The 144,179-nt window shown below is 40.6% G+C and overlaps 2 protein-coding genes across 2 annotated transcripts; one reads left to right on the forward strand and one right to left on the reverse strand.

Annotated features, from left to right (window-relative positions):
- Positions 1-11,146: 11,146 nt before the first annotated feature.
- On the forward strand, positions 11,147-101,389 carry RHOJ (ras homolog family member J). The gene is made up of 5 exons (XM_030811859.1): positions 11,147-11,864; positions 77,920-77,978; positions 90,045-90,209; positions 92,158-92,253; positions 100,153-101,389. Exons 1-5 carry the CDS (start codon positions 11,687-11,689, stop codon positions 100,297-100,299), a joined length of 645 nt encoding a protein of 214 aa, XP_030667719.1. The 5' UTR covers positions 11,147-11,686; the 3' UTR covers positions 100,300-101,389.
- A 26,073-nt stretch (positions 101,390-127,462) lies between these two features.
- GPHB5 (glycoprotein hormone subunit beta 5) lies at positions 127,463-134,947 on the reverse strand. The gene is made up of 3 exons (XM_003267788.4): positions 134,539-134,947; positions 133,362-133,566; positions 127,463-128,871 (listed from the first exon to the last, which is right to left on the reverse strand). The coding sequence occupies exons 2-3, from the start codon at positions 133,563-133,565 to the stop codon at positions 128,683-128,685; spliced, it is 393 nt and encodes a 130-aa protein (XP_003267836.2). The 5' UTR covers position 133,566; positions 134,539-134,947; the 3' UTR covers positions 127,463-128,682.
- Positions 134,948-144,179: the final 9,232 nt, after the last annotated feature.

Genomic DNA, 144,179 nt, shown 5'->3' on the forward strand with positions numbered 1-144,179 from the left:
GAGCTGCCCAAGGCTGGTGGGAGCCCACATCTTGTATCAGTGTGACCTGGATGTGAGACATGGAATCAAAGGACATCATTTTGGAGCTTTATGATCTGACTGCCCTGCTGGATTTCAGACTTGCATGGGGCCTGTAACCCCTCTGTTTTGGCCAATTTCTGCCATTTGGAATGAGTATATTTACCCAATGCCTGTACTCCCATTGTATCTAGGAAGTAACTAACTTGCTTTTGATTTTACAGGCTCATAGGTGGAAGGTACTTGCCTTGTCTCAGATGAGACTTTGGACTTGGACTTTTGGGTTAATGCTGGAATGAGTTAAGATTTTGGGGGACTGTTGGGATGGCATGATTGTGTTTTGAAATGTGAGGATTTGAGATTTGGGAGGGGCCAGGGGCAGAATGATATGGTTTGGCTGTGTCCCCACCCAAATCTCATCTTGAATTGTAGTTCCCATAATCCCCACATGTCATGGGAAGGACCCAGTGGGAGGTAATTAAATCATGGGGGTGGTTACCCCCATGCTGTTGTTCTTATGATAGTGAGTTCTCACAAGAACTTATGGTATTTAAAGAGGCTTTTCCCCCTTTGCTCAGCAATTCTCCTTGCTGCTGCCATGTGAAGGATGTGTTTGCTTCCCCTTCCACCATGATTGTAAGTATCCTGAGGCCTCCCCAGCCAGGCTGAACTGTGAGTCAATTAAATCTCTTTCCTCTATAAATTATCCAGTTTCAGGTATGTCTTTATTAACAGCGTTAAGAGGGGACCAATACACCAAGTAAATAATATGGATTCTATAGCCAGAGGGCCTGTGTGAATCCTGGCTCTGCCACTTCCTAGCTGTATGAATTTAATATCTGTGTCTTGGTTACCTCATCTGTAAAATGACACCTTAATTATACCTATCTCACAGAGTTTTGGTAAGGATTAAATATGTTAATATATGCTAACACATAGTACTAGAATGTTAGCCATTATTATCATGATCATCATTATTACTACCACTACTATTATTACTTTTCACTCTCCTCCTAACGTCAATATCTGGAGTCTCCTCTGTCACCCACATCCCTCATTTTTAGCATAGGGGAGATATGCTGATGGTTCAGTCAATCAGGCCCCACCTCGGGTGCCCTTTCTGTGGTTCAGTGGGCACTACAGGTGGGGCCTGATTGACTGAAACCCATCAACACATTTCCCCTAACCCAAGCAAGGCAGAGAGAAACCTAGCACTTGTGCAGGAAATGCAAAGATGCTCATTCTCCTCCTTACAGGGCTGGGTTGCTGAAGATGGGAAGCTTACCTTCATTGTGTGAGGAGTGACTGGTATGCCAAAGACCCACTTGTAGAGCTTGAGGATGGAGCCAACCCAGAAGTGAGAGCCAAGAAAAAATCCTAGTGGCAAAACTGAATCCTAGATCAGCCAAACCCAAAAGCCAGCTTCCCTGGAATGTTCAGTTACAGGACTGTAAATCACTGCTATGGTCTGAATGTTATGTCCCCCAAAAATTCATATGTTGTAACCTTATCACCAGTGCAACTGTATTAAGTGGTGGGGACGTTTGAAGGTGATTAAGTCATGAGAGCATCCCCGTGAAGTCATATCCTTATGAATGGGTTAAGTGCCCTTATAAAGATGTCTAAGGGAGCTTGTTCATTCCTTCTGCCATGTGAAGGCATCATCTAATAAAAACAGGCACTCAGCCAGGCATGGTGGCTCACACCTGTAATCCCAACATTTGGGAGGCCAAGGCAGGTGAATCACCTGAGGTCAGGATTTCGAGACCAGCCTGGTCAGGATGGCAAAACCCCATCTCTACTAAAAAAATACAAAAATTAGCTGGGTGTAGTAGCACATGCCTATAGTCCCAACTACTAGAGAGGCTGAGGCCAGAGAATCACTTGAACCCAGGAGGCAGAGGTTGCAGTGAGCCAAGATGGTGCCATTGCACTCCAGCCTGGGTGACAGAGCAAGACTCCGTCTCAAAAAAAAAAAAAAAAAAAAAAAACAGGCCCTCACCTACTTCTGTCTATGGCTACTGGGGTTATAAACATGGAAGAATTTAATTCCTTTCTTTCTTTTGTCCTAGGGGTTTTCATAGACTTGTTTGAAGGTGTTTTTCATATCCGCCCCCAGCCCCGACTGTTTCTTCCACTTATCCCATTGAGGGTTGGTCCCCAGATCTTTCCTCCCAGTGTCTCCCAGTTCACCTCACTCTGAATCTGCTGGTGTCGTGTTCTTGGATTTCCCAGCATCAAAGTGAGCAATAAATTTCTATCGTTTGTAAATTGCTCAATCTAAGGCATTTTGTTGTAGCAGCCCAAGTGTACTACATCAATCTCTTTTAGCTAAAGCTAGTTGGGGTCCAATTTTGTTCCTTAAATCTATTATGTATTCATAACTATGTTTTATGAGATGTGGGATTAGTATATTTTTAATTTAAAAGACAAAAAGTCATTATTTGATAAAGATCTCTCAAAAGTCTACCCAACTGAGGGCTTAAGTGACTTGGATCTAGGTCTTAATCATGTAAATATAAAATAGTAGATTTGAAGAGAAAATAAACTCAAATTATAGTCACATGTGCCCAGAACATTCCTCCAGCCTTTCATAGTTTTGATAAGCAAGCATCGAGTTGTTAAGCAAATCATCTCTATATGCATTGTGTCAAATAGCACATGACCAAACACAGTTCCCAGGACTTCTCCATTTTTCTTTCATGTATCAGTCAGGGCTCTTTCAAGTGCATGTAATGAATATCTAACCTAAATGAATTTAAACCAAAAAAGGAATGAATTGCCTCATTCAAAAGGGAAATTCAAGTCCCAGGGCTCAAATTGTGTGATCAAGTATCTTTTTTCTCTGTCTTTCAGCTGTTTTTCTGTGCTGTAGCAGTAAAAAGCATGAGCTCTAGCAGTAGGCTGCCAGATTTCGAATCCTGGGTCCAGAACTTGTTAGCTGTTTTACACTAACCTTATCAATTGTCTTCACTTTGCCTTCAGGTTTTTTAATTATAAAAATGAGAATAATAATAATGTTTACATCCCAGGTTTTGGATAAAATGAGTTCAAAAATATAAACTCTTTTATCATCATCATTATCAGCATCAGACAATCTCTTTCTACCTAGTGGCAAAGATAGCCCCGACAACAGCTTATGTGATCCTTAGTGAGAGGAATTCCAGGGGAAAAGAGCACCTTTTTCCAGACAGCTTCAGGAAGAGCTCCGGCAATAATTCGCATTTGTCAGACCTGAATTGCATGTCCACCCCTGGATCAGAGAGTGGGGTCAGCCCCCACTGAGCAACTTGGACTAAAGGTAGAAGAGAGGGGTTCCTCAAAGGGAAATTGGAGTGCTATTACCAAAAAAGGAAAGAGATCGTAGGCACAAACAACTATGTTCACTACAGAGCCAACTACATCCTGATTAGTAAAATGGTAAATAATAGTTGTTGCTGTTTTACACAGTGAACAATAGTATTCATGAGAAGGACACAGCCTGTAAGCCATGTTTTAAGAAAATTTTCTTTATTATTTGGGAAATTAGATTTCATAATTGTAGAAGTCCTCTCCAGATTCAATGAAATTGAGGTTTAGAAAGATCTTGAGACATAATTAAAAAAAGAAAATACAACAGAAATAAGCCTTTGGGTATCTGCAGAGTGGGCAGGTATTACTGTGACGGCTCCTCATTCAAGATAACAAACAAACGGCAGTACTCTAGTTTTGCTGTCATTGGAATTAGCCATGAATGCTTTATGGATATGGATAGCTTTGAAGGAAGGATCATCTTCCCCTTGATATGGAAGGGTGACCTAAAGACTGGATCAAAGGGCATATGTGAAATTTACAAAGGCCAAATCATTTTAACCGTATTGCCTATTTTCCCATTAAAGTCAGTAAATATGATATTTTATCATATAAAATTAAAGTGAAAAGAAGTTACCTTTCCACTTCCAGAGTAGACAAAAGAAATACACATTTCATGAAATCAGTTATAATTTTTCAAATTTTCTGAAAAGTGAGAAAAGATACAAAATAATCTCCATGTATAATATGGTCAAAACCAATAGAAGCAAATTAAAAGTCACTATTTAACCTTGTTGAAGTGCCACAGTGCTTTTTGTAAATCAGTACAATCATGAAGTGGAAAACAATAAAAGGAGATTTTATAAAATGTGTGTCTGGAAAATAAACACTTCGCAAGAATTTTGCATGGTAATAATAGGGTAGGAGATGACATGATTGTATATCTAGAAAACCCCATTGTCTCAGCCCAAAATCTCCTTAAGCTGATTAGCAACTTCAGCAAAGTCTCAGGATACAAAATCAACCTACAAAAATCACAAGCATTCTTGTACACCAATCACAGACAAACAAAGAGCCAAATCATGAGTGAACTCCCATTCACAATTGCTTCAAAGAGAATAAAATACCTAGGAATCCAACTTACAAGGGATGTGAAGGACCTCTTCAAGGAGAACTACAAACCACTGCTCAATGAAATAAAAGAGAATACAAACAAATGGAAGAACATTCCATGCTCATGGGTTGGAAGAATCAATATCGTGAAAATGGCCATACTGCCCAAGGTAATTTATAGATTCAATGCCATCCCCATCAAGCTGCCAATGACTTTCTTCACAGAATTGGAAAAAACTACTTTAAAGTTCATATGGAACCAAAAAAGAGCCCGCATCGCCAAGTCAATCCTAAGCCAAAAGAACAAAGCTGGAGGCATCACGCTGCCTGACTTCAAACTATACTACAAGGCTACAGTAACCAAAACAGCATGGTACTAGTACCACAACAGAGACATAGATCAATGGAACAGAACAGAGCCCTCAGAAATAATGCCGCATATCTACAACTATCTGATCTTTGACAAACCTGACAAAAACAAGAAATGGGGAAAGGATTCCCTATTTAATAAATGGTGCTGGGAAAACTGGCTAGCCATATGTAGAAAGCTGAAACTGGATCCCTTCCTTACACCTTATACAAAAATTAATTCAAGATGGATTAAAGACTTACATGTTAGACCTAAAACCATAAAAACCCTAGAAGAAAACCTAGGCAATACCATTCAGGACATAGGCATGGGCGAGGATTTCATGTCTAAAACACCAAAAGCAATGGCAACAAAAGCCAAAATTGACAAATGGGATCTAATTAAACTAAAGAGCTTCTGCACAGCAAAAGAAAATACCATCAGAGTGAACAGGCAACCTACAAAATGGGAGAAAATTTTCACAACCTACTCATCTGACAAAGGGCTAATATCCAGAATCTACAATGAACTCAAACAAATTGACAAGAAAAAAACAAACAACTCCATCAAAAAGTGGGCAAAGGACATGAACAGACACTTCTCAAAAGAAGACATTTATGCAGCCAAAAAACACATGAAAAAATGCTCATCATCACTGGCCATCAGAGAAATGCAAATCAAAACCACAATGAGATACCATCTCACACCAGTTAGAATGGCCATCATTAAAAAATCAGGAAACAACAGGTGCTGGAGAGGATGTGGAGAAATAGGAACACTTTTACACTGTTGGTGGGACTGTAAACTAGTTCAACCATTGTGGAAGTCAGTGTGGTGATTCCTCAGGGATCTAGAACTAGAAATACCATTTGACCCAGCCATCCCATCACTGGGTATATACCCAAAGGACTATAAATCATGCTGCTATAAAGACACATGTACACATATGTTTATTGCGGCACTATTCACAATAGCAAAGAGTTGGAACCAACCCAAACATCCAACAACGATAGACTGGATTAAGAAAATGTGGCACATATACACCATAGAATACTATGCAGCCATAAAAAATGATGAGTTCATGTCCTTTGTAGGGACATGGATGAAACTGGAAATCATCATTCTCAGTAAACTATCACAAGGACAAAAAACCAAACACCGCATGTTCTCACTCATAGTTGGGAATTGAACAATGAGAACTCATGGACACAGGAAGGGGAACATCACACTCCGGGGACTGTTGTGGGGTGGGGGGAGGGGGGAGGGACAGCATTAGGAGATATACCTAATGCTAAATGACGAGTTAATGGGTGCAGCACACCAACATGGCACATGGATACATATGTAACAAACCTGCACATTGTGCACATGTACCCTAAAACCTAAAGTATAAAAATAAAAAAAAAGGACTACAAAGATCATGATAAAATTAAGACTTTAAAAAATTTTAAAAAATAAATAAATAAATAAATAAGGTAGGAGTCTTTTCTAGGGCACTTAACCTGAAGGCCATGTGTGGCTCCATCCACCTTCTGTCCATGGCTACTGGGGTTATAAACATGGAAGAATTTAATTCCCTTTTTTCTTTTGTCCTGGGGGTTTTCATAGTTTTGTTTGAAGGTGTTTTTCACCACCCCCCTCCTCGCCAGCCAAAGACTGTTTCTTCCACTTATCCCATTGAGGGTTGGTCCCTAAATCTTTCCTCCCAGTCTCTATCAAATCTGAGATTTGAGCGGTGGTCTCATTCAAGCCCTAGTAGCTTTCATGACTCTCTTTTTTCTGATACAGATGATTTCTAGATACAAAGTAATTAGCAAATGAACTGTTAATGAAATCTGAGCAAACATATTCAGTCCACAGAGCAGAATTACATTTCTTTCCACATTTAGTGCTTCACCAACAAGGGGTTGGTCAGAAACAAGCAGGCTCTCAGGGAAACTTGTATTTGTGTAATCCAGTCCAGTAACCAAAATGCCTCCTTGAATACAACAGAGCACAATGTCTCCAGCTACTGTTGAGGGGCCTTCAAGTCCTCCATCTATATATTAATTTTTTATGACATTGATGCTACCAGATCATCGTAAGTAGAAGGCACATTTTTAGTTGTTTTCCTAGAAGAAGTGGAAAATTTCCACCAATCTTTCTTACTCTCCCAAGAGATCCTTCATACAAAAAAGGAAACGAGGATGTGACTTGGCCCCAATCCAGGGAAGTTCAGCCTGTGGCAGAGACATGATGCTTGCCCACCCAGACGATGACCAACCCTATGACTTCAGCCTTTTTGGACCCATATCACTAACTAGAGGAAGTCATCACCAAAGATCTTTGTCTGACTATAAGATGGCTATGGCTATTTCTGCAAGCTATTCCCTGCTCTGTGGCCTTGGTGGAGGAACAACCCAGACTACCTCAACACTAAACTCTTCTCCCTTCTAAAGCACACCCCTCCAATCGGAAGAACAGGAATCAATAGGAAAGTTCTTTCTAAACTGTTACCTAGCTTCAGATTTTCTGCATTAAGGGAACTTAAAAGTCTCTAATTTCTTGGTTCCCATAGAAAGAGACAAAAAAAGTCAGATAAACCACAGGACTGTCTTCCTCAGAGACAGGACTTTGTATTCAGAGTTAAGGGATGCAATAATGAAATGCAGAAGAAACACACACACACCTTTATTATTAGCGGCCAAATCAGCCTCTTCCTTCCTAGGAAAGAAAAAGATGTCCCATCTGCCTGTGGCTTGCAAGTCACCTATACCTCTCAGAATTAAGAGATTTGGGGAAAAAAACAGAAGTCTTCCAAGTAAGAAAAAGAAAGCCATTTCTGGAATTATAAAAAGATCATGTCCAAGAAAATGTAGCTGATGTGATATGATGTGATGTAATGTGATGTGATGTGACATGATGTGTGATATATGGCATGATATGACATGGACAATAGCCAGAGGCTGGGTGCAGGTGGCCTCACAGAAGAAAAATGCAGATACATGAGCATCCCTGACAGCAATGACTCACGCCCCTTGGGGAGGGGTGGTTCCAGTTCAGACTAGTCCTAGGATGGCCTGTCCAGTTTTAGCAGTGCCCCTACTAATCTTGAGGTTTAGGTCAGTGGGAGATTTAGGTCAGAACCCCTAGAACTACATAGCCCCTCCTGATTCATAACCATCACCAGTAAAGGCCAGACTCTCACATTAGTCCCAGAAAGGGCTTTCTCTGGAGTGGAAACTCATGACGAGGCGGGGCATCCTGGAATTATCAGAATCACAGCACATCTCATGTTCCTAAGACTGAAGTCAAAACAATATCCTCCACAGAGGCTAATCCAGAATCAAAGTATCTGATCTCATTGCATTACTTCCCTATGTAACTTCTAGTTTCAAGCACCAAAAAAAAAAAAAAAAGAGGGGAGTGAAGACTTGGCTCTCTTATTAAGGTCATAATAAAACTGAAAGCAGTAAGAAGAGTCAGAATTTTACACAAAAAATGCCCTGTTGGCATTTGGGGAAATTTGTGTGAAGCCAAAGCTCAGAGGACAAGAAAGAGCTAAAGAATTAAGATCTCTTGGAAAAAGCAGAAAATATCACCCAAAAAGATTTCACCACATTCTGGTAAGTTTGTGTAAACTTGGTGCTTGAGGTAAACCAAATAATTAATGGCTACATAACCACCACTCAACCATTTTCATGGCCCAAGATCCAAAAGCACAGGCATCTGGTAAAGAATATTTTAGCAAATGGTCTTCATGCCACTTCCAAATGCATACCTGTCAACCTTTGGAATTGAAGGATATTCTTGACCATGCTACCTGGGCAAGCAATCAGAATTCTGCGGACTCATGGACCTATAAAAACAATGATGAATTGTCTTTATTTTTTTTTAAGATTCTGTTATTCTGGTTCAGATTCATTTTTTAATATTTAAAAAGATTTAGTTTCACATGGACAACATGATCCACATAATCACCAGGCTGAGATGTTAAGAATTTTAACTTTTTTGCCACTTTTAATAGGATGTCTCAAAATCTTTTCTCCATAAATATTCAGTTTGGTGTGGGGGTAGTAAACAGTGATAAACCATGTTTGTTTTGAGAAATATAGCCAACATTCTCAATGGTCATAACCCATCTTTTCATATAACCCAATCTGGCAGATGTACCAATCCTTTCGGTTAGAGGTAAAGGATCTATAACTAGATACTTCACGTCTCCCAGATGTCTTAATTCAAAGTTCACATAGAAATCAGAATGGACTTAAATGTCTGTGTCTGATGGCATAAGATTTAGGCTATACATAGATATAGCAAAATTTCACCTCAATCCAATTTCTCAATTTTTTCCTAGGCCAAGTACTCACTGGGCTGGGGCATGTTTGTAGTGTTGGGATAAAAGCTTTTAGTTGACCAGGGTGGGCGGGCATGTTTTATAACTCCATGAATGGAGTACCATGCCACATTCACTGCCCAATCTCAGGGACAAAGTCAAAGGAAGAACCTTCTCAACGTTCTGCCAAATACATATCATCATTGTGCTCATTAGGCTCAAAGTGATTGTGCTCATCTTCAGGATGAAGTCTTGTCACTGCCAATCACTCTTTTATCTGCACAGATTTGTTTGGCTGCCACCTTCAGACTCAAGCCTCTTTTCTAGAAGCAAAATATAAGTTTTCACATAGTAATTTTGTTATCACATATTCTAGGTGTTCCAGATAGGCTAAATGAGAATAAAATTGTATAAATCACATGAAGTTGTAGGTGTCTTCAAATGCCTCAGAATGGCACTAAACATAAACAATTCAACTTCCATATTGCAAATAAAACCTCAGCTAAATGGTCTGTGGCTGCCACACAGGCTGTTCACCGATATTTGGTCCTCTCCTTTCTGATACATGGTAGGATTATACTTCTGACCCCCTGTTGAACCCAGCATGGGCATGTAATTTGCTTTGACCAACAACTATGAGCACAAGTGTCACTTCCAGGAGGAAGCCTTAAGAGTCAATAGGATGTCTCAAAATTTTTTCTCCATAAATATTCAATTTGGCACGGGGGTAGTACCTCTTCATCATATTCATTTCTTCCTCTGCCATGATGATCGTCAATATTGTCAATATGACTGCTCTATCAGCCTAGATCCCTGAATAAAGATGATAACAATATACAATAGAGATACAATGTGAGCAATAAATATATACATATACTCATTTAGCTTCAGGGATTGTTTCTTACTGCAACATAACCTGACTGATACACCATAACTTGACTGAAACACCATCCCTTTATAGGAAAGAAAGGCTTGGACACTAAGCACTGTGATAAATGTTACTATAATCCAAAACAGAAGAAACTCCAGACTATACCTATTATACGGCAGCATATAGATGATATGTGGGTATATCTATTACAGACTTTTCTCCCATCTCACCCCTCACCAAAAAAAAAAAAAAAAAAAAATTCTCAAACATTTGAATAATCTGAATTCTTCAAAATCAATGTTCAAAAAATGAAAGTGAAAAAAACAGAGTTCCTTCATTTTGACCCATTTGTCAAAAGTCATTTGCAGAGTTCCACTTCTTTTCTAAGACCAAGCACATTAATCAAATACAGAGCTTCAAAGGGACTTCATTTTGAGTGACCAAACAGACAAATAAATTAGCTGCCCATGGCTCCTTTGTAATTGAAGAGGACCAGTCTGACCCAAGTGGAGAAGACTAAATCAAAAAGCAAAACATCCAAGTAAAAACAGCATCGAGGGCCTTAAACAAACCAAAAAGCCATCCTATACCCTCTCCTGTCCAAGGGTGTTACGTATGAGCCAAGCACATGTGTGTTTATCTACTAATAAGAGAATGCAAACATTCCACATGTGATTGATTTCTTATGTGCTACCATCATAAAAAAAAGTTTGTGTCTGGAATACATATTTCAGACGTGTGGCAGTTTATAAACCTGATCATACATATTATACCTACAACTTACAAAACTTTTTCTCTTTGAAATGATGTGACTCTAGAAGGTTTTCTTCTTTATTTCTGGGAAGAATCGCTTAAAGTTTCTCATTTAAGTAAGTAAAGAACTGCTCGTTTTTAGTTTGCAGAGCTTCTAACTAGTGACTCAGTGAAGAGTGATGTCATATGTTATCCTAGGACTGCTGGTGTGGTTCTCTCTGCTCACTCTAACCATTCCCCCTGTTTCTGTGGCAGGCAGTTAATCCCCGGTTTCCATCCTCTAGTCAGCTTCTTCCCAGCCAGCCACAAGCGAACAGCCTCACAAGCAGGGGAAGAAACAGGAAGTCTGACAGCTTGAGTCTGCAGTGGGACCCCTAGTGTTTTCCCACTCCATGTCCTGGCATCGTTCCCCAGAAGTACAAACACACACACACAGAGCTCCCATTGTTGCAGCCTTCCTCAGCCCACTGATCCTAATATGGAATGCAGCAGGAAACCCATGATTTCCTGACACTCGGCAAGCTGGAGGAAGCAAGGGGAAAAAACTCCATTAAAAAGCCCAGCTCTCCTCCATGTTAGATGTGACTTAGAAAATGAGAAAGATTTAGCAAAATTCCACTGTGTCTTTTGCCAGGCTAGAGACGGGGAGAGCAGAGTAAAACCCTCAGGCTGCTGAAATTTCTAGGCTGTTAGGAAGCCCCTCGAATTCTGTGAAAATGAGGGTTTCTTAAGTCACACTGAGAGCGGAAAGGGGCAGACCCTTTTCATAACTCCCTCAAGTGTGTGTTACCTTTCTTTACCAGCATGGTAAGCAACAGGGCATATCCCAGCCTCGGACATGTCTGTATGATCCAAGGTACCCAAAGTCAGACAGAGTAAACTCAAGCCTGGCACTGGCTTTCCGCCGCTTCATGTGCTTTGGAAGAAGCAGGAGAAGCAATAGCAGCAGGAGTCCCCAGCAGCTGGAGCCGCAAGAATGAACTGCAAAGAGGGAACTGACAGCAGCTGCGGCTGCAGGGGCAACGACGAGAAGAAGATGTTGAAGTGTGTGGTGGTGGGGGACGGTGCTGTGGGGAAAACCTGCCTGCTCATGAGCTACGCCAACGACGCCTTCCCAGAGGAATACGTGCCCACTGTGTTTGACCACTATGCAGGTAAGAAAAAGTGGGAAACTCTCTGCATCCAGACAAACGATGCAGGGGGCGATACCTTAAGTTCAGAGGGGCCTGGCTCATTTCTAATGTCAGTATCGGGTGCGGGCCTTGCAGTAACCAGGGAGCTTAGCGTAGCGTACAACCCAGGACTTGACTGTTGGTAGAACAATTTGTGCATCAATTTGTATGGTAACACTTTTCCCCCTTAAAGCGAATGGGTAACGCCAGGAAAATACTCTGACGTGCCCTCTAGATTTGGGGGCCAGAGCTTTTACTCAACATTTGCCTCAACATTCATTAAAATTTTACTGTGAACGTTTTTAAATGCAGTGGAATTGCATCACAATTCTTTTCTGCCAAAAAAAAAAGAATCACCACTAGACACACAAATGGTGAAAGGATTGTTCTTGCCGCTCTTTGCGTATTCACCTCATGCCATTTATAAATGAAAATGCTAAGATTAATAAAACACTCGTTTTTTCTATAACAATTGGTGCTATAATACTATAGTTTTGTTTTCCTGGGGTCATAGATTGGGGGAGAGTTTTTAAAAGGTTTTAAATATCCTTTAAGCAATCTGTATCTTAAAAGAAAAATGTTTAACATGTTTTTAAAAGTAAAAATACAAATAAAATCTGAATCATTTTAAAGTATGTCCTGAAAGGACAAAATGCACATAAAATATTTTAAAGCATGGCAGTTAAGACATTGTAGTCACAACTTGCAGGGGACCTTTCATTTTTTGAGTGTGCTAAAATTTGTAGGTGTACTTGTCTCGGTGATAGCATTATCTAAATTTTTCCATTTTGATTCTTACTTTTTTTCTTAATTTCCAAAACAAATTTTATTAAGTTTATCAAAAGCAAGTTGATGAAATTCTTCAAGCTTATAGTAGCCTACATTTTATAACTTTTTATCACAGTGATCTTTATCAGAGATCTGAGACCTCGTGAATGGAAAATTTCTCCTCCTTCATTTTGGCTTTGGGTCAGGTTCAACGAAGGGGAAATGGCCCACAGGAAACCAGCATGAGTGTCTGCTTGGCAATGTGGCCATTTGAAATCCTCCTTCTATAGAAAGTAGCTTCTTTTCCAGAACTAAGCCATCACCTAAGTCACTGCTTCCCCCTACACTTACATGATGTACAAAAATGTTACACAGCAGACAGGGAGAGAACCGCAGTGAATACAGTATCCATTTCCCAGCAGGTTTTTCTATATTTGTAGAAATTAAGAGCAAATTTTAATGCTGGCTCACTTAAGCCTTTCTGAAAATACAATAACTATGCCCAGAGAAGAACATTTTAATGAGAACAGAATAAAGAGAAGAACAGGTTGACTTTCATCTTGAGAAAAAAACTAATTATAAAATTTGAGGGTCTGCGCCTTGAGAAAGTTCCTCAGATTCTTCTCCTGAAAGCATCTTAGCAAAAGTTATTTATTCTACACCTTCTTTCTGCCAAGAAAGGGAAAGTGGCTACTTTATTTCGAAAACTTTTAAATCAAAGGTGGAACTGAAAATCTAAAGGGAGGGGCTTCAAATGCCTATGAAAATTATGTATCCAAATCCCCATGTATTCAGGGAGCCAGTTACACTATGGTATCCAGGAAAAAAGAGAATCAAGTCAGCCTATAAAAAATCTACACTAGAAATCAAACAAAGGCTGAACCACAGCTAGATTCCACTAGGCTCCAATAATTTTATATTTTAGTTATGTACACACTTACTATTGTTGAGCATTAAAGCATCTTAAAGATTTTGGCTAGTCTATTATTTTAGCTCCCAAGAAATCACAGCCACTATACTCAGAGCAATACTTTGCACATAGTAAGCATTCCTAAACATGGTTACTTTGATGTACACTTTGTACCTCTTTAAGTATATAATCATCTCATGTGGTTTCAGTAAGGTTAAAAAGAGAATGGACACATGAGCCACATATCTAGGACTGTAATGAAGTGGTCATTTCTCTTTTTTTCTTTTTTTTTTTTTTGAGACAGAGTCTTGCTCTGTCGCCCAGGCTGGAGTGCAGTGGCATGATCTCAGCTCACTGCAACTTCCACCTCCTGGGTTCAAGCGATTCTCCTGCCTCAGCCTCCTGAGTAGCTGGGACTACAAGCACACGCCACCATGCCTGGCTAATTTTTGTATTTTTAGTAGAGACAGGGTTTCACCATGCTGGCCAGGCTGGTCTTGAACTCCTTACCTCGTGTTCCGCCTGCCTCAGGCTCCTAACGTGCTGGGATTACAGGCGTGAGCCACCACGCCCAACCAGAAGTGGTCATTTCTATAAGCAGGGGGATCTTCTCCACCACAAAGACTTGAGTTCCTTTTACCAGCACTCTCCTGATATATGATCTGGTTGAACATAAATCCTTAGGCAGTCACATGAGAATCTACAATCAATTGTAAAAGAACTAAATGCCCTCTTCTCCATTTGGATCCAGTATCTAGTTCCTGGGTCCTACTGGCCTACTTTAAAATGACAACCTGCAGTTGAGTGCTGAGACTTTAGAAGCTATAGTTTAAGTCATAGAGAGCCTATCCATTGAAGACTTTTTACTAATAACTGCCCAACCCAGAAAAGTAGAGATAAAATAATAAGGATGGAAATACAACCTACTGTGCAAGATGGTGATCTCTGAAGTCAGATAGCCCGGTTCTAATACTGGCTCTGTCATTTACTCTGTGGCCTTGAGCAATTTACTTAACCTCTCTGTGCCTCAGTTATCACAAATGAGAAACAGGGACAATTAATGTATTAGAATTGTGTGTGAGAACAAAGTGATTAACATATGTAAAGTTCTTAGAACAGTGCCTCATGTAAGAGTTAGGTACATGGTAGCTATTAAGAATACAGTCTCGATACTTCCATACAGCCAGGAAAAGGAATGAAAATGTAATTAAAAGATAAAGACTACATGAAGGAAAAATGTAATTACAAGAGTATCCTTTAGAAGAGTGAGGTAGGATGGAGTGTATGTATTTTCTTCATAAAATAGTTACCGTGTTTATTGATAATTAACAAATATGTCTATATGAGGTAATAGTAATGGGATATTAAATTGGGAGGGGAAATATCAGTTTTGCATGAGTAAAAACTATGCAAAATTTTTTTGAATGAGTTTATTTTTGCAGGAAAAATCAACAACCAGCTACAAAAAACAATTTTTAAAGTTCTATGAATTCTGATGTATCCCTACCTCCTACCTACCAAAATCCAAAAGCACATCTGCTCCGTGTAGCTTTCCTTGACTCCCCAAGAATAATTCCCTGTTCCATCTCCAATCCAGTTTCACAAATTTGTTTACATCTCTAGGATCTTCCACTATTGTATAACAATTTATATGCTTCCTTATTTTCCCATCTCTGCTGTGCTGGAAACCCCTTAAGGGAAAGGAGCTGTGTCTTTCACGTCCTGTGAAATCCAATAGTCAATTCTAGTCCTCCTCTTGATCTCTTGGAAGCTTTTTTTATGGTTCATTACCCTCCTTCCTAAAACATTTTCTTGGCTTGGTTTCTGGGATGCCACATTCTCCTGGTTTTGTTTCCACTCAACAGCAAATCTTTCTCCATCTCCAATGCCATCTCCCCTCTCTCTTCCCAACCACCAAACGTTGGGAAACACTGAAACCTCGGTGTTCAGTCCCTGGGTCCTCTTCTTTATTTACACTTAGGGTATGCTTGATTGTATCTAGTTTTGTAACTTTAAACATCATTCATATCCTGATAATGCCAAAACTTGTAGCTACACCATCAAAACCCTCTGAGACTCAGATTCATATATCCAACTATTTGAATATCTAATGGGCATCTCATTCTTAACTTGTCCAAACTGAATTTTTTAACTTCTCCAATCTACTCTTCCCCTAGGCTTCCCCATGTAAGTACATGACCACTCTTTTCCACCCAGTTTCTGAAAACAAAAACTTTGGTATTGACTCCTTTCTTCCTTTGACAACATTCCCCTCCCTTTCCATTCAAACCATTAGTTATCATCCCTTCCTCCTACCAATCAGCTCAACATTCAAAATGCATCCCAAACCTGATCACTTATCACCATCTTCGTTGCCTTCACTCTTGTCCAAGCCACCATCATCTCTCATCCAAACTACTATAATCAATTCCCAACTCCCTACTTCCAATCTTGCCCCCTATCATCAATTCTCCACATAGCTGGCAGAGGGACTGTCCAAAACCCCAACTTCTCCAATCACTTCCCTAAACACTCAGACCCAACCCTATATTATGTTGTATATGATGCACTCCATGACTCAGTCACTGTTATCTCTCCAATCTCATCTCTTAACACTCTCCTCGTCAGTGTTTTTGCTGTAGCCACACTCACCATCTTGCTATTCCTCAAGCACACCCAACTCCTTCCCTTGAAGAGTTTGTACTTGCTTTTTCCCCAGTCTCATACTATTCCGCTAGATCCCCCATAGCTTCAATTGACCACATTATTTAATGCATGTGTGCTTGCACACACACACACCACACACACACTCTCTCTTTAACCTATCTTGCCACATCTTTCATTATAATAGTTAATACTACCTGATATTATATATGTATTTGCTATCTCCAGCTTCAAAAAACAAAGTCCCACATGTTATAGACTCTCAACAGACTCTCAACTCAGATTATTCTCAACTGAATAAATGAATTACTATGTCTTCGCAATCTTAGTCCTTCCAACACTTAGATAGTTTCTGGTCCATTAAAACTTTGATGAATAAATGAACAAATTGCTTGTCCAATAGATATCTCTTTAGGAATGAACATACAAAAATGTTTATCACATTTATTCATTTCTGAACTATTTTATTCAAATTTTAAATAATCATTTTATCCCCACTGTAATTGTAAATAGCATTGAATTTTCTTTTTTTTCTTTTTTTTTTTTTTTTTTTTGTGAGATGGGGTCTCGCTCTGTCGCCAGGCTGGCGTGCAGTCAGCTCACTGTAACCTCTGCCTCCCAGGTTCAAGCGATTCTCCTGCCTTAGCCTCCCAAGTAGCTGGGACTATAGGCATGTGCCACCACGCCCAGCTAATTTTTTTCTATTTTTAGTAGAGACGGGATTTCACCGTGTTGGCCAGGATGGTCTTGATCTCTTGACCTCGTGATCTGCCCACCTCAGCCTCCTAAAGTGCTGGGATTACAGGTGTGAGCCACCACACCCAGCCAGCACTGAATTTTCTTGACCTAAGTGGCCAGTGTCACATCTACTGAATAGCTTAACTATATAATGTGTAAATATCACTTGGGATTCCTTCATTTACATTATATTCAAAAGCTGACATACATTTTGGGTGCCTCACTCAAACTCCTCTGGTTCTAACATACAGAGCATATTTCAGAGTAACCCTAAGTTTGGCTGACGGCTAGGTCTAAAGGGTAGGAGCAGTAGGATGAAGGTGGGAAAAGTCACTCTTGTTTATTACAAGTGTGCCTAAGAAACAACCCTGGGCTCTGCTCCTTACTCCCTTCCAGGGATGAATCAATGTGTCCTAACAATCTTTAGAGCTTTCACAGCTTACCGTGGAAGAACTGCATTTCTTTCCCCATCCTATCTTTAGTTTTGAGTTTTGTAGCAGACCCCTCACTGGTAAAATATTCTTACTGATTAATGTTTCACTTGACATATAGCCTAAGGATAAGAGCTCCATTTTGAATTTAGATTGTATGTTGAGTTAGATTGAGTACATGGTTTATATGTCGGGGTACATAGGTGTGTAAAATAAGCTCATTCCAGCTGAAACCTCTTTATGATGTTCACCATTTCCACCATCCTCTGTATTATTTTGTCTGTGAATATTTCTTCTATCACCCACCCTCCTAGAGCTTCTTTGTTGAAAGCCATCAAATTTGGAAAACCACATGAAGCCACTATTTGCAAACCCAGGCTGCCTATGCAGGAAATTAACACAATTCATGGAAAGAAGAGAAATCCAGTTATTCTATCAGCTGATTGAGATGTAAAAGGAAGTTGTTTTTACAGAAAGCTGAAGGTCAGTTCTAACTTTTTCCACTTAGTTAAATGGTGATCAGCCCGAAGTAGACAGTCATAACCTTAATGGCCAGAGCAGGGGGTGGGAAACAGGTCCAACCCACAGGGGAAAAAAATAACATAATTATAATAAATAGTGAATAAAAATAAAGTCCCAGGTTTATAAAAGGTTGTGACATAGTTCTGCTCATTTGGGAAAATTTATTCAGAAGTTTCTCTTTTGCTCTTTCTGAAGACACCTGAGAGTCTCTCATATCTGTAATCCCAGTGCTTTGGGAAGCCAATGCACAAGGATCCCTTGAGCCTAGAAGTTTAAAGTTATAAGGAGCCATGATCTTGCAACTGCACTATGACCAGGGCAACAGAGCAAGACTTCATCTCTAAAAAAAAATTATGGATACATTAATGGTTGTTCTTATTTACTTATAGAGTATACATGATGTTTTGACATAGGCATATAATGGGTAATGATTAAATCTGGGTAACTGGTATATCCATAACCTCAAACATCTATCATTACTTTGTGTTGGGAACATTCTAAATCTACTCTTCTAGTTATTTTGAAATATACAATAAATTATTGTTAACTATAGTCACTCTGTTGTTCTACTGAATACTAGATTTTATTCCATCTAACTGTATTTTTGTACCTTGTACCAAATAGCCAACCCTTCTTTATCATAAGATGCTATCATTTTCTCAACTTTCCTGACGAACAATTCCTGGCACAAAGATACTACTCTATTTCCCTCAAGGCTAAATTTCTTGTAATGGGGTAAGTGGAGGCCATGGAATAGTAAACAATATAAGCAGTATATAGCTAATAACAATAAAAGAGCCACTGTTAGTTAGGACCTGCTATTAACAAGTAAACCCAAACATGTAAGGGATTAACTCAATGGCAAGGTATTCCTTGCTCATGTGATGCTCTTGAGCAGGTATTCAAGTCAGTAGGGCTGCTTTCTTCTATGTGGTCATTTAAGGTCTCAGGCTTCTCACATCTGGTAACTCTGACATCCCCTAGGATTTCAGTTATCTGCATCCACACAGCCTAATGAGAAAGAGCATGGAGAAACTTGAATGGAAAGTTTTATGGGCTAGGCCTGGAAGTGACAAACTTCATTTTCAATCACACTGCATAGGAGTTTATTTAGTCACAAGGCCACGCCTCACTGTAAAGGAGGCTGGGGGGAAAGCCCCTCTATGTGCCCAAAAGAGGGAAGAATGGATTTTGATGGAAGCTAGCAATCTCTGCCTGTATCAGACTCTGTGGCCACCAAATATCCTTGCACATTTTTTCCCACATGTAAAAAAAACTCACTCTTTTCCCCAGAAGGACCACCTAGAGTTGCATTCTGGCACTGCAACTGTGTCAAAGACCAGCATCTGTTAAGTGATGCATGATTCTGTTCATTTGATCTAAATGTGACTCCTTGTGATCCAATAAAAGACAAATTATCTACCCATATACACCATTTGCCCTGTGCAATGGTGGAACAGGAATGGGATAATCAAAACATTCAAACTCCCTTTAAGAAAGGGAAGAATGGGAGACACATTGCAATAATAGAATTCTGATGACAATCCTGATAGTGTCATCTATTAATGGAATCCAGAAACAATCATTTTCTAACTCTTTGAACCCATGAAAATCTGTGTTCTATCAATCTCAGCTTTAAAAACAACCAATTCATCTCCTCCCTTTCTTATAACACCTTGCTAAATACGTAAAATAACAATTAATACATACAAACATTCTGTCATTTTCCGGTCTCTTCATAGAGTACTATGGACTCAGTGGGAAGTAGCTTTACCTTCCAGGTTTCACAGACAATAGTTTTACAAAATGTTTTGCCACAGTATAACACAGATCATCTTTCCAACCTGCTCTGTTTTGTCACCATCTGCCACCTAACAGCTAAGCCAACAGCACATGTATTTTCAGGTTTTTGTAATGATGGCACCATACTACTAGGTAAGCTAAGATGTGTAACAAATAGGCCAAAATATATAAGGGTTCAAACTATTACAATCCTATTTTCTTACATAATTACAACATGTATTTTAGATTTAGAGGGTACATGTGCAGGTTTGTTAGCTGGGTATATTGCATGATGCTGACATTTAGGATATGAATGATCTTGTCACCCAGGTGGTGAGTACAATACCCAATAGTTAGTTTTCTGACCCTCGCCCTCTTCCTTCCCTTCCCAACTAGTGGTCCCCAGTATCTATTGGTGCCATCTTCCTGTCCATGTGTACCCAGTGTTTACCTCCCACTTATAAGTGAGAACTAATGTAGTATTTGGTTTTCTGTTTCTATGTTACTTTGCTTAGGATAATGGCCTCCAGCTGCATCCATGTTGCTGCAAAAGACATGATTTCATTCTTTTTTCTGGCTACATAGGATTCCGTATTGTATATGTACCACATTTTCTTTATCCAATCCACCAATGATGGGCATCTATGTTGATTCCATGTCTTTGCCGTTGTGAATAATACTGCAATGAACATGTAAGTTCATGTGTCTTTTTGGCATAATGATTTATTTTCTTTTGGATATATACCCAGTAATAGGATTGCTGGGTAGAATCCTGCTTTTGGTCAGATAAGAGACCTTGGCAGGTCTTCAGGTTGGTGAGATAGTTCTGTTCCATGTTGTCATTCAGGGATCTACATTTTTCCATCTTGTTACCCTGCCATCATCTAGGGCTTTGTGGTGCTCTGTATCTAGACATTAGAAGATGAAAGACTATGGAGGAGTAAGGGTAGGGAGTGGTGGTATGGGCCAGGCTGACAGGTGGCATGCATCACTTCTGTTCACATTTCACTGGAGAGAACTTAAACTGTAGGCCACACATTATCACAAGAAAGGCCAGCTATGTGCCCAAAGAAGGGACAAACAGACTTTAATAGACACTTAGTCATCTTCACCATAGTCATTAAGTTGAAATTGCTTATACCAAATACAATACGCACAGATAAACATATCAACTGCCTTAGCACCATATTTAACTCCCTATTTATTCCACTACATATGACGTACCTATATTTCCCAAACTTGCCTGGGAAATATAAGCTTTTCTTCTTGTCATAAGAAAAGCTTACTTGTTAAAAATGCAGATTCTTTGGTCCATATAAGGGCTTCTACACCAGACCCATTTAGAGACAGAGCTGTGAATATGAACGTCAATAAGCTTCGTAGACATTTCTAATTAAGTAGAACTTGTGACACTGCTGTTTTAGAGTTCAAACCCATTTAGATATCACAAATGTATATAGTTTCAGCTAATGTGACTTAGTAGGTTCAGAAAACCCTTCTTTATGCTGTAATGGTGCCTATGAATCAAGCCAAAAGGAGCAATTCTATAGTCAACCATCCATCAGTAAAAAGCAATTTAAAAACAGATATGCATGTAAAATTTCTTGACTTGGGAGTTTCCAGCAGATTGTGCCAAACAGAAAAGGCCTTTAGTGCCTCTTGGAAACAGCTAGCAAATTCCTAAGTGAGGAACCAGGGTGCTCTCAAAAAAGATCTGTACCTGTGGTGGGGACATAGAGAGCTCCTGGAAGAAGGAGAATACAGAAGGCTAAGAACAGAAAGTATTGGGAGAGGGCTGGTGCAGGGTGGGAGGAGAAGCCTCAGGGAGTCAGACTAGAGGCAAGTGGGAATTCTGATGCATAGCAGTAAGGAGACTAACCTTACTTACCCAAGGGCAGCCACGGGTAGACAAGTACCAGCTGCTGGAGGAAAAGCCTTGAGCTTGGGCATAATCTGTAAAGCTACATATGTGTGAATCACTCTGCCAGTGAAATAAATAATCAACATGACTGTAAGACCTTCAGAGGGGTCACTGAGGGAAATTAGAGAGCACCTGCCCTCATGGGAAGAGGCAAAGGAGTCTTTAAAAAACAGGAAAGAGCCTGGGATCTTTGGGGTGGTTTTGATGCAGTTGTGTTTTGGAAGCTATGATTTGTTGTTCCACATTCATCCAGCCTTGTGATTATGAAATGAACAGTAAACATCTGTTTCCTCTCTGCAAATCCTTCTGTTCTTCTTCATGCTTTGACCTAACATTTGGGGAAAAGGGAAGAAAACAAAAACAGAAAACCTCTTACAGTACAAGTTCCCTGAGTCCAAAAAGACCTCTACTTAGGTCTTCCTGAAGGAGAGATGCATAAATGTGGGGAGAGGCAGATATTTTGTAACCGGAACTCAGCCACCCTTATCTGGACAGCCAGTTTACAATCACTCTTACTAAACGGGGACCAAGCCTTCCTTTAGTCTCTCCAGCTGTTTTAATACAAACTGGTAAATCAACTGGATCCAGATTGCCAACAAGAGAGAAACAACACTCTGCATGGCCTGAGCAGAATGCACCACAATGAACAGAATGATTCCTGATCTTTTTGCAGCAAGTTACTTAATTATCTAACATTAAGTAGCTGAGTATTTACTGTATGTCCAGCCCTGTGTTGCCTTTGTTATCTTGCTTGAGCTTCACGTTATCTCTAGGTAGTAAGTATCCTCATTCCACAGATAAGAAAACCGAAGCTCAGAGAAGTGACATGTCCAACGTCACTCAGCAAAGAAATAGCAGAATTGGGATTCAAAACTATCAGCTCCGCAAAGGGGGCCCACTCTGATTAAGTTGGTCCACCTTTCAAAACCTATTTATCTCCTCTGTCATTATAATTTTCTTTGTTTATTTAATTTTCCATGGCTTGTCTCCCCCTAGAATATACAATTCCTGAAGGCAGGGCCCTTTCTGTCTTGTTTACTTTTATGTCCTCCATACCCGGGAATGAGCCTACAATATAATATAGCCACCCAGAACTGTTTGTTGAATGAATGAATGAATGAATGAATGACATCCAAGAGTCTCAGTCTTAACCAGTGCACTACACTGAAGTTAGCATCTTATGTGGACACTCAGGATAATTTTCTATGTTGAAATTATTTTATCCTCCCACATGCTGAAAGGCTATATTGCAAGCACCATGAGCATACGTTAAAATAGATTATATTCACCTTATTTAAAACTTGTAAAAAAATTGTTTTCTGTGGAAAAGAAAACACCAAAAGGTTTTGCTTCCAGTCAAATTTTAAGCTTATGAGTTCTGAGTGATTTAGCTAGGCATAAAGTTGTTTTCCTAATTATATTGAGGATTTCTGTTCTACCTCTGTTATATTCTGATGCTATATCCTAGAGGCAAAGGGAAAAACTTAATTACTTGAAGTATGTGCTGCATACATTTTTTCAAATAATGAGATTAATTAAGAGGAAAAATAATAAGCAAGTAGTCTCCTTAATATATGCCAGGTACAAACCTCCTAAGAATTGTGAAGAATGTTCATAAAATCTAACTGTTCATCTCTTAGAAAGTACACCAATTTTCAACTGGTATGCTTGCAAGAGATGCAATGACTGTGTTCACATTCATTCATAATGGGGCACTTTATACTTGTCAAAGTAAGAATTATTAGGAGGAAAACAAGGCTATGCTCTCTCTCCTCAGGAGTCTTCCTCTCTGCTCATATTGAATTAGCTTGCACTGGAAGCACTAAATGCTTTTTTTTCTAAACTAAAATGAATTTCATATGACATTTGCAATAGTTCAAGCTGCTAAATAAGAGCTTTAAGAGTTTTCCATAGTAAACACACTTTTAACCAAACTTTTCAAAAGAGACAAAGAGTTGATGCTACATCTTAAGTGTCAATATTAGGCATAAACTTTGCTGTAGAGATTCTACTCTATTCATTTCATTCATTTAGCCTCTTAATAAGTCTCCATATCATGTTCTTTCTTTTGGATAAACTAAATCTGTCAGGCTGGTCAGAGCCATTTTCTTTCCCTCAAGCTGAGCAAAGATGAAGAACACCTCATTATTATCCTCAGAATAATTACTCTTCATGTATTTCAAGACCTAGAAAATTCTCATCTCTGTCATCCTCGGATGATACACCCAGATCCTTCTCACTCCCCCATAGCTACTTGACCTATTCTTTCCCCCTTTTTTAATGGACAGCTTTTCATGTATTCACTGCAAGTCAATCACAAACAACTTGCATTTCCAATCTACAGCAAGCACACAGTCACTCTTGCACTTTTTGGCAGGAATAGGCATCTTGTCAACATGGTTAGGTGCAGTCCTAACAGGATGTAAACTCTAAATAGTCTTTTAGATTACCTCTTTTTCTTTTTTCCCCTTTTTCTTTTTTCCCCTAGGTATGCAAGTTAATTTAGGTCAACCTAATTAAATGTAGACAACCGAAGTCACCAATATGAGAGTACTACATTTCTCTTCTGGCATTTTAATAAATCTCCATTCAATTATCCCAGGTTTATCTACATTATAATATCATGTTAAGGCTTTCAAAAGACAGGATCTCTTTAGATCTAAGAATTAGTATCATTGTGGGATCTTCATATAAGTTCAAGGGACCACATGACACCTAATTAGAAATGCCTATGAAGCTTATGAAATTCATATTCATAGCTCTGTCTTTAAATGGGTCTGGTTTAGAAGCCCTTTTATGGACCCAAAAATCTGCATTTTTAACAAGTAAGCTTTTCTTATGACCAGGCAAGTTTGGGAAATATAGGTATGTCATGGCACTTGAAGAGCATACTTAATCTTGGCTCAACAGTTTTTGGTATCATAGGAGGCATTTTCGTCCTTGTGATTACATAGATCACTGTGTTTTATAGTAATGAATATGGTATCATTTTAATAGACAGTCTAGTTTTACTAAGATTTAGTATGCAGTACATTACACTTCATCTTGAGTTATTCTTTTGCTTCATTCATTTCCTACCGGTTAACACATTAAAAGCTTCTTAAGGTTAGTGCACATCAGCCAAACATCCTATTTAGCAACCTCACCAACTGCTACAGATCCAATTCCAGTTTCACAAAAGATACTCTATACCAGGGTAATCTAGAACTCATCAGATTTTCTGGACACAGAAAGAAATCTTAGGCTCTAAGCTGTAAACAATCCCTGAGACAACTACAATTGACCACAAGTTATCTTGGAGCCTACTATTTCATCAACTAACCTTAAGTATAGCATATACAAAGCAGAAGAAATGGATTTGTGTCATCATAAAAGTTGTTATATGTGGTTCCTCAAGTAATTTCCAAGACTCTAACTGATGTCCGAGTGTTGCACTTATGGTAGGAGAGGAAGAGTAGAAGACGGTTGGGATATAGATAAATAGATATATAGCTTCAATGTCACAAGGAGCTAGTAAATTTACCATAGTTTTCATTTGTGATGTCCTTACTGCCTCAGCTTTCCTATCTTTCACCATCTCTTGAGCAATTTAGAAGCCTGTTCCCTGTGAAATGAGGAAGAGAATTATATTTTATTGGCAGACACTTAGCTCCACTTTTACAGCCAGTATCTAGTTATTCCCATAAACCCTGCAATTAACTCAGAGCCCAGAAAAGAGCACCACTCAGAGCATTCTGAGGGTGAAAAAGGTCAGCCACAGAAGGATCCATTTGTTCAGTAAAAAAATGTTAGCATTTTTCCACTTCTTTGAAAATGGGGACCAGTACCTTTAAACAAAGTATCTGATAATGGTGACTTCAGAGGATTTAATGCACTTTTTTTTTTTCATTTCATGGTTGTTAAAATCAGGAATCTACTAATCAAGAAAAATTGTTGTTTCTTATTTAGGCTTTTTGCCTTCTTCTACTTCTTTTTTAAAGGTTTCTAAACTTTCTTTGGTATGTGCATTAAGAGTTCTCTTTTCTGGCTGGGCATGGTGGCTCACACCTATAATCCCAGCACTTTGGGAGGCTGAGGCGGAAGGATCACAAGGTCAGGAGATCAAGACCATCCTGGTCAACATGGTGAAACCCTGTCTCTACTAAAAATACAAAACTTAGCTGTGTGTGCTGGCGCACGCCTGTAGTCCCAGCTACTTGGGAGGCTGAGGCACGAGAATCACTTGAACCCAGGAGGCGGAGGTTGCAGTGAGCCAAGGTCGCACCACTGCACTCCAGCCTGGCAACAGAGCAAGACTGCGTCTCAAAAAAAAAAGTTCTCTTTTCCTCCCCCTCTGTAGTATCTCTGTCTGGTGAATTTCTACATGAAGGGGAACACACATCTCTCTAAGAGAAAGGCAGCAGTACATTAACTTAACGAGCAGCTCCTGATAAGCCATATTTCAGGGTAGTACTATTTAAATTTCATCTTTTATTAAGGAATAAAAATACTTAAAATATTCTAATGGTATATATGAGAATCATAGAAATTCAGTTATGGAAATTATGCTGCGATGCAAGGGGAATGAAGAAGGACTGCATATTTCTTCTTTGGTAAATTAATCAGAGATTCTGAAGAAATAGTGCAAGTCTATCTCCAAGCAATGTCTATCAAATCTACAGAAAGATAAAATTAAGTAATATCTTTCTCTGTGATTCTTCAAGGACAAGGTTTTTTTAATCCCCATTATTTGTTCTGCTAGGATTCATTAGTGTCCTCTCTTTGGTGCAGACAGTGATCCTCTTCTATTACTCCCCAAACTTCTGCCCTTTTCTCATTATAATATCAAGTCTCTTAATACCTGGGTGATAAAAAAAAATCTGTACGATAAACCCCCATGACACAAATTTACCTATGTAACAAACCTGCACATGTACCCCTGAACTTAAAAGTTAAAAAAAAAAATCTAGTTGGTTACATTAAATAGAAAAAATAACAAAAACCAACCAACCAAACAAAATTCAGGTCTCAGAAACAAGAAGATTCCATGTAATCTAGGGAGGAAGACAAGCCAAGGAACCACCCAGTGCCCAGAAATCCTGGCTGGGCAGCTCCATCTCATTGGCCAGGAGGTGTGCTTTCAAAAGAAAGCTCTGCCTGGAATCCTGTTCCGTTACATCAGAGTAGGCACCTAACTTAAGGGAGCTGGATATCCTTAGAAAAGATCGAAGTGTTCCCTGGAATACCAAAGACTGCACTTTTAACTTGACTTCCCAAACTCCTTCCTCCCTCATATACACTATCCTTCAATGGCTAATGATACAGAAATTCAAAAAGCAAAACAGAATTTTTTACTAAAGAATCTGACACTCTGTTCTATTTCTAAATATCTATACTGTGTTTGGTCTCTTGAGGCAATAAGACCCCACAAACTTTCCTACTTCGCCTCTATTGTCTCTCAGCTACAGAGACACCCTCTAAAAGAGCTGCTCAGGCTGGGCACAGTGGCTCACACCTGTAATCCCAGCACTTTGGGAGTCCAAGGCAGGGAGATTGCATGAGTCCAGGAGTTCGAGACCAGCCTGGGCAACATGAGGAGACCCTGTCTCTACAAAAAAAATTTTAAATGAGCCAGACGTGGTGGTGCACAGTTGTGGTCCTAGCTACATAGGAGGCTGAGGTGGGAGGATCGCTTGAGCCCAGGAGATCGAGGCTGCAATGAGCCATGATCGAGCCACTGAACTGAGCTTGGGCAAAAGAGTGAGACTCTGTCTCAAAATATATATATATATATATATATATATATATATATATATATATACATATATACATATATCTGCTCCTAATCCCTCTGCCAGGCTCTTCCTTCTAACAAGGCAAGCCTCTTTCTTCCTGTCACACATGAGCTTAGAGTAGGTACTTGGTAATAAATGCTGATTCTATTTCTAGCACTGGAGAATGGTGATAGCATTCTCTGACATTAGAAATAAAATCAGCATTATATATGAAAGGATACAGCAATTTTCCAGTGTCAGAAACAAAACGGAATCCCCAGTGATGAGAACTGTGTTACGCATCTCCCATGGATGTGCCCAAGGAGTTCATTTTAAACTCCAAAATGAGAAATTTAAACTAGACAGTTTGAATATGACATTATCATGCAATTTCCAAAGTAGTCGTGGCATCCCCCTTCAGAGGCTCTGGGAAGATTTCGGTGTGAGTGGATTCACTACATAATGGGCGCAGCCTAGTGTTGTGGTGGATCTGAATGTCAAGAGAACAAAGGCAGAAGAATGTCATTTTTTTTTAATACTTTAAGTTCTAGGGTACACGTGCACAATGTGCAGGTTTGTTACACATGTATACATGTGCCATGATGGGGTGCTGCACCCATTAACTTGTCATTTACATTAGGTATATCTCCTAATGCTATCCCTCCCCCCTCCCCCCACCCCACAACAGGCCCCAGTGTGTGATGTTCCCCTTCCTGTGTCCATGAGTTCTCATTGTTCAATTCCCACCTATGAGTGAGAACATGCGGTGTTTGGTTTTTTGTCCTTGCGATAGTTTGCTGAGAATGATGGTTTCCAGTTTCATCCATGTTCCTACAAAGGACATGAACTCATCCTTTTTTATGGCTGCATAGTATTCCATGGTGTATATGTGCCACATTTTCTTAATCTAGTCTATCATTGATGGACATTTGGGTTGGTTCCAAGTCTTTGCTATTGTGAATAGTGCCACAATAAACATACGTGTGCATGTGTCTTTGGGTACATACCCAGTAATGGGATGGCTGGGTCAAATGGTGTTTCTAGTTCTAGATCCCTGAGGAATCACCACACTGACTTCCACAATGGTTGAACTAGTTTACAGTCCCACCAACAGTATAAAAGTGTTTCTATTTCTCCACATCCTCTCCAGCACCTGTTGTTTCCTGACTTTTAAATGATCGCCATTCTAACTGGTGTGAGATGGTATCTCATTGTGATTTTGATTTGCATTTCTCTGATGGCCAGTGATGATGAGCATTTTTTCATGTGTCTGTTGGCTGTGTAAATGTCTTCTTTTGAGAAGTGTCTGTTCATATCCTTTGCCTACTTTTTGATGGGGTTGTTTTTTTCTTGTAAATTTGTTTGAGTTCATTGTAGATTCTGGATATTAGCCCTTTGCCAGATGAGTAGATTGCAAAAATTTTCTCCCATTTTGTAGGTTGCCTGTTCACTCTGATGGTATTTTCTTTTGCTGTGCAGAAGCCCTTTAGTTTAATTAGATCCCATTTGTCAATTTTGGCTTTTGTTGCCATTGCTTTCTTTTGGTGTTTTAGACATGAAGTCCTTGCCCATAAGAATGCAACTTTTTAAAAAGCATTTTATTTATTGCCCTCTTCACCTCTGTGTTTCTGGAGAACACAAAGGAGCTAGGGAAGGAAGGACACAGCTCCTCCTGCTCTCAACTCACCTATCATTGATGAATGACAAAGGGCAAGAAGGAGTCAGAGCAGGGTCTGGGCTCATGAGCAAATCAGTGGACCCTGAGTTTGTTTTTCACAGAATTCAGAGATGCCAGTCGCGTGTGAAGATGCTCCATCTTGGAGAAACTTTCTCCAAGTTTTATCCACACTGCTGGGTAGAGTTGAGAAGCAGTGGTCAGCCATCTGGACTATTGGTTCTGGTGGGACCTATTGGTCTAGCAAAGAGGTCCTATTATCCTCTGTCTCCAAGGCCCCACCCAGCTTCTCTGTGTTGAACCCCCACCCTTGACAGATGACTCTTCCTTAGTGTTACAGATCACTTTTCTCTCCTCTTCATCCAAGTTTATATTTACACATGGCATGTTTAACAATTACCCTACTCTCCCATCATCTCAGGATCTACAAGTTGAGTATTGCCCAAAACTCCATTCTCACATCCCCCTATATCAGTGTTTCTCTTACCAGGAGGTAATTATTATCTTCAGAGTTTCATGGGAAAGTTATGAAATATTCATAGAGGCTAACTTTCATACCTATCCCATTAGTTCAGTGCTGGGAAGGATGTTTTAAATGTGAATATCCCAACCTTGAATTTCAAGGACAGCCCTGGAAGAAAAGACAGAGAAAGGCAGAGACAGAGATACAAAGACTTCATCTCTCTTGGTGGTACAAGAAAGAGGGAGATATATTAATATATTCCTCGAGTATTGTCCTCCAATACCCCTACACAAACTCTGCTTTTTCAGATTAGGGTTCAACGTCATCGTTAAAAGATGACGTCAACATGTTTTAATTTTTTCCATGAAAGCTCTTTAAAAGTTTTTATAGTCTGATTTCATAGTCCAACTTCACTCAATCCTGAGAGCCTCTAAAAATAGCTTGTTGAGCAAATTTATTACCACAACCCGCAATCTCTCTCCAATATTTAATTTTACATTGAAACCAGGTATTTAGGAAATAACCTGTCTTCTTGATAACACAGTGCTCCAGGGGTCCCCAGGTAACTAACTAATCCTTTGCTAGCCAAACACTCCCAAGAAATCACAAATTATATAATGCACATGAAAGTGTTTGTGTGCTGGAAAGCACTATAAAATGTTATTGTTTCTTATTAGTAATAAATCACTTAATTTATTAAATGTGCCAGGAGTGCAGAATGACATAAGGTGTAATTAGCCACAAGGCACAGCAAAATCATAAAACCAAAGACATCCTCTTTCCCCAACACTGCATCTCTAAGAATGTAGTTAATCTTTATTTGTTCCTTCACACATGCATAAGCAATATGAATACATGAGTGCAGAAATAGGGCTCAGAACTGGACGTCTCTGCTTCATGTACTGTAACTCATGCACACGGTCTTGTTCCTTTTATGGGTCTAAATGCCTCCAAGCTGTTTGCATTATCTCAGCAGCAGTTGGGGGGAGGGGGACTGGCACAGCCCACATCCCTCAGCCTCAGTACCAGAAGAATCATTTCTAATCAAGCATGTAAATCCATTTGTATGACCTTAGAAAGACTCCCAATAAGAACATTTGGATATTAAAACACTCTATTCTAAAAGATATCATTGTAATTGTACTGTTTACTGTTGATACTATAGTTAAAACAGTGTATTGTCTAGTGAAAAATGCAGGCCTGCTTTATACAGAATAGTTAATAAGCACAATGAGTCCCTACTAGGATAGATCCAGAATTTAGTTATTTGGAAGATTTTGTTTGTTTCTTTCCTGATTCCCCTAGCATTCTGACTTTGGAAGTTAATGCCCACTCTTATCCCACACTCCCAGTTTGGGAGCCCTGAGCTAACCCCCAGCCCCTTGACCCCATCTGAATTTTGGAAGTGTTTGAGGTCAATCTTCAAGGAAAGCCAGTTTCCTCAGATGTATCCAACTATCACTTAAATAAACGATCATTTATACATTTTTTTTTGAGATGGGGTCTCGCTCTGTGGCCCAGGCTGGAGTGCAGTGGCGTGATCTTGGCTCACTGCAAGCTCCGCCTCCCTGTTCACGCCATTCTCCTGCCTCAGCCTCCCGAGTAGCTGGGACTACAGGCGCCTGCCACTACACCCGTCAATTTTCTGTATTTTTAGTAGAGACGGGGTCTCACCATGGTAGCCAGAATGGTCTCGATCTCCTGACCTCATGATCTGTCCACCTCGGCCTGCCAGTGCTGAGATCACAGGCGCGAGCCACCATGCCCGGCCTTATTCATACATTTTTAAACAATAAAGGTTAGAAGTTGATGGGGGAAAAAAATTTTCCCTTGGAGAAACATGAATTGCCTCCAGCTTTCCAGGAGAGGGTTATATTTGCCATCGAAGAAAAAAGAAAAGAAAGCCATTTATAAGCAGTCTCATCCCTATTCCCATAAACATTGAAAATCTTTCATTTTTCAAGCAATTTCAACTCTCAAATGTGCACTGAGAGTTTCTGAAAACCCATTTGATGTTTTCATTTTTACTTCTGTAAAATAATATCTCATTGAGACTTCTGATACGACCATGATTGTATACATCCAGTGTTCTTCTCTTCTGTTCCTGAAAAGTATCCAAAAGAAAAATGGGAAACAAAAACACAAATTGTATTTTCAGTAAAACTAGGACACAGATTCTAAAGTATTTTGAAAAGGACGCTGAAAAAACAACAGAATTCACAGAAGAGACAACAGTGGGAAGTAGAAAGAAAGACCAGTGGTGTCAGGTCTTACAAATGTCCCATAAAAATATACTTTTTTTTGAAGGTGAGGGACAGGCCTGGAGGGGAAAAGGACTACAACCCATGTATATAAAAGAAGTTCAGAAAAGAGATTAATCTTGCAGGTATCAGAAGCCTTCAACAGACCCGGTTCACATCACAGAAGCTAAGGGCTTCAGGAAGAATCATGCAGATGGAGCCATATTTTTCTGAAGACATAGTCGCTGTAACAATTGAAAGTATCAGCCTTTTCATGTAAAAACAACTGCCCAACCTGGAATACCCCTTTGACCCCTTCTCGTGACCATTCACAATAGCTTATACAGAAAAATTCACCTCTTTATATAAAAATCAATTTTTGAAAGAAACTAGTATTGCACTTACAGGTGCCAGAAGAAATAAAGGAGGAAAAAATCAGCAACATTTATTAGCAGCTGAGACTTGCTCTCAGGAAAAATAATGCCATATGATAGGTAAATATTGTGAACAAATATTTTGCTATGACTGAGAAAAACATAATGAAACAATTACCTCTATTAAGAAAGAACACAAGGCAAAAATGCAAGAAATCAAGGAGAGGTGGCAAGACACCTGGAGAAAGGGGAATGTGGGCTAGCAAAACTCAGGAAAGAATTAGAAGGAAAAATAAAGCCATCAGAGAAATGTAGATAAAATTGGAAACATCACAGAAACAGACCCTGTAGAAAACACATTAAGGGGTATGAGAATAGAGATATGAAAAGTAAGCCAGATGTAACATAAATGGTTTAAAAGAATTAGAGAGAAAATTATATATAAAACAATATATAAATAAAATAATAAAATATGGATATAATATATAAATAAAATTATATATAAAAGAATAAACAAGGGAAACTCAGCATATGTATAACTGGAGTTCCCAAAGAATAAAAGAATAAAAGCATAGTAATGTCATAAACCAGATTTGAATATTGCTCAAGAAAAAAAAATATCCTGGAGTGAAAGACATGAATCTACACCTTGGAAAAATTTTGCTAGGATAATTAAACTGGCACAGTCAATGCAAATGCAACTCCTAGAAAAGTTAATGAATACTAGCTTTAAAGAGACAGGCAAAAAGATCTGGTCACTTAATGAGATGAAGGGAGCATATTATATAGTGTTAAGACCTATTCCTAATACTAGAAGATGATGGGGCAATACCTAAAGATAATCCAAAAAAGGAAATATGAGCTAAGTATTTTTTTTTTTAAGACAGAGTTTCATTCTTGTTGCCCAAGTTGGAGTGCAATGGTGCAATCTCGGCTCACTGCAACCTCTGCCTCCTGGTTCAAGCGATTCTCCCGCCTCAACCTGCCAAGTGGCTGGGATTACAGGCACCTGCCACCATGTCCAGCTGATTTTTGTATTTTCAGTAGGGACAGGGTTTCACCATGTTGGCCAGGCTGGTCTTGAACTCCCGGCCTCTGGTGATCCACCCGCCTCGGCCTCCCAAAGTACTGGGATTACAGGCGTGAGCCACTGCACCCAGCCGAGCTAAGTATTCTTATATTCAGCAAATAATACTTCAAGTAATGGCTATAAATAAACTGTTTTGAATATGCAAGGACTCTAGGAATATTGGTCTCATGAGACTTTCTTGGGGAAATAAACTAATATAAGACAAATTTCAAGCAACAAAGACTGGGGAACGTATAGTAACAGCACTAGCAGTTAACAGTAAATGTATTTAGCAGTAGAACTAAGACACAACAAATGTAGGCATTAAACTGACAGAACAAAATGTAAGTATAATAAGCCTTTCCAGTATAAAAATAATACCGACTGGGTGCGGTGGCTCACCCATGTAATCCCAGCACTTTGAGAGGCCTAGGCGGGTGGATCACTTGAGGTCAGGAGTTCGAGACCAGCCTGGCCAACATGGCAAAACCTCGTCTCTACTAAAAATACAAAAAAAACTAGCCAGGCACAATGGCAGATACCTGTAGTTCCAGCTACCAGGGAGGCTGAGGCAGGAGAATCACTTGAAACCAGGAGGCAGAGGTTGTAGTGAGCCGAGATCCTGCCGTTGCATTCCAGCTTGGGCAACAGAGTGAGACCCTGTCTCAAACAATAATAATAATACCATCAACAACAATTTGGAACAGAAACAAAAAGGGGTGGGGACAAATGGATACATACACCAATCGCTTTCTCTGTAGAAACTTGGAAATCAAAAGAACACTTAAATCTAACAAGTTTAATAATAGAGGTATACTTGTGATAAATCCTAAGAAAGATAATACTATTCACTAAAATTGGATAATGGCAAAAAAGGAGTGAAGAGGAGAGAAAGAAAATATGTATTTATTTTATCATTGTTCATAGTAAGGAAATAATAAATACTGTTTAAAAAAATGGAAGAAAAAAGGCCATTATATGAAATTAACAATGATGAATTAATATCTAGTACAAAAATGTGAGCATCCCTAAATATCAGTGCTACACATGCTAGAATATTTATTCTAAATATAGAATATATAATATGAAAGTATTAAGACCAATCATAACTGTCATATCAATAAATGTAAATGGCCAAAATTAACCTTTATTAAAAAAAGTATTTCTGAATGAATTGCAAAGCAAAACCCAGTTTTATGCTGTATACAGAAGACATACTCAAAACTAAATGATTCAGAAAAACATTTGTTAAAAGATAGGTAAAAGTCCATAAGATAAATGCATAAAAGGAAGCAAGGTCTTGACCATATTATCAAGCACAGTAAAATTCAGATCAAACTGTACCAAAAGAGAAGAGGGCACTTTATAATGAATGCTAAAGAGTTCAAAACATGGTTAGAATATAACTTATAACTATCAATGCATGACATAACATACTATCAATAGTCTGAAAGTAAAACCTAGAAAATATAAAAGAGAAATAGGAACACATTGGTAAAAGTAATCTTTTGTCCACTTCTCTCAGTCTATGGTAGATCAAGTGGAAGGAGACAAAAAATCTCAAAAGAAATATTTCAGGAGAAGAAATAGAGAAAGTTGTTAAAGGGTTAACCTCCCCAACCAAAAAAAAAAGTACCAATCTCCAAGGGTTCTGTAGGACAAGCTGCAAATGAAAGTACCAGAACCTGATGATTTTGTAGGAAAATCCTACCAAACCATTTGCATGCTATTATCTCTATTCGAGAGCATCATAAAAGAAGGAAAAGTTACAAATTACTTTTGTGAAATAAGTATAACACTAATACCAAAGCCCAACAAAGATTTAACTAAAGAAACCTATAGAATAATCTCACTTTAGAAATATCAATATATGACTACCATATGGCTAATAAAGAAAATAAAATATTAAGAAGTAGAAATATCAATACAAAAGTCATATATAAAATACTGTGAATTCAGCAGCCAGGTGCAGGAGTTATCCAAAGCATTTAAGGACGGTGCAACGTCAGAAAATCTATTAATAAAATTTATCATTTTAGTAGGCCTGAGGAGAAAGACGATATGATCATCTTCATGGAAGATTTTTAAGGCATTAGAAAAATGAATTATTAAAATTTAATTTAAACAACAAAACAGGGAAATGATGGTATGATAGCCTCAAAGTTGACCACTGTCAGTTCCTTCCCTCCCTCCATACACAACATGTCCCTCCCTCTATACATCAAGGCATCTACACATCTAAATACCAGACACTTCCTTCCACTTAGAATCCAGCTATCAACTCCGTGAAAACCAAACCATGTAGAAAGACCAAAATGAGAACTAATGCACTGTGGTGAGCAGTTTCAGCTGAGCTACCAGATAATGGTCAACACCAATTACCACACATATGAGTGAGCTATCTTGGATGTTTCAACTCAGCCAAACCCTCAGACAACTTCATTCCATGCTGATATATTCTGAAGCAGAATAACTGCCCAGCTGAACCCAGTCAACCCACAGAAATGTGAGAGATAATAAAATAATTATTGATTTAAGTCACTAAATTTTGGTGTGGCATGTTATGCAGCAATAGACAACTTAACCACATAGATATTTTCTCAATACATTTATCATTTCAGGCCAGCCATGGTAGCTCGCACCTGTAATACCAGCACCTTGGTGGGCCGAGGCAGGAGGATTGCTTGAAGCCAGGAGTTCAAGACCAGTCTGGGCAACATGAGATCTCGTCTCTACAAAAAAAAAAAAAAAAAATTTAATTAGCAAGGTGTAATGGCATGCGCCTGTAGTCCTAGTTACTCAGGAGGCTGAGGCAGGAGTATCACTTGAGCCCAGGAGGTCAAGGCTGCAGTGAGCTACAATTGCACCACTGTACTACAGCCTGGACAACGGAACGAGACACTGTCACTAAAAAAAAAATTTTAAATAAAAAAGTATCAATCTAAAAATTAGGATTATGCTTAATAGAGTAGAAGTATTTCCACTAAAGTTAAGGAATAAGGCATGGGTTCCCATATTATCATTATTATTTAACATGTTATGGGAGATACAAGATGATGTAATTGGATAAGAGGTATTATAGGTATAAAAAAGCTTAAGGAAGCGTGAAAACTATCACTCTGCAGATAGTATAGCTGGAAAAATCAACTACAATGCTACTATAAAAATATGTTTAAAATTAGAGACTTATGAAACTAAATTTATAAATAGAAGTCAATAGGCTTTATACGTACATAAACCAGTTAGAAAATATAATAAAAGAAATTATTCCACTTACAATAGCAACAAAAAGGATTAATTATCTTAAATAAATATATGATCTTTATTTTTAAATTTTTTAAATATTTCTTAAGGACACCAAACAATGTGAACAAATGGTAATACATATGAATATAACAAAGATCCATTCTTCCCTATGTAATTTATATATTTAGCACAATCTTAATAAAAAGTCTAGTGAAAGTTTATATAGAAAAACAAAACAAACTGGAATAGCCAAGAAAAATCTAAAGAACACAAAAAGGAAAAATACCTATGAGTCATTAAAACAGATTATAAAATCTCTAATTACGACAGTGTGAGACTGACAAATAAATGTACCAACAGTCCAAAACAGTATTTTATAGAAAGTCGAAACATAGAAAATACAAAGGGGACTTTCGCAGAAGAAAAACAAATTATTCAACAAATACTTTGAGACTGCTGGATCTGACAATGATTCTAGCTTAATAACACACTTGACTGGCAAGGATGTAGAAAAATAAACACCAAAGACAGATTTACATGAAGTAATGAAGATTACGTTTCAGAGCCCCTCATTTTCAGGAGCACCTTCCAAGTTTCTGGAATGGCTCTAAAAATGTGCTCACATGGTCATAGATTTATTAATTTGAATTTAGTCACATTGGTATAGTGTTTTGCTGCTTTTATGCCCAGTTAAGTTATTGCTAGCCTTCCTGGGATAAGAACGACTTCCAAGAATATTCCTGTGACCCACCTACCAACTCCCCTAGGACTGCAGGACAGAGGTGAAGGTCTATAGATTCTATTGTCCTATGAGCATTGTCCAAGCACCCGGCACTGGAAGAATAAGTTGCGGAGGTGATACAAGGCTTCCTATGTTTCTCATTCTAAATAAAATATATGTGTACTTTTATACTAACTTTGTATTTCTACTGTTAGATTATCTTTCTTAAAGAAAACTCATCCATTGATTGATGGTGGGAATGTAAACTGGAGAGCAAATTTATCAGAATTTCAAACACACACCCTTTTGACCCAACAATCCCTCCTTCTGAAGTTTTATCTTACAGCTGTTCTCATACATGTGCAGAATGACTTACAGGCTCATTCTTGGCAGCACTGCTTGTAATAGCAAACAATTGGAAATAAGCCAACTATGTAAGAACAGGGGACTGATTCAATAAAGGATGACACACTCATAAAATGGAATACCATGCAATTGTTAAGAATAATGAAGTGCTTAAAGAATTGATCTATAAATATCTTATGATAAAGTTGTATGTGAAAAAAGTCAAACTACAGAAAAATGTGTATGGTGTGCTGGTATCTGTGGTAAAAAAGACTAAAACAGAATAGAAACACAATTGCAATACACACACACTTTAAAAATCTGAAGAATAAACAAAACACTAAGACACCAGTCATCTACTGGAGGTTGTAAACTGGATAAATGAGAAACATGAGTGGGAATTAGACTATTCACTGCATGCATTTATACATTTTTTATGTTTTAACTCATGATACAATTTTTATGTTTAACTCATGAATGTTATTATGCATTCACAATTAAGTAATTTTTGAAGGACCTCATGGCAGCATTACCTTCCGAGTTTCTTCCAGAAGACTTCCAGAGCCCTTGGTGAGGATTGCCTGCTTTTCCTACATGCTCTCATAGCTCCTTCTTCTCACCTGTCATAGCACCTATCACACTGTATTATAATGGCCTATTTACTGAGGTGTCTCTTCCACTAAAATAGAAGTTTCATAAGAGGAACCAAATCTCTAAGCATCTGGCACGGTGCCTGCTTCATACAAGGTGTACAAAATGCTTGTCAAGAAAAAGTCAATAGGAAATAAGCTGTTTCCTTTTAGAAGTAAAATGCTCAACACTGTTTGCTTAGATAGTATATCTACAAAGTGAGTCCAAATTATTTGGGTCCAAATAACTGCTTTAAAGCAAAAAAGAGAAGGAGGAACATTAGTTTGAATTTAACTATGTTAGTATTATGTATTCATTTTCTATTGCTGTATGGCAAACTATCACAATCTTAGTGACTTGAAACAATGCTCATTTATTAGTTCACAGTTCTGTAGGTCAGAAGTCCAGCAGGCATGAATAGATTCTCTGCTTAAGGTATCATAAGGTCAAAATCAAATTGGTGGCCAGGCTGGTCTTGTCAGGAGTCTCTGGAGAAGAATCTGCTTCGAAGCTTATTCTTTTTTGCAGAATTCATTTCGTTGGGATTGTAGAACTGAGGTTCCTGTTTCCTTGCTGGCCATCAGCCAAGCACTGTTCTCAGTTTCTAGAGGTCACTCGCAGTCTTTGACACATGGCCCCCTCCATCTGCAAAGCTCTCAGTGAAGCACTGCCTTCACAACAGACTCTTCTCCCATTTTAAATCTCTAATTTTCCCTTCTGCTACCAGCTAGAGAAGACTCTCTGCTTTTAAAGGGAACGTGTGACTAGGTCAGGTTCATCCAGATAATCTCCTTATCTTAAGGGCAGCTGATTGGTAACTTCACTGCATCTGCAAAATCTCCTTTGCCGGGTAACAGTAACATAAACATGGGAGTAATACTACGGGTCAAGGATCACTGGGGTTATTTTAGAACTATTTCCACCATACCGTGTTGGCTCTTAACATGTCAACACTAATTATCCCTAAGGAATAGTTACCCAAATTTAGGCAGCAAAGAATTTTCTCCCTTCTCCACATATTTCTCTCTCCTTTCAATTTCTGGGATTTAATGACCTGAGAACACCAGCTGGTGTGTCTAAAGATTGCCTCAACCACCCTTACAGAAAAACAGTGTGTGGGAGGGCAGAGTGGGGTGGCGGTGGTGATGCAAGCAAAGGTATGTGCATGGACAATCCTAAAAATAGTCACAGGAAACTGAACAACAAAAAACGTTACAAAAAAAAAAACTAGGAAGTCCAATTTCTATAGGTATCTAAGACTGACCAAGATATAGAAGGAAATTCCCCAGACCTAAGTGGAGTCCTACTGAAAACAGAAACGTTGTCCCTCACATAAGGCCTTTGAAGTTACCATCAACTCAACTGACTTTGGTGTTTTCTAGTTTTTCTCCCTATAACTATGTTTAAGTTCTTTCCTTCCTTTCTTATTATATGGTATTATTTGGCGCGTCTATTCTCTATTTCCCTTTGATTTGACATTGCTCTTCTATACAACACTACCATCAAAACTAGCAGTAGTTCCCACTGCCCAGCATTTGTGACCCCAGTACTCACGTGACTGTCCTTCACACCTTCAGAACCCTGCTCAAATGTCACGTTAGCAGCAAGGTCTTCCCTAATCATGCTGTATAAAAACAAGCTACTCTCCACTCATCTTGCCTTATTTTTCAGTAGAATTTATCACTATCTAATACATTGCACACACATATGTACATACACACACACACACTTCTTTATTATCTCTCTATTAAGAAAAGGGGGCCATATCTCTGGCATTTAGAAGAATTCCTGCACCCAATAAATATTTTTTGAGTGAATGAATGGAAGTTTACAAGGGTACAAGGCTTTTTTTTTTTTTTTAGATGGAGTCTCACTCTGTTGCCCAGGCTGGAGTGCAGTGGCATGATCTCGGCTCACTGCAACCTCCACCTCCTGGGTTCAAGCAATTCTGTGATCTTGGCTCAGTGCAACCTCCGCCTCCTGGGTTCAAGCAATTCTCCTGCCTTAGCCTCCCAGGTAGCTGGGACTACAGGTGCCCACCACCATGCCCAGCTAATTTTTGTACTTTTAATAGAGATGAGGTTTCACCATGCTGGCCAGGCTGATCTCAAACGCCTGACCTCAGGTGATCTGCCTGCCTCAGCATCCCAAAGTGCTGGGATTACAGGTGTCAGCCACTGCGCCTGGCCAACACTTTCACTTTTAATTATTTTTATGTTAGTTCTTCCACAATTCCAACAATGATTTGTATCTATCCCTACCTTTTTCCTCTGATTTTATAAGCCCTTTATCATGGATATAAGACAGTACTTATGAATAAGCACAGAAACATTTACCAGTTCCATAATTCACTAGTGAACACAACTACCTTGCTGGGTGATATTAACAACTACTCAAATAAAGTAAAATCACTTTCTTTATAACATGCTCTGCTTCAACCATTGTTTTTCATGGTTCCATGGGCAAAGAACTAGTCATGCTTTTGCAAAACTTCACATTACAATAACATTGTATAGCCATGTTAGGAATGGACACACACACATGTACAGTGGTCAAAAGATGTGATTTTAAATCAAATATGCACAAATTAAACACTCAGCTTGGTATTGCAGTGGTGACTTGATTTTAGACAAGTCACTTAAACTCTAAGCTATTGTTTCTTCATGTATGAAATGAGGATCATAATGGGACTTATTTCACCTAAAACTTATGAGGATTAATTAAGCCAATGCATCAATATATGTAGCAGTGTTGAACAAATATCAGTCGCTTCTGCTATTGTTGTTTCTGTTAATGTGGGAAAGATACTTGATACAACTTTTTTGTCCTTTTGTAATATCTCATTTCATAGACTATATTTTCTTTGGCTATGGTCAGTTTCTTATATCCAGGGAAGAGTAAATAATACAAAATGCCCACAAACAAAACCAGTGTGGATTAACGTCAGTTGGTTTGGCTCCTAAAACACTGAAATGAGGTGGGAAGTTATGGTGCACACATGTGTGACGGTCTCTTCATAAGGAGAACAGACAGTCATGACAGTTGAGTGCTTAGGACACTGGCATGCCTGATGCAGGGAATGATGCGACATGACTTCCTGGGGTCTCTTCCAGGCCTACATTTGATTTTTCTTGGTAAAAGCTCCATACACTATGAGTTTCATCAAATCATTTTCAACTGGAGAATCACAGCTGCCACCCTCCAGTGAAGTCTTACATTCTTGGGAATTCAGGCATACTTTTCTGATACTTCAAAAGATTACTTTTTCACAAGTCCTTCTTAAATTTAAATTTAGAATAAGAAAGCTGTCTTATTTCCCTAAAAACTACATTTTGCTGATCCAATATAATCCAAAAGAGGATTTAGATGGTAGCAGAAGGGAGAAAGGTAGGTTAAGGTACCTGGGAAGTGGGCAACAAGGAAAACAAGCACAGTCTGTGTCTCAGAGCCACTACCCTGAATAGCTGTTTAGCAAGTTTGCCGGAATCTAAAGCCAATGCACACCGGTTCCTTGCAAGAAGCTCTTCACCACACAGTCTATATCAAAACTCAATAAGCCATAGTTGGTTTAAATTAAGTCACATTATCACATTTCTCATGTAAGATCAAGAGGCAATAATAAATATGATTTATGCAAGCATAATAATTATACCATACAATTCATCCATTTAAAGTCTTTTTTTTTTTTGCCTTTTTTTTTTTTTTTTTTTTTTTTTGACAGGGTCTCACTCTGTCACCCAGGCTGCGGTGCAGTGGCGCGATCTCGGCTCACCACAACCTCCATCTCCCAGGTTCAAGCCATTCTCCCAACTCAGCCTCCCGAGTAGCTGGGACCATAGGCACGCACCACCATGCTGGGCTAATTTTTGTGTTTTTGCAGAGATGGGGTTTCACCATGTCGTCCAGGCTGGTATCAAACTCCTGGACTCAAGCAATCCACCTGTCTCGGCCTCCCAAAGTGCTGAAATTACAGGCATGAGCCACCGCACCCAGCCTCCATCACTCAATAAAGACATATTTTCATGAGTATTCTTAATTCTTCAAAGTTGAGGTGAGTAGCCAAAAGATAGGTGAGGCAATATTAATTGAGGAGAATGTAAGGATCATGGGAAGCGGTATGTAAAAAGAAATGGAAAAGTTATTTGGGAATGAAAAAAAAAGAGAGGGCTTTGTATTCTGAAACAAGGCTGAAGAGCATGGCCTTTGAGCTCACGAAGTAAGTAACTTCCTGCCAAATCCTGACAGACAAAAAGTATATTAGTAGTTTTCAGGGACTGTGAAAGGGCTGAATGGGGAGTAACTGCTCATGGGTACAAGGTTTCTTTTTAGAGTGATTAAAATATTCTGAAATTTATTATGGTGGCAGTTGTACAACTCTGTGATTCTACCGAAAACTACTGAATTGCACTTTAAATGGATGAATTGTGTGGTATGCAAATTATATCCCAATGAAAATTCTGAAAAAAAAATTGGAAGGGGGAAAAGTAAAGATAGTAATATGATGCCTTTGCTTATGAAAGTGAACCTCAAACTAGACAGTAGCTAACAACTGAAATAACAGGAGAGAAAATTTTATTTCAAATTATTAGATAAATTCATCAAAGCCCTTAGTTCCTGAAATCACAAACTAGATTTTTATTTAATAGCTACAATAAAACCTGGCTACCAGGACAAATAACTCTTGAATCTGTCATCTCCATTCCTACTGTCACTGATTTAGTCATCTTCTCCTCCCTGGACCATTATACAGTAACAGCCCTTTAACCAGCCTGGCTTCTCCCTTGGGACTCATTCTAAATATTACCACTAGAGAGGTCTTCCAAACAGCAACAACAACAAATCCAAGCACATCAATCCTCTGACCAATATCATTCAGCAGCTCCCAACCATTCCCAGAATAGAGTTAGGAATCTCTAGACAGGCTTAAAATGCCTTCATTTTCTATGCTCTGACTCCTCTTTTCAACCATATCTCCAGCTACCACCCAAGTGAGCCCTGGGATTGTACCACACTGCACTACATGTCAGTCCCACACTCCCATTTCCACATTTGTGCAAGCCACCTGCTATGTACAACCGTTATTGTCCCTGGAAAGCTCTTGTACATCTTTTAATACACAGCTCAAACTTTACCTCTTTCTTGCAAGCTTCTCTATTCCCCCAGATGTTCTACTGGGTGATTCCCGTACTATGATTCCTTAATTCATCCATGTATTCTACAAATATTTATTGAGTGGGTCAAGCATATAGCGGGTCAAGCATATAGTACCTTATCTGTGCCTTTATTACAGCAGGGCTCACACTGATAGAACTTTGTACATCTCTGCTCCTCCGACTAAACTATGATCCCTCAAGGACAGATATCATGTTCTATTGTTCATCTTTGCATCCCTGCTCCTAATATACTGCCTGATATATTACAGGTACATAACAATGCCTTGGGTAAGTGAAAAAAGGGCACTGAAGAGATTATTTGAATATGCTCAACATTACCTACGAATCATCCTTTCGCTTCAATATAAAAGACCTGATATAAAAGAGATATGTTTTCTTGGTACTAGTAATAGTAATGCCATTTTGTGGTTGTTCAGATCTAAAGCCTTTGGATATATAACCTACACATGTACACACACATATATGCATATAGACAAATGTAATTATATAGTTTTTCATATTTGATCATGAAAGAGTTTAAAACAGATAAAATAAACCATTAACATAATTTTTCTCACTTTTGACTTTTCACATATATTTTTTCCAAAAAATATATATGAATTTGTACTTAAGAAAGGTGAAATTACCTGTCCCCAGAAGCTCCATCTACACTGTTACGCAGATAACTGTTTTCTTTAACCACAATTTCTCTGGTAAGCCCCAAACCAACATTCCAATCATTTGCTAAACATATCCACTGAGGCATGGTGCCCTGTTAAAGAAATTAGTTCCCTTCCTTTTAATTTTAAAATATCTAAGAACCAGTAAACTCAGAAACGTTGTGATCCTGAAATACTGTTATGTTTCCTGCCAAGTTTCTTCTGTCTCATCTAAATCTCCTCGGGTTTCTGTGCTAAGACAAAAGCACTTTGGTGACTATCTCTTTACTAATATGCCAAACTAAGTTCTCGGGGTTCTTCCTTTGGGACTCTAAATTATCAAAAGGCATATCAAAACTATTACTGGTTCCGGGATGTGATACATTCCACAAGAAAACTTTCCTGGACTCCAAAAAAAAAAGAGGCACTATCACAGGGAGGAAAAAAAGGTGAAGAGACAGCTATAGATTAAATGCTCTGTTTTAAGCTGATTGGATCCTGATTTTAAAAAGAAAAAAGGCTATTAAAGTCATTTTGTAGGCAATTAAGGACATTTTAATATGCAGTGATTTAGATTACATTAAGAAATTAATGTTAATTTTCTTGGTTACAATAATGCTACTGTGGTTATCTAAGACAGTGCTCTTATTCTCAGGAGATGCTGCTAAAGTATTTATAGGTAAAATGTCACCATGTCTAAAGTACTTATAGGTAAAATTTACTTTTAAGTGGCTCATCGGGCAAAATATGTGCATACATATACAAAGAGAAAGTATTTGTGGTAAATTGTTAACATTGTTGAATGTAGATGGGGGTCATAAGGTGTTCCTATAATTCTTTCAACTTTTCAGTATGTTTCAAAATTTTCAAAACAAAAAATTGGAATAAAATCCTCTTTGAAGAAAAATTTTTTTAAAATAATAACTGTCCCTTCTGCTGCAACACACACTATTTCAAATTGATAAGGTCATTTAGTATTAGAGATAAGTCTGTAGGTCACTCATTATTAACTCCAGAACTGTGTTTAAATCAGAAAATTGAATTCGCTACTCTTACCATAGAACTTATCAAAAGACTTGAGGTTATAATTATTTTCTCCTAGAGAAGAAATTTCAAAATGTAAGTTTATGGCTTTCTGTAATAAATGCTTTTTTGCTTGAACAAGTATTCCCCAGGAGAAAAATGTGCGCATGGAAACACATGGAAGAAATTCTCCTTCCTTAAATACATTTCTTAATTATTTCAATGTTTTAAAAGCAATCATGAACAGGTTTTATTGTTTTAGATTTTTCCACATATAACAAACCTTCCTTTCTACATCCTCTCTTCTTATTCTGACCCTACAGAATTCTCTTTTAAGGCCAACAAGTTCCAATAGAGGCTACAGGCTCTGTTTCATGCATCACCTGACATAGTACGTTTTCTTGGAACAAGGTCTCTTCAGTAAAGCCTGCTGTGTAAGCCAGCTATGGTGGTAGATTACCCAGCTGAATGCCTTCTGGAATATTTTTTTCAATGTCTGTGTATTAGTCCATTTTCACGCTGCTGATAAAGACATACTCGAGACCAGGCAATTTACAAAAGAAAGAGGTTTAATAGACTCACAGTTCCACATGGCTGGGGAGGCCTCACAATCATGGCCAAAGGGGAGGAGGAGCAAGTCACGTCCTACATGGATGGTGTTAGGCAAAGAGAGAGCTTGTTCAGGGGAAAGTCCCCTTTTTAAAACCATCAGATTTCATGAGACTCATTTAACACCACAAGAATGGCATGGGAAAAACCTGCCCCCATGATTCAACCACCTCCCACTGGGTCCCTCCCACAACACATGGAAATTCAAAATGAGATTTAGGTGGGGACATAGTTAAACCATACCAGTCTGTATGTGGCATGAAATGTTTTCTAGTTACCAACAAGTAGTGAAGTGTCCCAAATTCTCTCTTCATGGGAAGAGGCTTGAAACACACACACACACACACACACACACACACACACACACACACACACACAGTTATCTCTCAATCTTCGTAGGAGGATTGGTTCCAGGACCCTCCACAGATACCAAAATTCACAGATGCTCAAGTCTTTGATATCCAATGGTGTAATATTTGCATATAACCTAAACACATCCTCCTGTATACTTTAAATCATCTCTAGATTGATTACTTATAATACTTCATACAGTGTAAATTCTACGCAAATAGTTGTTATACTGTATTGTTTAGGGAATGATGACAAGAAAAAAATGTGTTCAGTACAAATGCAATTGTCCCTTTTTTTCCTGAATATTTTTGATCCTTGGTTGGTTGAATCCATGGATGCAGAACCCAAAGATATGGAGGGCTGACCTACTGTGCAGAAGTTTAATTCAAAGGAACTTGAATAGACAAAAGAAGACGTTTCATCATACACAGCTTCCCTACAGAAATAAGAGAAAATATGAGCAAGAGAATAAAAAACAAAGTTTTCTTATTTTTTGAGAAGGAGCTTGGACCCATATGAAATAAGATGACATAACCTAGAAAGCATGATCTGACAAAATATTAACCAGCTCAGTTTATTTCATGGAAAAAAAAAAACTTTAAAATTTAAAAAGAATAATTTTCTTTAGTTTCCAAAGTACTCTGCACAACACTTGAAACAGTATAAATGTCAGATCAATTGCAGTCCCCAGAAAATTTTTAATTTTAAACATTAAAAAGTGTCTGCTCTTGAAAGTCTTTATCATTTCTAAAATCTTCCTAGCTTCCCTCTTAGGCCAAAGCAGGAGACTAGTATGTGGCATGCATCCTGTTAGCCATGACTCAAAAACTCCAATACACACTTGTTAAGTTTCAGTTTAACTTAAAATTTCATGGTTTCAAAGGGCAATTTCTTCTTCTGGCTTTCCAAATAGTATCCAAATATGGCAGAAACAACAGAAATAACTGAGAAATGCTGATGAAAATTTAGCTATACATTTGTTTAAAGTTTGATTTTTTATGAATTTCTACTGGATTCAAAGGTTAGACTGAATTAATTGGTGTGGATCGTCAGACTGTCTCCATCACACCTGGTCTTGTTATCACAGCACAGTGAGACAAAGGGATTTTTCACATGCTTCTCATTCTTTAACAAGTACAACTTAGGTGTGAAATAAATTTTTCTTGCCACTTAAGCCTGGCTGTTCTCCCACCCTGCTCTGTCCTGCTAGTCCTTCTGCTGCCAAGCATTGGCAAGCTTCGGACCATATTCACCACACTCTAGATTTACTCTAATGAGTTCATCTCTTGGCCTTGATTTCCACCAGCAGTAGATCATGGCTCAACATAGCAAATCTTTCACGTACGGAAAAAAATCTTCCTTGATAATTCGTGAGAGATGAGAACAAAAAATTGTACAGTTCAGGTATATTTAGAAAGCTGAAATCAAATTCATTTTAGAAGTACTCTTAGCGGTAGCTCCTGTGTTTTGTTTGCTTGTTTATTTGTTTGCTTGCTTGCTTGCTTTCCTGGGCCAAAGTGAAAAATGTAGTTCAGACCAGACCACTTTTAGGAAGCCGTTAAACTGTTGAAGCAACAGTCATCATCAGCATGGTATAAAACTAGCTTTTCAAAGATCAGGGTCAGAAGAAAGGGGGTTTCGCCATGTTGGCCAGGCTGGTCTCGAACTCCTGACCTCAAGTGATCCGCCCGCCTCAGCCTCCCAAAGTGCATTACAGGCATGAGCCACGGCGCCAGGCCAACAACTCATTTTAAAGTAGGAATTGAAATGAGCATTCAGGCAACAAATTTGGCCCATGTTACAGAGAAACTCTGGGGAGCCCATAGATTTTCTGTAATTCTCCTGTCATTCTAAGAACACTTGAAGACAAGAATCCACATACTCGCATGGACTCCTTTGAAAAAATTACAATGGATTCAAATTGTTTCTGAAAGTTGCTTTGACTAGAACCACTAACTTAGTTATCAGAGGCTGACTTGACTGACCTACTGCACTGACCAGGGCTTCTTCTCTGCATCAGGGGCTAAGACAATCATGTCAGTGTGACTTGGCTGCCATTTTTGTGATGGCCACTGCTATCCACTTGCAGGACAGACACACAAGGAAGGAGACTTCTCTTAAGCTGATTAGAGAAAGGGAAAGAGAAGTCTCTTTACCAATCTATGTGTGATATTTTCTGGAATTAGGGGTAGAGAAAAGGGAAGCTTATGAAGAAAGTCAGGGCCAGGCTAAAAGACTAGAGATGAAATTCTGAAGAACTGAAATAAAAACTTGTGTGGATGTCTGAATCTCACTATTTCTAATCCTCAGGAGTAAAGGCCCTGACTTGCATTGCCTTTATGAAGTGCCATAGAATTTTTATATTTTATTTCGCATGGTAAGTACTCTGTAAATATGGTAGAATGAGAAAATAAATAATTTAAAACATTGAAAATAGAGTCTTCGAGAAAACCCTTAAAAGGTTGGATTTGTTTAACAGGAAGAAGCAAAGGCTGAGAGGTAATTCGTGGTGAAACAAAAATATTAAAAGTTTTAATAATAAGAGTATGTAAATATACTTTCTTTCTGGAATAGCCTAAGTGTAGTTGTATCTACAAGAAAGAGAGTAAAAAATCTCATCCTTTTCAAAGATGCACATTTATTATTGTCATCAAAACCATTAAGTGTTTTTTGGCATGAGATACTACTATATTAGTTGCTATGCGGAGCAATTTGAACCGAAATTCCACATTTCTTTAGGAATTATAGCCTCATTCCTGCAGAGGCTGCTGTAGCACAGTATAACAAATGCTTGCTGGTTGATTGATCTCAGAGAATGGAAAAGAAAAAAGATACAGCTGAAGATGTGTAGGGCTCCAGGCATGAGAAGAGAAATGTGAATAAATAGATACTGGAATATTTACATTGAATATGTGGTAAAAGTAATAAGGGAAGGAGTGGATGATTGATACCCAGCAGAAGCTGTCAAAATACAAAAAAAGCAAGCCCACAAACTATAGGGTCACTTGTTTTATAAACCTGTTATTAAGTCACACAATAGATATTTCATAAATACCTATTATCCTCACAGAACAAGTAACAAAACATAATGAAATCAAGTTATGTCAGGATTTTCCCCATGAAATTAGGTTTCTCAAGGAAAAGTATTCAATTCATTTAATGTAACTAAGACATGTATAATAGGATTCCACTGTATTGCTTTTCCCATTTTTGACAATGGTTCCATGAAACGGCAACTATAATACACTAAGAATGTGTTCAACAGTGGACTAAGTATTTGAAGCTTTAGGTTTCAAATTCAACCCACGGCAAGTCATCTCCGAATATTTCCCTTGCTTTCTCCCCAGAAAGCTCAGGAGAAACAGTGACTAACATAATATATAAATACAAGATAACAAAGACATCTGGAAAGTCCCTTTGAGATTACCATCAGTTCTAGAGTGGCTCGCAAAATGCTGCTCAGGGAAAAGTCCAGTGCAGTGGAGGCCATGCCATATGTACATTCATTCCATGGTCATTGAAGTCTACATTTTTGTAATGTGGATTTTAAGCAGGGAGTCAAAAATTCAGTGTCATCCTAAATGTATTGACCACCTGTCCTCTAAGTTTTCTGGGAAAGCAGGACCAAAAATCATTTGCATCCTCCCAAGTCTTCCATAGAGCCATAAATACTTAAGAGGCACAGAGACAGGGAGAGAGGAAGAGATTACTAATCCCATCAACAACTTGCCAGTTTTATTTTTATATTTTAAACGAATACTTGTTACCCTTGTCTCTGGGCACACATTCAGAATGGCTTGCCAATAGTTTTTGGTGGTTTCAAGGGAAGGTTTAAGATTTATTAATACAAAGGAAAGCAAGTACAAGCAAAAGACACATTAACTACCTTTATGTGCTTTCTGCAGCTTTGCAGATGACAGGAACATCAATATCCAGTTAACTTTGCAGAGCAGTTAGTTACGTTGTTAAGAGGTTATGAAGAAGAAAAGTGCAGGCTGGCACCAGAGCCAACTGGGAGGTCAGCCTAAGGCCTGCAGGGTATCTGAAGGCGCAAAGCCTCATCGTCACTGGTTGATCCAGTAGCAAAATGTCAAACTAATTTATATTCAGGCCAGGAGGTTCCACGGACTGAAGAAAAATGAATAAGTAGTATAAGGACACTATTTTTCAAGGCTACATTACCCTCAAGTGAATTAAAAGTTCATTGGTGAAATCACCAATGCCTCTCAAAAATTTTGACCAAATGTAGTGCTTTGCTAGAAAATGACTACAAAGTAAATGCTTTGGTGGTAAGTCCAAAGGAAGCTGAGTGACTTGGAGATGGTATGGGAATGTATCCAGAAACAGAGAGCACAAAATGTCTTTGAAAGTCCATGTTTTACCATCCTTGTGAATTTGGCAGTCTACCTCATAATATCGCCTTGTTTAAAGTGAAAGTGAAGTGTATATACTTTCTTTCTGGAATAGCCTAAGTGTAGCCATGTCTAAAAGAAAGAAAAGAATGATGTAAAATGAAACGGCCACAATTTTTTGCTACATGCGGTATTTTTGTATAAATGAACAACTCTGGCAAATGATTAAAAATGAAATGTTCCATTTCCTATTGAGTTTTATAGTTCAAATGTAATCCCATACTTGAGGAGGCAGGAGAATGACTTGAGACCAGGAGTTTGAGACCACCCTGGGCACCATGTAACATACCAAGACCCCATCTCTATTTTTAAAATTAAAAAATTAGCCAGACGTGGTGGTACATGACTGTAGTCCTAGCTACTTGGGAGTGCTGAGGACAGAGGATCCCTTAAGCCCAGGAGTTTGAGACTGAGTGAGCTATGATTGTGCCACTGCGCTCCAGGATGACAGAGCAAGACCCTGTCTCAAAAAAGAAAAAAGGGGGCCAGGGGGTTTTGTTGGGAGTTGATGTGCAGGAAGACACATTCCTTCTCTGTGCCTCACTGCTCAAACCCACTTGGAGAAGCCTGGCTCTGATGGGAAGGCACACATTGACAATCACCATAAGTTTCTTTGCCGTGATTCTTTTTAAGCCATTCCCCACTCCAATTCTGTGAGAAAAAAACTCATAAGCTCTCATCCAAACCAAACACCACTGTCAACAGACCTATACAACCAGTTATGTTAAGGATGGTAGTTCAAAGATGTAAAATAAAATGGCCACAATTTTTTGCTACATGCAGTATTTTTATATAAATGAAAAACTGGCAAATGATTAAAAAGTAAAGGTTCCATTTCCTATTGAATTTTACAGTTCAGATCAATATGTTGTGTCATCCACATCCCCGAATACAAGGAACCCACTCGATTCCAAGGGGCATGACAATGCATATTGTAGGCATAAAAAAGTGGACAAGCGGTACTTGCACCTTCTCATAACTTTTTAAATTGAAATCCAAAACAAATTGAAGAAAATTTCAAAGGGAAAAAAGTGATAAAATATACCTTCAGGCTCTCTCTATCCCCAATCTGAACAAGCCCTTTTAAAAGCCAAAGGGAAAACAAATATTTTTCCTCATCTGTCTTGAGGTAACCCAGCTAGTGTCATTATTAACTGGTGTTTCAACTGGAGTGAAGAACCAAAACTAGCTGCTCCTATTCCCATGCTCTTTGGAATGGCATAAGGATATAAAACTTGACATTTCTTTTTTATTGTTGTTGTTGAGATAGACTCTCGCTCTGTCGCCCAGGCTGGAGTACAGTGGCGTGATCTCAGCTCACTGCAAACTCCACCTCCTGGGCTCAAGCGATTCTCCTGACTCAGCCTTCTGATAGCTGGGATTACGGGCACCCGCCACCATGCCTGGCTAATTTTTGTATTTTTTGTAGAGACGGGGTTTCCCCATGTTGGCCAGGATGGTCTCAAACTCCTGACCTCAGGTGATCCACCCACCTTGGCTTCCCGAAGTGCTAGGATTACAGGCATGAGTTACCACGCCCAGTCAAAACTTGACATTTCTAATGCACCAAAGAAGAGTTAACCCCATGACCAACACCATATTTTAAGTCTAAATGGCAAGGACATCCTAAAAAGTATTGCCATAAAACAACTCCTCAGAGAGTGAGGAAGGCTTAACTCATGACTCCTTTAAACACGTTATGAGTAATACAACAATAGCAGTAACTATTCTGGAATGGTGAACTTTTTTTTTAATTGGGCTATGAGAGATCATACACTCCCTTCCAAGGCAAGCAGCAGTCATTTACATAATTGTGCAAAAGGCACTCTTTCTGATGTGATGCCAAAAGATTGACATGATGAAAAGCATACTTTATAGATGATCTTCTATAACTGGCTAACATCAATTGATTAACAGCACATATTCCTACTCAGAACATGTACGACATTCATTTCTGAAACAGATGATTCTATTTACTTCTCATCTTCAGTCTCATTAGTTCCAGCATGGGGATGATAGAGCTTTGACTTCATAGATTTGTTGGGAGGAAGACGTAAGACACAGCATGCTCAGAAAAAGTTGTTGGCAGTTGGCATATTGCAAGAAGGCAATAAATTTTAGCTGCTATTGTTGCTATTATTGTTGTTTGTGAAGCTATTGAGAACATTATCAAAAAAAGGTAATGTTCTGGCTGGGCGCAGTGGCTCATGCCTGTAATCCCAGCACTTTGGGAGGCGGAGGCAGGCAGATCACCTGAGGTCAAGAGTTCGAGACCAGCCTGACCAACATGGAGAAACACCATCTCTACTAAAAATGCAAAAAAAAATTAGCCAGGCGTGGTGGCACATACCTGCAATCCTAGATACTTGGGAAGGCTGAGGCAGCAGAATCGCTTGAACCCAGGATGCAAAGGTTGTGGTGAGCCAAGATCGTGCCATTGCACTCTAGCCTGGGCAACAAGAGCAAAACTCTGTCTAAAACAAAACAAAACAAAAAAGGTAATGTTCTGTTGAAAAATGGCATCTTTGAAAATTAATAATGGCTACCACTTTTAAACACCCATCAAATCTCAAGCATTACATTAGTGATATTTAGACACATTATCTCTAATCCTTACAAGAATAACACAAAAGTATTAAGACACAATTTCAAAAACAAGAAAACTGAGACTGAAATACATTAAATAATTTACCCAAGGTCATAGAACTACTTAAAAATTAATTTTCAATAAATAAACAAAGGAGTTCTCAGGTAGGCAAAGGCTTAGCTTTGATGTCATTATTCTTGTCTCTGATTGTGTCCACTCACACATGGGTATTTGTGTGTACACACATGTGTTCACACACTCCAAAAGCAGCACAGCATATTGAAAATTGTATGAGCTTTGGAGTTTAACAAACATGAATTTACACACAGTGTCCAGGGTTTGCTGGCTATAGGACCCTCTCTGCATATCACTGTCTTTAACTGTAGAAGTTGCTGAATAACTAAAATCCAAACATTCCCTCATCACCTCAATCATATATTTGGAAATATTAAACCCAAAGTGTTTCCATCTTGTTCTAAAAAACTCTGTAAGCATCAAGGTACTGAAGCAACTCCAACTCTTTCAGTGCTGTTATGTCTGAGCATTACTACATTTTAGTTATCACATACAAACTCATAATAGAAAAGATGTTCGAGATTCTCTTGCTTCATTAAAAAAAAGGCAGAAAACACAGCTGGCTACATCAATACACAGGGTATACTATTTAAAGAATTTTCCTGGCCGGGTGCACTGGCTCACACCTGTAATCCTATACTTTAGGAGGCTGAGGAGGCAGGAGAATGATTTGAGGCCAGGAGTTTGAGACCACCATGGGCACCATGCAACACAGCAAGACCCCATCTCTATTAAAAATTTAAAAATTAGCCAGACATGATGATACATGACTGTAATCCTAGCTACCTGCCAGGGGGCTGAGGAGGGAGGATCACTTAAGCCCGGGAGTTTGAGACTGCAGTGAGCTATGATTGTGCCACTGCACTCCAGGATGACAGAGCAAGACCCTGTCTCAAAAAAAGAAAAAAAGGGGAGTGGAGGGGTTATAACTGTACAAATCTGATCTTAGACCAATGTGTAAATCTGGAACTATGATCTCTTTGTTGGTAAATGCTTACAAACTGAAGGGTCTGGGACACTCCAAAAATCCTTAACTAACCATGGATGCTACTCAATAGAAGACGTCCACAGGCGCAGTGGCCCAGACCATCAGAGTCATCAGAAGAAGGGGGTGATTAGAGCCCAAGCTTTGAATTCACACAGACCTGAATTCTAATCCTGGCTCTGTCACCTATTAACCAGGTAATGGATGTTATTATTAGATAATTTATGACCTTTTCATAAACCCAAAGGAGGCTCCATAGTGCAAGAATTCCTGGTGTTTCAAAGACCCGGCTTAGGAGTCTCCTGATTCCCCTCCTCCACCCCAGCTGTCTCTGGCAACAACCCAGGTTGCTGGGCCAAGCTCCAGAGAAGGGCACAACCCCATGTCTGGCTCCCATCACCTTCTTAGCTACTCACTTTCTGCCTCCTCTCTCTCACGTCCTCTCTACTCACCACTCATGTCTAACCCACTACCTTTCACTACAGTCTTGGAAATATTTCTCTTAATCTCAGGCAATTTCTTTTCCTTCCCATTTCATGTATAAGTAAACAGCACAACCTACAACAACAACAAAGATAAAAATGAAAAGTCTAGAGTGTTCAGGGAAATTGGGCTTAATAATAAGCCAGTGATCATCAAGAGCCTTGTAAGCATCCAGAGGTTTTCTTCAGAATCTCTATAAAAACCGCATCGTAGGTAAAGCCTGGACTTTGAAACCAGACAAACTGGTGTTCTATTCCCAGCTCCAACTCTTACTACTACTGTGTTCTTGGAAAAATTACAAAACCTGAGACTCTTTTTTTCCTGTACTATTTTTTTTTTTTTTTTTTTTTTTAGACGGAGTCTGGCTCTGTCCCCCAGGCTGGAGTGCAGTGGCGCGATCTCGCTCACTGCAAGTTCCACCTTCCGGGTTCATGCCATTCTCCTGCCTCAGCCTCCAGAGTAGCTGGGACTACAGGCACCTGCCACCATGCCCGGCTAATTTTTTGTAGTTTTAGTAGAGACGGGGTTTCACCGTGTTAGCCGGGATGGTCTCAATCTCCTGACCTCGTGATCCACCCGCCTCAGCCTCCCAAAGTGCTGGGATTACAGGCGTAAGCCACCACGCCCAGCCTTCCTGTACTATTAAAGTAAGAAATTAATGAGATAATTCAACCAAAGCACTTGGTACAGTGCCTACACCATAAGCATGCCATGAATGTTAGCTATTATTCATATGATTCTCTCTCTCCTCCTATTTCTTGTACCTTGTTTTTCTTTGACCACTAGGATTGAAAATAAAATTTTCACAATTTTTTCAGTGTAACAGTATGTGGAGTAAGAAAACCTTCTGTTTTGTTATATATTTATAAGAAGTCAGCTTTACTGTGTACTATCGCGAGCCAGCCTAGGAATCTAAACGTAGAAGTGACGAGGAATGGAGGGTGGGCAGATAAATATATTCCAGGTTCCAAATTCAGCTTGACAAACTAGATCACAACCTGTTTACAGGCTTATGAGAGAGGGCTTCAGAGTCAGCCCTTAGTGGAAATAGGGCTTTAATTCATCAATTCATTAATCCATTTTAACTGTTCCCTACATTCTTACCCAGCTCCATTTTACAGATTTTGAGACAGAACTGGAAGGGGATTCAGAACAAGTCTGGAATTAGAAAGACATTGAGCTAGGCTGGGAGGCTTCTAGGAGAGAAAGGAATCTTGGCCTTGATCTTGGGTGAAAAATGAAGAAAGGAGTAGCCAGAGCAAAGACTAAGCAAAAGTTGGTAGAATTGTGTTGAAATAATACACAAGTTTTCTCAGTGTAAACAGTAAGTAGTATGTGGGCTTTTTTGACCCTCAACAAGTCCCTTAAGCAATGAACTTGGAAGAACAGCCTTCTAGAACAGCATCTCCAGTGGTGTTTCCCTGCCCACCAAATATATCTGAGCTTTCAAAGTATGGAATTTGAAATTAAAACCTTTCTTTTCAGGCTACCCTCTTTTTATCATTCTTCCATTTCTACTTTTCTCTTTCCTGTAGCCCTACAATCTAGTGTGTTCTAGCGAGTAGGTGAAAAAAATATATAAAGAAACTATAATCTTAGAAGAAATGATGGACATTTTCATTGTAAATTCTCTTGGAAAAGACTACTAAGTTTCTGTTAGCAAATGCAAACTATCCTTATTCCCACTTATGAAAGTAAATTGTCTCCTTCTCATATTTGAATGTGCCCTTGGGTAGAATAATGATAGGGGCGTCATCATGGCTTTTGGTAGGATCTGTTTTGCCTTCTTCTCACCTGTTGGTTATGTGTGAAATAAGATAAATTCCTCATATAATGTATAGCCCCTAATAAAGTATTGTATTAGTCTGTTTTCATGCTGCTAATAAAGACATACCCAAGACTGGGTAATTTAAAAAGAAAAAGAGGTTTAATGGACTCACAGTTCCACTAACCAGGGAGGCCTCACAATCATGGCAGAAGGCAAAAGGCACATTTTACATGGCAGCAGGCAAGACGGAGAATAAGAGCCAAGTGAAAAGGGAAATGCCTTATAAAACCATCAGATCTCATGAGACTTATTCACTACCATGAAAACAATATGGGGGAAACTGCCCCCATAAATCAATTATCACCCACTGGGTCCCTCTCATAACATGTGGGAATTATGGGAGCTACAATTCAAGATGAGATTTGGGTGGGGACACGGCCAAACCATATCAAGCATCATATTAATAAATTATGATATGGATCTTTGACTAGGTGTGTTAGTCTTGAGTAGTGTATCAAAACATATGCATATTTTCTTGTATAATACAGTAATTCTATACATTCAAATGTGGGCAAAATTTTGATAATTTATGTCAAGGCAAATGCAACTAAAAGAAGTGGAACATTTGTAGAGCTAAGGAAATAATAAAATACTCAAGTTTTGGAACTCCTTGACTTACATGCCTTAAATCTGAGTCAGACTTCCCTAGATACTAGTGTTATGGAAAAAGAATTTGCTCCCTCCCATCCATTCCACTGCCAGATTTATTATTTATTATAGCTCTTTTCCATTTTAGCTCCCTTTGTCATTCTAAGGTATCCAGAAGGGAATTCCATATTTTACTATTTTGAGTAGATTTCAGAGACAGAAAAAATGATGGGAATTTGGCCCTTAATAGAATGGTCTTTTCTTCTGCAATTATATAAACTCAATACTGATTTTTATTTCCTAACATTGCTCTCTTTCCTCTGTTTACCATTCATTTATTTAACAAACATTTATTGGCATGGTGGAGCCACAGAATGAACAAGGCAGACACAGTCCCTTTATCACTACAAGTTACAGGGGTAGTCCTAGCCTCAGATGAAGCTTTAAACATTACTCACATGACATCTTTCAGCCCTGCCTTCTCAGGGTTGCTTCCATTCTCAGATTTCTTTTCACAGTTCCCAGATGGCTCCCAGCAGCTCCTGGAGCTTCCTCCTTACTTATGCACTACTGGTCAGAAAGAGGAACCATTCCCCACTTTCCCCCATCTCCACCCTCACTCAAAGAAAGGACCTAGACTTGAGTATTGTTGGTCCCAATTGGTCTGACTCGGGTCATGTACCGGTGCCTAAGCAATCAATGTGATCAAGGACATGGGATATACAACAGGTTTAAACTCATCAGAGCCCATTCTTGCAAACGGTCAGAGCCCACTGCATATGGCTGAGAAGCTCAGGGCGCTTTTAGGAAAGAAAAGAAGGCATGAAATTGATGCTGGAAGGAACAAGACATGTCCACTGAAGTCCCTGTCCTTACAGAGCAAAAAGCTTCTAAAGAGTTGGCAGAATAATGGGAACTCACCAACCCTATGCACACATGAATCATTTCTGATAGATGAGGGCTAACAAGTGCATAGTCTTGGGAATCTTCCCATAGCAACAGGATGCAGGCCGAGTGTTCTGTTAAAAACTACCACCGAGCAGCCAGCATATGCTCAACACTGCTGGCCTCTGGCAGCGATTTAGAGGTGAAACCTTTCGTGTCCAATTAGTCTACACCTTGACTCATGCAGTGGCTAAGAATTGACCTTTATTTATAAAGTTCAGAGTCTCAGATAAATTTGACAAGAGCTGCTAAAAGTTCAAGTGTTTGCAAGGATATTAGTTTTCTCATTTAATCATAATTTAATTTTGATTAACAAGTGGACCTAGTTAGAGAAAACTGAAAATAGCTCCATTTGAACCTCATGTTAGTAGAAATACTCCTTCTCAATCTTGTTTTCCACCTTGAATGCTGGATTTATTTCTAAGCTCACATGTTATACCTCATCAATCTAATGCTCTAAGTCAGTGGTTCTCATCCTCGGCCACTTGGGGAGCTTTAAGAAATATCAATACCTAGGTCTCAACCCCAAAATATCAATGCCTAGATATGGATAGATTCTGTTGTAATTGGTCCACGGTGCAACCAAGGTTAAGAACCACTGCTCTTAGCAGAACCATGTTAGAGACAAAGATAATGTCTCCTAGGAAGCATGTCAAATTTGCACAAGCAACAAATTTAAATGCTGTAGCCACTCAGGAAACAGCTAAAGTTGACCCAGGATTAAATCAAATTTGGAAATAGGGGGAAATGTTCTCCACATGGACAGCAAGTCACCCATCTGTGCATGCTTTTGCCCCCGCTAGACACATCTTCCACATCTCTACTGCTACCACCTGGTCTAAGCTACCATCATCTTTTCTCTGGGCCACTGTAATATGCTCCCAAGCTATAAAATATACAAGCTCTGCAGGCCATTATCTGCTTACTCCCCTCATTCACTACACTCCAGCCATATTGACCTTTCTTTTTTAGTTTGGTTTCGTTTTGTTTGAGACAGGGCCTCACTCTGTCATCCAGGCTGGAGTACAGTGGCCTGATCGTGGCTCACTGCAGCCTTAACCACCCAGGCTCAAGTGATCCTCCCAGCTCCTGAGCAGCTGGGACTACAGGAACATGCCACCATGCCCTGCTAATCTTTGTGATTTTTGTAGGGATAGGGTTTTGCCATGTTGCCCAAGCTGGTCTCAAACTCTTGGGCTCAAGCGATCTGCCCACCTTGGCCTCCCAAAGTGCTGGGATTACTGCGCCTGGCCTCACATCTTTCCCATCTCAGGACCTCTGCATGTGTTTTTTCCTCTGCCTAGAATGTCCCCCCCCACACACATACACACACACACAAATACACAAGGACTTTTTTCCACTATGCACACAAACACTGTGCCTTGCACGCTCAACTTACTGCTCAGGGCTCAGTTTCAGTGTCACTTCTTCAAAGGGGTTGTCCCTGACCCCTAATCTAAAGTGAGCCTCTAGAGGCTGGGTGCGGTGGCTCATGCCTGTAATCCCAGCACTTTGGGAGACCAAGGTAGGCAGATCACTCGAGGTCAGGAGTTCAAGATCAGCCTCGCCAACATGGAGAAACCCCATCTGTACTAAAAATACAAAAAATTGGCTGGGCTTGGTGGCAGGTGCCTGTAATCCCAGCTACTTAGGAGACTGAGGCAGAAGAATTGCTTGAACCTGAGAGGGAGTGGCTGCAGTGAGCCAAGATTTTGCCATTGCACTCCAGCCTGGGCAACAAGTGAAACTCCATCTCAAAAATAAATAATTAATTAATTAAGTTAAAAAATTAAAAAGTTAAAAAAATCAAGTGAGCCTCCTGTTTTACATTCCCTTCGAGTCCTGTTTTATATTTTCCTAGCAAGGGGTTATTTGTACAGTATCTGGCTCCCCTTCCAAACTACAAGCTCCCTGAAGGCAAGGATAATTCTGTTTTCCTCACCCATGTATGCCCTAGCACCCAGCTTTGCCCCGGTCCATAGTTGATTCTCAGTAAATAATTATCAAGTGTAAAGAAAAGAAGTATGTTTTATTGTACCACTTCCTTAAACTGAAGGATATCGTAAGAAATGGCTTCTGAAGTATATAGCCATAGTTACTCAAGATCACGTTTAGAACCTTGTTCACTACATTATTGTAAGTCTTCTCTTTACAAAAACCCATAGAAAAGAATTTTCACAGTCTCAATTCTAGGAATAGTGTTTTTCCTGAGAGAGGAACACAAGCCTAAGCTTCAACAAGCTCTCTGCAGACAAACCCAAAGAGAAAGGGGAAGGTGCTGAGCAATGCACACCCAGTTACTGCTCCCAGATTTACCAATCAGATGATTCTCTCACTCCACTGGGGGCATTCAAGCCAAGTGTGTTGACACTAAGTGATTTCCTTCACATGGAAACATTAAGTCAAGGGAAAGGAGGTCCTCTCTCCCAAACATCATTGACTTAATAACATTTATTTATTAAGTATTTTATAAGATAAAGTCTCTATTCATTTTCTACTGCTTCTGTAACAAATTACCACAACTTATTATCTTATCATTTTGGAGGTCAAAAGTCCAAAATGTCACAATGGATCACGACTGTAATCCCAGCACTTTGGGAGGCCGAGGCAGGCTGATCGCTTGAGGCCAAGAGTTCAAAACCAGCCTGGTCATCATGGCGAAATCCCATCTCTACTGAAAATACAAAACCTAGCCGGGCATGGTGGTGCACGAGAATCACCCGAACCCAGGAGGCAGAGGTTGCAGTGAGCCGAGATCACGCCACTCTACTCCAGCCTGGGCAACAGAGAGAGACTCTGTCTCAAAAATAAATAAATAAATAAAGTCCAAAATGTGTTTCACTAGACTCAAATCAAGGAGCCAGCAAAGCTGCATTCCTACAGGCTCCAGGGGAGAATTCATTCCTTGCCTTTCCCAGTGTCTAGGAGGCTGCCTGGCTCATGAGCCCTTCCACAGCACCTCAACCTCTGCTTCTATTCTGACATCATCTTCTCTGACAGGTTCCAGGAATTAGGATGTGGGCATCTTTGGGGGACCATTATTCCATCTACAACAGTTATGCCAAATAATTAGAGGTCTGTGGATAAGCCAAGGTATATATTTAGGATGTGATTAAAACCATATCCAAGAACTATCTACTAATTCAGTATCAAGTATCATCCATTCAGACCAGTTCATGAATTCAAACAGTTCAGCCCAAAGACATAATATAAAATACTTTTCATCCTGAAAAAGTAGCCCAGGGATATTTTCAAAACTTTGTTTTAACCCCGAGAAAAACATCCTTCCTAATCAATAGTCCTCTAGTGTGCAGCTGTGATGAAAGAAGCTCTTGTTATTCCTCCTGCCTAGAATTTACTACTCTCTTTGTTGTCCCCCAATCCCCCATACCCCTGACTCTCACTCCTAGCCGTCTCCCAATCTTCTCCCTCAGTCCTCCATGCCTTCCCAAAAAGGCAACAGCATCAGGAAAGGGACATGAAAATGGAATAAGAAATATCTCTTTTTTCTTTAAGAGATGGGGTATCATTATTTTGCCCAGGCTGTACACAAACTCCTGGCCTCAAGCAATCCTCCCACCTTGGCCTTCCCAGTAACTGGGACTACAGGCATCAGCCACCACACCTGATAGAAGCATCTCTTAAGAATAGGAACATGAAGATGAGATCATTTCTAACAGACAAATTACAAAATTCTCTGTAACTATTTAGGTTGGGATTTGGCTAGATTTTTAGACAATTTTTCTAGCTTTCCTTCTAGCTCTGGATCTGTATAGAAATTGTTTATATCACTTGCCTATTCTTTCTTTTCTTATAAACTCTTAAAGATGAAGGCCTCTATCATTCTCAAGGTCATACAAGGGGTCATTCCATAGATACATGTCTGTTATTGGTCCTGAGCCTAAGGCTGTCATTTGCACATGCCAACTCCTAATTCCCCCACCTGCTAAAAGTACACTTCCCTGAATGCTTTGAAAGCATATAGGTTTTAGATAATTTTTTTTAGAGGCAGGGTCTTACTCTGTCACCCAGGCTGCAGTACAATGGTGCAATCACAGCTCACTGTAACTTCAAACTCCTGGATTCAAGTGATTCTCCTGCCTCAGCTTCCCAAGTAGCTAATTTTTTTTTTTTAGAGATGGGATTTCACTATGTCGCCCAGGCTGTCTCAAATTCCTGGCCTCAAGTGATCCTCCTACCTTGGCCTCCCAAAGTGCTGGGATTGCAGGCATGAGATACTGTGCCTGGCCCCTAGATACAATTTGAAATCATTTGCTTAGTTATTTTCTTGTATTCAACCAGGCCACTTCCCCCTCCTTGCCAATCTCTGCTTTCCTCCAGCCATTTCTATTTTTAGGCAGGTCAGCACTTATTGATTTGTAAGGCTACTCCCTTCTTACTGTTTCTAAGATCATATGACAAAAACAACTAGTTACAAATGCCATGGTCAATGAGCAGAAGATCTGATCCTTTCAGCACAGTCTAAAAGAGAACATTTTTTGCTGAGTGGTAGAGGGTCAACCAATGTGACAGTTAAAAACACACACACACTGCTTGAGTTTGTCTCAGGAGGTATGGCTAATATCCATTTATTTTCACTAATTCTTAAGTCTGGAAGGTAACTAGCAGGTATGTTCTGTTTTTCTCTCTGTCTCTTGGCTGGGAGTCAGATTTGGAAGCAGAGTCACTGCAGCTCTAGAACTGTCCCCCCACAGTGCTCCCAGGCAGCACAGTGGTTGGAGTGATGGTAGAGCCAGCCCCTTGCAGAGTGGGGGTCAAGGTCTTGAGCTGATCCCCCAGGACCTGAAATTGACAACTGCAATGGCTGCCTTATGTCACGCAGGACCGGATCAGCATTGTCTCGGCTGTCAGTGCTGGGAACTGGCCAAACACTCCATCACTGTCTATCTTGGAGTGAGCCCAAGCCATGGGCTCAACAGCCTTTCTTATTTTCTAGAATTGATCAGTTTCAATTCAACAACTGCATCTCCTGGCATGCACACCAGAAAGTATCACCATGGCCTTCTGCTATGATTTCCTGGGTGCTGGGAAAGCTACAAGACTCCACAACTCCCCTCTAGTCCACCAGATGCTCCTGAGATCCCTAGGAGAGCTTTATCCGTTTGATGTGATCCCCTGTGAAATGTATGCGCTCCTGGGGGAGGGGGGGCATTTAAGCCATCCATTTATTCAGCAAACCTCATTAATTGAATACTCATTACTTGCAAGGAACTGTGCTGGGCCCTAGAGGCTTCTCTTTGCCTGTAAGGAGTTCACAGTCCAGTCAGTTATTAAGCATTTGTAGTAGCTCAGTGTGTGAGGGAAGAAAGAAAATTGGAAAGATTTTAGTCAGGGAGAAGAGAAAAGCAGGATACCAATTTCCAAGGCCAGCGAGGAGAAAGCGGGGAGAGCAGAGCTCACCCAGAGAAGATAAGCGTGTAACTTCCCCAGCTGCTCCTAAAGCCATGCCCACACAGGCTGCCATGGTAGACAGATGGACAGATGGACAGACAGCAACAGTGGGTACTTCCACAGGTCCAGAAGCACATCTTTAAAATTATGTCAGAGAACTTCAAAAGGACTCTTGAAGTCCCCATATAGAAGAAAGCGCATTGGATTTTTATAGCGATCCAAGCTGCTGGGTACAATCTACTGAAATATTGGACTACACAACAGAAAAGCAGCACTTTTCGCAGCCTTCTTGGCCCCCATCACTCACTTCCCTCCCTTTATTCATGCTCTCAAATGTTGAGGCCATGATCCCCTTATTAATGACCTAGGGGAGCAAGAGAAAATTTTCCAAGACCTAAGGTTACTTTGTTATAATTTCTTCTCTTTCATCTCTTTTTGGCCACAGTCCCTTCCAAGCTTCAAATCTCCCCCTGAGGTAACCATCAGCCCTCTCGGGAGGTTCTTCCCACAGCAGGTCCCTGCAGCTCTCTGCCGGAATTCATCTGGGACCATGCCCCCACCCTCTTAAGGTCTGGCGACCAGTGATGGGGCAAGGATGAGCACTCCAGCTGCTGTCCTGACCCAGCTGCCTCTCTGCATTTCCTTGTGGAATACGCTGCTCCCTTTATACGTAACTGTCAACCACCTTAGGGGTTCAGAGAAGCTACATTTAAAGGAAGGATGAGAGTGTTGTCTCTTGAAGTGGGGTCTGCAGACCAGTAGTAAGGGCAATACCTAGAAGCTTATTAGAAAAATAGATTCTCAGGACCCCTCCAGACCATCTGAATTAGAATCTTCACATTAACAAGAACCACCACCACCACCCAGCCCCACCTTCCCCCAGCCTTACCCTCCCCTACTCCATGCTCCTGATTCAAATGCACTTGTGATGGCAGCAGGAGGAGAAAAGAGCTCCAGCCCTGCTTGCTGCCCTGTCTCAAACTCAACTGAAGGGCCACCAATCCAGGTGTGAGCTTTCCTATCTCTCTTTTGGAGCCACACATTTCTTGCAGCCTTAAGAAGAGGCTCGTGCCTTGACTTCACCAAGAATGCCAACTCTACCATGAATAGAAGGATATTCTGTGTCACTGAGACATTTACAAATCATTATGGCACCTTTATTCTCTTTTTTACCTTTTTTAAGAGACAGGGTCTCGCTCTGTTGCCCGGGCTGGAGTTCATGGAGGGCAGTGGCCCGGTAGTAGCTCACTGCAGCCTCCAACTCCTGGCTCAAGCAATACTCCTGCCTTAGCCTCCCAAGTCGCTAAGAGTACAGGTGCATGCCACCTGGCTAACTTTTTTTTTTGGTAGAGACAAGGTCTTGCTAGTTGCCCAGGCTCTTCTTGAATTCCTGGGCTCAAGAAGCCATCCTCCTGCTTTGGCCTTCTGAAGCACTAGGATTACAGGTGTGAGCTACCATGCCTGGCCATGTGTTTATCCTTTATTCCTCAACCACATGCTTCCATAGCTCATCCCTGTGTCACTTACTCCCTACACTATATGCCAACTGGGGGCCGGCATCAGATCTCTGTGACTAAAAATATTCTTTTATTTATTATCCATCTGTTGAATCCCTATAGTGGGCCAAATACTCTGCTAGATATTTGTCCTTTAAGCAAGAGCTTGTGGATCAGAGAGCACAGTCCCACTGTGTAGCCCTCATTATAAATTTGTGATTGGAGGGGAGGGAGAGGCGCAAGCTTCACAAGATAGGGATACCGGAGTGACAGCAAAGGTAATCAGTATGCTACTGCAGCCCACCCCAATCATACCCACACGTGGCTCTTCTGTAACATCCTTTGTCTCTTGGCCAGTCCCTTCTTGGAGGGCAGGGCTCAATAATGTACCAGTCCCCCCAGGAAAGAATAGGCTGGACCGAAGTGACAAGAGTCTCTTGGCCGGGTGCAGTAGCTCACACCTGTAATCCCAGCACTTTGGGAGGCCGAGGCAGGCAGATCACGAGGTCGGGAGTTTAAGACCAGCCTGGCCAACATGGTGAAACCCCATCTCTACTAAAAATACCAAAAAATGGCCGGGCACGGTGGCTCACGCCTGTAGTCCCAGAACTTTGGGAGGCCAAGGCAGGCGGATCATGAAGTCAGAAGTTTGAGGCCAGCCTGACCAACATGGTGAAACTCTGTCTCTACTAACAATACAAAAATTAGCCAGGTGTGGTGGCATGCACCTGTAGTCCCAGCTACTCAGGAGTCTGAGGCAGGAGAATCACTTGAACCCGGGAGATGGAGGTTGCAATGAGCCAAGATTGCACCACTGCACTCCAGCCTGGGTGATAGAGCATGACTCTGTCCAAAAAAAAAAAAAAATTAACCAGGCATAGTGGCACATGCCTGTAGTCCCAGCTACTAAGGAGGCTGAGGCAGGAGAATTGTTTAAACCCAGGAGCTGGAGGTTGCAGTGAGCCAAAATCACGCCACTGTACTCCAGCCTGGGCAACACAGTGAGACTGTCTCCAAAAAAAAAAAAAAAAAAAGTCTCTCTTTATCAGCTCACCCTGACCCAGTCCCCAGCAACGCTGACCCCTATCGACTCAAGAGCCAAGCCCAGCTCAGGCTGAGTTGCCCTTCCAGGCAGAGCCAGCTTAGACAAGAAATTTAACAATCCTCCAGAATTCATTTGGGTTTTCCCAGATGAAGGGTCATAGGTCAAGACTGATGGAAGCAGAGAGAGGCCACAGGTCAGAGAGTTATCTGAGCGACCAGGTCAGGTTAGGGCAACAATGAAGATACTGTGGAAGCTGTGAGCCAGGCCCAAATAGCCTAGGAAACCAGACTGAACCAGCCCCTTCTTCTCAGGAGATGCTTTCAAAGATGGATTCAGGTTACAGTAGCCCACAGCTCCCTACATCCTCCTTCCTTCCTCACCATGCTCCTTCCCCACCCACCCCATCCTTCTCCCCTGCAAATATGACTTTTTTCCCCTCCTGTGATTTTTTTTTTTTTTTGGAAGGCTGTCATTTCTCTGTCGTTACTGGCAAAGCCACTGAATATCACCCCTCCCCCGCCTTGGTCCCGCGCCAGGTCCTGAATACCTTACTCCACGAGGACAGAGGAGGGGAGGTGATTTCACATCCCTCCATCCAGGAGAAGTCTCGACCCCTCATCCACAGGGCTCCCTCGCACAACCTCATTTTGCCTCTAACCCATTAGTGACTGACTCCAAGAGGGCTATCATCTGGCTCACACCTGTAATCCCAGCACTTTGCGAGGCCGAGGCGGACAGATCATCTGAGGTCAGGAGTTCAAGACCAGCCTAGCCAATATGGTGAAACTCCATCTCTACTAAAAATACCAAAAATAAGCCAGGCGTAGTGGCGGGCGCCTGTAATCCCAGCTACTCAGGAGTCTGAGACAGGAAAATCGCTTGAACCCGGGAGGTGGAGGTTGCAGTGAGCCAAGATCACGCCATTGCACTCCAGCCTGGTCAACAAGAGTGAAACTCTGTCTCAAAAAAAAAGGGGGGGCTATCATCTTATTTCTAATTCCCTTTCCTACCCTGGAGCCTTTAACCTACTGGTCTAATAGAGATTACAGTTTCAGCCACCCATGCTAGCCTTGACAGTGTCATACTTTACGCAGCTGAGCATCTACAGGTTCCAAGAGAAAGATATGAGGTTAGTATAATAAGAGAGTTTAGCAAATAACCCCTTGACCTGTTTAAAATATATATATACATATAGTATTATAAATGTTCCATGTTGGGACTACAAGAAAAAGTATTACATTATAAAATTTTATCATCATTCCCCTCCTATTTTCCCCTCCTTTGACTGAGGAGAGAAAGCATCCTTGGCCACCCAGCTTCCCTCTCCCCAACAGCCCAAAGGAGAGTATGAGGGTACCAGCCATGCCCTGGGCTTTCCTGAGTTGCCAGAAAGGAGACTAAACCCTTTACACAGGCATGCTGCTAAAGAGGGTAGAAGCAAAGCTTCAAGGCTGTGGCAGGCCATGAAAACTACTGAGAAGAAGGTGGTTTTAAGAAGCAGTGCTATGGTTCAGGATTTGAATCCTCCCTGGTGTCTTTATCTTTCAGGTGAGATCAGAATGGTTTACAAGTATTTTTGGCTGCAGGTACTATGTGTTTCCTTGTATGTGAAGCCACCATGAGAATGTACCACATGGTTCCCGTTTATATTTGAGTTGCATTTTTTAAATGCTTTGTTTTGTTTCGAGACAGAGTCTCACTCTGTCGCCCAGGCTGGAGTGTGGTGGCATGATCTCGGCTCGCTGCAACCTCTACCTCCCGGGTTCAAGCAATTCTCCTGCCTCGGCCTCCCAAGTGGCTGGGATTACAGGTGCATGCCACCATGCCTGGCTAATTTTTGTATTTTTAGTAGAGACAGGATTTTGCCATGTTGGCCAGGCTGGTCTCAAACTCCTGACCTCATGATCCACCCGCCTCGGCCTTAAACACTTTTAAATGCACAGAAATTCTAGTGAATTAGTTGTACCTTACCTAAAACTGGGCAGAAACACATCAGCAAAGCCAACAATAACAACTCGAATCCTCAGATTGCTAATCCAGTGAACCTACTAACCCCAGGAACCAAATATTGCACAAGGCATCTCTCTATCTTTCAGTGACAATGCATAACATAGGTTCTGAAGGGAGTCAACATTAAGTGCATCCTTTCGCCAACTTTGAAACTCTCCTTAAGAGGAGTAGCTAGCCATGCACTTTATGTTGCTGATAAGCATCCTGAAAATTATATTTTTATTTGTAGGTGCTTTGAAGGAAAACAATTAGGAAAAATACGTGAACAAGGACAGAGAAGTAGTAGACTTCTTACCTTATACAAACTCTGAGAACATACTTAATAATAAAGGTAACAGTGGAAGATGGTTTTGCATATATTTATTGCAGAAAGGATCCAACCACTGTTTTATCTCAAATTATCATATATATAATCCTCCCCCAATCATAATTAACCATCAAATGTGAATCAGCAGATGTGAATATTTCTTGACATATATTAAGAAACAAAAAATAAGGTTACCTTATTTTTATTTGAAAAGAACCTATGTTTCGTTACCTAAAAAGAACCCATATTCCGGCTGGGGATATTAGAAAAAGATAAATGAAATAAATAAAGGGAAAAACCACAAATACATAAAATTCTAGGACTGAATAGCAAAGAGACAGGCAAGTAAATATAATCTTAGGATGACAACCATGCACCAAAGTAGAAAACAGAGCAAAACAGCTTGATATTCTCCAAATTAGATTTTAATCATCTGGAAAAGAAGTTATTGAGAGCAGAAACACACACTGAATATTCACTTGGCTAGTTTATCTCACTATACCTAGACATTGTCAATAAAGGGCTATATTTAGAACCTAATTTACTATGTTGTCTTTATAGCTCATCTATTTCTTTCAATTTACAACTAATACATTTTGGCAAATTCCCACATTCTCAAATGCACAATATTTTCTCGGTACCTTTGGAAAGCAAGTATAGGTAGAGCATTAGTGGTTCATCATAGTTTTCTGAAAAAGATGAGTTGCCCTGGAATACACAGTTTATAAACCTCCACTGCAGCAGACCTATTTATCACACGTTCTACTCATAAAATTATAAGCTTGGTCCTACAGCCTAAAATAAATCTGGATAAGCCTAAGACGAAAGCTTCTAAGAGTCAATCTAGGAGAAATGATAGAATTTAAGTGATGGGAGGTAAGTTAAATGACATTTAATACAATCTGTACATACATTAACAACAGCACAATAACCATGATTGCTGAGCACCCAAATACTAGTTTTTCTAACTGTTTTACATGTTCATGATAGCAAAGAATGGAAAAAATAAAGTGTTTTCTGTGGTTATTTTACATATACGTGTAGAACTTTATCTCCTGCTATCTGCACATTATATCCTGAATATTTTACCACATTCCCCATTATTTTTTAAAAGGTTCCATCTTAAGGCTGCTCCGTAACTATTGAGGACCGATCCCTGATTGTTGAGTGTGTAAGTGGTTTCCAACTGTTAGCTACTATAAACACTTTGATGACGAATAGACTTACATATACACATTGTTGTACACATGTACAGTTTTTTTTACCATAATTACCAAATGCCCTCTTGATATAAATACTATAGTATTTATATCAACACTACATTAGCTTTTATTCTGTCATGGGGGATACACTGCAGAAATAAGTTTGCCGAGTCAAATGTGAAAAAGATGTTTCCTGTTTAGGCTTTTGATCTATATTGCCAAATGGCTTTCCAAAAAAATTAATCCACAAATTTGCATTTTCTCCAACAGTGTGAAGTGTCCACATCTTTATGCGCTCACCAGCACTGGGTATTTCTTCTCTTCGTCATTGCCAATTTGAATGACCCAAGGCTGTATCTCTCTTTAATTTAAATTGTTTTCACTCCAATGTTAATTTGCCCTTTATATTTATTTCTTTGTAAATTGTCTATATTCTTTCTTTTTTTCTTTCGGGTTAATCCTTATTGATTAAAAACCTGTTTATGTATCACAGATATAATCTTCTTTGACCTTCATATATTGTAACCATTTTTCCCAGTATATTTACCTTTCTTTTTGATAACATCAAAAGTTATCTTTTCTATAGGACAGTAATCAGTTTTCTGTTGAACCTAATCACCTATGCTAACATTGCCTTTTTTCTTTTTTTTCCTTTTTTTTTTTTTTTGAGACAGTCTTACTCTGTTACCCAAGCTCTGGAGTGAAGTGCCAAAAACATGGCTCACTGCAGCCTTGATCTCCTGGGATCAAGCCATCCTCCCACCTTAGCCTCCCAAGTAGCTGGGGCTACTTGATGCACATCACCGTGCCCAGCTAATTTTTTTTTTTTTATGTTTTGTAGAGACGGAGTCTCACTTTGTTTCCCAGGCTGGTCTCAAACTCGTGAGCTTAAGCAATCCTCCTGCCTCAGCCTCCCAAAGTGCTGAGATTATAGGCATGAGCCACTGCACCTGGCCTAATATTGCTTTTTAAATATTATAAATGCCTAGTTCTTCAAAATGCTCTTTGAACAAGATTTACCATCTTACTGGTTCACTCACCAACGAGTTAATAAATCTTTGACATGTGCTCATCCTATATTTGCATGAAAGCTGTTTTTTTTTAACTTTCCTAAAATTGTATTTCTTGCTATATCCAGAATCTAGTGTTTCTTCCTCCAGCAAAGCAGCTTTGTGGTACTACATACACCACATAGTCAGGTGTGCCTCATTCTAACTAGCAAATACAGTACACTAGACATAATAATGCAGATAGCTGGTTATGTGCTAGCAACTGAATGGCACTTGGAGGCATCCCTGTAACTGACCTGACATTTCCAACATTTCTCTTGAAAGCCATCCTATAGTCATCATATTGACTACAAAAGACCACTCTGGGCAGCTGAGACAGCCAACCCAATGAGGAAGGGGCTTTGATGGTTTACAGGGCATGACCGACACTTCCTCATCCAGAATTGCAGAACACACACTGTTTTGTGAGATAACTGAAATGCTGAGGGAAGTAGACGTAAGTTCTACCCGAGCTATTTTCTCTCTAGGTGAAACTCAAGACAGCAAGACCAGGACTTAGACTTCATTAGCATCTCACACCAAGTCACAAAATTAACCACTCCAATTCGCTCAAAGAAGAAAGACAAGAGAGTAAAGAGTTTCATGGATTTGAGAGAAAGGAGCTTCATTTTACATACTTAACAGGTCACTGACAACTTTTCACACTTTATTGAGAGAACCGTCTGCACCATTAGCAGGTCATTTGACCTACTCTCTTTAAAACCTCTCTAAGCTCAGAAGGCAACACTAATAGCTCCAGGAATAGAAGGTGATCTGAGATTTTAGTCTGACCACTGTCTCCCAGGCAGATTTGCTGGCTATAGGAACTTCCCAGCAGTTCCAATCTTTCCAGGAGCTTCAAGCTGCCCCTCTGTACATTTTGAAGAACTTTCTTCTGCCCCCAGTGCTCTATATCTATACTGTGTATTCAGCATCTATTATGTATGCCATAATACATAATATGTAGGCTGTGTACTCTGGGGTATACTGGGCATGGAGACTCTGCCCTCAAGGATCTTCCTGTCCAGTGGGGAATATCAGACAGATCTAAATACCTATTATAGGGTAGAAAATGACTAGTAATTCACAAATATTAAGAACACACCATGTGCCAGTTAATGTGCACTGAGTATTCAGTGGAGAGCAAGACAGGCTAGTCCTTGTCCTTAGAATGGGTTCAATAAGCATTTGCTGAAAGAGGAAAAATAACAGTCATTTAGTACCCACCATAGGTCAGACTATGTTCCAGGCATTTTCTCATTTAATTTCCTCCTCACAAGTACTTCCTTTGGTAGGTGATGTTACCCCCCATTTTTTTTTTTTTTTTTTTTTTTTTTGAGACGGAGTCTCGCTCCGTCGCCCAGGCTGGAGTGCAGTGGCGCAATCTCGGCTCACTGCAAGCTCCGCCTCCCGGGTTCACGCCATTCTCCTGCCTCAGCCTCTCCGAGTAGCTGGGACTACAGGCGCCCGCCACCACGCCCGGCTAATTTTTTGTATTTTTTTAGTAGAGACGGGGTTTCATCGTGGTCTCGATCTCCTGACCTCGTGATCCGCCCGCCTCGGCCTCCCAAAGTGCTGGGATTACAAGCGTGAGCCACCGCGCCTGGCCCCCATTTGTAATAGATAAGGAAAGAGGGGCTCAGAGACAGTAGGTGACTTTCTCAAGGTCATTACAGTGATGAATAGCAACGATAGGATTCAAATACAGAACTATCTGACTTGAAAGATCCTGCTCTTTGAACCTCACTACGTTTACCATTAGCATTTTATGACAATACCTTCCTTCTGTGCAGGTGTGACTGACTCATTTCCAAGTTGAAAAGCCTCACAGGACACAGGTTGGCAAGCAATAAGGCATCCACTGCTAGTCCCAAGATAAGGACTCACAAAGCCATGACCCGTATAACCCTCAACGTTTGATTGACACTTGATCTATCTCTGGCTGACCCATGACATCCTCTGGCATAAACTGTGTGATCTACTTATCTTCCTTCTGATAGAATGAGAGAATAAAAGGGCAGAGAAGAGGAAATGAAAAGTTAAGGGCACAAGCTCTGCCCCCTCTTTTTAGGATTCCTCCAGCAGGACTGGCCCCACACACAGACAGACTAGACAGCCACTACACAGCAAAGCTGAACATCCAACATGGCTTCCACACCCATAATGGCATCCTCCCTTCCCCCACCATTTTGCCTTAACTCAAGGAAATTATTTTAAGTCCTTCTCTTTTACTCATTTTGAGGAAAAGAATAATTCAGGACTTCAAACTTAACAAAGCCATCAGAATGAAGCCTCAGTGAGCCAGGGCAGCTCCACCCTGTGTGCCTACCTTCTTGGCTTCATCTTCCCCAGTGCACCCTGGGCAGCTCAGGACCACAGCTGTTCCTCCCCCAGTACACCCTGGGTAGCTCTTGGCCATCCTCAGGAACTCAGCTCAGACACCTCCTCCTCCAGAAAGCCTTTTCTTTTTTTTTTTTAATTTCTACTTTTATTTTAGATTCAGGGAGTACATCTGTAGGTTTGTTCCATGGGTATCATGCATGACACTGAAGTTTGGGGTATGATAGTACCCATCACCTGGGTACTATGCTTACTACATACCCAGGTAGTAAGCATAGTACCCAATAGTTAGTTTTTCAACCCATCCTTCCCTTTCTCCCTCCACGCTCTAGTAGTCCCCACTGTCTATTGTTGCCATCTTTGTGTCCATGAGTACCCAATGTTCAGCTCCCTCTTATGAGAACATGCAGTATTTGGTTTTCTGTTTCTGCATTAATTAGCTTATGATAATGGCCTCCAGCTGCATCCATGTTGCTACAAAGAACATGATTTTATTCTTTTTATGGCTACATAGTATTCCATGAGGTATATGCACAAGGCTTTCTTTATCCAATCCATCCTGGATGGACACCTAGATTGATTTCATGTATTTGCTATTGTGAATAGTGCTACAATGGACATACAAGGGCATATGTCTTTTTGGGAGAACAGTTTTTTGGTTTTTGGTTTTTTTGGATATATACCCAGCAATGGGATTGCTAGGTCAAATGGTAGTTTCAAGTTCTTTGAGAAATATCCAAACTTCTTTCCATGATGGCTGAACTAATTTACATTTCCACTAACAGTGTATAAGGTTTCCCTTTTCTCCACAGTCTGACCAGCATCAGTTGTTTTTTGACTTTTCAATAATAGCCATTCTGGCTGGTGTGAGATGGTATTTTACTATAGTTTTGATTTGCATTTCTCTGATGATTAGTGATGTGGAACATTTTTTCATAAACATGTTGGCCACTTGTATGTCTTCTTTTGAGAAGTATCTGTTCATGTCTCTATTAAAAAGTTTTTTGGTTTTTGCTTCTTGAATTAAGTTCCTTATAGATTCTGAATATTATACCTCTGTCGGATGTGTGGTTTGTGAATATTTGCTCCCATTCTATAGGTTGTCTGATTACTGTTGATAGTTTGTTTTGTTTTGTTTTTGTTTTGCTGTGCAGAAGATCTTGAGTTTAATTAGGTTCCACTTGTCCATTTTTGTTTGGGCTGCAGTTGCTTTTGAGGACCTAGTTATAATATCTTTCTCAAGGCCAATGTTCAAAATGGTGTTTCCTAGGTTTTCTTCTAGAATTCTGATAGTTTGAGGTCTTATATTTAAATCTTTAATTCTTCTTAACTTTTGTATATGGTGAAAGGTAAGGGTCCAGTTTCATTCTTCTGCATATGGCTAGCCAGCTATCCCATCACCATTTATCGAGTAGGGTGTCTTTTCTCCATCTCTTATTTTCGTAAACTTTATCAAACATCAGATGGCTGTGGGTGTGCAGTTTTATTTCTGGGTTCTCTATTTTGTTCCACTGGTCTATGTGTCTGTTTTTGTACCAGTACCACACTGTTTTGTTTACTGTAGCCATATAGTATGGTTTGAAGTAGGGTAGTGTAATACCTTTGGCTTTGTTCTTTTTGCTTAGAATTGCTTTAGCTATTCAGGTTCTTTTTTGATTCCACATGAAATTTAGAATAGTATTTTCTAATTCTGTAAAAATGACATTGGTAGTGTCAATGATAAAAAGTCAAACTTTGTAAAATATTTGAAGAGATTTATTCTGAGCCAAATGTAAAAACCATGACCCCTGACACAGCCCCAGGAGGTCCTGAGAACATGTCCCCAAGATGGTTGGTTACAGCTTGATTTTATGCATTTTAGGGGGGACAGAAGTTGCAGAGACATAAATCAGTACATGTAAGGTGTACGTTGGTTAGGCCTGGAAAGGCCAAGGGCTTCCAAGTCATAGGTGGATTTAAAGATTTCCTGATTGGCAATTGGTTGGAAGGGTTAAGCTCTGTCTGAAAAGTTGAAGTCAACAGAAATAAATGTTTCTAGTTAAGATAAGCGGAGTTGCAGAAACCAAGGTTCTGCAACCTATCTATATAATATATAGATAGACAGTTACATAGACGAAGGCTATGGGTAGCAGGCTTCAGAGAGAACAAATGGTGTCTCTTATCAGACCCTAAAAGTGCCAGACTCTTAGTTAAATCTCTCCTGGATCAGGAAAAGACATGAAAAGGGAAAAGAATTTTCTATGGATTGCAGACAAGAGACACTTTTTCAAGGCCATTTCAAAATATCTCCAAGATATTTTAGGGGAAAATACTTTGGTTTCTTTCAAGGCTTGTTCTCTGTCTTGTGATGTTATACTAGAGTCAGGTTGCAATTTGGCATCTTATTACTACAGAGTCTGTTTTGTCAGTCACAAGACCTCTGTTTTCCTGTTAATGCTGGTCAGCTGTGCCTAAATTCCAAAGGGAGGAGAGTACGATGAGGCGTGTCCCACCCAGCCCCCCTTCCCATCATAGCCTGAACTAGTTTTTCAGGTTTACTTTGGAATGCTCTTAACCAAGAGGAGGGTTCCATTCAGTCAGTTGGGGTGCTTAGAATTTTATTTTTGGTTTACAGTAGTTTGATAGGAAGGCTGTTCAACCTGTATTGCTTTGGGCAGTATGGCCATTCTAACAATATTGATTCTTCCCATCCATGAGCATGGAATGTTTTTCCATTTGTTTGTATCATCTATAATTTCTCCCAGCAGTGTTTTATAGTTCTCCTTGTAGAGATGTAGGTATTTTATTTTTGTGTGGCTATTGTAAATGGGATTGTGTTCTTGATTTGTCTCTCAGCCTGAATGTTATTGGTGTATAGAAATACTACTGATTTTTGTACATTGATTTTTGTATCCTGAACCTTTACTGAAGTCATTTATCAATTCTATGAGCCTTTTGGCAGAGTCTTTATGGTTTTCTAGGTATAGAATCATATTGTCAGCAAAGAAGGATAGTTTGACTTCTTCTTTTCATATTTTGCTCAGAAAGCCTTTTCTGATCCAGCTCCACAGTGTGTGTGTGCAGACATGTGCACAGCCAGCAGTGCCCCTGCCGCAGGCCCCCACACCCCTCACACTGCCCCGACACAACTCATGCCACACTGCACAGCGCCCATGCTTTGCCAGGAAACCACTTGTCTCCATGCTCCATGGCAGGAAGAATTGTATCTGGTCTTTCTGCTCCCACCATTGAGTTCAGTCCAGGAACCCGGTAGACTCCTGAAGAAGGAAAGAACAGAGGAAAGAGAAAGCTTTGTCCAGACCCTCTGCCCACCACCTCACCTTCCTGTGCTCACTTCAGGCCTGGTGAAATTCCCAGGGATCAAAGCTGCCATAGGGGAAAAGGGTGAGACCCGAGGAAAAACAGACTGGAGAGAATGACTGAGAAAGCAAGGAATATCTGAGCAGGCGCTCCAGGGCTCCCCAAACACAGGTCAGAGCCATTGCTTAGGAATATTTGCAGTGCCCAGTGGGGCAGTGAGGATGACTCGACTTCTAGGAATCACTCCACAGATGGCCCCAGGCCTGTATGTCACAAGACAATCTAAGGGGTCTCTGGAACAGCTGCCCCTGACCTGCACGTACTGGGCTCACTTGAGGTTCCATGCTGCGATAGCTGGATGTCTCCCTTCACTCCTAATCCATGACAAGTTAGTGAACTTGTCATTGAAGAAACCATTTAGGCAGATTTCAGAAACATCTGACTGGGCTCTCTTCTACCACTGCGCATGAAGAGGAAAAATTAAACAGGACGAGAGCTCTGGGCCACATCGCCTCACCTCCATTCCTATTGCTAGCCTGACTTGTGAAAGGAAGTGAAAACATTTAAATGCCCTTCTTCTGTCAGCATGGTAACTGGGGTGGATGGAGCTGGGTTTACCATTTTAAAATACACATTTAACAGCTCATCTGAGCGGCCGCAGCCATGTTATCAAGCTGAACACATGTTGATCTGAGTAGATTAGAAAAATAGTTCCCAGTGTCTGGGGACATAGTGCTTTTAAACAAGTGCTTTGCTTTTCAAAGAATGAGCCATTAAGAAGTTCCTTGTATACATGTAGCCCATGAACCTGGAAAGAAATAAAAGTAAAATCAATACAGAATCAGCAACCCTAAGCAGCAGGCTAGAGAATTTGGCTGTTAGAGATATGGTTATAAAAGATTGCTATTCAGTTTATCTTTCATTTCCTGCACAGCTAATGATAGGAGGAATCAAAAATCATCTTCACACTGAATTTGCACATTTTGACAAGAGAAAAAACTCACACTTTTCTTCATATTTTATTTCCTTTTTCCAAAAAGCGATTCAATTTTTTTTTGGAAATTTAAATTTGTTCTTTCCATTCACGAAAAGAATTCTATTACTCCTGCATTCAATCTGTTCAATCTCAGTTTAGTTTCAAGTTGAGACTTTCGTTTCCAGACATGTACAGAGTGGTTGCTGTCCCTGTTTTGCTTCTCATTTTCAGGGCACAATTCCTTGGCAAAGTAGTAAGCTACTGAGTTAAGTCAAACTGACTGCTTTTCACCCTCTAAGCGCCCTGTAAGTATGTGAGACTGAACCCATACAACGTCTTCTGCAACTAAAGTTCAAAATCATAATGAATCAATTGTGCAAAAGCACAGGAGTATCTAATTTTAAAAAACTTTTCAGAATGAATGCTAAGCCCTTCTCATTTAACTATTTGCCTTTCTTTATAGTCTATAAAAATATGTATTAATAGGTGTGATAATATTCTTTGTTTTTAGGGTTTTATAAATATTTCAAAGACAAATACAAGCAGAGAGATTTCTAATAGACAAGCTACTTACACAATTCTGTGCCCTGAAAGAAAAGAAGGCAATAATCTAATGAAAAAGGGGCCCAGCATTCTTTTTCTTCAGAAGCTTGGTGTTCCAGAGCTGAATAAGGATCAGTGGGTAGCCCAAAGAGTGTCCTGGTGGCACCAATAATATTCATCTCTGTTGAGAAATTTGGACTTGGCTCAGACCATCTGCCATCACTGCAGCCCAAGGTTACCTTTCATTTGGAAATTATGCTGTCAACTTGGTTTCGAATGTACATGGGCGAGGCATATGCTTCTTCTTGCTGCCCAAGGAGATGCTGGCATGGAAACAATGTGAAGGCTCCTGATTGAAGCTTGTGTTTATGGACTCTCCTCTTCCCTTCTCTTCTCTTCTCCCCTAGTTACTGTGACCGTGGGAGGCAAGCAACACTTGCTCGGACTGTATGACACCGCGGGACAGGTACATTTTTATCATCTTGGTTCACTGGAGGGCGGTGGTGTAGGGGAGAAAAAGATCCGTTTGCTTAGGCAGATGGGACTCATAGCACAGATATTACCCATTCTGATCACTTGGGGCCAATTTATTGTCTGCCTAAATGACAACCAAAAGCACATTCTCAAAATTTAAAAAATTACAAAAATCTAAATTATTACATTATTTAAGGCATTGGTAGGTAAATAATGATTCATTTGACTGATGACCATCAAAAACCAGAATAACAGATTTGTGACCACGAGTTTCAATTTCTTTCTGTGGAAACCTATTCCAGATTCAGGATTCATAGGTCAATTTCATAAATTTTAGTTCCACCCATTTTTTTTCAGGTTATTTTCTTTGCCCATGCTTTATTTGAATTGCCTAATGAACTGCGAAAAGGCCCAAAAAGAGATTGGTGGGGGTGAGGGGAGGAGAGAGGGAGAAGATGGATTAAGTGTTGGAAGGAAGAAAAGCCAGGATCCTAGATGTTTTCCAAAAGTGAGAGTCAACCCTGAATAACTGGGGGTTGACTCTAAATTCCCTAAGATTCTTGAAATATTCTCACTTTGTCAGGACTGTTTCTTCAAGTTGGAGAAACTGGCCCACCAATAACATAAGACAATGGGCTAAAACCCTCAACATTTAATCAGCCGGCACATGCTTTCTTTGGGTGAAAATGGCGCTTAATCTGTCTTTCCCAGCATCCCACACATCGCTACGAAGTTTCTCATGTTCTAATGTTCTAATCTAGTTCATGGATTGGTGGAGGGGAAGTGGTTAAGCAACTGATGGCCGTAGCCCAATTTCTTGGATAGAGCTTTTGTTACCATGTCTTGGGTCATCTATTTAGGTCAAAATCAGCGGGTTGTTCAGTCTGTCCAAATTCATACATCTTAAGTTCTTTGGAGTGAACATTTTACCCTGCTATTTCTCAGTGTGAGTTTCCTGGGAATTGTTATTTGTAGTGATGCATTCGTCTAGGCCTTTTTTTTTCACAATTGTTTGGATATACATCGTTTTGCTCAACTTGAAAGCTCTTCACAAGAATATAAATAAATGGAATTCTCTTTGGGGATTTCTGTGAAAATTTGTAAGGACCACTGTATAAATGTGTGTGGAACATCAAAGGCAGGTGTTGGCCAGGCTAGGGTGCGGAACCTGGAAAATCTAGCACCAGACTCAAAGCTTCTAAGAGCATCCAGGGTCCCCTCATTGGCAGATGCCTGTTTTGGTAAGCTACTGCCAGGAACTGGGAGTGGAAGCAACCTCTCACGTCAATAGCAAGACATACGACTAAGAAAGGAGGCCCCCTACGTGCTCAAATGAAAAAAATCATTTGCTCCTCTGATCTAAGATACAAGGGCCTCAGGATAGCTCACACCCCCAAAAGAAAGCATTCCAGCAACAAGGGTACACCACTTTGGAGGCCAAAGTTGCCTGCTCTAATTCACTCAATCATTGGGGTGTCCCCATTCATCAGGAACTCATAGCCTGAAAGAGAGAGGAGTTTATACCCTCCTCTCCCATAGTCAAATTTTACTAATATAATCCGGTTTGAAAAGTTCAATATGGCAATGATTATTTCATGACTCTGAAACCTCTCTCTGGTCCCTCTGGCTTCCGAAAAAGTCTCCCTGTCCCCTGCTGCCCAGTCAGTTCTCCCCTCGTCTGCAGCAATCCAACAAGTATTGCCTCCTGTGCATTAACTGCCCCAAGAACAACCTCCACAGGCTGCTGTTTAATTTTAAATCCAATAAAACTCTTTAAAAGCTCTGGTGGAGTTTATTTTTCCCACTGTTCTGTCCTCTTAAGAAAAAAATTTAAATAATACCAGTATAAGAGTTGAAGCTGTAAGACATTGTAAAAATATCTTTAAACTCCACATCAAAGCAAACAGAATGGCCCAAACCTCTGACACAAAAGTGATGAAGACTGATAAAATATAACAAATAGATTATAAGATATTTTTTCAACTAACTCTCACTTGAATGCTTTATATTCAGAGGTAGACAAGGCTCAAAAGGAACCATAAAGCATGAGGAAAAGGAATCAGAACGTATCTTAAGGTTCCTTCTAGCCCTAAAATTCTATGATGAGGACTTTTCACATATAATCTCAAGAAACCCTGATAGAACTGGAGTAATTAGGCAAAAGAATTTGAGGCTAGACCCATGGGAGACCTTTCAGCTGTAAAAGATTACTAAATAATGGGAATGTGTTACACTACGGGATAACTTGTAATTCATTTTCTAGAACAGTGATTCTCAAACTAGAGTATGTGTCAGAATCACCTGTAGGGCTTGTCAAAACTCAGCTACTGGGCCCCACTCCAAGAATTTCTGCTTCTACAGGTCTAGGGTGGGACCCAAGAGTTTGCATTTCTTTTTATTTTTTTATTTTTTTGAGACAGGGTTTCGCTCCCGTCACCCAGGCTGGAGTGCAGTGGTGCAATCTTGGCTGACTGCAACCTCTGCTTCCCGAGTTCAAGCAATTCTCCTGCCTCAGCCTCCCAAGTAACTGGGATTACAGGCACCTGCCACCACACCCAGCTAATTTTTGTGTTTTTTTCTAGAGACGGGGGGGGGGAGTTCACCATGTTGCCCAGGCTGGTCTCGAACTCCCAACCTCAGGTGATCCGCCCACCTCAGCCTCCCAAAGTGCTGGGATTACAGAGTTTGCATTTCTAACAGGTTTTCTGGCAATGCTGCTGCTGGCCGCTACACCATACTTTGAAAGCCACTCAAAGTGTGGTCCACCAACCAGTGGCATCAACGTCACCAGGAAGCATGTTAGAACTGCAGAATCTCAAGGCCTATCCCCAGTCTACTGAATTTGCAAATCCATTTTTTTTGTTTTTTTTTTTTTGAGACGGAGTCTCGCTCTGTCGCCCAGGCTGGAGTGCAGTGGCGCAATCTCGGCTCACTGCAAGCTCCGCCTCCTGGGTTCAGGCCATTCTCCTGCCTCAGCCTCCCAAGTAGCTGGGACTACAGGCGCCCGCCACTACGCCCGGCTAATTTTTTGTATTTTTAGTAGAGACGGGGTTTCATCGTGGTCTCGATCTCCTGACCTCGTGATCCGCCCGCCTCGGCCTCCCAAAGTGCTGGGATTACAAGCGTGAGCCACCGGGCCCGGCAAATCCATTTTAAGAAGATCTCCAAATCATTAGAATGCACATTAAATTTCGAGAAGCACTACTCTAAACGTTTCTGGTGGTTGAGGCATTGTTCTGAAAGTTAGGAGGATGCAATGGAAAATAACCATTACTAAAATGTATTCCCGTAATTCTACAATTCAGCTATTAAGACTTTGTAACAAATTTAATTTGGAAACAGTGTCCCAAAATTTCCATTCTCAGTCCTAGGTAGAATAATCTGCCTCTTCTCAGTTATATTCTAGTAAATGTGCTGGATAGCTAAAGAACATGTATAATTCAAAAATACTCATTTTGCCAATTACAATGGAAGAGAGATGATTTCAAAACCAATTGGTTAATCCCTGAACCACAAAAAGAAAATGTCTCTGAATCCAGCTATAGAGTCCATATTGCTTGAATAATTAGATTTTTGTGCATGAATAAACCAAGAAGCAATCCTCCACATCTTTGTCTTGAACTAACTGAAGCAAATGTGTTCTGAGAGGTAAAGTGATAGAACTCATTGTCTCATTGTTTGCAGCGCTAAACAATGTCAGCGCTAAACAAAATCATTTGACCTGCTTTCCCTTGACTTTGAGGCACCTAGTCTGCCTCAGACCTGGCTACAGCCCCACGAGCCATGACCTGAGACACTCCTGCACCTCCACAATTCAGGCAAGCATGTGCTAAAGATAGTTTATAATGGGCTGGGCACAGTGGCTCATGCCTGTAATCCCAGCACTTTGGAAGGCCGAGGCAGACAGATCACAAGGTCAGGAGTCCAAGACCAGCCTGGCCAACACGGTGAAACCCCATCTCTACTAAAAATACAAAATTAGCCAAGCATGGTGGCAGATGCCTGTAATCCCAGCTACTTGGGAGGCTGAGGCAGGAGAATCCCTTGAACCCGGGAGGCGGAGGTTGCAGTAAGCTGAGATTGCACCATTGCATTCGAGCCTAGGCAACAAGAGCAAAACTCCATCTCAAAAAAAAAAGAGAGTTTATAATGAAGTCACTTGCATACACTGTCAACACGTGGTGGCTGCTATTAAACATTAGCTCCCTTCCCCAAACCCTGAAACAAACTAACATTTGGACTTGGAGTGGAGCCCTTTGGAGATAGATTCTTCACAGCTCTGTTTAATTCTGTTAGGTAGAATTCCAAACATTAGATTAGGCAATGAATTGAGGAATTTTTCTCAGGGTGAGTGCATGTTACTCCTCAGATCACACTAGGGAGGAAATAAGGCCAACCAGCCCTGTACGCCAAATCTATTTACGTTGTGCCAACTCATCCTGTACGAGACAGATCCCTAGTAGTGTGTTACTGAATGTTAAAGGGATATCTAGAGCTCAGATCTTTGGCTCAGCTTTGAAAGAGTCCCAGAAGCTGACTTTCCCATGATGTCCTTGTGGGCCAGTTTGTTTACAATGCATCAGGAGAGACCAAGTGGACAGCAGGGTGTTGGTTGGGTTGGGGATGCCACAGCCAACCCTGGGCATTCACCAGCTGAGGAACTTCAGACTGGGAGAGGGCTCTTTCCCAGGTTACGGCTTGCAGCCAGATGTCCTCCTACCTCACAGCAGATCATTACGGTGGAACCAGCCATAGTACTAAGACAAGGTCTTGCCTCCTTCTCTTGATGTGGCCTCACCTAGAAGGATGATGTGGGCAAAGCCCTACTCAGATTATGGCCTCTTGGGCAAGACTCTAGGATGGGCATATCTCAGAGATAACACCTGTGAAAATGGCAGTTAGCAGCACTGCCAGGGAGGAATGACCGTCTCCTGGTGTCAGGAGCCAGGTGCAGCCTGGCCAGGCGCCTGGTTCTGTGGAAGGGTGAACCACTGCATGTGGGCAAGCACAGAATGGTGTCTGTCACTGAGAAACCACAGCAGCTCAGCTGTCACCAGTGACCGTGGGAGTAGAGAAGCAAGGAAGGCCATCAGCCGAGCCCCTCACTCGCCCAGGGCTGCATGTTGCACATTTTCCCCAGGCCCTGATTTCTGAAGTCCCGCTTTCCCCCAAGGGCTGAGGAAGCATGCAATCAAGCAAGGAAGCAAGCACAGCTAGGGTTTATGAATGGCAACCCAGGCTCCACTTGGAAGGACACACATAAGCCTTCCCCTTTGCTATTGGCTGATCCAATGGGGCCATCTGCAGCACAGGATCTGGCAGAAACCCTCTATGGAAAGTTTGCCTAAAACCTCGGAACAAATGTTTTCCCTCAGGGAGCAACTCCAACTTTCTTGCTCACGTGTATCTTCATGTGGGATTTTCAGGAGTAGGCAATTTGGGAGATTAGGGAGAAGTTTGCCCACATGACAGCTGCTTAGTTAAAGTAACCTTAGGACACAATCTTACTTCTCCCCAAATTATGAAAAAGAGAGCTGTAGGAACTGAGAGTTGCGGTTGGAGTTTGCAAACATTTGGGTCTTATTACTACTCAGTTCAGAAAAAGTTAATTTCTGAATCAGCCCTGGCATCCAATAAGGGTAGGGAAATGCGTCCAGGACCAGCAGCTGTTGTTGATATGGGCTGGAGGATGGACTCTTTTACTGGATCATTAAAGTATTTACTATGTTCAAAACAATGTTCTAAGTGGCCTACAAATATTAACGTATTTTATTCTCATAACAACTCATAAGGCCAGCACTATTAGCCTCAAGTGAGGCGTGGAGAACTTACCCAAGATCACACCACAGTCACAAACGCAGAGAATTTCTACCCACCGCCCATGCTCTTAAGCACCGTGCTATGCACGCACCCGATACATGGTGCCCACGTTTTTCAAATTAAGCCTGATTTATGGGCGAACATGAAAATGAGACTTATACCAAAAAAATCTGGGATAAATGTCACTAAACCCAAGACTTGGAAGCAGAATTCTATTTCCAAATTAATGTGGGTATGGCGGGGTGGGAGGAGCTCAGCGCAACTCTCTTTGATGCTCAAAGTGTGGCCCCTGGACCCAGTGGCACTAGCCCCACCTGGAAACTTGTTAGAAATGCACATTCTTGGGCCCCATTCCAGTCCTGCTACTGAATAAGAATTTGCACTTTAGCTTGGGCAACATAGCGAGACCCTATCTCTACAACTTTTTTTTTAATTACCCAGGCATGCTGTGCATACCTGTAGTCCCAGCTACTTGGGAGGCTGGAGAAAGGATCACTTGAGCCCAGGAGTTCAAGACTCCAGTGAACTATGATCAGTGCACTACAGTGTGGGCAGAAAGCGAGACCCAATCTCAAAACAAACAAACAAACAAAAACAAAATTACATTTTAACAAGGTCCACGGGTGATACAAATATATGTAGTGTCTAAGAAGTGCTATCTAGAAAATGATCTCACTTACCTGCGTCATGATGCAGCCTGTAATATTTAGGACCCAGGTGTTTGGCGCATCTGATGCTAACACTTTCTCTGAAGTTTTCGTGTTTAATAATCACCCATAGTCACCCCAGAGCACTAGATCTGCCTTCAAACTGAACATGTTCTTGCCTTCAGGGTGAAGTTGGGCTAAAAGCACTCAAAGGCCTACTTTGCCCCAAATCCTTCCCTGAACTCCCCAATCCTATCCTCTTTGTCTACTTTACCTCCAAAGCCCCATTTGAGCCTCTCTTTTAGATTAAAACGCTGTCTCTTCAAGAAGCAAATAAGCACCTGTCTTCCATTCTGAATTTCAACATTAGAAAGGGCCTCAAATACCAACTAAACCACTTATCCACTTCTCATAGCCCCTTGACATCATCTCCACATGTTACCATCCAACCCAGGGCCAAAACAGGCTCTCTGGTGAAAAAACATTAAGTTACCAGCTGGCGCAAATTCAACTCCCCAGCCCCCCAGTCCCAAGGGGACACTTTCTTTTATTAATCCTGACCTCCCTGCCATATTTTATAGCTGCAGCCCAGGGTTAGCCTCCAATAGCCCAGGTGTGAGCCTTCTTTAAAAGTATTTTTGCTCTGTTGTCCTGGTTAAATTACTCCGTCTGTCTAGACGCTTGTTTCTTAAACCATAAAACTGGCTCCGGGGAGAGGGAAGAACAGTAGTAACCTGTGGTTCTGAAACTTGAGCTGCATCAGAATCACCTGCAGGGCTTGTTACAGCACTGATGGTGCAGCCTCTCCCCCAGTGCCTCAGCTTCAGGGGGCTGCGTGGCACCTGGGAATGTGTATTGCTAACAAGCTCCCAGGTGATGCCAATGCTGCTGGACTGAAGAGGGTAGATTGGAAACCACTGCATTAGATAACCTTTAAGGCCTTTTCTAGTCTTGGAATTGTATTTTCCCAATTCAGTCAGATAAATATTCTACATCATTCCATTTTGAGATTAGCCAGCAAAGAGTAAGAGAAACTTAACCTGTCTTACTTCCACATAAATCAAATTATTTCATGTATTTTCATTTTCTTTCCCCAATTGAATTGCAAATTCTTATTCACCTTATATAGTTCATACAGCATCCTTAACAGTGCTACGCATTCAGTAGGCACGAAATCTTTTTAAATGGAATGATACAGCAGAACTAAGGTTTCCACAGAAGAGAGATCCAGAATACAGAGCACAGTGAGCCCAGTGACTGACACTACCATAAGCAACTCAGCTGGAGGGCCAGGAGGGTAAATGATCAGAAACAGACTTCTCTCACCTGCCCCACCTACAGTCAACCCAGCAACCCATGGTCTTCCAACTTTTCCATAATGTAAATAGAAATCCTTTGATAGCCACTGGGTTAAAAAAAATCAGACAAACATACTCCTTTCCGACTATTAACAACAGTTATTTGTTCCTACCTAACCTAGTTGTGACATTTCTCCTGATGGTGTTTTGCTTTGGTTTTTGGCTTTGAAGTTTTAAATATACAGTGTTGCTGCCATCCAGTGGTAATCTGAAGCAGATGCAGGCCATCAAATAGACGATACATCCTGTGGTCAAACATTTTGATTGCTGGGTAACATATGAGTCAAGATTCCTGGATAAGTTAAGAAAATGCTTAATCTGTCACTTAAAATTCTGAGCTGCAGAAAACAGTGTGGTCACAATTGAGAGGCAGAGCTGGATTTGGGCTAAATACCCCATCCTGGTATTTATGAACTCTGTAACATTGGCCCATCATGGAACCTCTCTAAACCTTAACTTCCTCCTCTATGAAATGTGAATGTTGATGGTACCATCCTTCCAGTTCCATCAGGAGGATGCAATGAGAACGTACATAAGAGTTTGAAACAATGCCTGACCTTTAGTAATAAGTCCTTGGGTACATCCTCCATTAATGTTGGAGATGATAGTGAAGTACAGCCATGTTCTCAACTCCAGGCCCACTCCAAACCAGTTAAGTCAGAACTTCCAGATACACAGGCCCACTCTCCAGAGATTCTAATTTAGCTGGTTCCAGAGTAGAAAAGGGGGTGGAGCAAGGAGTTGATTAGCAGAGCTTCAGGATGGTTTAAAAGCTCCCCAGGTGATTCTAATAAAAGTCACTGCAATAAATGGCCCACAGAAATGCCATGTGTTCATTTGCAGGTCACTGTCGAGGTCATTTCTTCCAGTCTGTCAATAGCATTTATTGAATATTTACTACGGAAAGAGTACATGTAGGGATGAGAAAAAAATCAACATGGTCCCTACTCCATTTATGACAATCCAGATAGGAGCATGCAGTGGCAGAGGGCAGGTGGTGTGGTGAACAGCTGTAGATTATAGTCTGGGAAGACTTCTTGGCTCATGGGCCTTACAGCTGCTCTTTAAGGGGACACTCCAGAGAGAAAAGAGAAAAGTGGGGAGACCATGGAAGAGGAGGCTTGTTTTTCAGAGCTAGTTGTGTAAAGAGGAGAGGGTAGTGCCAAGAAATTAGCTATCCCTTTCTCCACTGCCTCCCCAGCTACACACACACACACACACACACACACACACACACACACAGACATAGGCACAACTTGGCTGAGACGCAACCTAGTAGACCTGGCCCAACTTCCCAGTATGACCAGTGTTTGTTTATTCAGCTGTGCACCCAACTCCCAATTATTGACCAGAAATGTGGTAAATTAGCCACAATAGTAGGGTTTTTTTTTGTTTGGGGTTTATTTTTTAGGATTTTACTTTTCAGCATCATTGCCATCTTGCTTTGCATTTTGCATTAGGTACCAAAAACCTTTGTTTAAGTTTTAATAGTAGTAGCCGTAGCGACCACATATACTGAGTTCCGTGTTCTGCATACTCTGAGTTGCTAAACAATAGATCAATGCATGCCACCAACCGGAGTGGACCACACTTAACATTCTAAGGTACTTCCTTTCAGTCTCATGTGTATGTAGTGTGCACATGTGTGTACTTCCTTTTCTGGTCTTTTTTTAAAAATTTTTTTATTATACTTTAAGTTCTGGGATACATGTGCAGAACGTGCAGGTTTGTTACATAGGTATACACGTGCCATGGTGGTTTGCTGCACCCATCACCCCGTTATCTAATAAATATATTATTAGAGTCAATAGAAAGGTTGATATTAAAAATATATCCATGATATATTATGTTTTACAAAACACAAGTGGCACAACAATATGAACAATTTAATCAATTTGTTTTTAAACTAAACATGTGTATGTTGTATACATGCATAAATATAAAATGGGCCAGGTGTGGTGACTCACGCCTATCATCCTAGCACTTTGGGGGGCTGAGGCAGGAGGATTGCTTGAGCCCAGGAGTTCAAGACCAGCCTGGGCAACACAGTGAGACCCCATCTCTACAAAAAATATAAAAATTGGCTGGGTGTGGTGGCATGTGCCTGTAGTCCAAGCTACTTGGGAGGCTGAAGTGGGAGGATCACTTGAGCCCGGCAGTCTGAAGCTACAGTGAGCCATGATCATGCCATTGCACTCCAGCCTGGGCAATAGATTGAGACTCTGTCTCAAAAAATAAAATAAAGTAAAATAAAACGTTTGGAAGGACAGTGTTTAAGCAGTCGCTCCCTCTGGGGAGAGGAAATACTATTAGAGACCATATCAGGGATGAAAACAAGCTTTCACTTCACCTCTGTGTACTTCTTTAATGTTTGCATTTTTGCAATGAGCACATACATGTTTTGTAAGTTTCTGAAATGTTTTATGAAGAGTAGTCATGCCCCTAATAAATGAGTTAATTATTTATTAACCCCTCTCTATGAATACATGTATATCATAGGTGTGAACACATAAGTTTAGTTGCACATATAGTATACGCACATAGATAGTGCACACACATCATATATAGTGTGTATACACATACAAATTATGTATGGTGTGTATGGATACATGTCATGTTGTGATATGTGGTGTATATATAAATATGGTATGTGTATGCACACTTACACACAAAGTTACTGTCTGCTTATGTGTTACTAAATTCCATAAAAATATATAAAACTTTCTATTGAAATATCAGGTTTTACCTTGGAACCTCCTAAAACATTTTACATACAGTAAAAGGTTCTTGCTAACATTTTCCCAAAGTCGAAATGATGCAAAGTTTTACTTTGTATTTATCAACTCCCACTAAAATAGCAAATACATAAATATCTTATGTAACCAGAAACTCTTCCATGAGCATATTCTGATCTGAAAAATCTTTAGAAAGAAAATAACTAAGCTAGCATTTTATTTATTTGGCCTTTAAGTAATATTTGAAACAAATCCAAAATTCTTAGCTCTAAACCCTCACTCAACATATTTCTTCAAATATTGTGGTGTCAAATTTGGCAATAACTCTTGTTTTGCATGTTAGTTCATTTATTCTAAATTAAATTTGGATATAATTTTTTTTAATCGTGTGAGGAGAGGATTCCTGGTGCCTTGGCAAATAGCTCACTAATTTAAATATAGTGTATTCAATATAACACAATTCCAACATGATGGAAGAATTGCAATAATCTTTACTGAATGTTACACTTTAAATGGGTGAACTTTTGGTTTTTTGTTTTGTTTTTTGAGACAGGGTCTTGCTGTGTTGCCCAGGCTGGAGTACAGTGGCATGATCACACAGCTCACTGCAGCTCCAAACTCCCAGGCTCAAGCCATCCTCCCACTTCAGCCTCCTGAGTAGCTGGGACTACAGGCACGTGCCACCATGCCCAGCTAATTTTAGTATTTTTTTGTAGAGATAGGGTCTCGCTATATTGCCCAGGCTGGTCTCAAGCTCAAGGAATCAAGTGATCCTCCCGCCTTGGCTTCCAAAGTGCTGGGATTACAGGCATGAGCCACCGTGCCCAGTCAGGTGAACTTTTGAATACATAGAAACAGAGAGTAGAACTATTGTTACCAGAGGCAAGTAAGGAAAGGAAACGGGGAGGTTTTGATCAAGGGTACAAAGCTGCAGTTAGCTAAGGTGAGTAAGTCTACAGCTGTAATGTACAGCATGATAACTATAGTTAATTACACTATATCGCATATTGGAAATATGCTAAGAGAGTAGGTTTCTGGTCCTGTCACCATAAAATATATTTTTAAAGGTAAGCTGTAGGGAGATGAATATGTTAGTTTGTTTCACTGTAGCATATATGTGTATATCAAACACCATGTTGTACACCTTAAATGTCTACAATTTAAAAATAAAAAATAAATGGGTGAACTTTATGGTATATAAGAACTTTATGGTATATATAGGTAGGTATATAAGATATATCTCAATAAAACTGCTAAAAATATTTTTTAAGTTCATCTTAAGAAGGGGCAATACATAATCTCTATACGTAACAAAAAGGTATTTTTCTGACTGATGGCTCCTTTAGTTCTAGTAGAGAAAGAACTACCAGATTCTAGGGTTGAGGAAGAAACGGGATCCCAGTGCGCTGTAGTGGACCCTTACCTGCAATCTGACCTTGGAACCACATGGGACACACCTTACACAGGCTGTACAAACCCTTGTCTGCTCTTCCCACAGGAGGACTACAACCAGCTGAGGCCACTCTCCTACCCCAACACGGATGTGTTTTTGATCTGCTTCTCTGTCGTAAACCCTGCCTCTTACCACAATGTCCAGGAGGAATGGGTCCCCGAGCTCAAGGACTGCATGCCTCACGTGCCTTATGTCCTCATAGGGACCCAGGTTAAAATGTGGGCGATGGCAGGGTGGGGCGGGCTGCAAAAATGGGAAGACCCTTTAGGTACCTCGTGAACATTCTATTCTGCCAAACACTATGGAAGAGTGTCTCAGACATGTCAATCCTATGAACAGAAGTTCTTAAGGTGTGCATGACGATTTAGCCCATAGTGGAAAAGATAATAGAGCTATTTAATATGGAGCAGAAAGTTTTGATATGGCCTTCAAAAATTAACCTCTCTGATTTTTTTTTAATAACAAAGTAATTTTTAAAATAGACACCCTTTGCCAGGCTTGAATCGAGCAATGAGGTGAGGGTGTCAATTGAACATATTATCTAGTACTTTTTATATCTGAAACCCACAGTTTTAAAATCACAAAATAGGTAGAAGTGTCAAGGTGACCACAGCAATCAGAATAGGCATTCTATGACAGGAACTCTTTAATTACACTTCTGGAGAAGGAAGATAAAAATTCACCACTGTCTATTCCTTTTAAACCTCCTGGTCTTCCAGATCTTAGAGAAGAAGTTAAAACACATATACCAGATAAACAAACCTACGATTGTGAAAGCCTTTACAGTGTTCTGAAAGCTAGTCAATTTCCATAGTTTGAGTTTCCAGTAGTAAGCCAATCACATTAAATGTATTAAGGATTGTTACTGTTTATAGTTTTAAATGGATTTTGTTCTTTGGCATTTTAAAATCCAAATTACTATCCCAAAGACATAGGAATATACTAACACTGAAGGGCTTCATTGTTATCTGTTTCATATGCTATTTATTTCTATTATTCATTTATGTTCTTTTTGAACAAGAGAATTTTTTAACACAAAGGAAAGAAAAATATTTCCTAAAGAAGATATGGACAGGTACACAGTATATGTATTTACTTAAAGAATGTAGAGGAATACACATCTCCATAAATCAGAGTAATCATAGTTAATGCTTCTGCTCTGAAAGATAATTGTTTGTTTAAATGAAGTCTTTTGCCTTGAATTCCAGATAATAATGTTTGCCCATATTGATGGAGCCTGAATCCCTGCTGCCAAATATGTGACAGAACATTCAATCACCTTTCCGTGATTCAAGCTGATTTTATTAGAGATAGGCACAAAATTGAACAATTATCATACACACACATGCACACACACACACAAATTAGTAGAGCTGAGTAACGTGCTTACAAAAGGGACCCTAATATATTGGTCTTTCTTTAAGACACAAGCCCTTGCTCTCCCTCATTCACACCCATTCATGAACACATGGGTTCACATACACAGTGACGCTTTAAAGCAACCAAAATATTTAATTAAATTATCAACTCTAATCCAGATATATAAATGCTATCTTCAAAGTTCTACCTTTGAAAAGATTAATGCTTTTCTTGAGCAAACCCTTTGAAAATTTCTCTCAGGGACTTGCCTTCCAGAGCTTGCAGAACATGTGTTAGAATATCCTCACAGGTAGCAAATCTTCATACCTCCTTTGAGAATGAAGATTTTATTTGGAAAAGCGAAAAAAAAAAAAAAAGATGTGTTCAAAGCCAGGAAATAAACTAGTAAATAATGAGTAATATAATTTGGGATCAAATAAGGCCTCACTGTAAGGTAATGAGACTGGATTGGTTATCTTGCATGCCCTGTAAGTAGAATAGAGAAATAAATAGAAAATTTTGAAAAAACATCTGAGATAGCAACAGAATCATCCGAGTAGTCTTCACTCACAGGGTAACTGTTTGAAGGGGAAAACATAAGGAAAGTCTGTTGTGTACATTTACAAAGAAATTGCTTTACTTTTTTAGACATAACATGGGCATGTGAATCTGCTTCCTTAAAGAAAATTTAGCAACTTCAAAGATGTTAACAGGGAAAAAGACTCTATGATGTCACAGTTTAAAATATCTGGCAAGGCCTGAGAAAACAAATAAGTTTTCACGTGTGTTTTCTTGCCAGATTGATCTCCGTGATGACCCAAAAACCTTGGCCCGTTTGCTGTATATGAAAGAGAAACCTCTCACTTACGAGCATGGTGTGAAGCTCGCAAAAGCGGTACAGTCAGATTTGAATTTCGTTTTAAATGTATGCTGAGAGAAGAGTGTGTTGTATGCTTTGGAAATGGGTGTGCAACATTGGGTTCTGCTTTAAAGTGCAATGTGTTTAGAATCTTCTCTAAGCTTTCTATTCTCCCCCTCTGTTCTAGTCGGGCTGGAAGGAGCCATTTGGTTAGCCTTCTTGTCAGCCAGCATTGCCTGTTTTTCATTCAGAAAGCAATTTGGTGAATTTAAACAGCTGAAGCACTTATCATTTGATTTAGCAACCTCTAGAACATCTACTTGCCATATTTAGTATGAATAAAGGGAGTCGTTAGATATATATTTGTAAATCTCACTGCTTATTATGGATGTAGCTCATTTAAATAACCCCATAAGAGGCATTTTGTGATTTTCTTGGGAGAGACTTGGGTTAGCATCTGGCAGGGTTATATTTGTCCAGTATTTCTCACTGTATAATGAATAGCCACTTAGAGAGCCTGGACTGTGTCACAAACAGCATCTGGAAGGATAACATATACCAAAAAGTGACTAGTTGGGGATCTAAGTGGCTGTTTGGCAGATAATAGCTCAGAGCTGGAACTGTTTTCATGGATCTTTCTTCCCTCTTGAGAGCTTAACATGAAGAGTTAGGAAAATGCTTTAGGAAGTATTTGCCAGACACCAAGTCTTTTCCTCCCCCATTACCCCGAGATGTGAGCAAAGCAGCCACTGAAAAAGATACGAGAGGGTGGAAGTGCTTTATGCAAGAGGAGGCCGATAAATCACACCTCCAGAACATAAATCGGACTCCTCACCAAGTCATAAATCTATTGACCCAGGTTAGAGGTTTGAAACTTTTCAATCTTACTTTCTAAGCGACTAACCTAGTAAAATACATACCGCAGGCAGAGTTAGAAATCACCCTCTTCAAGCCAGTCAAGAATATTAACTACAAATTCTTCACTTACAAAACTGTATGCATTTATCTTATTAAAACTTGCTTGCAGGCACCAAAACTAAGCATGATACACCAGCTAGAAATGAATTAAATACAATCATGTTTTTACAGGTATCCTGCCTGAGAACCTCTCACAAACACCTGATCGAGATACTGAACTCTTCCTACTTCTATGCACAGTAATGTCAATAATAACTAGCGCCTGACGTCCATGGAGTTCTTAGGATCCTAAGTACTTAATAATATCTCTCACTTCAGCCTCATAATAACCCTCTTAAGCAGATAGTGTTGGCCTCAGCTTACAGATGAGGAAACAGTCTTAGAAGACAAGCACGTAGCTCGTAACAAAGTCAAAAACGTCCAATCCAGCTCTGTGGACATCACCACCCGTGTACCTGACCATTGTGTAAATGACCTCCAACTGTGTATCTTTCCTCGGGTGAAATGGGTTTATGCCTGTAGGTGCTTCTACCTTCTCCTCAAACATTCAGCCTCAAATGCTCTCATTAAGATACCTAAATATGTAGCTCCATAAATAATTGTATGTGGTTCCTTTCTACACATTTTTCACAGCCAGGATGTCCCCACTGGCCAGCACCAGCTTCTTGTAGGAACTCGCTTTCTGAGTTCCTTCATGCCGTCAGCTTCCTAGCCTCACTTCTTATTGGGGAAGTTGTTTTTTTTTCTGTCTGAAAAGAAGTCGTTTCAAAGCCTCCCATCTCATTTCATACTTATTTTTGGAACAATGGCTGAGTTCACCATTTATATTGCCTTTTGCTAGTTTCTCCTAGCAACTGCTCTCAGATACAGAGGGAATCATGTTTAGCTTACAAAATCCAATTTAGAAGAAAACCTAGCAAGATTTTAACTTGTTTTATCACAATTCATGTAATTATAGAGACGCTTTAAGTTTCTCTACTCTCTGACTTTTCTGTCAAGTAGTTTATAATCACAGCTAGCTTTTATGGAGTGTTTATAATGTGCTAGGCTTGGTGCCAGGCGCCTTACAGCCTTTGTCTTAATTAATCCTCACAGCAACCCCCTGAGGTGTGCATATTATTATCTCCACTTTCCTACAGGAAACTGAGGCTCAGAGAGGTTAAGATCGCCCAGCTAGCAAGTGCAGAGTGAGGATAGAAAACTGCTTTAACCACCCGCTTTTCTGCCTCCCTCCTATAATCTGAAAAGAAACCTTTAGGTTTGGGGCTTCTTTTTTATATACTGGAGTCCCTTATTTTCATGGGCAAAGCTCCCCCACAACTTAAAGGCTTTGTAAGTTCAGATTTTTCATATCTGATTCTTTCTGTTCAATACTTTTCCATTTCCAAAACATTTTCCATCTAACATCTCTTTTTGGTCTCAAAGGGTGTTTTATTTTTAAAGGACATTTTTATATCATACATATTTACAATTCTTTATACTCCAAAGTCAACCACATTTACATATTTTGCACTAATTTATTATAAATATTCATTATTCTTTTCCCATTCTTTTACACATTTGTAACTGTCCCTATTGCTGCTAGAATTATTAAACAACAATTGATTAAGCACCTAATATGTGCCAGGTGCTATGCTGGATGCTACACTGTTTAGCTCTAAGATTATAATTCTTTTTTTTTTTTTTTTTTTTTGAGATGGAGTCTCGCTCTTTCACCCAGGCCAGAGTGCAGTGGCGCTATCTCGGCTCACTGCAAGCTCCACCTCCCGGGTTCACGCCATTCTCCTGCCTCAGCCTCCCAAGTAGCCGGGACTACAGGCGCCCACCACCACGCCTGGCTAATTTTTTGTATTTTTAGTAGAGACGGGGTTTCACCGTGTTAGCCAGGATTGTCTCGATCTCCTGACCTCGTGATCCACCCACCTCGGCCTCCCAAAGTGCTGGGATTACAGGCGTGAGCCACCGTGCCCAGCCGATTATAATTCTTTGTGCGTTCTCTTTCCCAGTTCCATCAAATACAGTCTAAACATGATCTTCTAAGTTCAGACTTCCTAAGGTATTTTTTGATACAGGAATTTGCCATTTTTTCTTTTTTAATCTCTGGGTTCTCTTTGCCCTCTCTGGCCATCTTCTTCACACTGTGCCTTCTGTTGTTGTCACTCTTTAATTTAGCACCTGCTAAGTTTCCTGCTGGGTTTTTAACATGCACAGGTGGGATTTAAAGCAGCAAAATTGCTGCAAACATCCTGTCATCAATGTTCAGTCACGTTAATCAACTGGAGTCTTTAATGCCCTCTTCCTGACTGGAAGAGTCACTGCCGCCTGCCTTGTGCTGGCCATTTTCCCTTTCTCCCTTGGTCATTGAAAGTCACTTCACCGCTGGCGTCTGGGTTACAAAGGCCAGAAGAGGAGGGAGACAGGCAAACAAAAGCATGCCACCTGGATAAACACAGTAACACACATCTGGGCAATGTACCAGGTAGCACGGAAGAGAGAGAAACTAATACATTCATGGAAGGAGCTTTCAGAGATTTCTTTAACCGGTTAACATCTTATCCAGGTTTGAAGGATGAGGAAAAGTTTTTCAGGTGGGCAAAGGGGTCTGGCGAGGGCACAAAATTCCAGACAGGGAGATCAGGATATGCAAAGGCATCCTTTAAAGCATAGAGAGCAAATTGGCAACTGATGGGCCAAAGTTCACCCACAAATGTTTTGATCAGTCCAAACACATATTTTTAATGCAATTTAGTGGCCAACATTTAACAGTTTGGAAACACATTTCTAGCTTCTAAAAGAAATTCAGAAGGTCGAGCAACTCTAGCCCAGCATTTCCTCATCAACAGAAACTGTTAAACAGTCTTTTAGATTAAACATGTATTCTTCAGTCTGCCGCAATCTCCACCACTCCATATTATCCTATACTCAAGTAACACACTTTACATGATCCACCCTTGAATTGGCATCTCTGCATTATAGTCTTCAAAGGTCAGCAGCAAATCTGTCCAGCCTAGACATTTTTTCCTCTTTCACCAATCTGATCATAATGCTGACTTGTTGAGATGGCGGCTTTTCTCTTACAGCCTGTTTGGTTCTTTTTTTTTTTCTTGGCTATTTGCCTTCTCTGTGTGCCTTTGCTAATTCTCAAATGAGGAATAAAGAACTACTCTGCTCCTAGCCATTTCTTTAGATACGAGCTTACACTGTTTATCCACTAACATCTTCTCTTCTTTTCTCTCCATTTACAGGACATGCCTTCCTTCTTCTTCCCTTCTCTCATCACCTTTATTATATCCATAACAGCTTCGCCCATTTATTCATGAATTTTGCTCTTTCAGCCACAATTTCATTACATTTGCTAGAGACAGCCCAAAAGCGTAGTTAAGACTTTGGCTCAGGAGGCAGACAAATTCGAATCTCTGCCATTTCCTTAGTTGTGTGGCCATAAGGGAGGTTACTTAGCCTCTCTGGGTATCAGTTTCCTGAGCTGTGAAATGAGGATGGTGACAGACTTTTCCTTGTAAAGTTCTTGTGACAATGAAATTAGCTCACGTACCACAAGGTCCAGCTCAGCAAACTACAGTTGCTGTTAAATCCATGAGCCCTCTCAGACACGTCTACAGCTGGGAAGATCTCTTTGCCTTTATCCCTTCCAGTTACTTTCTATCTTATTCTATAACTTTTCCTGCCCCAACTAGAACAACATGGAAGAAGTACTAGGTTTTCTTTTACTTGATTAGTCATTATGGCTTTTTTTTTATTTCTTGTCACTCTTGTATCTTCTGTATATCACTGATAAATGTCCCTGCTTTTGAGATAATAAGTTTTAGCTATTATAAACCAATCAGAAAAGTGTTTTTTCAGTTTACACCCTCAATCTGTACTTTTTTCTTGAAAATAAGTCATTTGGGTAGAACACATTCCAGATTGCTCGCATGTGTATCTAAACATGGAGGCTTGAATCCTGAACCCTCCCAGATGGCTTCTGAATACTTGACTGTATGGGTCATTTTGCTCCAAGGAGCAGATGAAGTTGCTGCTGTAATAAGGGCCACATTTCCTTGAGACAATTTTTCGTTTCACACCTTTGAGGACACAGATAATTTTTTTAGCAATCTGGCTGTGCTTTTTCCTTGAACCAGGATGAATTCTTCTCCGACCCTCATAGCACTTGACACATGGTAACAATACCTACCTCATAACTGGGTTCTGTTTCTCACACGTGTTTCCCAAATGACACCAACAATCTGATGACTACTTTTTCTATCAGTACAACATAATGTCATATTAACTCAGTTACACAATAATGCCTTTATCTGCTATTTCATTATCTTCAGAAATGTCTGAATTGGAAGAGACAAGCTTGGGCTCCTCCCGCTCCATAGAAAGGCAAAGCCTGACATGCTGTCAGTGGTACACTGGGGGCAGGGGGATGGGGAGTGCCCTGCCCCTCCTGCAGGACTCCAGGTGTGAGTGAGCTCAGCCCAGCTGTCCTGGAATTCCAGGCAGAATCGATCCTAGGCTTGGGATCCTTAGTGGAGAGCTATTCCAGATAAAAAGGTGCTACAGCAGTTTATAGGTATTTTTCCAGACAAGCACCACCGCATTACAGACAAGTCATTCAGAATCATTCAGTTGGCAATGCCGTTGCCATTAGATTAATGTGCTTTTCACATGTGTTTGAATCAAGCATTGAACACAGTCCCAAAATGCAACAGAAGGCATTTCATCATGTTACTAGAAAAATTTTCTCTGCGCTTTATTCCTCTCTTGTATCTAACTGTTTTTAATTATTTAAAAAAGTTATTTCCTAATCTGAAAACCAAACCATGATCAAAATGAAAGCCATAAAATAGATTTTCAGCATCCAACATCTTTCTCCTTTGGCTCATACAGTAACCATTCTTGTCAGGAAAAAAATTTTAAATGCATAATCTCTGTCGGAGAACTTAGGAAATAGTGTCTGGGCCCAACCAAAACCACTTTATTTGATGGTTAGTTTTCATATTTGTGGCCTTTGAAATAAGTGGACAATCTCATTTCATTAACTGTCAACTGGACCGGCTTCTTGCAGAGCTGAGTGATAGGGGTCACAGTTACTGTCACAGAGCAAGGAAACGAACATGTATCAAGAGACCCAGATTCTGGGTCTATTTCTTTCACTTTCTAGGTGAGTGCCCATAAGCAATTCATTTTACCTCTCTGGGGTTATTCCCGCTCTGTTCTAAGCTAAACCACAAGTTCATTTAGTCCACACATTGCAAACTGGCTGGCTGCTGCCAAATATATCCCACATCAGTGTCTTCCTTGGCCCACGGTAAATATTTCATTAACTGGTAAATATTAAATAAAAAATCCAAATTTCCAACTCCTCTTGAAAAATACAAAAATGGGCAACAGTCAACCAACATTATCACTTGGAAGCTGATAAAACTGCACACTCTAGAGGGGCATGTGCTTTACAGTCCACCATAGCCCCCTCCTCTCCCTATTGTCTTGCGCCAGCCCCACTTTATCATTTACATAAGCTGTTGGGCATAATAGGCCTATGATTTTGCTACCTTGTTTTAGCCATTTGTCTGCTGTAGTTTCCAGGAACTCACCATTTAGCCAACCTCTTCTGAATCTGCTTTAATTTTTCAAAGTGATTCTTAAAATGTGAATGAAAAACTAAAGTCATTTCTCCAGATGTCCTTAATAGTAAAAGGCCAGCGTCACATCACTGACCCTTCCTGAGCTTATGAACAATTAAAACCGCAGGTCTCCTTCACAAGAAGCTGACTGCTAAATACGGTCTGCCCTGGTCTGTGATTTTTAAATGAGAATCTATAGTTCTGGCCTGAATTTCTATATTTCTCATGAGACGTTTGTGATTATCAGACACACCATGGTATTGAAATCATCAGAATATTTAAAATGAAGCCCTATGCAAGAATCAAATACCTTATCATTTAAATATATAGACTGTACACTGACAAGAAGGATGTCTCTGGCGTTAAATGTCTTTTATGATTATTGTTACATGTTTTATTGTTATTGTTACATGTTTTAGTGGATTTTTTTAACTTTTTAAAAAAATATGACTTTTAAAGTATGTTAAGGCTGGGTGCAGTGGCTCACGCCTGTAATCCCAGCATTTTTGGAGGCTGAGGCAGGCGGATCACATGAGGTCAGCAGTTCGAGACCAGACTGGCCAACATGGGAAAACCCCGTCTCTACCAAAAATACAAAAACTAACCCAGCTTGGTGGCACGCGCCTGTAATCCCAGCTACTTGAGAAGCTGAGGCAGGAGAATCACTTGAACCCAGGAGGCGGAGGTTGCAGAGAGTCAAGATGGTGCCACTGCACTCCAGCCTGGGCGACAAGAGCGAAACTCCATCTCAAAAATAAATAAATAAATAAATAATGTTAAAACTAAATAATAATGCCAATTGGATATTACTTTGTTGAGGGATACCTTAAAAGAGGTACATTTTAATCAAGAATGACCTATAAAACCATATCACTCACTCTTTTTCTATCTGCTTTATCAACCAAGCTGACACTTTGCCTTTTATCATACCAAAGAAGATACATTTCACTTGTACGTGATTTACACATTCTGCCTGCAAATGAGAGGATATGAAAAACAAGATCATGCACCCCTGTTCTTCACAAAACATATTTAAATTATATCATTGGTTTTGAATTGTCTCCTAATTTTTTAGATCTTTGCATTTTTTATGTTCTTAGGAATAAATGGCTATGGGTCAATTTTAGGATTTACTGCTTTCCAGAAGTGATCCACAACCATTTATTGCTAATAAAGGAAAGTAAAAAATACAAAAATACAAAAAAAAAAAAAAAGGATAACAGATACAAATTGAAATGAAAAAAAAAAAAGACAATCATAATCCAAACCACCCCACAGGCTGTTTGTAGGACAGACAGAAGTAAGTGCTTGTCTGGGCAGTGAGTTGATACCATTGTGTTTTTCTCTCTTTTTTATCTCTCATGCCTTTCTCTCTTTTGCGTTTAAGATCGGAGCACAGTGCTACTTGGAATGCTCAGCTCTGACTCAGAAAGGTCTCAAAGCGGTTTTTGATGAAGCAATCCTCACCATTTTCCACCCCAAGAAAAAGAAGAAACGCTGTTCTGAGGGTCACAGCTGCTGTTCAATTATCTGAGGTTGTCTGGGACCTGCCTCCACCCCATCCAGGGATGAGAATGGCAGCCAATCTCTGCGGCCAAACTCCAGCCAAAAAGGAGGGCACGACCAGAAAGGAATCCCCTTTGCACGGAGGCTTGCCCCGCCACCCTGTGAGCCCTCCCAACACAGCACACTAGTCAGCCCACTGCCACGACCTCCCTGCCAGCCAGAAGCATCCATACTGCACACTATCTGAGAATGCTGGGCCTGGATTGCAGACAGTGCCGCTGCTAATCATATCAAAAACAAAGTCAAAGGCCATCTTACATTTTACAAATCCCCAGCTCATGAACGTGAAGCTGATAGGAAATCACCCCAGGGAACCCGAAAAAGAAACTTGGTTCCTCTATTGGTGGCCTTACTTGATGTCTTTTACAAAACTTGGGGCTACAATACTAACCTTTTTTTCTGAATCTGCTGTTCTACCCATGTGTCTCACATTCATTTGTATTATTTCAAGAAATGTACTAATTTCCAGTTCACTCAGGCCTTACAAATCCATACCAAATTAGCCTAAAGACAAGGCATTTTATATTCATTTCTATTTTCAGCATGTTTCTACCAAAGCTATTAGAACAAACACGTACCTCTGAATGCCTGATTACAAGAAGACACGAGAAGACTTTAAAAGTTTTGGAAATTTACAGAGCCATGATTTTTGAACCTGACTGAAAGAAAACCATCTGAATTGTTGCAGGTCCACATTTTTGCCAAAGATGCACTCTACAAATGCTTAGTAGTGGCCTGATTTTTTTCCATGTTATATTGCCACAACAAACTAAAAATGAACTATGTTTAAGAATGTAGTATTTCTGTTTTTCATCCAAGTTGATTGGGGGAAGAATATGGCAGGATCCATCTTCTACAGTATTGTGTGTTCAGTAAAGTGGACATTCCTGCTCCTCCCTTCCCCCATTGCATGCCCTCTTCCTCCCTTGAATTCACTTTCTCTCATGCCCGGATCCCTTTATTCTCTCCAGTTATAACCCAGTTATAAAAGAAAGATCTGAGCATAAAAATATGTGTTTAAAAATACCTAAAAGTAAAGGAAAGTGCTTTAATTTTTCTATTTGCTTCAACTGAAAGTGCTTCTCAGCTCGCCCCATGTAAGTTCTCATTCCATGTAAATGACATTTTCCAGTTACAACTGATACTGAGATACTGCCTCTCTCTTTCCTTACTCATCCTCCCAAATGTCTTTGTGGGAGCCATATCAGTGGATACCAAGCTATCCATTTGTCCCCTGCCCTCCGCAATGGGTGACATAAAACAGGGAATTTGGCCCTGGGAAAGCAAAAGCTCCCAGTAAGGAATCCTGTGCCCAATCATGTACAGCAATTCCAAACATCTAGGAATTTTTGTATCATAGAGCAAATTACTTCCTATCTTTTCATTAGAGGCTATGAGGGCTTCTAATTAGTCTTAGTTGCTTGTAAGTGCCCTGGAATCACCCAGGTAGACACTTAATTTTTTTTCAATTGCATGAGCAAAGTGCTTCTTAGTAGTATGAAATTACAACAATTTTAGTTTAAGACTTTCCAGATTCAAGCTCCCACTGTTGGAAAAAGCCAGCCTTTCTAATTTCTTCTGCTACTGAAGGAAGCACTTAAGAATTGTGTGATAGCCAGGCACCATGGCTTGTGCCTGTAATCCCAACACTTAGAGAGGCTGAGGTGGGTGGACCACTTGAGCTCAGGAGTTTGAGACCAGCCTGGGTAATATAGTGAGACCCTGTGTCTCTATAAAAAATTAAAAATTAGTCAGTTGTAGTGACACACACCTATAGTCCCAGCTACTCAGGAGGCTGAGACGGAAGGATCACTTGAGCCCAGAAGGTAAGGCTGCAGTGAGCTGTGACTGTGCCACTACACTCCAGCCTTGGTGACAGAGCAAGAACCTGTCTCAAAAAAAAAAAAAAAAAAAAAAAAAAAAAAAAACCTACATTTCAAGTACCATTTCCCTTCTCTCCCATCTAATTGCTAAACATTTTCTTTCATAAGCACACACTCCAATGACTGGAAAAATGGGAGTTTTAAGTCAAAGCTTGACATTTAGAGAAAACAAGGACTTTCTGACTTTCTAAATGGAAATCAACTGTGTATGAACTATAACTCTGCAGAGGTTATGAATTCATCCTTTACAAACAATAATGAACTTTTAGTCCTGTAATAAATGAAATGTTATTAGGCAGCTTTGTTGCATGATTGCATAGTTACATCTTGCTAATGGGCCACTCATTTCTCATTGATGTGGATGAAAAAATGAGAGCAGTATGTTTCCAGGTGTGTGCACTCAACAGGCAAATAGCTCCCGAGGTCACTGCTTCCCTAATGGGCCACAGGAAGTAAGTTGATCATGATGGAGCAATCACTCTGTCACCCAGAACCAGTAACTGGATAGAGACCGTTGTTAGTGTCTGGGTAGAGCACAGGCTCCCAGGGGTCTTAAGAGCTAATTACTGAATAAAACAATCTAGAACAAAGCAACCTAAATAAGTTAATGTCATTCTGCCAACTTAATCAGTTATTCCTTGTTTCATGGCAAGATCGAGTTTGTTTCACTAAAAAGTGTTTTCTGCTATAAGATTAAACTGTCTTCTGAAACCAAAGATAAGAAGAGACATAGAGGCCGGGCGCGGTGGCTCACGCCTGTAATCCCAGTGCTTTGAGAGGCCAAGGCGGGCAGATCACGAGGTCAGGAGATCAAGACCATCCTGGCTAACACAGTGAAACCCCGTCTCTACTAAAAATACAGAAAAAATAGCTAGGCATGGTGGCAGGCACCCATAGTCCCAGCTACTTGGGAGGCTGAGGCAGGAGAATGGCGTGAACCCGGGAAGCGGAGCTTGCAGTGAGCCAAGACCGCACCACTGCACTCCAGCCTGGGCGAAAGAGCCAGACTCTGTCTCCAAAAAAAAAAAAAAGGAAGAGACATAGAAATTTAAAGAAGGATCCTTTAATGGTCCACACCATCTTCCAAAGTCAAGAAGTGGCAGCTGATATCCATTTGAAAGTAGAATCCTAGCTTTTTAGAGCTAGACAAGGCCTCAGAAACTATAGTTCAATTCCTCATTGTACCAATGAGAAACTCAGGCCTAGATGGGTAAAAAGAGGTGTGTTGTAGCAGTGCTGGGACAGATCTCAGTTTTTCTGCTTCCCATACTATCCTCTTCAACCCAATACTACAATGTATTCATTATCACACACATTAAGCTGGAGTTTTGTAGCCGTGTTATTAGAGTTGCAACTGTTTATCCTATAGATTCTAGCCACATTTTAAACACATAACTTCATGTAGTTAGGCCACTAAAAATAAAGTAATCCATCAAACTAGTAATATACTAGAGAATTTGACCTACATACTAAGATACCTGAAATCCACAGTATGTGGCAATTTAACCCCCATCTAATAATGGCTCAATCAAGTAGCTAAACATATTTATTTCACTCAGATGGTTGGTTGTTTGGTAGAATGAATGGACTCCTTGGGCTATTTTGGGAACACAAAAGGACTAGGACACAAATCAAAGCCACATCCACAGTAAGAAATCCGGGCTGATTTCTGCCAAGAAAAGTTATAAAGAATAATTACTTGATCACATGGGGAAATTTCGACATAAAAGAAGTAATGGATAAAAAGAAAGAAAAATGAACAATTGCTGAAGACAGTAATTATAGCAACCCTAAACCAGAAAGCACTAAGCCAGGAAGTCAAAAACTAAGTCATACACATATGACAAGGTGCGGGGGTTGGTCCTGAGACTTCAGTGAGAATATGTCCGATCAGGATATGCAAAGAACCATTTGGAAGATTTCTAGTTCATAAGAGAAGTACCAAATGAAGTGGATGTGACCATACGCAACGTGCACAGGGCCCCCAAGGAGGAAATAGTATGACATGGTAGTAAAAAAGCAATCATGACTACACTCACAATTTTAGGAGAAAATAAAACTAAATCCAGAATTTGAAGCCAACAACAACAAAAAAATGTCATTATTTAGGGTATACGTTCCTGTGGGCAGCACCTTGCAAAGTAGAACATCTTCAAGAAGAAATATTTGACTTGAGGTAAGGCTTTCAAGATTGCCATATTACATTCATAAAGGCAAACTCATCCTTGAGACCAAAGTGATAGAAGATTAGAAATTAAGGCTTTGTTTTAAAGAAATGTTGACATCATACTGGAAATTATTATCCAGCTACTTACACATTCGTTTTTAAATCCATCCCTATGTTTAGCTGCCAAAATGCAAACTGCGCATTCCCTCTCAACAGAGAGCGCCACAGGTCACCAGCCATTATTCTCCCAGGAGGCATTGAGTAGGCTGCCCAAGTACACATAAGGAAACTCAACAAACTATTTTCATTTCAAAGACCATTAGAAACAGAAAGGAAAAGAGAAGGTCAGGGAAACTTAGTTTCTAACAAAGGAAGTGACGCACTTTGAAAAAGAAAATATTTAGAGAACGGAGAGGAAGCTAAACCCAAACAGCCAAAACGCACAGCTGACAATTATTCCGGGAAGTTGGTAACTTCTGCCTGGTCTCTAGAAGCACAGGAAGAAAGGACTGTTAGAGTGAAGAACACTCCATGGTTCTGGGTATCTAGGCAGAGTCAGTCAACAGGGCTAACCATGTGATAATCGTGGGTAATTCCACCTCACAGTTCACTAAAAAACAAGTGGAACCCTGGGCAAAGCCCTTTGGGTCTTTAATAGCAATGGAGGACATCACCCTCTCACTCTCTCTGCTTCTACACAGCAGGCAGTCAAGGAAAACTTGCCAAGAAATATGAGTGAATAAATGATTTTGAAAGTTTCATTCAGCAGGAACATGAAAAGAATGATTTGGGGATCGCTGGAAGGATAGTTACTTGTATGAATAATATTTATTCACCATCAGTGAGATATTTCTCAATAGAAAGATTGTATTTAAAATGTACAACCACAATAACAGAAAAAAAAAAAATACGAGCTAAAGCAACAGTTCACAGTGCCACAATGGTCAACAAAGACCAGAAAGGAAATTAAAGCACAAGTTCTACTCAGCAGCACTTCAGCCATCAGAAGCTCCACTGTGCTATTTTGAAGATCTCTTTCAGTTAGGGGACAAATGAGTCAAAGAGGGCTTGGCTGCTCTGTGAAATGGTGAGATTCAAGTTCAACCATAGTTCTTGGCTTTGAAATTCCACTACCAGAAATTAGAGTAAAATCTGCACCATTAATCTTGGTCACAATCTATGTTTTTGTCCTTAGAGGATATCATGTCAAAAAACTAGGGTTGCTTCAGTGTGTGCGTGTGTTTTAAATATGTTCTACTTTGATCATTTCATTTTGTTCTATGAGTTCTGCAGTGACTCAGAAGCTCCATGATACTATAACTGGAGTAATTTTGCTGTATTTTTAGCCATGTCCTCCAAGCCTCCCAGTATATGCTGTGATCTTTGCCGAACAGAATCTGATCAGTGTTACAGGGGAAATGATGTGTGAGGCTCTACAAGGAGAGGGTCTCCAGGGCCCACACCTGAGTCATGCCTTGAAGCAACCTCAGCACACTTAGCCTCCCAGTGATTCTGTGCAAGTCTGTCTCAGTCTTTTGAGCTTATGTTAGTTCTTTGGGGAAAAAAAAAATAGAAACAACTTCTGAATAGGGCAGTATGTTTGGGGCAGCTTTGTGAATACATATCTAAAATTACCTTCATTTGCCATTTTTTAAATCAATTTTTTTCAAGCAATCAGATTCTTTTCTCCTAGAGGAGCTGTGGGCAAGAAAGCTAATGAATTCTACATCCTTCTCATCACCTGGTTTAAATTGTTTTCTGCTCTGAGTAAACAGTAATTATTGTTTAAGTACATCTCAGCAGAATTTTATCCCGATTGCAACAGTTCATGTTCCTCCTAATGTAATCTCTGCAGAGGAAATGATCGTCAAGGGAAGTAGGCTGACCTGCTCACGGGATGGCATTCTTACAATCTGCATCTTATGTAATGGCGATTCTGTGTTCCTGTGTCATAATTATTGGAATATTATTTTACGCTTTTTTTTTTCTTTTTGAGATGGAGTCTCGCTCTGTCGCCCAGGCTGGAGTGCAGTGGTACCATCTCGGCTCACTGCAAGCTTCCCTCCCAGGTTCACGCCATTCTGCCTCAGTCTCCTGAGTAGCTGGGACTACAGGTGGCTGCCACCATGCCCAGCTAATTTTTTTTGTATTTTTAGTAGAGACAGGGTTTCACCATATTAGCCAGGATGTTCTCAATCTTCCTGACCTTGTGATCCGCCCACCTCGGGCTCCCAAAGTGCTGGGATTACAGGCGTGAGCCACTGCACCCAGCCTATTCTATGCATTTTTTTAACATTACAATTTATTTTGTGCCATGTTCTGACTTTTAAGTCATTACATTGTCTTTTTTCTATTCATATTTCTGGGAAATCTGAGGGTGTCTCCATCTGCCATTCCAGAAAATTGCCTTCCCCAGGCCTCTGTTAGAACAAGAAATTGTCCAGCCCCTTGTGACTCAAGATGTGGCCTGGGAACCAGCAGCGTCAGCATTACCTGGGAGCTACCAAGGACTGTGGAATTTCAGGCCCAGCCCAGACCTACTGAATCAGAATCTGCTGTTTAACAGGACCCCCAAGTGATTTGTATACACAGTGAAATAGGGGAAGTACTGGTCTCTGAGACAACCAAGTTCATCATCAGTCTTTATATCCAAACATATAGCTGCCTAACGAAGAACCATCAACTTAGCCTGTCTCTCAGATGCTACCTTTTGAGTGTCACTTAGGCTAATATTTGAGTTGCTCACATTTACTGGATGAATAAAAGGGCTGTCAGAAGTCTTTTCTTTTTCTTGTCATGTGCTGCCCAGCTGCAGGAAAGGAATATGCATATTTTAGAATCAAAAGCAGAAAAGCAGCATCTGGTTTGCTAGATCTGCTAGATCTAAAGTACTTCTGTTCTGAAAGTCTTTTTCGTGTTTATTAGGGTGAGAAAAAAATGCTCCCCCAAAATCATTTTCCATGAAGACATAAGAAAGATTCATGGTATATGAAGTTTTATAAACTCACAAAGTAAAGATAAAACAAATTTCTGAGGCACAAAACTTTTGGTAAAGTTTCTGTCTTCATTGCTTAAAACACGGAGCTCTAGATGACAGAATAAGGGTTGATTACAAACAACCTGTCCTCTAAACAGGACACAGACTCATGCCAGAGACTCGTGTTGTTATTGCCTTAAGCACAGACCAGAGTTTTATTAACTTTCTAAACATATTTTTACTAAACGTCACTGGGGACCAGGCTTTGTTCTCCCTACCCACACCCCAACAACCCTGGGTACAAGAGCCCTTTAAAAACTGTACACAACCACGTACAGCAGCCTATCCTCTTATTCAAATCCTATTGTTGCTGATGACGTTCTGAAGGCAAATCACACCTATCTTCAAACAAATCAAAAAAGAGCACAAGGATCACCTGTGCTCTTGTACCTGCAAATGGCCTAGCTAATTTTCTCACTAGGATGTCAGTGGTTCGGTCCCACAGTAAGGACCTGATAGCACTGTGCAGGTGCAGTCATTAAAGGCCCACCTCCTCTAGGAAGCACCAACCACCTCCCTCTTCCTGCAGCAGGCTTCACTTTCCATTTGCAGACACAGGTCTGACGTTAGGACATTCAATCAGGTGTTCCTCATGCTCCAAGCAACTGGAACCCACCTGTGTTCCAAGATTACCTTTCAACTGAAAAGCTTTTAAAGGCCAGGCACAGTGGCTCACGCCTGTAATCCCAGCACTTTGGGAGGCCGAGGTGGGTAGATCACCTGAGGTGAGGAGTTCGAGACCAGCCTAGCCAACATAGCGAAACCCCATCTCTATTAAAAATACAAAAATTAGCTGGGCATGGTGGCGTGTGCCTGTAGTCCCAGCTACTTGGGAGGCTGAGACAGGAGAATGCCTGAACCCAGGAGGCAAGTGTTGCAGTGAGCCGAGATCGTGCCACTGCACTCCAGCCTGGATGACAGAGTGAGACTCCATCTCAAAAAAAAAAAAAATAGCATTTATTTATTTATTTTATTATACTTTAGGTTTTAGGGTACATGTGCACAGTGTGCAGGTTTGTTTCATATGTATCCATGTGCCATGTTGTTTTGCTGCACCCATTAACTCGTCATTTAGCATTAGGTATATCTCCTAATGCTGTCCCTCGCCCCTCCCCCCACCCCACAACAGTCCCTGGAGTGTGATGTATAGCTTTTAAACTGGGACAGCTGTCACCTCTGGGAGCCACTCGGCTAGCCAAAGCAGCTAACATTCTTGGGTTTTAGCAACTCCCAAAACAGAATCTTACCAAAGATTATTTCTTTTTTTTTTTTTTTTTGGATGGAGTTTTGCTCTTATTGCCCAGGCTGGAGTGCAATGGCATTATTTCGGCTCACCGCAACCTCCATCTCCCGGGCTCAAGCGATTCTCCTGTCTCAGCCTCCCGAGTAGCTAGGATTACAGGCATGTATCACCACACCCGGCTAATTTTGTCTTTTTTTTTTAGTAGAGATGAGGTTTCTCCATGTTGGTCAGGCTGGTCTCAAACTCCTGACCTCAGGTGATCTGCCTGCCTTGGCCTCCCAAAGTGCTGGGATTACAGGTGTGAGCCACCGTGCCCAGCCAATTATTTCTCTTTATTGCAAATGTATCCCTGATTTCTTCCTTGTAACCACTGATGCAAGAAGCCAAAAGGGCTTCTACCACAAGGGCCTGCCTATCTTCCTACAGCCTGCCACAGCATGGCACCCCGACCCAGCTACTTCCTTTCCCAGGCCACAAAGGAAAGTCTATTTTATCCTCTTCAAAAAAAATGAATGGGAGAAAACTAGTGTCAATAATCCATTTGCCTTCAAGAATCCATTTACTTGTAATCTTAAAATGTTTAATTCCCAGTGCCTTTACTGTAACGGTAAAATAAATTCCCCATCCAGGATAACTAAAGGCCTCTCTTCATTTGAATAAAAACATTTCTACTGAATTAGGCACATTGAAATGATCAAGTGCTGAAGGAGAAAACCCTCCCTGCCCTGCCCTTGCTCAGAGTTCACACATTCTCCTTCCCTTGTCTGCAGTGTAGAGGTTGGCACCGGTAAATTTATGGTACATTAGTTCCTTTCAGCTTTGTCCTGAAGTTGGCTCAGATTTTGTTAATGCTGAAATTTGCAGCTGAATTCAGTTGGACCTTGCTTCTCATTAATGAGTTGACATTGCAGTGGGAAGATGTTTCAGCATTCCATTTGCTCCTTGAGCTTGCTCAAGCAGGAGCCAAAAGCTGAACAAGATCTTCCTCTTAAAAACATGCCCAACATATTTTAAAATGCTGGATAGTTTAACTCCACTCAGTAAAACTGGTCCCCCAAAATATTTTAATTTTGATACGCAGATTCCAAGAAGAAATGGAAGATGGGAGGTTCAAAACAGTCTGGAAGCTTAGATCGTCTGACTTTGACAGCTCACTCCTCCATGTTGGGTCACCTGAAGAAATTTTTTTTTTTTTTTAAACAGAGTCTCACTCTGTTGCCCAGGCTGGAGTGCAATGGTGTGATCTCAGTTCACTGCAACCTCTGCCTCCCAGGTTCAAGTGATTCTCCTGCCTCAGCCTACCAAGTAGCTGGGATTACAGGTATGTGCCACCACAGCCGGCTAATTTTTGTATTTTTAGTAGAGACAGGGTTTCACCATGTTGGCCAGGCTGATCTCGAACTCCTGATCTCAAGTGATCTGCCTGCCTCGGCCTCCCAAAGTGCTGGGATTACAAGCGTGAGCCACCGCGCCCAGCCATCACCTGAATAATCTTTACGTGAGCAACACAGTAAAACCAAGAAAGCATGATCTGTTCATGCATTTCATGTAGAAAGAACTTGCAGACTAACTGGATAAAATTTTTATTTTAACTGCATAATTCTGTATGTATATACTTCCTCAAGATAATAACTATTAATAGTTCATCAATATCCCTTATTGTGTATGTGTACAGTTTATTTTCAGTGAATAAATGCTCTTTCAAATGATTTTAACTCATATTTGCAACTTGGAGATAGTCACATTTATTCCTTGCTTGTAATTCTTTGAAATTACCAAAAGAAAACTACTATTCTTATCTTAGTATTATTGATATTCTTTATTAAAATAAAATGTTTTTTGTCTTTTAGAGAATGTCTGTTTGTTTGGTGTTGTCAGGGGCGTGGATAAGGAGGTGTTTGTATTTTTGGCTTTGCGTGACTTTCCAAAAGCCCCAGTGGCCCACAATCAAGGTCAAAGCATATAACTAACTGTTCTTGTGTATCAGGAAGGCTTTATTAAAAAAACTCAATTATTTATTATGCTAAAGAAATTGTACAGCGAGAGGAACTTAGGGTCAAATATAAAGCCAAAGAGCTTGGAAAGGTTTACTTTATTTCTGATCATGAGGACCTGGAAAAGAGAATAGAATAATCCCTCTACATTTCTTAACACTGGAGACAAATCCCTGCCTTACATTACCAATTACAGTGCTTTGCACCTGCTCCCCTTATTTTCTCATCCTTCCCTAGTTCTTGTCCCAGATATCACCTGCTCAGAAGGCTTCAGTACCCTCTTCAGACATTCTAGGATCACAACCACGAGCCTCTAAGCCTATTAGACTTCCCTGTATACAATTCCAAACAATCCCATTCATTAAACCAATGGATTGCTTGAGCCTTGAGCCTGGGAAGTCAAGGCTGCAGTGAGCCAAGATCGTGCTACTGCACCCCAGCCTTGGCGACAGAGAGAAACACTGTTTCAAAATAAAAAAGCTCCCATGGAAAAATAAAATTCCAGGAAATTCCCCCTCTTTTGACCATTTATTAGCTACAAAATAACACACTTCTGATTCTAACAGACCCTCTGAAAGAAGCAGACTGCTCCTGCAGGACCCAGGAGATCCCCCCAAAACTGTGAGTGTCCCAACTGTGGAAGGGGGAAAGAGAAACCCTCCTCTCCTGAACACACACCTGCACTGGAGAAGATGAAGTTCTGTTTGCTGGAAAAGTTTCCAACTTTACCGGAAGCTGAGTCAATTTGGAGAGCCAAGGGAAATACAGGGGTACAGGAAGCAGCAGAAAGGCCCTGGGAGCTCGCTGGGTCCCCAAGCAGCCCATTCCTGCATGGCACCACACGGATCCATCAGGAGAGCGGCCAGAGGAGCAGGGGGTAAAACTCCACAGGGAGAAGGAATTGTCTAGCTGAACTTTGTAACAGTTTGAACTCGGTGAGAAGCCTCCTGGCCAGAACTCAGGGGAAGGCGCAAATCCAGTGTCCAGACTCCACAGGCTGGGGAAGAACCAAGCCCTTTTCTTTGGAAGCTGGGAGGCGGATAGCCTGGGGCAGGTTTTCAAGCCCATATTGCCTTCTGCCTGGAAACGGTCTGGGCGGCTGTTGGGTCGGGGGCACGGTGGGAGTGAGACAGATCGTTTGGTTTGCGTGGGAGCTGCATGAGGCCTGTGACTGCTGACTTTCCCCCACTTCCCTGACAACCAGCAAGACACAGCAGAGGTAGCCATAATCCTCCTGGGTACACAACTCCAGTGGCCTGGGAATCTCACCCCCATCCCCCACAGCAGCAGCAGCAGCAGCAAGACCTGACCAAGAGTCTGAGCTCAGACATGCCTAGCCCTGCCCCCACCTGATGGTCCTTCCCTACCCACCCTGGTAGCAGAAGATAAAGGGCATATAATCTTGGGAGTTCTAGGGCCCTGCCCACCACCAGTCATCCGCATAATACTACAGCTGATGCTCTCTGGAAAGCACCACCTCCTGGCAAAAGGCCAACCAGCACAAAAATAGAACATTAAACCACCAAAGCTAAGAACCTTCACAGAGGCGAGATTTCCTTGAGAGGTGATTCTAGCTGCTTATTTGGTTATTGGGGGTGGTGGGGAGAGAGAGAGAGAAAATTTATTCCAGGCAGAAGACACCACATATAGACAAGTAGAAGAAAGAAATTCGGAACTCAAAGACAAGGTGTTCAAATTAACCCAATCCAACAAAGACAAAGAAAAAAGAATAAGAAAATATGAATAAAGCCTCCAAGATGGCTGGGATTATGTTAAACAACCAAACCTAAGAATAATTGGTATTCCTGAAGAAGAAGGTAATTCTAAAAGCTTAGAAAACATATTTGGGGGAATAATCTATGCAAACTTCCCTGGTCATGCTAGAGACCTAGACATCCAAATACAAGAAGCACAAAGAACATCCAGGAAATTCATAACAAAAAGATCTTCACCTGTAATCCCAGCACTTTGGGAGGCGGAGGTGGGCGGATCATGAGGTCAGGAGATTGAGACCATCCCGGCTAACATGGTGAAACCCCATCTCTAATAAAAATACAAAAAAAAATTAGCCAGGTGTGGTGGCAGGTGCCTGTAGTCCCAGCTACTCGGGAGGCTGAGACAGGAGAAAGGTGTGAACCCAGGAGGTGGAGCTTGCAGTGAGCCAAGATTGCGCCACTGCACTCCAGCCTGGGCAACAGGGCAAGACTGCATCTCAAAAAAAAAAAAAAAAAAAAAAAAAATTCTTCACCGAGGTACATTGTCATCAGTTTATCCAAAGTTAAGACGAAGGAAAAAAATCTTAAGAGCTGTGAGACAGAAGCACCAGGTAACCTATAAAGAAAAACCTATCAGATTAACAGCAGATTTCTCAGCAGAAACCCTACAAGCTAGAAGAGATTGGGGCCCTATCTTCAGCCTCCTCAAACAAAACAATTATCAGCCAAGGATTTTGTATCCAGCAAAACTAAGCATCATATATGAAGGAAAGATACAGTCATTTTCAGACAAATAAATGCTGAGAGAATTCGTCATTACCAAGCCACCACTACAAGAACTGCTATGCTAAAAGGAGCTCTAAATCTTGAAACAAATCCTGGAAACACATCATAACAGAACCTCTTTAAAGCATAAATCACACAAGACCTGTAAAGCAAAAATACAAGTTAAAAAGGAAAAACAAAACAAAACAAAAAATACAAAGTAGGCAACAAAGAGCATGTTGAATGCAACAGTACCTCACATTTCAATGCTAACATTGAATGTAAATGGCCTAAATGCTCCATTTAAAAGATACAGAACCACAGAATGGGTAAGAACTCACCAACCAACTATCTACTGCCTTCAGGAGACTCACCTAGCACGTAAGGACTCACATAAACTTAAAGTAAAGGGGTGGAAAAAGGCATTTCATGCAAATGGACACCAAAAGTGAGCAGGGGTAGCTATTCTTATATCAGAAAAACAAACTTTAAAGCAACAGCAGTTAAAAGAGACAAAGAAGGACATTATATAATGGTAAAAGTCCTTGTCCAACAGGAAAATATCACAATTCCAAACATATATGGACCTAACACTGGAGCTCCCAAATTTATAAGACAATTACTAATAGACTTAAGAAATGAGATAGACAGCAACACAATAATAGTGGGGACTTCAATACTCTACTGACAGCACTAGACAGGTCATCAAGACAGAAAGTCAACAAAGAAACAATAGATTTAACTATACCTTGGAACAAATGGACTTCACAGATATATACAGAACATTATCATCCAATAACCACAGAATACACATTCTATTCAACAGTGCATGGAACTTTCTCCAAGATCGACCATACGATAGGCCATAAAACAAGCCTCAATAAATTTAAGAAAATTGAAATTATATCAAGCACTCTCCCAGACCACAGTGGAATAAAACTGGAAATCAACTCCAAAAGGAAGCTTCAAAACCATGAAAATACATGGAAATTAAATAACCTTCTCCTGAATGAGCATTGGGTCAAAAACGAAATCAAGATTGAAATTTAAAAATTCTTCAAACTGAATGACAATAATGACACAACCTATCTAAACCTCTGGGCTACAGCAAAGGCAATGCTAAGAGAAAAGTTCATAGCCCTAAATGCCTACATCAAAAAGACTGAAACAGCACAAACTGACATTCTAAGGTCATACCTCAAGGAACTAGAGAAACAAGAACAAACCAAACTCAAACCCAGCAGAAGAAAGGAAATAACCAAGGCCAGAGCAGAACTAAATGAAATTGAAACAAAAATAAACACAAAAGATAAATGAAACAAAAAGCAGGTTCTTTGAAAAGGTAAATAAAATTGATAGACCATTAGCAAGATTAACCAAGAAGGAAGAGAAAAAATACAAATAACCTCACTAAGAAACGAAACAGGAGATATTACAACTGACACCACTGAAATACAAAAGATCATTCAAGGCTACTATGAAAACCTTTACTCACATAAACTAGAAAACCTAGAAGAGATGGATAAATTCCTGGAAAAATACAACCCTCCTAGGTAAATCACCAAAGAATTAGATACCCTGAACAGACCAATAACAAGCAGCAAGACTGAAATGGTAATTTAAAAATCACCAACAAAAAAAGTACAGGACCAAATGGATTCACAGCAGAATTCTACCAGACATTCAAAAAATTGGTACTAATCCTTTTGATGGTATTCCACAAGATAGAGAAAGAAGGAACCCTCCATAATTCATTCAATGAAGTCAACATCACCCTAATGCCAAAACTAAGAAAGGACCTAACCAAAAAACAAAACTACAGACTGATATCCTTGATGAACGTAGATGCTAAGATCCTTAACAAAATACTTGCTAAACGAATCCAACAACAAAAAGATTATCAAAAAGATAATCCACAATGATCAAGTGGGTTTCATACCAGGGATGGTTTAATATACACAAGTCAATAAATGTGATACACCACATAAACAGAATTAAAAACAAAAATCACATGATCATCTCAATAGGTGCAGAAAAAGCATTGAGCAAAATCCAGCATCGCTTTACGATTAAAACTCTCAGCAAAATCGGCATAAAAGGGACATACTTTAATGTAATAAAAGCCATCTATGACAAACTCACAGCCAACATAATACCAAATGGGGAAAAGTTGAAAGCATTCCCTCTGAGAACTGGAAAAAGACAAGGATACCCACTCTCACCACTCCTCTTCAACACAGCACTGGAAGTCCTAGCCAGAGCAATCAGACAAGAGAAAGAAATAAAGGGCATCCAAATTGGTAAAGAGGAAGTCAAACTGTCACTGTTTGCTGATGATATGATTGTTTACCTTGAAAACCCTAAGTCCTCCTCCAGAAAGCTCCTAGAACTGATAAAAAAAATTCAGCAAAGTTTCCAGACACAAGATTAATGTACACTAGTCAGTAGCTCTTCTGTACACCGACAGCGACCAAGCGGAGAATCAAATAAAAAACTCAACCCCTTTTACAATAGCTGCAAAAGAAAAAAAAAAGGAAACTTAGGAATATACCTAACAAAGGATTCAAAAGACCTCTACAAGGAAAACTACAAAACACTGCTGAAAGAAATCACAGATGACACAAAAGAATGGAAACACATCCCATGCTCATGGATGGATAGAATCAATAGTGTGAAAATGACCATACTGCCAAAAGCAATCTACAAATTCAGTGCAATCCCCATCAAAATACCACCATCACTCTTCATAGAATTAGAAAAAACAATTCTAAAATTCATATGGAACCAAAACAGAGCCCACATAGCCAAAGCAAGACTAAGCACAAAGAACAAATCTGGAGGCACCTGATCTCAACCATCTCACCTAGGTACATTGTCATCAGGTTAACCAAAGTTAAGACGAAGGAAAAAAATCTTAAGAGCTGTGAGACAGAAGCAACTATCTGATCTCAAACTCTACTGTAAGGCCATAGTCACCAAAACAGTGTGGTACTGGTGCAAAAATAGGCACAAAGACCAAGAGGACAGAATAGAGAACCCAGAAATAAACCCAAATACTTACAGCCAACTGACCTTCAACAAAGCAAACAAAAACATAAAGTGGAGAAAGGACACCCTTTTCAACAAATGGTGCTGGGATAATTGGCTAGTCAAATGTAGGAAAATGAGACTGGATCCTCATCTCACACAAAAATCAACTCAAGAGGGATTAAGGACTTAAACCTAAGACCTGAAACTATAAAAATTCTACAAGATAAAATTGGAAAATCCCATCTAGACATTGGTTTAGGCAAGGATTTCATGACCAAGAACCCAAAGGCAAACACAATAAAAACAAATATAAATAACTGGGACCTAATTAAACTAAAGCGCTTTTCCACAGCAAAAGGAACAGTCAGCAGAGTAAACAGACAACCCATAGAGTAGGAGAAAATCTTCACAATCTATATATCTGACAAAGGACTAATCCAGAATCTACAACGAACTAAACAAATCAGTAAGAAAAAAACAAACAATCCCATCAAAAAGTGGGCTAGGGACATGAATAGACAATTTTCAAAAGAAGATATACAAATGGCCGACAAACATATGAAAAAATGCACAACATCACTAATGATCAGGGAAATGCAAATCAAAACCACAATGTGATACCATCTCACTCCTGCAAGAATGGCCATAATCAAAAAATCAAAAACACAGTAGATGTTGGCGTGGACACAGTGAACAGGGAACACTTCTACATTGCTGGTGGGAACGTAAACTAGTACAGCATCTATGGAAAACAGGGTGGAGATTATTTAAAGATCTAAAAGTAGAAGGGTGGAGCCAAGATGGCCGAATAGGAACAGCTCCGGTTTCCAGCTCCCAGCCCCAGCGACACAGAAGACTGGTGATTTCTGCATTTCTGCTTGAGGTACCGGTTTCATCTCACTAGGGAGTGCCTAACAGTGGGTGCAGGACAGTCGGTGAAGCGCACTGTGTGCGAGCCGAAGCAGGGCGAGGCATTGCCTCACTCGGGAAGCGCAAGGGGTCAGGGAGTTCCCTTTCCTAGTCAAAGAAAGGGGAAGCAGACGGCACCTGGAATATCGGGTCAGTCCCATCCTAATACTGCGCTTTTCCAACGGGCCTGGAAAACGGCACACTAGGAGATTGTGTCCCACACCTGGCTCGGAGGGTCCTATGCCCACGGAGTCTCGCTAATTGCTAGCACAGCAGTCTGAGATCAAGCTGCGAGGCGGCAGCGAGGCTGGGGGAGGGGCGCCCGCCATTGCCCAGGCTTGCTTAGGTAAACAAAGCAGCCAGGAAGCTCGAACTGGGTGGAGCCCACCACAGCTCAAGGAGACCTGCCTGCCTCTGTAGGCTCCACCTCTGGGGGCAGGACACAGACAAACAAAAACTCTGCAAGAACTTCCACAGGCTTAAATGTCCCTGTCTGACTGACAGCTTTGAAGAGAGTAGTGGTTCTCCCAGCATGCAGCTGGAGATCTGAGAACGGTCAGACTGCCTCCTAAAGTGGGTCCCTCACCCCTGAGCAGCCTAACTGGGAGGCACCCCCCCAGTAGGGACAGACTGACACCTCATTCAACCCGGTACTTCTCTGAGACAAAACTTTCAGAGGAACTATCAGACAGCTGAATTTGTGGTCTCACGAAAATCCGCTGTTCTGCAGCCACCGCTGCTGACACCCAGCCAAACAGGGTCTGGAGTGCACCTCTAGTAAACTCCAACAGACCTGCAGCTGAGGGTCCTGTCTGGTAGAAGGAAAACTAACAAACAGAAAGGACATCCACACCAAAAACCCATCTGTACATCACCATCATCAAAGACAAAAAGTAGATAAAACCACAAAGATGGGGAAAAAACAGACCAAAAAAACTGGAAACTCTAAAAAACAGAGCACCTTCCTCCTCCAAAGGAACGCAGTTCCTCACCAGCAACGGAACAAAGCTGGATGGAGGATGACTTTGATGAGTTGAGAGAAGAAGGCTTCAGACGATCAAACTACTCTGAGCTACGAGAGGAAATTCAAAACAACAGCAAAGAAGTTAAAAACTTTGAAAAAAAATTAGAAGAATGGATAACCAGAATAACCAATGGAGAGAAGGGCTTCAAGGAGCTGATGGAGCTGAAAGCCAAGTTTCGAGAACTACGCGAAGATTGCAGAAGCCTCAGTAGCAGATGCGATCAACTGGAAGAAAGGGTATCGCTGATGGAAGATGAAATGAATGAAATGAAGAGAGAAGGGAAGTTTAGAGAAAAAAGGATAAAAAGAAATGAACAAAGCCTCCAAGAAATTTGGGACTATGTGAAAAGACCAAACCTACGTCTGATTGGTGTACCTGAAAATGATGGGGAGAATGGAATCAAGTTGGAAAACACTCTGCAAGATATTATCCAGGAGAACTTCCCCAATCTAGCAAAGCAGGCCAGCATTCAGATTCAGGAAATACAGAGAACGCCACAAAGATACTCCTCGAGAAGGGCAACTCCAAGACACATTATTGTCAGATTCACCAAAGTTGAAATGAAAGAAAAAATGTTAAGGGCAGCCAGAGAGAAAGGTCGGGTTACCCACAAAGGGAAGCCCATCAGACTAACAGCTGATCTCTCAGCAGAAACTCTACAAGCCAGAAGAGAGTGGGGGCCGATATTCAACATTCTTAAAGAAAAGAATTTTCAACCCAGAATCTCCTATCCCGCCAAACTAAGCTTCATAAGTGAAGGAGAAATAAAACACTTTACAGACAAGCAAACGCTGAGTGATTTTGTCACCACCAGGCCTGCCCTAAAAGAGCTCCTGAAGGAAGCACTAAACATGGAAAGGAACAACCGGTACCAGCCACTGCAAAAACATGCCAAATTGTAAAGACCATCGAGACTAGGAAGAAACTATAGCAACTAACGAGCAAAATAACCAACTAACATCATAATGACAGGATCAGATTCACACATAACAATATTAACGTTAAATGTAAATGGGCTAAATCTCCAATCAAAAGACACAGACTGGCAAACTGGATAAGGAGTCAGGACCCATCAGTGTGCTGTATTCAGGAAACCCATCTCACGTGCAGAGACACACATAGACTCAAAATAAAGGGATGGAGGAAGATCTATCAAGCAACTGGAAAACAAAAAAAGGCAGGGGTTGCAATCCTAGTCTCTGATAAAATAGACTTTAAACCAACAAAGATCAAAAGAGACAAAGAAGGCCATTACATAATGGTAAAGGGATCAATTCAACAAGAAGAGCTAACTATCCTAAATATATATGCACCCAACACAGGAGCACCCAGATTCATAAAGCAAGTCCTCAGTGACCTACAAAGGGACTTAAACTCCCACACAATAATAATGGGAGATTTTAACACCCCACTGTCAGCATTAGACAGATCAACGAGACAGAAAGTTAACAAGGATATCCAGGAATTGAACTCAGCTCTACATAAAGTGGACCTAATAGACATCTACAGAACTCTCCACCCCAAGTCAACAGAATATACATTTTTTTCAGCACCACACCACACCTATTCCAAAATTGACCACATAGTTGGAAGTAAAGCTCTCCTCAGCAAATGTAAAAGAACAGAAATTATAACAAACTGTCTCTCAGACCACAGTGCAATCAAACTAGAACTCAGGATTAAGAAACTCACTCAAAACCGCTCAACTACATGGAAACTGAACAACCTGCTCCTGAATGACTATTGGGTACATAATGAAATGAAGGCAGAAATAAAGATGTTCTTTGAAACCAACGAGAACAAAGACACAACATACCAGAATCTCTGGGACACATTCAAAGCAGTGTGTAGAGGGAAATTTATAGCACTAAATGCCCACAAGAGAAAGCAGGAAAGATCCAAAATTGACTCCCTAACATCATAGTTAAAAGATCTAGAAAAGCAAGAGCAAACACATTCAAAAGCTAGCAGAAGGCTAGAAATAACTAAAATCAGAGCAGAACTGAAGGAAATAGAGACACAAAAAACCCTTCAAAAAAATTAATGAATCCAGGAGCTGGTTTTTTGAAAAGATCAACAAAATTGATGGACCGCTAGCAAGACTAATAAAGAAGAAAAGAGAGAAGAATCAAATAGATGCAATAAAAAACGAAAAAGGGTATATCACCACCGATCCCACAGAAATACAATCTACCATCAGAGAATACTACAAACACCTCTATGCAAATAAACTAGAAAATCTAGAAGAAATGGATAAATTCCTCGACAAATACACCCTCCCAAGACTAAACCAGGAAGAAGTTGATCTCTGAATAGACCAATAACAGGTTCTGAAATTGTGGCAATAATCAATAGCTTACCAACCAAAAAGAGTCCAGGACCTGATGGATTCACAGCTGAATTCTACCAGAGGTACAAGGAGGAACTGGTACCATTCCTTCTGAAACTATTCCAATTGATAGAAAAAGAGGGAATCCTCCCTAACACATTTTATGAAGCCAGCATCGTCCTGATACCAAAACCTGGCAGAGACATAACCAAAAAAGAGAATTTCAGACCAATATCCTTGATGAACATTGATGCAAAAATCTTCAATAAAATACTGGCAAACCGAATCCAGCAGCACATCAAAAAGCTTATCCACCATGATCAAGTGGGCTTCATCCCTGGGATGCAAGGCTGGTTCAACATACGCAAATCAATAAATGTAATCCAGCATATAAACAGAACCAAAGACAAAAACCACATGATTATCTCAATAGATGCAGAAAAGGCCTTTGACAAAATTCAACAACCCTTCATGCTAAAAACTCTCAATAAATTAGGTATTGATGGGAGTATCTCAAAATAATAAGAGCTATCTACGACAAACCCACAGCCAATATCATACTGAATGGGCAAAAACTGGAAGCATTCCCTCTGAAAACTGGCACAAGACAGGGATGCCCTCTCTCACCGCTCCTATTCAACATAGTGCTGGAAGTTCTGGCCAGAGCAATCAGGCAGGAGAAGGAAATAAAGGTATTCAATTAGGAAAAGAGGAAGTCAAATTGTCCCTGTTTGCAGATGACATGATTGTATATCTAGAAAACCCCATTGTCTCAGCCCAAAATCTCCTTAAGCTGATTAGCAACTTCAGTGAAGTCTCAGGATACAAAATTAATGTACAAAAATCACAAGCATTCTTGTACACCAATAACAGACAAACAGAGAGCCAAATCATGAGTAAACTCCCATTCACAATTGCTTCAAAGAGAATAAAATACCTAGGAATCCAACTTACAAGGGATGTGAAGGACCTCTTCAAGGAGAACTACAAACCACTGCTCAATGAAATAAAAGAGGATACAAACAAATGGAAGAACATTCCATGCTCATGGGTTGGAAGAATCAATATCGTGAAAATGGCCATACTGCCCAAGGTAATTTATAGATTCAATGCCATCCCCATCAAGCTACCAATGACTTTCTTCACAGAATTGGAAAAAACTACTTAAAGTTCATATGGAACCAAAAAAGAGCCCGCATCGCCAAGTCAATCCTAAGCCAAAAGAACAAAGCTGGAGGCATCACGCTACCTGACTTTAAACTATACTACAAGGCTACAGTAACCAAAACAGCATGGTACTGGTACCACAACAGAGACATAGATCAATGGAACAGAACAGAGCCCTCAGAAATGATGCCGCATAGCTACAACTATCTGATCTTTGACAAACCTGACAAAAACAAGAAATGGGGAAAGGATTCCCTATTTAATAAATGGTGCTGGGAAAACTGGCTAGCCATATGTAGAAAGCTGAACTGGATCCCTTCCTTACACCTTATACAAAAATTAATTCAAGATGGATTAAAGACTTATATGTTAGACCTAAAACCATTAAAATCCTACAAGAAAACCTAGGCAATACCATTCAGGACATAGCGTGGGCAAGGACTTCATGTCTAAAACACCAAAAGCAATGGCAACAAAAGCCAAAATCACAAATGGGATCTCATTAAACTAAAGAGCTTCTGCACAGCAAAAGAAACTATCATCAGAATGAACAGGCAACCTACAGAATGGGAGAAAATTTTTGCAACCTACTCATCTGACAAAGGGCTAATATCCAGAATCTACAATGAACTCAAACAAATTTACAAGAAAAAAACAAACAACCCCATCAAAAAGTGGGCAGAGGACATGAACAGACACTTCTCAAAAGAAGACATTTATGCAGCCAGAAAACACATGAAGAAATGCTCATCATCACTGGCCATCAGAAAATGCAAATCAAAACCACAGTGAGATACCATCTCACACCAGTTAGAATGGCCATCATTAAAAAATCAGGAAACAACAGGTGCTGGAGAGGATGTGGAGAAATAGGAACACTTTTACACTGTTGGTGGGACTGTAAACTAGTTCAACCATTGTGGAAGTCAGTGTGGCGATTCCTCAGGGATCTCGAACTAGAAATACCATTTGACCCAGCCATCCCATTACTGGGTATATACCCAAAGGACTATAAATCATGCTGCTATAAAGACACATGCACACGTATGTTTATTGCGGCACTATTCACAATAGCAAAGAGTTGGAACCAACCCAAATGTCCAACAACGATAGACTGGATTAAGAAAATGTGGCACATATACACCATGGAATACTATGCAGCCATAAAAAATGATGAGTTCGTGTCCTTTGTAGGGACATGGATGAAACTGGAAAACATCATTCTCAGTAAACTATCGCAAGGACAAAAAACCAAACACCGCATGTTCTCTCTCATAGGTGGGAATTGAACAATGAGAACTCATGGACACAGGAAGGGGAACATCACACTCCGGGGACTGTTGTGGGGTGGGGGGAGGGGGGAGGGACAGCATTAGGAGATACCCCTAATGCTAAATGACGAGTTAATGGGTGCAGGAAATCAACATGGCACATGGATACATATGTAACAAACCTGCACATTGTGCACATGTACCCTAAAACCCTAAAGTATAATAAAAAAAAAAAAAAAGAAAAAAAAAAAAAAAAGAAACAGGTAAAATTAAAAAAAAAAAAAAAAAAAAAAGATCTAAAAGTAGAACTACCATTGGATCCAGCAATCCCACCACTGGGTATTTACCCAGAGGAAAAGAAGTCATTATTCAAAAAAGATACTTGCACACGCATTTTTATGGTGGCCCAATTCACAATTGCAAAATCGTGGAACTAACCCAAATGCCCATCAACCAAAGAGTGGATAAAGAAGCTGTGAGATTATATCTATATATATATATATATATATATATATATATATATATACACACACACACACGATAGAATATTACACAGCCATAAAAAGGAATGAATTAACAGCATTTGCAGTGACCTGGATGAGACTGGAGACTATTATTCTAAGTGAAGCAACTCACGAATGGAAAACCAAACATTGTATGTTCTCACTGAAATGCAGGAGCTAAGCTATGACGATGCAAAAGCATAAGAACGATGCAATAGACTTTGGGGGCTTTGGGGGAAGAGTGGGAGGGGAGCGAGGGATAGAAGACTACAAATAGGGTGCAGTGTATACTGCTCAGGTGATAGGTGCACCAAAATCTCACAAATCACCACTAAAGAACTTACTCATGTAACCAAATACCACCTGTACTCCAATAACTTATGGAAAAATAAAAAATAAACACATTTCCAAGAGTAAGGAGTTGCTGAGAGTTAGTTTATGTGCCAGAGTCAATTCCCCTGCACCACTCCTCACATGCATAGGAAACAAGTTTAGAACATACATCCCTCAGTTCCACAGCAGTCTCTGAATTTCCCTTCAAGGCTCTGCTTTTTCTCCCTCAGTCTCTTCCATGGCAAGCTTTCATTTAAGCTACAGCAAAACATTATCTTCCTAGAGGTTATACAGGAAACCAGAGAAAAGTTCCAGTCTCCATAACACAGCCCAACCTTGCATGGAGCCACCTCCAGGAAAGATGGCAGAAATGCCTTAATCAATGGTAAGAGATAGTCTGACGATAAACTTAAAGACTTCTCCAAGCAGGAATGACTTGTAAGAAGCATTCCAAAAAGGCACTGTGCTCTAGTGGAAAATGTTTGGTTCTGATTCATAGAAACCTAGCATGAGCTACGTATTAGCTCTGTGACCTTGGGCAAGTTCTTTGACCTCTCTGAGCTTCTATTTCATCATCTGTAAAATGCTAATGGTAAAATGACAATGACAATGCTTACTAGCATAGTTAATACAATAACTAAGAAGTATTAATATAAAGGATTCTGCTTATAGTAAGAGATCCATAAATAATAACAATACATATTTTTTTATTTTCCAAACACAGTACCTTGCACAAAATTTAAGTTAATAAATATTTGTGGAAAGAAGGAAGGGAGAAAGGAAAAGGGAGACTTGAAAAAGATTCAAGTTTAGCACAGTATAAATCCGGATAGAGGCTTTCCTCTTTTTCACTAATAAATTCTCTAATGATAACATAGATCTATTGAGGAAATTGTTTGAATACCATGGACTATTAGCACACAGATCCTGCAGATCAGAGCCCTCTGGTGGCCATTGCAGCTTTGCTACCTGTTAGAACAATTTTGCCCACCTTGTGTCTTACAGCTGCATGTCGCCGCCTGGTCCCTGTTGTCCTAGATCCCTATCTCCTACGCTGACACCGGAAGCCCAGTTCCACAGCAGCTCCCCCTGGCATCAGCCTCAGCCTAGAAAGGACAGTGGGGACCAAGCTTTTCTGAGATGCACCCCTCACTAGTCAGTCTTTGTTGCTTTGTAAAAGAAATGGCCACTAAACCCTCCAGATGAACACAGCCAACTGGCGAGTTCTCTGGTTTTATGTAATAAATCCATTCTAGCAGGCCCACCTCTCTGTGCCTTTTGTTCCTCAGTACTCTGCCAGGACAGTTCTGGCATCTTTTCATTAATGCAAGCCACCATTTTCCTCACTCTTGAAGGACACATCCCAACAGCACACTGGGACCAGATCCAGGTGTCCTTTTGATTACATTATATTCTGATAATGCCTGCATATGAATGAAATCTTCTTATCCAGTCTTATATTCTGGCACCCCCCCATACCCTGTCTGAACCCCCCGAGACCCATTGTTAAGCACACTCCACCAATTCCTCCTGGTTTACATTGTCAAATCCTGAAGCTCCTTCAGGGGAGGTGCTTGTTCCTCCCACCACAGAGCAAGTCCTTCCCTAGCCAGATCATCCTGAGATTTGACCGTAATGAACCATCTAGAATAATACGGGATTGTGGGCAGTATTTGAGGAGGGTGAGTATCGTCATGTAAAGCATCCTCCTCAGCATGGTCTCCAGGCAAGGGGAGTCTGCTCTCCACTAGCAAGGAGGGGCTAGGAGGTTCCTCTGCAGGGAAACCTCAAGTTCATCATCCACCTGACTGTTCCCATTCCAGGTCTCTATGTCTCACTTTTTCTCTATTAGGACGTTGACTTGAGTATAGCAGACTTGCCAGAGTGGTAAATTCAGCCCTTTTATTAACTCAGCTGCTTTCTCAATTAAATATTAGACCTAATTTTCAGCACAGTCTGTCCTTCAGCTGCATTCGAAGACAGTCTCTTCAAATCAGCTTTCATATCATGCCTGAGGGCTTTTATTGCACTTAATGACCAAGTCCCACAGTCCTTATAATTACCATGGTCTTCAATATCTCCCAGATGTTACTGTATTAGCCAGTGCATGCCTTCCCATGTGTATTCCAGATCAATTCACTACAAGGCAGTCAGTACGTGAACTGCACAACATTTTGGTCAATGGCAGGCGGCACACATGATGGTGGTCCCATAAGATTATATTTTTTCTGTACTTGTTCTATGTTTAGATACACAAATACTTATCATTGTTTTACAGTTGCTACAGCATTCAGTATAGTAATCTGCTGTACAGATTTGTAGCGTAGCAGTGATAAGCTATACTACATAGCTTAGCTATGTAGTAGGCTATACCGTCCAGGTTTGTGTAATTACACTATGATGTTCTCACAATGACAAAATTACCTAATGATGCATTTCTCATAATGTACCCTCGTTAAGTGACCCATGACTGTAATTGTGATGCTACAGCATGCTACCTCCTGCGTTAAAGCTGAGCTTCCCAAAAGACAGCTAAGCTGGGGTTTATTCATTTGGCCCCTTAAATCCACTCTCTACCTTTCTTCAACTTGCTGCCTAGGAGGCCAACATTTATGGACTGAATCAATGGGTTTTCTCACTCTCTGCTTTCCCATTTGATTCCCATGTGTTTTTTTCTTTTTTTTTTTTTTTTTAGGAGATGGGGCCTTGCTTTGTCATTCAGGCTGGTGTGCAGTGGCACAATCACAGCTCACTTGCAGCCTTGACCTCCCAGTCTCAAGGGATCCTCCCACCTCAGCCCCCTGAGTAGTTGGGACTACAGCTGCGCACCACCACACCCAGCTAATTTTTTTTATTTTTTGAAGAGACAGGGTCTCACCATGTTGCCCAGGATAGTCTCAAACTCCTGGCCTCAAGTAATTCTTCCACCTCGGCTTCCCAAAGTGCTGGGATTACAGGCATGAGCCACCATGCCCAGTTTGATTCCCGTTTCATTCAACAGAAGACCAGAGGATGGGAGGAGAGTGAGGATGGGTATCTGCTCCCCCACCTCCCTCCCTACCAGGTGTCAGTTTGGGAAGGGCTGCATCCTCCTACCAAAGGCTGCAGCTCCTGTCAAGGATCTCACTCCTACAGTTGTCTCTGGGGTCTGACAATCACTCCCTCCTCTTGTTCCTTCAGCCTAGGGTTGTCCATTGCCACTGAACCAGATCTGTTTCAACCCCACTTATTGGTTTCCTTAATTCTGCCCACACATTTGTAAATCATCTCCTCAGTATCCCACTACAATAGATCACTGGTTTCCTGCCAGGACCTTTATTCATGCTGCGGTCATCTTTTCTCAAATCCTGGCAAGCCCTTTGTGCCTCAGAAAATTCTGAGGAAAGTCTTTAGAGGTGGGTTGAAAACACTTGAGTGGCACCACCCAGGATTCATCCCTAATCATCACCCACTGTTCCAGCAGAGACCCCAAGTACTTGCCTTCTTCTTATGTTAGAGTGACTTCCTTTCCTACCAACACATCTGCTAAAGGTTGGGTGGATTTTGCTCCTGCCCTTTGTTCCCAGATGTTCACCCCGCATTCCAGTACTTGACTGTCAATCTCAACATTTGCTTTACTGTGTTTTAGGGGGACTCCTTGAGTTCTTATTCGAGGAGGACTCCTGGCTCCCAGGGGTATGTCTATGCCACTGTTGGGACTCATGCTACCCAGAGTCATCTGTCTGTGTCCCTTACTAAACATGACATGCCACATTAATGCTTAAGTAAAAATAACCTTGTAGTTTATTTGAGGTGTGCTTCTCACTGTTATTCCAAGTGTACTAAGAATTAAAAAGACTTTCTTGAAATTTGTCATTAATCCAAAAGACAGAGGACATGCTTTATTGGCATTAATATAGGTTTTCTTGGCACATTATGAAAAAAGAACAAGGTTAAATTCAACCCCAAAAATGCCAGAATTAAAGATATTTGCATAACATTAGAGTTTTAGAGGTTTTTTCCAGCCACAGAATTAGCTACTATAAGATTTTAGAGAGGGCAGGAGCTAGAAAATCACAGACTTTTTCCTCTGAGCCAGCGATGCAGTTTTACCCCTAAACGCATGTAAAATTTCTGAGTTTAGTAAGTTACAACTTAAATTTAAAATATGATAAATGGGGAAGAATCTTGTGATTGGCCATTTTGCAATAGCTTTGGGAGAACATCATACTCTAAAACATGAGTTTAGTTTAATAAGTTTTTAAGGCTAAATGAGATAGCTATTAGTTACATATTTTATTTCTGGGTTTTCTTTTTTCTTTTAATCCCAACGTAGCCTCTTTATTAAGACTCTTAAGGGAGTTAGGGAATTTTGCTAGGGAAAACAATTATCCAAATCCAAACATCTTTTCATTGAAGCTACTCTCTTTGTATATCTGAGCAGTCTTATTTCTTATGTAGATAATTGCTCAGTTAAAAGGGGAAGGGAGCATTTTCCCTAAAGAAGCTTGCAGCTGGAATTCCTCTGGGGTGAGGAAGACTAGTACGTGGGTTTTGTTCATTTCTAGCCCTTTAATCATAAATCTGGTTGGAGATCACTTGTTAAACAGAAGATGAGAATTTAAAGACTTTCCAGCCTCATATCCTAATCACATCCAATGTGTTTAAATCATTAGCATATTATAAGTCCAAATTGGGGGAGGATTGTGATACACAAATTATGTTCCAAGACTCAAGGCAAAGAAAAATTAATTTGCAGGTATGTGAACTGGAGAAATTATTTTGGTGAAGGCACGAATATTGTTTTGAACTTTTAGCATAAGTAGGCTGCATTTGGGCCTTTTGCCTGAGCTGGACCTAAGGGGCAACAGGTAACTTCCTCCATGGGTATAGTCGAAATTAAACAGTCTTGCATCCAGGAAGTATAACTGCATGTGCTGCTCACACAGGTGGGTCTGTGAGGCTGAGGCTGCTAGCTGCTCTCTGCAGACCATGCAAGCCTCAGATGGTCTCACACTCCGTGGTGGCAGTGGAGCAGGCTCCGCAGTCACAGCGGATGGCCACAGGATAGGTGTAGAAGGGGTCGACTCCCGGGGCACAGTTGGGCATCTTGATGGTCACCTGTTTGGTCTCGTTGTAGGTACAGACTCGATGATGGGCTTCGATATAGGGGGGTTCCAGAATGGGTTTCTGTCCCCACAGATAGAAAACAGAGAATTCATTAGAACATATGATCTTGTTTCAGTTTTTTTAGTATCATTTATCACTATCAGAAATTAACTTGTTATTCGTTGATTTACTTGTTGCTCTGTCATCTCCCAGTAGAAAACAAACTCCTAAAAGCAAGAAGCTGATTTCATTCAAGACCATACATATCCTAAGCTCCCAGGAGAGACCATAGCACACAGCAAGTGCTCCATGCATAGTCAGCAAATGAATCACCTTGGTCACTGCAAATACCTTCTAACTGGTCTCCCCTCTTCCATTTTTACTCCCTACAATCTATTTGCAACACAGTGGCCCTGAATGATGCTGTTTTTAAACATAAGTCAGATCATATTACTCCTCTTCCCAAAGCCCCAGTGATATCCCATTTCACTCAGAGCAAAATTCAAAGACCTTATGATCACCTTCAAGACCTACATCACCTTATCTGCACCTCTACCTTCTGAAATGCCTGCAACAATTCCCACCTCACTGACTTCCTCTCTAGGCTCACAGGGGTCTCCTTATTGTTCCTCTGACCCACCAGGAACAGTCCCAGCTCAGGGCCTTTGCACTTACTGTTCCTTCTGCCTGGAACATTCTTCCCCCGTATGATTCACTCCTTCACCAACCTTTGGTTTTTGTTAGAATGTCACCCTCTCAGAGAAGCATTTCCTGACCACCCTATTTAAAATTGCAACATTCCATCTCCATGCCCAGAAACTTCCCATCCCCCATCCTGCTTTATTTTTCACCACAGCACTGATCGATACCACATGACATAGTCTATCTTTCATTCATTTGTGTGATATTCCTCCCACTCTAGAAAGTAAGCTCTTTTAGGACAGAGATTTTTGCCCACTGTGCCTCCAGTACCTAAAACAGACCCCAGGAAGGTTTCAATAACTATTTGTCATTGAATCAATGAAAGAAAACATTACAAGACAGGTTCCCGGATACTCTGTGCACTGTTCTGATCATCAAAAAGTTTCATTTCCTTCCTTCACCTTTTATAAATCTTAAGTTCAAAGATAATTTTAATAAACAGAACACACAGATCAGAAAAAATATCAGCACACCCAGCTGGAGTTAACATCTCGAGCCCTGCAGTCAGAACTATGGAGCTTGAGTCCCTGTTCTGCCACTTGCTGGAGACCTTGGAAAACCCACTCAACTTCCTGAAGACAGTTTCCTCCTCTGTAAAACAAAGTATCTACCTCCCACCATTGTTTGAGAGATAAGGTAAGATGATATACACAATGCACAACATCTAGCACAAAGTAAGTGTTCAATAAATGCAATCCATTTTTTTTTTTTTTTTCGAGACGGAATCTTGCTGTCTCCCAGGTTGGAGTTCAGTGGCGCAATCTCGGCTAATTGCAAGCTCTACCTCCCTGGGTTCATGCCATTCTCCCGCCTCAGCCTCCTGAGTAGCTGGGACTACAGGCACCCACCACCACGCCCAGCTCATTTTTTGTATTTTTAATAGAGACAGGGTTTCACCATGTTAGCCAGGATGGTCTCGATCTCCTGACCTCGTGATCTGCCCGCCTCAGCCTCCCAAAGTGCTGGGATTACAGGCGTGAGCCACCACGCCCGGCCAATCCATTGTTCTTATTAGTGCAATTATTATAAGAAAGTAATGAAAATAATAACAAGCTTTCAAATGACAGTAACTTTGCTTTTTTGTTCTTCTTTGTTCTAGACAAAAAAGAATATATATACATACGTAACTCAAGATGAAGTTCTTGCATGAATGTCATGAAAATAGCAGCCTTGCCTTTTTTTTCTCTTTTTTTTTTTTTTTTTTTTTTTTGAGATGGAGTCTCACTCTGTCACCCAGGCTTGAGTGTTGTGGTGTGATCTCGGCTCACTGTAACCTCCACCTCCTGGGTTCAAGCGAGTCTTCTGCCTCAGCCTCCCAAGTAGCTGGGACTATAGGTGCATGCCACCACACCCGGCTAATTTTTGTATTTTTAGTAGAGACAGGGTTTTACTCGCCTCTACTAAAAACTGGCCAGTCTGGTCTCGAACTCCTGACCTCATGATCCACCCACCTCGGCCTCCCAAAGTGCTGAGATTACAGGTGTTAGCCACCACGCCCAGCCAGCCTTGCCTTTAACAAAGACCAGAAGAGTTGAATTTGTCCTCACCTGTTTTCTCCTACCTTCCCGTATTTGCTTTAAGTCCTCTTACCATTAGTACTCTGGGAACCTAGGCAGACTAGACACCCCATAAAATTTCATTTTCAGATACATAATTTTTTGGAATAAGTCGTCCCAAATACTATATGAGACAGACAGACTTATGCTAAAAATTTATTTATTATTTATCTTAAATTCAAATTTACCTGGGCTTCCTGGTTTTCTGGTTTTATTTCAGTTTGGGTTTCTGTGGGGAGGGGACTGGTTGTTTTATTTTATTTTGTTTGTCTGTTTGTTTGTTTGCTAAATCTGGCAACTCTATACCCGGATTATGAGGAATAGCTATCTTCAACAACAATTCCACCTTCAAATGTAAATCCAGCCAGTCTGTCATCATGAACATCCTTATTTTCAGACATGCTTTCAGTTAAGATCCCCCCCGCCAAAAAATCAAGTGCTTTATAGCTCAGAAACTTTCAGATTGCTGGGAAAATGAATCTCATTCTTCTATTTATTTTCTATAGGTAACCTCCCTTTTCATAACACAGTCAAGACATGAATGAAAGCTGGCTAAGATCAGGGAGAATCTTGTTCTTTAATGGTTCTGGTGCTTCCATCTTTCGAGTGAGAGCACATTTCCTGACCTCCTATGGGTGACCATGATCCAATTAAAGACATTCATCAGTTTTTAAAAAGAAGAGAAGATGGGCTGAATTGAGGGGAAGCAGGAGTTTGAGGATTTGGCACAGAGAGGGCTTCAAATAGCCCAGACACTAGATGCGAACAGGGAGAGGCCCTGCCAGGCCAGTCCCTGAACAGGAGGAGGCGCCAAGTGCCCCAAGTGAATTTGCTGCCAATTGACAGGCAAAGTCTACTTAGCAAAACCCGATTTTCATTTGGCTAGTAGGGCTCGAGCCCCTGAATGAGGCAAAAAGAAAACTACTTTGATAGAGTAGTTTCATCCAATTTGGAGATTTCATCACTATGACCCAATTCCATTCACAGGGCCGTCATTGTACCTAAGCAAGAGCAGGTTACCCTCTGGGTCCCCAAAGAGAAGGCTATTTTTCCCAATGGCAGTGTCCACTCACAATGCACGTGTGCTTCTAAGTGGCCTTCCATTAGGCTGGAGGATCTACACCTCCAGGGGGAGGTCCATCCCAGTCAACCAACAAATGTGTATTGAATGCCTTGTTCATACACGACACCTTGACAAAAGCTGTGAAGGTTGTAAGAATGAACCTCTGTCCTCAAAAAATTTAAATCACACGTGTGGTGGGGGAGGAAGTAAGACAAAAAGTAGAGCATAGTCAAGGGCTTACCTGCAAGTCAAAGAAGGCCCAGAAAGGGAGCTGGCACTGCAGATGGGCATCAGGAATAAATATGATAATGACAGATGGGAAGCAGAAGGGATATGAGGGAAGGACCAAAATGAGATCCATGAGGGCTATTTGATAAAACCTTTGAAAGTCACTTACCAAGGCCAGAGTAAGAAAATGTGTTGTCTCCAGGAAAGCAGGCAGATGCCATATTGCTGAGCACCTTGAAAGTTAGTTATTGAATCTGTAGTAGTGTGTGGACATTCAAGGTTTTTGGGCCAGGGAGTGACAAGATCAGAGCTAGCACTTCATTGGTTACCAAGTGGGCGGGCTTCAGGGGGAAGAGCCCACAGTCACTATGTAATGTGATCTGCTGGGGTGCTGAATAGCTCTCTTCCTCTTCATCACTCAGACAGCTCCTCTTAGCCCAATAGGGTTTTAACTTTGTTTGACAGTGTTATCTCCACTTTAAATTAAATGTCTCTAAAAAGGCCAGGTATAATTGAATATGAAGGAACTTAATGGATCCGTCAGTGATAACCCCAGAGGGCTCCCAGAGACTTGAGGAGGAAAAGGGCTGCAGAAGAGGCAGTGAAGGGGTCTCACCCTTCACTGGGACCAATTCTCACCCTTCAGCTCAGGGCCTCTTTCTTGGAAACTGGCTAATTTATCCAAAATGAAGAAACATAGGGAGGAGTTTGGGTCACAAGCTTGAACCACAAATTGATTCCCAGATTTACAATGATGCTCTACGTGACTTTGCAGCCACTCTCCCTTGAATCCCTCCATGTCATCTGTAAAATGGGTAGAACAGTACATCTTGACCTCCCAGAGATGATTCCCAGATACATAGACACAATGTAAACCAAATTCTTAATCTTATCAATGCTTTGTTAGAGGGGCAACATCATGTTTTTCAAATCACTTTTGGAAGATGCCAGTCATAGTTTTGTTTTGGTTTTTTAAATCCACAGGAAAGGGCAGATGCCATCTGCACATCTTAGCAACTCACCTCCCAGGTCTCACAGCGACCCCAGCAGGCATCCGTGGTGATCCGAAGGCCCCTGCAGCCTGGCTTCTTGGCCAGGAAAGTAAACTCCCTCACGGCACAGCCCACAAAGGTACGCAGGTTCCCACTGGAGGCACCGAGGACACAGCCATAGCCAGCCAGAAGGAGGAGGGCCATGGGGCCAAGGAAGAGGAATGCTAGCTTCATGCTGCTCTTCCGGAGAGGGAAAGGACAGAGTTTAACAGATCTGGCTGCCTTCAATGGCGCAGCCAACCATGCATTTGTCACTATCAAAGGGACCTTGCTCCTAGCATTTCAGGGAAAATGAGCCCAGAAATCGTAAATGCCCACAAACTCCAACACAGGCATCCAGAGATTCCTGCAACTGGTGCCAGTGTGAATTCCATGGCCCTCTCTAGATGCCCATCCTCCAAGTGCATTCTCAGGCTTTTCCTTATTGTAACTTAACTGCTGCAGTTGACATGTGTGTTAAAGAAGTTTGTCCCAGTGGTCTTTCCAAAATAAACATAAAATATGAGTAACACCAAAACTAATCCATAATCCAACAGAATACATGAATACATATAAATTATTTTTATTCAGGTCCAGGGTATTTGGGTGCCATGTTACATACTTTGCTCAAAACTATATTTTCAGTGTCATGATGGGGAATGATTTGGAGGGGTTGATAAATATTAATAATAGTATTCCCTATATGCATCGTTACTAAACCAACTCACCACTAAACATGGATATGCAGAAGATATCATGAAACCTATCACCTGAGTTGGTGGCCATTCATAAATGTGTCCTACTCACTGTAAATTGCTTCTGCTCTAGGCTTCCACTGCAACAGCACCTACTTATGATTCAATTTAAATCCAAATGATGGAAACCATAGGAGTTATTTAAAACATAACCTCAATCCACTGTCAAGTCCATCCTCTCTGGGTCTTGGTCATTCCCTGTGCTCTTTCAGGAGCCAGAATCAACCCGCTTCATGCTTTGTCCACTAGACAGAACTCACCTGGATTTTGAAGTATAAAGGATATGGCATTCATGGACCCTTACCCCCCCTGAATTCATTATTCTCACAGTTCCTACTTCTGACCTTATTGTAGCAAGTTCTCTGGGCTTCCCCTCCTCTGGAATGAGGTTACAAATATGGAGAAGCACTTACCTAATCTTGCAGGAGCCCACTCTTCTTTTAGAGATGAAACTTGCACTAAGATTTCAGGAAGTCACAATGAATGGTAGAAGTTTGCTCTGGGTAAATGTCTCTACCTTCTGTTACTGGGCTGCTTGATTGCTCAAATATATAGGAAAGGTCTTGTCAATCAAAACAAAAGAGAGGCAGATCCTTACAGGAACTACTAAACACATCAAAGCCATGGAATAGAAAGCCAGTCTCTATTTTCCAAAACTGATTAACTTAAAGGGTGTTGTTTTGTTTCTCAACATCACCACTGAAACAGAAAGTTACCTTGGTGGGTGGCATAATCCTAAGGAAATAGTCAGAGGTAGTTCCACCTGGTTCTCAGGAGAACAAATGCATTGTGGCAGATGGATTAAATTTTCCTTCATGGTAACCACAAGTTTCCTTTGAAACAGGGGTAAGTGACTAGCAGCTCATGGCAAACCCTTTCCTTTAACCGACAACATGTTTCAATACACTGAAAAATAACAAAACAATAATTCTTGCTGGAAAGAACACAGGATCACTACCTGAAAAGATGGAAATCACAGTGAGAAGAAACATGACAAAAGTCTTAAAATTAGCTAAGAATTAGATGATATTAATAACACCTTAAAATTAATCATTTAGGAAAAAATACCAAGATGTTCCAAGTGATTACCTTCCAGCATGGGAATTAAAGAAAACTTTTCATTTCCTTTATATGGTTTTCAGCATTTTTCACATGTTCTACATTGGGCAGACTTTTGTAATAAAGAATCAGTCAATATCAATGTTTTAAAATTAAAATAAACCAACAGGTATGCATTTGTTCTGACTGTAAGGACATTCAGTGCTGCTCTGACAGACACGTTTTACCAGATTTTTGGTCTTAAATGATTCAAATAAGAGCAAAATATATTTTATGAGTATGGGATATAGTTTATATTTCAATCTACAATAACAGCATGAGTGGATGAAAAATGTACTTGTTCATGGCATTTTTCTGGGTGCTTTAAAAAGTAAATGAAGCAGACATCATCTTTGCCCTTAGGAGTTTCGATATCGTAGTAAATAATGACATAGGCAGAGACACTGAAGACGCACACTAACTAGTGAAACGAAGTAAAGAAGTTAAACCATTTCCATTTTCTGCAAAGAAAAGTGTTCTTTAAATAAATGTACTGCTCATTGTAGATTTCACTTTCAAAACAGATAACAATGCCCAGTGAGTCCATCAATTTACCACCCCTCTCTCTAGAGCAGAATTATTACACATGTTTTATAGAAAATTGAACTACGCTTGGAAAAAGGACTTTCTTCAGCCCTTCAGCCTGTGAGTAGCATAACCAGAACTGGAGTACTCTGGGGACGGACTGCTCAGCTGGACTGATCTTCCTAACTTGCTGGCCAAGAGCTAGCCAATCGGCAGTGAGCTGCCATCCTGGGCTGTTTCTGAAGACGGCTGCCCAACACTTTAAGACCTGAAACATACACACTTGTGTCTGCAGAGTCACAAAATAAAGACAGATTACAAAGGCCAAGAGCATCTTTCTTTCACAGTCCCCAACTTCTTTATAATGCAGAGATGTGGCATCATGCATTCCACCCTGTCAGCATTAACTTTATAAGAACGACAATTTATAGTCACTAAGCATCTACTATGGTACCATGGAATCTGCTGTGCTCTTACATGTTATCTCTAGACCTTACAACAATTCTTTAAGTCAATTATTATTTTCTCATTTTTACACTGGAAGAAATAGAAACTCAATCGTTTTGTAACCTGCCTACTTCCAAAGCTTTCAACAACACTGGGAAAGGCAAATGGGTCTATTTCATCCCTGTAACCAACTACAGTTAATGGAAAGAGGCTACCTGCAATGCTGTGTTAAAGAAGGCAGCTGAAATCATTCTAAGGGCAAAGGGCGGTGGCCCATCAGCTTCATCCTGGGTGTAGGAAAGGAGAATGGTGTATGGATGTCACCTTTTGCAGTCTAGGCCGTGTCGCACCTCTCTGTGGACAGAGTGAGAGTTTGTAGTGTGACTTCAAAGGCTAATTAATGCCCTGCTACCTACAGAATATCTCTGCACCATAGTGTGCATGTGCCTGCCACCTTCCCTTCAATCTACGTTGAAGTTCCCACCATTAAAGTCCCTCTCTTGAGATAGCAAAGAAACATATAAGTAATGACTCCAAGGATAGACTCTGGAGAATCTTCTCTCCTTTTGTTCCATGATCATCTTCACATGGATTTACTGTCACCTTGGAGGGTGAGGCACAAGATATAGGTTCACTAGGGGAAGAAAGAAAGGAGAAGTGGTATACGTGAGCAATCATCTTGAATTCCAGGGGGATCGTGACTCCAGAGGAAGGAGCCAAGTGTTAGTGCCTCAAAGGGGTGACTGAGAAACTGAGGCCTGGTCCAGGGAAGGCAGTCCCATGTGGGGAAATCCTGGGGTGCACACTGTGTGCAGGAGATGGAGACACAGACAGAGCCTGGAAACACTCCCTTCCCTCCCGCAGCCATGTTGATTCTCAGTGGCACAATCTCCTTTGGGACTACCTTGAGCAAGTCACTTCTCTGAGCCTCAGTTTCTTCATCTGTAACACAGTGGGGTTGGACCCTGTGACTCCTAAGGCCCTTCCCAGCTCCAGAATTTAAATATTTATAAACTATTTTATGAGCACAAGAAGCTGAGGACAAGTCAGAGAGAGTGCGGAAGGTTACACAACCATAAAGTCAGCTGCATCGTGCTGAAATCTTGATTCCGACACTCGCCAACTTATGATCTCGTACAAGTCTAGTAGCCCACCTGAGTCTCAGCTTCCTACAAAATTGAAAATGCCTCCATCATAGGGGTCATGTGAGGATTCTACAAAATAATGTCTATAAATTACTTCTCACAGGGCTTGATACATGATAAGTAGGCAATAATTGTTGTTTCTCTTTCCTTCCCTGGAAATGTATCACTATCATGTGTACCACTAAGAAATAAAAAGCTGCCAATAAAAAATTACATCACACCAGCAATTGTTAGGCATATCCTGATTTCGAAGTATTAGAGGTGAAAAAAAAAAAATGTGAGTCTGAGAAGAGAAGAAGCAAAGTCCTTGGGGACTGTGAGACCTCACCAGCATTCTGAAACCAGGACATGGGTAAGCACCAACCTTGCTTTCCCAGCCAACGTGGGGTGCTTTAATCTGACACTAAAATTAACAACATGTTTTCAGTAGAAGAAAAAATCTAAAGTGTTAGGCCTAATTTCTAAAGTCCAAATCTCATATTTTGAGGGTAAAAGCTTTATCACAGCTGCAAATTTCAATATATTAATAAATCTTCATAAACACTCAATTTCAGTTCTGACCAAATATGGAGTCAAACCAGCTAAGCCAACCAATGCTCACTGAGCATCCACTATCTTGTACAGGTATTAAATGAGAGCCCACAGGAACTAAGCTGTTTGCTGCATCACTTAAAACCATCTCTTAAGAGTTTAGAAAAGATGTGCATGCTCTAGTATGTTTTTCCACGCTGTGTTCTCAAAATACACAATGCTCTGCCCAAGGGTCAAATTAATTAGCATTATGCTTCCCATGGGTGGAAAAAAAAGCCACAAATGAAGCTATGAGTTTCAAGGAACTAATAGAATTAATAATAGAAGAAAGGTCAGCCTTGAATCTTATAAAGTGGTATGTTGCTTTTAATACTGCTTATTTTCCGCAGGGGAGAGGGGAGGAATTCTGGGCATATGAATGAAGATGAATAGTGAAGACTTAGAAGAAATTAAATTTGTTGAAAAGTCATTTCTTCCTTTCAAAGCACTGGGTATTTGTGGGTCAGCTCCTCATGTTATTGACTTAAAGAGATAACATTTGCCCGAGATGATGGTGCAGTTGCTATGGTAACATTTTTTTAACAAGACTAAAAATAATGACTCCTGTGTCTGATTTACTAGGACAAGTCAAGCCTTTCTCCATAACTGTCTGAAAGAATTATCTGTCAGTTGTCACAGATTTATTTCAAATTAAGAGGCACATGGTTTAGGCGCTGAAGTGAAATGTTTTTATTTCCGCCTGACTCTTCCACTTTTGAATATCATAGCTTTGCAGGGCATGGCAGACACATGCCTAATAGGGAGGAACAGAGCAGAGTTCAATGAGTCACAAAGAGGCATTCTTTATTTCAGGTGCATCCTGTATTCTCATTGGAATGAGTCCACAAAGCTGCTGGGTCCCCAAACTCTTCATTTGTAATTCCCGGGGCAGTCACACAGACAAGGCCAAGGTTTTTGCTAGCTAAGCTTCGAAAAAACAGCACTTCATTTGTTAGCGCTTGACTTTGTTCCAGAAAAGATTCCTAGGCTCCTGGCCCCTGAGTATGCACACGTGTGTCTGTGTGTGTCCATCCCTACGCTCCAGTGATGGGAGGACGGAGAAGAGGAGAGGAGAGCTGTTCTACTCGCCAGAGTGTTATATCATTTAACTAACAGGTATTAAGCAACTACTGTCTCACACTGGGGTCGCTGGGTTTATTTAAAAAAAATAAAATATAATGATGTTGGGAGGTGGCGGGCGGGGGGTGTGGTGAGCTAACAACTAACAGTTTTCAAAGATTTCTTTCCTCCTTCCTTTCCTTTTCCTACTCCCTCCATCCCTCCTTCTTTCTGGGAATCTGTATTTTATTGAGCATATCATTGAGTGTTACCATATGTCAGATACATACAAAGAACATTTGATGCACATATGAACGAAGCTAACAAGCTGTCCTCAAAGTGTCAATAGTCTAATGAGGATAAATAAACCAACACATATGGACCTAAAAACTGCATCCTTGGTCATTTACCCCAGAGAAATGGAAATTTATATTCACATAAAAACCTACACATGTTCAAAGCAGCTTTATTCATAATAGCCCCAAACTGGATACAACTCAAGGGCCCTTCAACAGGTGCATGGTTAAACAAACTGTAGTACATCTGTAACATGGAATATTACTCACCAATAAAAGGGAATAAACACACAATTTAGATGGATCTCCAGAGAATTATGCTGAGTGGAAAAAAGCTAATCCTGAAAGGCTATGTACTGTATGATTCCATTTATATAACATTCTTGAAATAACAAAGTTATAGAAATGGAAAATAGACCAGTGGTTGCCAGGGGTTAATAAAGGTCAGGTAAGGGTCAGGGGTGGGGAGGAAGTGTTATGGTTATAAAAAGACGACATGAAGAATTTTTGCACGATGGAAATGTTCTGTCCTTTTTTTTTTTTTTTTTTTTTTCGAGACAGAGTCTCACTCTGTCACCCAGGCTGGAGTGCAATGGCAGGATCTTGGCTCACTGCAACCTTCACCTCCCAGGTTCAAGCAATTCTCCTGCCTCAGCCTCCCACGTACCTAGGATTACAGGTACACACCACCATGCCCGGCTAATTTTTTGTATGTTCAGTACAGATGGGGTTTCACCATGTTGGCCAGGCTGGTCTTGAACTCCTGACCTCACTTCGGCCTCCCAAAGTGCTGGGATTACAGGCATGAGCCACTGCACCCCATGGGAAATGTTCTGTCTCTTGACTGTAGTGGTGGATACACAAAAGAAAGAAAATTGCATAGAACTAAACACACACATGCACACAAATACAAGTAAAATGGGAACTCTGAACCAGATCAGTCACTGTATCAACGCCAATACCCTCATTGTGATATCGTATAACAGTTTTGCAAGGTGTTATCATTGAGGGAGACTGGGAAAGGGGTATAAGGGGTCTCTCTGTATTCTTATAACTGCATATGAATCTACAATTTTCTCAGAATAAAAAACTTGACTTTTGAAAATTGACATAATAGTAAATGTGATAAGTCCTATGATAAAAATGACAATAAGAGGCTATGGGAGCTTAGACTAAGGTGTGGGGGCCGGGCATGGTGGCTCACGCCCGTAATCCCAGCACTTTGGGAGGCTGAGGCAGGCGGATCACCTGAGGTCAGGAGTTCGAGACCAGTGTGGTCAACATGGCGAACCCCGTCTCTATTAAAAATATAAAAATTAGCCAGGCATGGTGGCATGCACCTGTAATCCCAGCTACTAGGGAGGCTGAGGCAGGAGAATCGCTTGAACCTAGGAAGTGGAGGTTGCAGTGAGCCAAGATCACACCACCATGCTCCAGCCTGGGCGACAGAGCAAGACTCTGTCTCAAAAAAAAAAAAAAAGATGTGGGGAGGAGTGTTGTCAGGAGAGACTTCCTCAAGTGGTGATTCCAGTTAGTTACCAAGGGGATAGTGGGAGAGAGAGAGAGAGTGTGAAAGAAAATGTATTCCAGGCAGAAGACACCACATGTAGAGCAAGGGCTTTGTCCATCTTGTTCACCACTATTTCTCCAATGCCTAGAATACTGCCTGGCTCACAGTTAATTATCAGAAACTGTTGAGTGAATAACTGAACACATGAATGAGGGTGTGATGAGTTTTTCTTTCATCATGATTGAGCATAGAGTATATTCAGGAAGAGCCAGGGCCAAGAATGGTAGCAGCAGGTCGGATGCAGATCGGGCACTCTGAAAGGTGCCCAGGGTATAGTGAGGAGAAAGACGGAGCAAACAAACCGGCTGGGGAGGTTGCTACGGTGACCTAGGCAAGTACTCTGCCTACAACTTCAGATGCTGAAAGCCCTTCGTGGTAAGTTCTATGTCTAAAGGAGAGGTGTCCAATAAAGATAGAAGTCACACATGCAATGTTAAATTTTCTAGTAGTCACATTTAAAAAGGTAAAAAAAAAAAAAGTAAATTAATTTAAATAATCAGTAGGTAATAACTGCTAGAAATAAAATAGATTTTATTTAACTCAACATTACCTAAAATGTCCATGTTTCAACATGTAATCAACATAAAAAGTTATTGATGAAATATTTTACACTCTTTCGACAGCCTTTTTTTTTTATATTAAGTCTTTGGAATCTGGTTGGCATTGGCTGGGCGCAGTGGCTCACACCTGTAATCCCAGCACTTTGGGAGGCCAAGGCGGGAGGATCGCTTGGGCTCAGGAGTTTGAGACCAGCCTGGGTGACATGGCAAAAACCTATCTCTACAAAAAAAAAAAATACAAAAATGAGCTGGGCTTGGTGGCTCATGCCTGTAGTCCCAGCTACTTGGGAGGCTGAGGTGGAAGGATCCCTTGAGCCCAGGAGGTCGTGGCTGCAGTGAGCTGTGATCATGCCACTGCACTCCTCCAGCCTTGGTGAAAGAATCCGGTTGGCAATGATAGCACATATAATTGGCCGCACATCCCATCCAAAATGCCACATTTCAAGAGCTACATGTGGTGGTTACCATATTGGACAGTGCCGATGCTTCCCAGTGGCAAGAAGTAATTATTTGAGCAACTTCTAGACCCTGTTCAAGTAGCATATGTATTAATTCTTACAAAAATAACCACCACAAACCTATGAACTGTTTTATTACCTACCCTTTCTGACAAGTTAAACAAATTAACCATGGCTTTCCAGCTAAGCAGCGATGGAGCTGGGATTCAAATTTGGCTCTGGCTGACTGTTTTGCACTGTATCAGGCTGCTTTAGCCACTTTGTCATACTGCTCCAGTGAGAAACCTTGGCCTAAAGTGAGGGGATCATTAGATCAACCTTATAGAAATATCTGAGTCCTCACCAGCTGAGCCCATGCAGCTGATGCATGTGAAATTTCAAAGCTTAAAGCAGTGAGTCCATAAAAGAGAATGTTTTTTCTGAACTTATCAAAATGCTCATTTACCCAGAACCATGATTTCTTATCTGCTGAACCAAATTACTGGATTTGAAAGTCTCAATCTTTAGAAATATGCCTGTTTGCCTCCCTCAGTCACTGCTTCTTACCTTAACAACACTGACGAGCCTGCATTGGAGTGATTTATAGATAGAAATTTCTCCTACGCAGAGATGACCCTGACATTTCATGAACAATGAAGCCAGAATGGTAATCAGGTCCAGAAAAGAAAAACTAATAGAATCAAGAAGATGGAGGACTTTTATAATGAAGAATAGGATTGAAAAAAAAAGCAACCTAGGCTGGAGGGATGGAAAATACAACATAAGATCTTGAAGCCAGCACAACTGTGAGTGTACTGAACAGCAGCATTTTAACAACTAATGTAAGACCCATTTATGTCTGTGGCTCCTGGGTCCTGAGTGTCTCTTGGAGTCAGTGACCCACCTTTGCAAAATGCTAGCCAAAGATTAGAGATAGAGTTTGAGACTTAAGAGCTGGGTAATGTATAAGCCTTAAACTCAAGATTCTGGGTCAACAAGCCATGGATAGAAAATAAACTAGACCCAGGACAGAAAGCTGAAACAGCCTGAATATTAAGCACATAAACATCTAACACTATTTATTGATTTCCTCACTATCTACTTGATCTCCTTATTTGGATGTCACAGAAACAGTGCAACCTCATTATGTCCCAAACAAAGTTCATTACCTTTCTCCCCAGGCTCTTTCCCATCCTATTCATCTTGTTTTTCATCTCTGTAAACAATACCACCTGAGATTCATTCTAGATACCTCCCTGTCCGATATCCTACCTCCACCACACACACACACACACAATCCTGTGGTTCTATCTCCCAAATGCCTTGTGATTGACCCAGCCTTCCTAATTCAGAGCCCTTGAAGACACCTCTTACTGATGCCTCTCTTCTGCCTTCACACTTACCCTTTCATCTCCCCAACTCCTGCCTCTGCTTTGCCTTTGCTCATTGTCTAGCACTTGGCTTAGCTGCTGCTTCCTTCCGGAAGCCCGCCATGATCCTGATCCTCCAAGTCTGAGGTGGGCACCCAGGCCATGTGCTCTCATCAAGTACCTCCCCTACAGCAGTCCCTTTCACACTGCATCGTCAGTGATAGTTCATTTGTCTCTAGCCCCTATTAGACCATTAGCTCCAAGTACCTATGCCTGCCATGACTCTCCTGCCCACTCTTACATCCCCTATGCCTGCACACAGTAGCCAATAAACACTCAAGGAAACGACTGACCAAACGATTGTGGAGAACACTAAATACCACTTATTCTCATTTTCTCCTGACTCATATCTTCGTCAGTCTCCATTAAAGTTTGGCAAATATTTCCAGAACAGCAAATAGTCAATCCAAAAAGACTTGCCTTCCCATATCTAAATGAGAACTCAGTGGGCCAGTGCAGATGCCATCATGAAACACCAAGAGCTTTGTGTTGGTGCAGTGTGGGACCCACACATGGGGGTGTGAGCTTACCCAGGCAACAAGTGGTCCTGGAAGCATTAGGCTCAGGCTGCTGGGTCAGCACCACTTCCCTATTATCTTCTTTCCCATCACAGGACATTAAACCTGATCACTTTCACCCCACCACCAATTTGAACCAATTCCTCCTTGTGAATGGTCAGTGTACACATCTGCTTCTTGGCATTTTGCTCTGTTTGGCTGGGTGTTATGACACTAACTTCAATTACTTCAGGGAGAAAAAAACATTTTCCCTCTTTGCAGCTTGAAATATCTCATCAAAGAAATGTGGAGAGTATGGAAATTAGATCTGATTGACAGCCAGCTATTTGCTTCCATCACTTCTGCCATTCTGTAGCTTTCTTTGGATAAAGGAGTTTGGGCTCTTCTGACAGCCCAATG

The sequence above is a fragment of the Nomascus leucogenys genome, chromosome 1a (genome assembly GCF_006542625.1).
Source record: "Nomascus leucogenys isolate Asia chromosome 1a, Asia_NLE_v1, whole genome shotgun sequence".
Taxonomy (NCBI): domain Eukaryota; kingdom Metazoa; phylum Chordata; class Mammalia; order Primates; family Hylobatidae; genus Nomascus; species Nomascus leucogenys.

Excerpts from the sequence above, each read along its gene's own strand:
- RHOJ (XM_030811859.1), top strand. The coding sequence starts at position 11,687 with ATGAACTGCAAAGAGGGAACTGACAGCAGCTGCGGCTGCAGGGGCAAC. Across the intron at positions 11,865-77,919 it reads TGTGTTTGACCACTATGCAG|TTACTGTGACCGTGGGAGGC; the intron begins GTAAGAAAAAGT and ends CTTCTCCCCTAG. Across the intron at positions 90,210-92,157 it reads ATGTCCTCATAGGGACCCAG|ATTGATCTCCGTGATGACCC; the intron begins GTTAAAATGTGG and ends TTTTCTTGCCAG.
- GPHB5 (XM_003267788.4), bottom strand. The coding sequence starts at position 133,565 with ATGAAGCTAGCATTCCTCTTCCTTGGCCCCATGGCCCTCCTCCTTCTG. Across the intron at positions 128,872-133,361 it reads GTCGCTGTGAGACCTGGGAG|AAACCCATTCTGGAACCCCC; the intron begins GTGAGTTGCTAA and ends CTGTGGGGACAG.